Below are 144,179 nucleotides of genomic sequence, written 5' to 3' on the forward strand. Positions count from 1 at the left end.
GCATGAAACCAATTTGAGACATCTTTTGCTTTATGACATGGTGCATTATCATGCACAGTAGCCATTAGAAACTGTGGCCATGAAGGGATGCACATGGTCAGCAACAATACTCAAAAAGGCTGTGGCATTCAAGCGAGGATTTATTGGTATTAATGGGCCCAAAGTATGCCAAAAAAGATTCCCCACACTATAAGACCACTGCTACCAGCCTGGACTGTTGACACAACAAGGCAGGTTGGATCCCTGGCTTCATGCTGTTGGCACCAAGTTCTGATCGTATCATCAGTGTGCCTCAGCAGAAATCAAGATTCATCAGACCCGGCTACGTTTTTCCAGTCTTCAACTGTCCAGTTTTGGTGAGCCTGTGCCCACTGCAGCCTCAGCTTTCGGTTCTTGGTTGACAGAATGGTATCCGATGTGGTCTTCTGCTGTTGTAGCCCATCCGCCTCCTGGTTCGACACGTTGTTCATTCTAAGATGTTTTTCTGCTCACCACAATTGTACAGAGTTCTTATCTGAGTTACTGTAGCCTTACAGTAGGGGGGGGGAGATGTTTTGTACAGAGAAATAAAGAATAAAATAACCTCTTTCTAAAATAAAAACATACTGTTTTTGGCGCACCCATCACAGACGCCCCATCGCTGGCACGCTGTGAGGGAGTGATTGGGGCACAAAGCTGGCCCTGCGGGGCTATTGTAGATCGGGGGCTATTCATGAAACATTAGGGGCTGAAGCCCCGGACACCACCCCTAACGATGCCACTGGTGCCACAGTCGAAAACACTGAGATCACATATCTTCCCCCTTCTGATTGTTGATGTGAACATTGCAAATGAGTGAGTGTGTATATATACAGTATATATATATAAATATATAGGACGGGTGTATATAATTCCACTTCTCATAGCTTCTTTTTGAGGAGTACCGATTTCCAATGTCACGCTTCAATTTTGAAGCACCACTTAGAAAATAAATAACTGCAAGAAAACCCCTGGAAGTGTCAACCTCACACAAACTCTTAGGAATAGATATCTATCGCCTCCCTCCCTTCTGATTTAATTTCTCGCAGGAGACCTCCAAGAAAAAAATATGATTACAAAAAGATATGCTACAATCTCGCTGGAGTTAACGATTCGGCACGTTCGGCTGAAACCTCGAAAGTAATTTGGATTAAAAAGAAAATGGAAAGAAGAAATGTTGGGGAGTTTAATTTTTGAATTTTATTTTATTTTATTTCAACTTAACACACGACACACCACAACTTAACACACCATACTAAACATTTGTAGGGGGCGGCCATTTATTCCCCTGTTTGTTTTTATACGTTTGCTGTCCCTCCCCCCAGTTAAAATGACATATCCTTATTTCCCCTTGCAGTTATTCTGTTATTATTTTATTATATTATATATTATTATATTATATTATATTACATTATTTTATATTTTATTTAATTATATTATATTATATTATATTATATTATATTATATTATATTATATTATATTATATTATATTATATTATATTATGTCATACAGTATTATATTATATTACATAGTACTATATCATATCAGACCTGCTACTCACATACATAGAATTACATTTGAATCTTAATGCATACTTGCATATAATTTCAAACATACATAAATATTTCACTCTGATTCATCAATTAATGTGTATTTGTCACAGAACAATTAAGAATTAAGAATGAAGAATTGAAGAATAAAGAATCTTTATTTGTCACATGACACCGCACTTCAACACATACATATATATATATATATATATATACACACACACACACACACACACACACACACACACACACACACACACACACACACACACACACACACACACACACACACACACACACACACACACACACACACACACACACACACACACACGCTTTTTTGGGGTGGTGGCCAGGGAAATGTGGCCTCTACATTTTCCCATCCTGGCTTGTCCTTCCTCCGGGGGCACAGCCAGGAGCAGTGGGCAGCATTCGTTGACGCGCCCGGGGACCTGGTGATAAGTGTCCATCGCTGGTCAGACGATGATGGGTGCATGTTTTTTGTGGGGGTCCTTACTGACGTGAGGTGGAGGAAACCCCATGTGAGCACGGGGAGAACATGCAAACTCCACACAGAAAGGCTCCTATTTGGGAGATAACCCGCCGGAGCACCAGGTGGGAATCGAACCCAGGACCTTCTTGCTGTAGAGCAAGGCAATACATTTTGGAACAGATCTGGCAGATTTTGGCGGGATGTATTTTAAGGATTTTTTTTATCCATATGAAGTGAGGTATTAAAGCACACACTCAAAACTCACGGATTCCTAGTATTTCAACAGATTATGAGATTATGGTCAATTAAAGCGACCACTTTATCACAAAGTCAAAGAAGATTCTTAGTGCAACAATATTTAAGAGGTCCTGGGTCGACTTGATGATAGAGAGTAGAGTTCTTTGACATTCCTTTACATCTATATAAAAAAAACGACAATACTAGTATTTCTGTTGATATAGAATAGAGACGATGAGATTCAAGATTCAAGATTCAAGAGGTTTATTCGTCACATACATATACATACTTTCATACATATATGCAGTGAAATGTCAATGCAACGCACCTGGTGATTACACACGATATGTTCGAGACTCAACACAGTAGATACCTAAGAATTTCTACTTGACTAACTAACTGATTCCTAAAATGTAATGCAGTAAGTTGAATACTATAGAATAAAATAAAATAGATAGAGTAAAATAAAATAAGAACTCAAGGGTAATGCAGGGTAGGGGTACAAAATAGATAAAGGGAATAGGCTTATGTATATGGGATAGACTTATGTATATGGGCTATTTATGTATATCAGATATGTGCATTAAAGTGGCATGTGAGTAAAGTGAGGTAGTGTTTGTGAGATATACAGCACAGTATACAACAGTACGGCGCAGCAATACCATAACACTGAACAACCCAGAACAGTGATACAGTATGCGGTACAGTATGCTACATACAGTACAGTAGGTAGTGGAGCCTATGTGTGTGGCTCAGTGAGGACCCCTGGTGAGGTCAGCATTGACAGTTCTAATGGCTTGCGAGAAAAACTCCCTCTCAGTCTCTCTGTTCTCCCTGTGTGACTGCGGAGGTGCTTGCCTGACCGCAGCAGCTGAAACAGTCCGTTGTTGGGGTCGTGAGGATCCTTCATGATCCTGCACCTGACCTCTGCTACTACACCTCCTGGTGTATAGCTCCTGCAGGGAGGGGAGGGTAGTTCCAGTGGTACGTTCAGCTGAACGCACCACCCTCTGCAGGGCCTGCCTGTCCTGAGCAGTACAGTTCCCAAACCAGGCAGTGATGTTGCCTGTCAGGATGCTCTCCACTGCTCCAGAGTAGAAGGACTTGAGGATCCTCACCGAGACTCTGAATTTCCTCAGCTGCCTGAGGTGGTAAGGACGCTGCCTCGCCTTTCTCACCAGAGTGTCTGTTTGTAAAGTCCATGTTAAATGCTCTGTGATGTGGACTCCCAGGCACTTGAAGCTTCTCACCCTGTCGACAGAAGTCCACAATCAGCTCCTTAGTTTTGCTGACGTTCAGGTGGAGCCAGTAAAATGTGTGCCAGATGCTTAAACCACGACACACCAATGATATTCTCATTATGAAGTAAGAATCATGAAGTCTCCCCTTAAAATGTCAACTTCGAATTAGAATGTAGGTAAATGTTATGACGGATGACGAACTACAAGAGCTTTAATGAGCCCCTTTGATTGAACTCGTTTCCGTTCTCGCTTATTAACGTGGGTGCAGCTTGCCCCCTAGTGGCCATTACAGGGATTACAGTACACTGTTTAACCAAAATAGTCGAAAATAACCCAATAAACATTACTGACGAACACGTTGGGGGTTCAGTGCATTCCTATAAATTCAAATAGGTGTTGAGTTATTTTTCAATTTGGATAAAAAGCCTGATTTGGTGACAGAATGGTGGTAATTTGCTTTATTAAAGGTCCTACATACTGTGCATACATCAGGGCTATTTAATGTCATTCTGTTGGAGGCCAGGTTAGGGTTCCTACTGACCAACATTATTATTTTTTTCTGTTGAAATAGTGTGACTACTTGTAAAACAATGAAAAGGAAATTACTCAGCAAACACCAAACATTTTTAATTGTATATCTTTATTTTTGGATATTGTCTCGTTGTTTTATACTGCTTCTGCACAATTATTGTATGCATCAATTATTTCTCACATTTCCTCTCACACTAACTATGAACATGACAGAGGAGGGACGCTGTTTTCTTTTTACGTACTTTTAATGTTTTTGAAATAAATTGTGTATAAATAAAGACATGTTTACTTTAACTGAAGTATCACATTTTTTGTGTGTTTTGTCGCACGAGTATTTCTTATGCTCATGTGTTCGCTCAATCATGCGGACTTACTGAATGTCACTGAATGTCACTGAATGTCACTGAATGTTCCTTTTCTGTCGTTCACCGTTTAAATATCCCTCAAGCACTTTTTTTGTAAAACAGATTAAAAAAAACCTGTTAATAAAAAATAGCCGCCAGGCAGCAATACACAGGGTCCAGGGTAGCCGGCCCTTTGTTAAAGTTCAACAGAAGAGTGTGCTTTGGCTCTCTGTTGTGTTTTGTGACTGCAGAAGTTCATTGATTCCAGCCTGGTTACAGTGTAATTCTATGATTGGGCGGTGTTTGCGGCTGTGGGTGGATTTCCTACGCTGCAACTAACGGTGGTTTTCATTCTGAAGTAGGGCTGCACGATTATGGCTGAAATGATTATCACAACTATTTTACTCAAAATTGTCATCATGATTATTTATAATGATTATTAATCCATTTTGAGGAACATAATTATTCTATTGAACATTGCAGGTCAATATTAAACTGCCTTCACAATAATAATGTATTTTATAAACCTATAAATAAATAAACTCACATGTACAAACTTTGAATCAAAATAGGGCTTTCTTCACATGAATTCAGTCTTCTTAAGGCTATATATACAGTAAATTACAAAAGAAAACAGCACTACCCCCCTCCCCACCCCCAAGGATTTCCTTACAATTTCACATTTTCAATTAAAATAACTACTTTGCGACAGTTATTTTACGTTTTTTATTTATTTATGACTGATAAATCGTAACACAGGCAAGTGTAAAGCAGTGGCGATAAGAAACAAATACAAAAAAGGTGTGTTTTTATTATTTTAGATGTATTTACTTTTTCCCAAAATAAAAGAAATAAAAAGTAAAAAAAATAAAATACAAAATCCCGCGTGGGGCCCATGTCCGCGGAGTGTGTGCTCGGGCTCCCGCCAGCGCACGGATGAGAGGTGGTGTCGACCAAATATGGCGGACAACCCCCACAGCATCCACATGTCGACAGGAAACACGTCGCATCAGCAACGGAAGTTGGCGTGAACATCTGCTCTGCGCATATGCGTAGTACCGTTATGGAAAAAGTAGACAACGACTTCACAGCGGTAGGATAAAGTATTTTAAAACGTTTGCTTGCTTTTATACGGTTTTATTCAATGTTGTCCATCAAACTTTAATATATGGACGAGTCCAGCGAGAGCAGGACCACAACTTTAGTGAGTCTGTAGTTTAGAGTCCTGGTTGAATCACTGGGAAACTACCTCTTAATGTAGGCTGTGTGTTAAGTCACTTTAAAATAACAATATAGAATGACCATAAATAATAATAATAATAATAATAATAATAATAATAATAATTGTGATTATTTTCGAATCTTCTTCTGGAATTCAGCAGGTCATCTTCTTGGCATGGGAAAAAAGTATCCCTCACTCAGCTCTACAATTAAATGGTGAATAAAAAACAAAAAACATTGTGGCAAGCCACCACAAAGTTGTCTGTGTTTGGGGCAGGGCCGGCTCTTCCTATAGGCGAGATAGGCTGCCACCTAAGGCACCATCCCAAGGGGAGGCGCCGAGAGGGTTGAGCGCACCTGTCTCCCTCTCCGACTGTAGCGAAAACAGTGTGTTTTTACTTTAGATGTAGGTTATTTTATTTTACGTCTGCTTATGGAACGAAACAAGTGTGTATGGAACGATATGGAACGAAACCGTGCGTAATGGGGACACTTTCTCCGTGACTCTCTCCCCGATCACCCCCTCTCCATGCCTAATGCGCAGAAAATAATCTTAACAAATCTACGAGTCATGTCCCTTTCCCCCGTGCCCCGTCCCCACACTGTATTTAGTTGTTTTATTGGGAGGAACGGGCACAGTGATTGGGGTGCACAGAGAGCCATGTTCGAGGCTTCTCCAGACACAGACGATTCACAGATATAAAAATATGTTTATGATTCCCCATTGAAATATTCTCCCTGTGCATTTCGTAAACAGTTTTATCATATTATTGTAATGCACACTGACTGAAAAAAAACAAAAACGACAGCTCGACTTGAAGAATCTCAGTCGACTGACGGGTTTCCGATTGATGATTCAACTCATCGACATTTAGGAAGCAGCCATGGTATTGACTCTTGGAATGTGTAAAAGGCCAGAGGCCCTGAGAGATCTAACCAGTTCACTGCTGACAAGTATGTTGGAAATATCATTTCAACATGCCAGTGAGAGCTTTGTAAACCATCATAGATATTATTATCTATGGACAGCTGATGACTCGGGTAAGACCAGAGGAGGGGGACCGTGCTTTTTTTTGTTTAACAAGGCTTGGTGCACAGACAATGGCATCATCGAGAGTCACTGCTCTGCCAACCTTAAATATCTCATCGTTAAGTGTTCTTTCTGCCCAGAGAGCTTACATCTGTTGCCATGACTGCAGCACCCTTTACTGTTGCAGGTGAGTTCAGCTTGAGTTCCACTCCAACTTGAAGACTCTACTCCCCAAATTCCCCCAACATCTCAACATGTCTCCTGCCCCACTGGAGGGGACAAGACCCTTGACCATGTTAACACGAACATGGATGGAGCTTACGACGCCATTCCCCTCACTCACTTAGGACAGTCTTACCACCTCTAACTGTTGCTAGACCCCAATTACATACCACTCATCCAACATGTGAAACCCTCAGTCAGAACAGGTAAAGTACAGCCAGAGGGGGCAGACTCTGTCCCACATTACCAGTTCCAACCCACTGCAGCATGTTTGGCACTCAGGCCACCCTGGACTCCCACATAAACATTTACTCCTATGCCGCCTCCGTTTTGGACTACATCAATACTAATATCAACAGAGTCTCACTACTATAGTTTTTGAGGTTGTAAGCTTATAGGCTAGCAGTCGTTTATTCTGAATACAAATATGAACACATTATCAGCATTGTGGTAATATTTGACATAAAAGTAGTATTAGACGTTTGGGGCTTTGCTGCTTTTCATCTGTGTCTGCCACAAGCCTAGAGCACGGCCACGAAAGTCGGAATAATCTTTTTTTTGAGCCCTTGTAGATCTAATATGAGTGAAGATTTGGCAACTGGATTGCTTATTTTTCACCTCAGATTTGTTCAGAAACAGATTTCAGTGGACTGAGAGTGAATTCAACGAAACCCAGAAGCCGACCCAACGCCATTGGCTCACAGAACTCAGGACTTGTGCTCAAACCCAATTTGCTCACAGAACTAAGAGGCCTCAGGAGAGAGGAGCTGGACCCTTCTCAGGTGTCCCGGTTATCTCCTCCGGTACATTTTTTAAGTGCAGAAGTTCACTCGTAACAGCCTGGTAGATTGCAGTACTATCACGTGATCTCTGTACTCTGTTAATTTGTGTATGCGTGCAAGGATTTATACGTCTGTACGTGGCACCATCTTGCTGAGGTTGTTGATCACAAACTTTTCCACAATACTGTAAAGCCGATCTGGATGAAACTCGGAACAATGCATATGGAACTGCCCGAATACAAATCTTATTCCGATTGTCTGTGGGTTCGTCGGATCCATGACATCAAGTTCTGACGTCAGTCACATCTGCATGTGCTGTGTTGTTGACCAATCACTAGACTGCAATGCTATCATGTGACCTGTGTGCGCTGTCATTTGCGCATGCGTTAAAATGTGATGAAACTGTTTTTTACTAAATTATTCCACAATAACGGGCCGATCTGGATCAAACTTGGACGACGACATGTCGGGACTGCCCCGAATACATATTTATTAATCTTGTCTGTGAGTGCAATTGATCCATGAGAGCCACACACCACTGATATACATTTTTACTAAACTATAATTTATTACAACTGATGTCAGTTTTTCATTATATTGTTATTCGTTATTATATAGTAGCTTGAAATCTTTATTTTGCATTAATGTACACACATGCTCTATATAATCAAGTGTGTCTGGTCACTGGAAGTGTTTATTATTATATATATTTCAGGTAATATATTTTAGGATGTTAAGTGAAAATTAAGCTTTACTTTTAGTTATTTCTATTATATTTTTCTTACTTTTTAACCTCATCTCATATTTAATCTCATCAGAACATAACAGATGCGTTCTAATTTCCCCTATCAATGATGGAACCAGGATGCGTAGATTTTCTTTCTTTAATTTCATTTTAATCATGAGAATCATAATCCAGGACAATGTAAAATATCTGACAACACAGAGTAGTGGGGATCAACGACTGTTGAAAATTGGGGGGTAATCAGATCGGGGGGGGAGGGGGACAAACAAACAAACAAAAATAACCCCACAATCGGCGGTTATCGTCGAAGGAGCAACTACGAAGAGAAATAAGTGCTTAACATTGGGTTGAATACATTCATCTGGGTCAAATATGGCCACGAAAACCATACACATGTAATAAGCATCTATATTGGAAGCTAGACTCTGCGCTCCATTGAAAACAGTTTGAACAGATCGGAGCACCGGCTGCAATGATCAATAACAAACAAGTCAAATCAAATCAATCATATACATTCAACGGGTGTTTTTTTGTTTTTTTTTCTGTATTTCTTTTTTGTACAATGAAAATTTTGGTTGAGGTATTTCTACTAAGAAGGAGAAGTGCGAAAAAGGTTTGGATTTGAATGCACTTCTGTCTTACAAACGGGAGAGACATCAAAATAGGAGTCGCTTGAGTTTTCCTTTTAATGCCCATGCAACCCCATACTCCCTGGACATCTTATTTTGGTAAAAGTGTAGCTTTCTGAATATATATTTTACTTGTATATACAGTATATATAGATAGATAGACATAACCCTTTCCAAAATACACATGAAATAGCTATGTAGGAAAACTCACTGTACAAAAGAAACAAGTATAATAGCTCTGTATAAACATTATAACCTTTAATATATATCAATATATCCTTTCACATTTTGGTCTGTAATAAAGAGATTTAGGTTTTCCGCAGTATAATACGGAAATAGTAACCTGACACACTGTGTTTCAAATATACAATTGTATCTCTCACTTGTCCACCAGGAGGGGGGACAGCGGAAAAAAAAAAAAGTCATGCGAGTTGGGAACCACGGGGAAAGAAAATCGTCTATTGCACTTAAGAAGAACTGAAGAGACCAAGAGAACTGCTTATGTGGAGGTGCAAATGCTGAAAAGCAAAGGTTGAAAAAAACAACAACAGTTCGGCGCTAGAATAAAGCAGACCACAGCTCGGTAGTTGGTTTATCCGATTTTTTCATTTCATATTTCATAGATTAACCCGTTTATGTAAAACACACCGCAGAAAAACAACATTTGAACTATCTTATCAAGGATGCTGGAGAGACCCATGCTTTCTTGAGATGGTGTGTATGTATATATACGTATGCATGTACTGTATACGGCTGTATACATATGCATACATACATACATACATGCATACATACATACATACATACAGAGATGAAGACATCTCAGATATAAAAACTTTGAATGTGATTATTGCTATAGATTTTGTGACAGTTCAAATCAAAACGGAAAAACAATGCGAAGGCAGGTGTTGAGAATGTGGGACTTTATGACATGGCTTATACTAATGCTAATGGTGGACATTGTTGAAAGAACTAAATATAAACGTTTTACTCCTTGATTGATTCAGAACCTTTCATTGGAAGGAAGGCCAAAATAATTTGAATAGATTTATTTTGTAATAAAATTCCATGGGAGTGGAGAATATACAGCTATAGTAACTAACTAACACTAGTATTGTATGTATCAAGGCAAGTTAAGGTTTTTCTTTTCCTGATTAGAGTGTATAGTCATATGGGTGCAACAGCTTATGTCAAGCTTATCTTCAAAAAATTTTTTTTGGAAAATTCAAAGTGGGTCGGTAAAAGATTAAAATGAAAAAAAAAGACTGGGTACAGAGATATTGAGGGGAAACTAACTCTTGTATAGCCGTCATAGCGGTCAGTGGGTACATGGCAACAATGTTATGGATGCGTTTTACAATACCAACCAAAAGGAGGAAATGTCACATGAACCAACAAAGTAACTGACTCCGTTTTTTTCACTACGTTGAAAAATTGACCTAGGATAGTATTGGAAAAATAATTAAATATATATCGCCCCATGATTAATAATTAGGGCCCTTTGTGGTGTGAAGTTCACTGCTTCGCTGGTGTAAGTATATAAAATCTCTTCTTTTTTTTTTTTTTTTTTAACGTAATGAACAATCCAACAGCGTTTTGTTTTGGACAGAAACCGATACGGAGGTTATTGCACGGCGCGTGAGCCGCAAACACTATATACAAATCGACAAGCGTGGAAAAATACCCAAAACAAAGTCTACGAGAAAATAAAATGCGTTAGAATAAAGATAATTTTTCGTTTTGCGAATTAAGAGAAGGCGGGTGTGGATTGGGCTCATTAGTTAGACCTCAAAAAGTTGGGTGGTGGTGCTGGAGGGCTCAAGTTTGTGGGGACATTTAGGAGGGAAAGGTGGTCCTCCTGAGGTTGGTGTTGCGGTGTGTGTGTTTGGGCTTAAACTGAGTTCATAAGTAAATCCTCTTAATGTTGGTTGGTGGTGGAGAAGGAAGGGGTTTGGAGGAGTGGCAGTTTAGTAACTGGGATGGCTAGGGCTTGTGGGGATATCACAACGTTGGTATTGCTGCGGGGGGGGGGGGGGGGGTAGTTTGTGGCCCCACCCCCTCACAGTGGTCCGTGCTGGGCCTCGTACTTCGCCAGGACGTTATTGGCGCGCCCGAGCTCTTTCCGGAGGTCGGCCACTTCCTGCCGCAGCGCGTGGTTCTCCTTCTCCAGGAACCCCGCACGGATGGCGATCTGGTTCTCCTTGAGCCGCCGTGCATCCCGGGAGCGCTTGGCAGCCACGTTGTTCTTCCTGCGCCGGGCCCAGTATTTGTCGTCCTGCTCGATGGACACAAGTGAGGGAGGGAGAGGAGTTAAACCGGAGGGTTAAGTGGAACGTATATTCAAAGCACTGAAAGGTGAACCCAAAGAAAGCAAACAGCAATTCCCTATTATTATTTGATATTTTGAAATACATGCATATGGAAATTCCTAAATTGCACATATCGTATCATATAATCCGACACCAAAAGTCAGCCAGAGAATTGTTGAAGCCCTTTAATGAACAGGTGGAGCGGGCCATTAGCAAATTAGCTGTTCAGTATTGACTTTGTGTGGTTCACTGTGTTTCATTTTTGCCCTTGTGGTATGTCCAGAGCCTCTCCCTCTCCCTCTCCCTCTCCCCTCTCCCTCTCTCCCTCTCCGCTCTCTCTCTCTCTCTCCTCTCTCTCTCCTCTCTCCCTCTCTCCCTCTCTCTCTCTCTCTCTCTCTCTCTCTCTCTCCCTCTCTCCCTCTCTCTCTCTCTCTCTCTCTCTCTCTCTCTCTCTCTCTCTCTCTCTCTCTCTCTCTCTCTCTCTCTCTCTCTCTCTCTCTCTCTCTCTCTCTCTCTCTCTCTCTCCCTCTCCTCTCCCTCTCTCTCTCTCAATCAGCTTTCAGCAATTCATTACTGGACTGTGGCCACACACGTATCTAGTTTTAGTTGAACAAATTAAAAGCCAAATCCCCTAAGCCTGACCCAATGGTAAACAGACAGACAGAGAGAGAGACAAGGATTGTGAATCCCACAGAATGAATGAGGTACCAGCGCTAATCTCCTTGACGGAGGGCTGGAGGTCTGATCTGACCAATGGGAGAAGAGCAACCACTGGTTGTCTGGCCATACACCAGTGGGAGCGGGCCGCTACAGCGGGGCTTTTGGCGAACCGGGGAGGGAGGGAGACAGAGGGGGGGAGATAGCTCAAGTCCTTTATGCCCTCCATCAGAGGTCATTTCTGTTTAACTGTCATCATGGTTTAAACCCCCTGGAACAGCAGTGGCCGCTAACATCTCTCACGCAACTAACGGCCAAAATGAACGGCACATGGGCAAAGCATTCGATAAACTGGGCTTCACTGGATCTCAATATGAGCACCAAAGTCAATGAAAGCAAATTCATCAAGGTTACAATTGGTAATTTTTGATTATTAGCTCGTCACGCAAATTGATGGTGATGTAGCGTCCAGCCGTTGTACTTTTGCTTTGCGGTGGAATTCTAGAACCAGCTCCAAATTACCTTCATATCGTCTGGGATGAAGACCTTGCGCGCTTTCTTGATCATGGGCTGCGGCTTTAGCTCCTCCGCGGAGAACTTGCGCTTGCGGGGGTCGAACATCTCTTGCCCGGGAACGCTGGACAGGGCCAGGTCGGCCGGGTCCGGCTCGTAGCCAACCGGCACCCGAATGGACTCCGATCGATTGATCGGACTCGCCGTGTTTTTGGCGTTAGGAAGGCCTGGCCGTGGTGAGAAAGGAGAGGGATTTGACACTTTTTATTTTCACAATTTTACTCAGAAACTGCTCTTAAGAGTAGAACTGTAGTACAGTCAGAAATGATAATAATAATAGCAACGATGACAATATAAATAATAGTAATAATTTCAATGTTTTTAATTGGGTGCAAGTATGATTCATTGCAATTTAAACAATGTCACATAATATTCAAAAATGCTGTAATGCTGGGATTTTTCATTCCCTTCCAGAATAAGAGCAAAAAGCCCTCAGGTTCCTGCACCGACGTGGTGGAACCACTAGATGGGGAGCGATCGACCAGTTAACAATTTTCATCTGAATTCAGCTCCCACCCAACTAATGGCGGTAATGGCCACTCCTCACCTCCTCACCTCCTCTCCTCCTCTCCTCCTCACATCACATCCTCACCTCCTCTCCTCCTCTCCTCCTCACCTCACATCCTCACCTCCTCTCCTCCTCACCTCACCTCCTCTCCTCCTCATCTCCTCACCTCCTTAATCCTCACCTCCTCACCCCCTTACTCCTCACCTCCTTTCCTCCTAACCCCTTCACTCCTCACCTCCTGTCTTCCCTCTCTCCCCTCTCTTTCTTTTTCAGCATTGTGTAATTGGCTCTCTTGCTTTTAACATCTACCTCCCCTCTGTCGCTCTCTCTCTCCTGTCACATTGCCCCTCGTCGGCCCTTCACCTCTCCCTCCACCTCTCTCCACCACTTTCCACCTCTCTTTCTACCTCTCTCTCCACTTCTCTCTCCACCTCTCACTCCACCTGTCTATCCAACTCTCTCTCCACCTTTCTCAGTTTCGCCCTCCAGTCTCTCTCACGAAACCGGATTACGGATCCAATCGCAATGTTATTTGAAGCCATTTTAAATAGTAACGTCACAAAAACAGAACAATCAACACCTGATGTTTGTTTAAGTTTGACTTCCACAGGCTTCTGTATCTTTTTGGACAATGACAAAAATGACATTTCCTAATGGATTAGTCATATTAATATGTAAAAAGTAAAAGTACGTTTAAAAAGGCAGCAGCTATTGATAAGTGTCTGAACTCATTACATGTTAATAAAAAAAAAGGCGGCAACAAAACTGGGTTTTCTTCAAAATGATACATTTACAATCAGGAAAAAAAACAAAAAAAACAAAAAAAAAAAATCTTTGTGAATGTTGGGATTTCTCCTAATTTATTATTCATATTTTTGCAGAGAAAACTTGCTTTCACACTAACCTCTGGGAGGGAGAGAGCGTTCTATAAGGAACCTTTGGCCGCTCAATGATAGAGGGAGCTAAAAATTCAACTAATTTAGGCGACTATTTATGGAGACTCCTTTGTCATTTATCAGACACCTCTCAGTAGAATATCTAATTAGTCAAAAAAGGGGAGAGAGAGAGAGAGAGAGAGAGAGAGAGAGAGAGAGAGAGAGAAATTAGGAGGGATTTAAAGAAAGCGGCATCCCCTAATTTGTGGAATTGCACGATTTGGTCCTGGTCACCCATGCTGGGGTCAGAGGCAGTTGGGTGGGTGCTGTGTCTTGCGACCAACATATAAAATGTTTTAAAAAGTTGTTATAGCCACAAGTCAAATGGCGGTTTATCCCGTGGAGGTAATGGTAAAGGTCGAGGATATTCGTGTTGTGTTGATTTTATTGAACGTTTGAAGATTAAGGCGTTTTACGATTAAGGCGATGCACCTTCCAGCTGGGCATCTCAAAAATACAGTAGTTAAGTGATACATCTCCCAAAAAATAAACATACATACACATAAAAACAATGGATACATTTCTCAAAAACAGCTCAGAATTTGCTTAAATAACTCAAGGTGAGTGGGAAGTGTGTAGTGTAGTGGGGTGGTAGGTGTGATCCCCTCTCTAGCCTTGCGTTGAGCTAACACAGTTAGCATGCAGCCTGTCTCTAAGAGAGAGAGAGAGAGAGAGAGCGAGAGAGAGAGAGAGAGACGTTCGATAGAGCTAAAGCTACTTTATTTCATCTGGGAAATCTGTTTTGTGCCGAACCAAGGCAACTTCAACTTGTGTGTCAGTGGCAATCGTAATTATCGCCTAGGTGTAAAAATATTAACCTTTGATGACGACGAATCAGCCAAAAGGGCCGAGATCATTTGATCTCCCTCGCTATCCGATACGGGGGTCAACATTTGGTGAAACTTCCGAAACGAGAGGTGAGCCAGCAGATTTTTTATGTTTGTTTTATTTAGAAAAGATGGTGATCGAATTTGCTATTGTCGACATTAAGTTACAAACTTGGCCTAAGTGGTAGCCTCCCCCCAGTTTGGGAAGGTACAGCATGTACTTAAAACACTGATCTCCATAGCAGCCCTCTTGCTGTTTCTCACGCACCTTCCCTCTCGCTCTCTCTCGCTCGCTCGCACGCACGCACGCACACACACACACACACGAGTAAGTCACATGCTGCTGCATGCTGGGAGAGGACAGTTGTTCTTTTCCCTGCATGTGGGGAACACGGACAGCGGGTGCACACGTGTGAAGGAGTACGCACTGGCGAATGCACGCACGTGAAGGCGCACGTGTGCCCACGCATACGCACACACACCGATCGTGGAATAACATCTGTAGTCGTGTTGAATTTCTCACTTGCTTCCTCACCTCCAGGCTTGTGTTCCAATTGATGCGGTGCCAACGTGCATCCCACACTGACTGCGCTGCTAAGATTTGTGACTATTAACACTGTGAGAAGTATAATGTGATACTGCATTCAAGGTGTGATCTGGATGTGGATTTTCATCATAATTAATAATAATAATAATAATAACAATAAAATATTTATTGTATAGCATTTACCGAATGTAAACATTTTAGGGGTGAGTACGGCCAGGGATTGCACAGTACGATATTATTGCCATACTTGGGTCCCAATACGATAACATCGGGATTATACATGTTTCGTATATACCAGGTGTTGCAATATGGGATATTATAGTGATATTATTAATTTCTTTCTCATTTGACTGCAGTAAAAAGTTTAAGATGCTTTTTTCCTACACGCTATTCCTGATGACCACTCGACCGCCTCAGCCCCTGCACTATAAAATGCTTTTATTGGGGGGTTGATGGTAGAATTACCTATACTGAAAACAATAACGAGCCGCTTGTTGTAAAAAAAAAAAAAGAAGAAAAACCACAGGAGTTACAAAAAAAACGCTCATCAGCTTGTTGGACGTAATTCGGGCTGATGCCACAGGACCGTAATGAAAAGGATCGGCCGATCTTAATTGGCTCCGCTGTGAAAGTACCATGCTGTCAGGAAATAGTTGACAAAATGTGAAAAGAAAATTCTTCCCCTCTGTCGATTGTGGGGCGATGCACCCGCTGCAACTCTCGACCCTTTGCTGAATTATCTCAGCCCCCACCGACTCTGTTTATTTGACGCCCGTAATAAGTCAAGCGGTCAGAGGAGTCCAAATACTTCCCAGACTCTGCATTCTTTCCCTTCAAACGCCCCAATTTGATTTGACGCTCTAACTCTTTTATCGCCGTGTTGGTGATCCTGTTTCATAGTTGAACTACACAGTGTAGGGCAGTGCGATATATCGATATAATATGTCTGGGATCTTGGTTATCGCAATATCGCAATATAGTTAAATGTTGTCTTCAAGGCTGCATACAATGAAGTAATGCAATTTTATGAGCTCCATAGACTATTCTAATGAATGGCTTTTCCAGCTTGGTTATAACATCCACCAACAGTCAAATATCATCGAAATATCGTTATAGAGGTTTCTGTGTGTGTACATTTGCCAATTTACACACCTGTTCTGGCCGGACTGCTATGCATGCAATTCGGAGAGACCATTGACGTGTGCACGGTGGCACGGTTGCTAAGGTCCATCACCGAGGGTGGCGGCGTTGCCGGGGCCGGGAGCATGATCGGTGGCTGGTGGTGGTGCTGGCATTGGGGCTGCGCTGGGTGCTGGTCATGGCAGGGCTGGGAAGCGCTGGAGGGGATGCCATTCTCCGAGAGAAACTCCTCCAGGTCCATATACTCCAGCTGGAAGTTGTCTTCATCATATGGCAGGGTCTTGTCCCACAGCGTGGGGCCCAGGAAAGCTGACTGAGGGATGCTCCGCTCCTCTTCCAAATTCTTCTCCTTCTCCTGCTCCTTAGCAAATGCTGTACAGGGGAAAGAGGATGCTTTGCAGTTAGTTGGCCCTAAAAACTCTGGAAAAGTAAAAAAACAAAACAAAAACAACAACAGACATTTAAGCAACGTTCAGGTGTTTTGTAAGACTGAACACCAGTGGAAAGGCCATGGTGGACCAGTGGTTCTCCTTCATCAGGTTCCAGAGGGTCCCAGGCCAAATGATTAATAGTAAACTTTTATTGTTATTGTTTAATAAACAAAACCTTAGCAAAATTGGACAATGTAGAATACTGACCATTTGATCCTAGTTTCACTGTTACTTCCCCAACTATGATATAGACAGCAATGGAATTTTTAACTAAATCATATATATCGGTACAAATATTCTCAGATTGAGGTGCCATTTAAAAGGTTTAGGTTTTGACTGCCCCAGAACAAACAGACTGGATGAGGCTGAGGGGTGAATTGACGAAGCAGAATCCACACGACAGGCAGCAGCAACGCTGCTGAAACGGCTCTCCCAACGCCAGACCAACATGGAGGGAAACAGTGTATGTGATCATACAGTGTATGGTTTGGTCAAGGAATCCGCTCTCGAGTCCTAAGGAAGTACAACAAGCATGTTTCAAGAGGGTCCCTGGAAGTTATTAGAATGAAGCAAAGGAAGTTTAATTAATGTATATCTATCTACTGAAAATATATTTTTTAAGATGATCAATTTATGGGTTTCTTCTGGTTACAGCTCCTGCATCAGCGACTAATGACATGTAGACGATTTATTTCTGTGTAAAAAAAAAAACAACAAAAAAATAATTTCTTTGTCTATTTTTTGGATTGGATCTCGGGAGATCATCTGGTGTCCATTCCGAACCCTAAGGGACGGAGGAGTTCAGGGGGCAGCAGAACAGAACTGCAATTCTTCGCGACTTGTGGCTCATTTAATGATATTTTGAACAAATGTGTTATAATAATGTGTAATGCTATAATATAAATAATATAAATAAAACATGCATAAGTCGAATAATGTGTTTAAATCACTGATTCACGCATAAATACATTTTGAATATAATAATAACAACACTATATAATTATAATTAATTAAAATGATGTATTAATAATAATATAGCTGCAGGCAGCAATACATGGGCTCCGGTTTAGTCGTGTTATGTACGTATTACAGTTTTCCGGGTTCTGCGAAACATAGCACGATTTAGTTTTCCGAGTTTACATTGAACAAAGCAGTTTTATTTCACTCATAGTTTCATAACTTTTTTCAAGGATTTCTGAGAACTGTTTTGGTCTTCTCTTAAACAGGAGTGTGATTAACCTCTAAGGATGGATGTTCTGTGCACTCCTTTATTGACTGGCAATACGACTTGGGTGGGTCTCACTAATCGTCCACAGTGTCTACTTGAAGGTCGGAGCGGAGTCATGCTGTTTTGTTTTTTTCCTCACCTATAAGAGCTGGCCCTGCCTGCACCTGTTCAGCCGGCTGATGAAAGAAATAGAGCGCACGGGGCTGCGTACAGACAAAGCTCATTCACTTGTGCGCACAAAGAGGATGTATGTGCGCAACATTTTCATAAAAAATAATACATTTCTGCTGAAACACATACTGCATGTTTTTCGAATGTTAATTTTCAGATTCGAATGTCATTTGCTTTTTGAAATTCGAATAGCATTCGAATATCAAACCCTCGTTTGACAACCCGAGTTTGTGGGGGTGTGTGTATGGGTGAGGGAGAGTGAGATAGAAAGAGATGGAGAATTGAGGCTCTCATCATGGTTGTTAATGACAGTAATGTACTGACCACATACCCTATGTTTACATTTGTTCATTATTTGGTGTCTATGTTAAAAAAGAACAATTTAACTTAATGTATTTTTCCGTTAGAGCACTTCTTCAAAATTGTGACCTTTCCTCTAAAACAAAACAGTACGTTGTTTTCTGTAAATTGTATATTTATTACAAAAGCATTTATCAGTAATACAGTTAAGCTGGAATAAACATGAATGTGTTACGTTGTGTGTCGATTTCAGTGGTGCTCCTGAATTTTGTGCTGGTGCTCCTAAAATGTTTGGTAGGAGCACCAGTGCGACTAGTGAAAAAAGTTAAGTCTGAGGCCCTGTCCAAAGGTTCTTAGAACTCCCTGGGGTGTGAAAACGCCCTCTGTGACCGATTACAGTTTTCAGGGTTTTGTAAAGCGCCAGTTACAGTTTTCCCTGGTTTCCTTTAAACGCAGCATCGGCTCAAGTTGTCTGTCTACATATAGCAAATGCTACGCAGTTTACAAGGCGCAAGTGGCTGGATGTGAATAACTTCCGAGAAACGATGTTTGAATTTATAGCGCCCCGCTCCTGAAACTAATCAAATTTCACCAATGTTCTTCTACTTCTGCTAAAATAACACCAATTTTTCACTAATTTCTGCTCCAAATGTACATCAATATTTATCAAACTCAAAGACGTCTGAAAGATTGCGGTTCTAACAAGACCTCAAACATGTCTGTGCATACTGCGGTTGTTGTGGTCCAGATACTTTTAGCCCGTCAAACACCAAGATTAAAAATAAAAAATCTGAGCAATAACAAGCAGGCTGGAACTCCCAATAACAATAAGAAATACAAGTGGTCAATATCCGACATAATTTAGATAATCAGCATTGGTATGCATGGTCTGACGAGGCTGATAAACAAAAAATGTTTATTTCTAGAGTAATTTTCTAATTTGTCAGGATTTGGTGAGGTATCTAACAAAAATAAATAATATAATAATTTTACCTGGGTTACAAATGTAATGTATTGTAAAGCCGCTTTGGACACAAGCTTTATGATTTTTATATGAAATAAGTGCACTTTAGACAGAGTGCAGATTTACTTTAGTAAACAGAGACATTGGAGACAATAACATTAGTGTTAATTAACAATTTAAGTTCAGCAATTTTGTGTCTCATTTGTAAGTTGTTGTATTTTATCACATGCAAAAACATATGATATCGCCATTTTATATCGGTCATCGGCTGCCCTGCCTTCTAATATCGGCACCGCCCATCTAAAAACCCATATCGGTCGACCCCTAATAAATATAGCTGCAGGCATTAGGGTCCAGGTAAACTAAAAAAATATGTTCCAGGAGAGAGATTAAATTGCAATAATAGATTTGCCAACAACACAGACCTTCTGTAAAACAACATTCAATCAAAAGTATACTAAGGTGTTTACTGACTGTATTGGTGTTCATCACTATGACTTATCATTATGTAATATAGCTATAACAATTGATCAAGCAATCCAGAGACCACTGTTAATTGATGATGCATGCTTATTAACAATTTCTGGTAATACATGTGCAATTAAGAAGGGATCATGCTAAGCAGTTATTGATTCACACACACACAGCAGAGTTGGAGACCAGCAGTATGACTCACCTAGCAGCTTTGTGCTTACTACAATAACACTGAGTCTGTCAATACACATTTTTGCGATCCTGCACATTCATTCAGTGAAAGTCAACCAATATTTGAAATCACTGGACTGGGTACAGTACCCACTGTACAGTGAGTGAATGTTGTGAAGCATCCAGTAGCAAAGAAATATGCCAAAGACAACCACTCCACCCCACAGAATTCAAAGGTCAACATGATAAGTCACAATGTACGCCAGTTACTGTATCAAAGACGTGACAATGTAAGGAATCACTCATTTAGTGACATTACTGGCCATACTGGGATTCCTTTGTACAGTGACGCAGTGCAGGATAAACACAGGGTCTGTAATGAAACGGCTGTACCAAGAAATATTTCTTTGGACAATGCATTTCAGATCACTCAACAATTTGATCATGTATGTGTCAAAAGTACATGTTTAAGACACATGGCTAAAAAAGAACTAGATGTATCTGCCAATTTTTCAAATGTTGCTAATAGAACTAGCCATGTAACAAATTGGAATACATCTGAGGTGATAATAGTCAATGAGTCTGAGAACACAAGTTTTCAATTCCTTCCTTTGACAGCATATCAACAAAAAAAAATGTAATATCTGCGATTCAAATAATATGGTTTTTACCCTTTTGAAACAAAAGCTATTATAGGTGATGCGAACTGCTTCTATAGGGCACTATCATTTGTGATCAGTGAAAATGAAAACAATCACAGAAAAATCTCCCACAAACTTCTCCCAACAAAAAATGGACCCAAATTGATCAAACTCAGGCGATGGCATGTCTGAAATGCCCCGAAAACAATGACCATTTTTTTGTGTCCGTGGATTCGACGGACATTTTGTTCCGAACAAAAACAATAGCTGCAGGCAGCAATGCATGGGGTCCAAGTTAGTCTGTGACGAAATGATGTACAAGCCCTATTTGCGATACGGAAGAATTTATTAAAGTTAATGTCATAACTAACTACGATTCAAGATGACATAACCAGGGCTTAATTTGTGTCAGATCCTGCATGATGATGATGATCTGGGACCGGCACCTATTTGACGACACCTGCCAACCCTTACATTTTTTTCCCGGGATTCTACTGTATTTTACCCTTCTCTCCCGTTGTCCTTCCATTTAAATATTTTCCCATAAATACCCCATATTATCAACCTTTACAAAAAATAAAAATAAAAATCTCTGCTCTCCGATCTCTCTGCTCAGCAATCTCTCTGTGCAATCAGAGCGATTCCTGCGCATCCCCGTTCCCAGTATCTCTGATCAAAACTGTATAATACAATAATAACTGATAATGGCAGAAGAATACGAATCCGAACAAAAACAATAGGGTTCCCACTGTTACTCAAACGCTTGCAAACAATTTGCAGCTTCAGGCTTGATGCCTGCTAGGCTTTGGCGATTGGACAGATACATCGGCAACTGGCAATTTGCCGTCCATTGGCAGTTGTTTGTTAAGGCGATTTTTTTGGGCAATTTTTATAATTTTATTTTGCTGATTCAATGACCTATAAAGCATGAGGAGGGATGGGGACTGTCCCCCAGCTGGCAAAATTTTTCCCTGAAAACCTTGATTTGAGTGATACTGTGCAAAAAGCCTGCAAAAGCAAACTTCTTGGCCAGACGTAAAACGAGCGCATATTCATGTGCACATTCCTCCCAACGGACAGTGATTTTTGTGATGCAGTTCAACATGGAGAAGATGTCACCTATGCTCAGCAAGATGGTGTCTCTCGTGAACTGTATATGAACTGTATGCAGAAATGCACTTTAGAAGACCTTAGATCAGGTCTAGATCGGGACCTGTCTCTCTCTCCATGCGTAATTTGCGGCCGAAATCTCTGTCCGCCGCTCTTTCCTGTTCCTCTCAGATAACACATCAAGAACATTGTTTTTTTTTTATTTGAGATGTATTATATTTTACTCGGTTTAATTCCACTTTTGGTTTTACTCTGAAACAAAAAAAAGCAGCACCGTTCATAATGGAGACACTCTCTCTGCTACCGGTAACACCTGTGTTGTGTGTCCTGAGTTTATTAACCGGTGGGAGAAAATCCTCACTGTGGCATCGCTACATTGGACTATATCCATAGGAAGAGTTAGGAAAGAAACGCCATCGACCCATCAATCTATCATGACGCATATTTGCGGATTAGCGGAATACTCAGCATTATCCAAGGAATCCATGGATGCGAGTTTTCTTTCTACGGCCAGCGGTTCGGAAGTTATTAGACAAAACGTAGTGGTCGTTACAGCGCCACCATCTGGCTGATGAATCCCATTTTTGTGTTGTTTGCGCGGCGCCGCGGACCTCCGCGCACAGCTTTGCTCCACGCAGATCCTGCCCAGAGCAACCAACAACAATGGATTTTAGAGTGCACCGCAGCACGCACCACGGCCTATGTAAAAGCCTCTTCAGAGTCATACCCTGCACATATATTTCCGGTTAGGGGTGGGTAGATCAATACCAAAAGTATCGATGCGACGTAGTGTTTTGAATAACGATTCTAGCGTCAATAGGATCAATAACAATAAAGGATCAATTTCTCTCCCCAAATGAGTAAAATTGCTTTTTTTTGTTTTAATTCTACGTATATATTTCGTCACTTGCGGCGGCTTGGTGCCACTCACTCTTGGCGTGGTGAACGGGAGATCCTTTCTGCATGACGCCCACTTGGATGCCGCGCAGTAATGTGTCGGTTCTGTGAACGATGGGCGCCGACTCCTCTCCGAGAGCCCATTTATTTTTTTCTCTTTCTTCTTTTGTTAATGAATACAAGACAGGATAATAGGGTGATCCTACAACGTATTTGTCAAAGATAGAAGCGTCTCACTTTGGTGATAACGTAAAAAGCCAAGCATGGTGCGACTTTCGTATGTTGCGCCAGTCGCAACCCGCCCCGCCCCCTCGGAGAGCAATTTTAAATCGTGGAAAAAGAAATGCATGACGAATAACAAAAACATCTTTTAACAGAACAGAAATATTTTTGTTTCATATTATAGCCTACAAAATAAATTGAAATATGTGTCTGCGCAGAGTTGTGTAATTATTATAGTTATTCTTTAACCCTCAATATGACGAAACATGTAAAAATGTTGTTTTATATTAATGAAGGTATTCTGGAACTTATAAGGTTGAGTATAATTACATTGAATAATTTAAATGATATATGTGCAAACATACCAATCAAAGGTCAAAACATTGCTACATGTGTATGAATTGTAAAAGCCAGAAGTAGTACTGAATGAAGAGCCGTTTGGGAGCCAAAAGAGCCGGCTCTTATTGCTGAACCGAACCAAACGATCTGATTTACTAGTGCCAGGTCACGCATGGCAACTTAAACCCCCACCCCCAAAACCACATTACGGAAGGGAGCCGCACAAAATATATCAAACCAAATTATTTTGTGTCTGTTATTATATGTAAGAATTTATAAGGGTAATAACATAGAACCGCCACTATCACAGACCAATAGTGCCACTGGCCAAACAGCTTCTACCGGCTCTATGGTAGTGTGGTGAAGTTTACTAACAATTCAAATCTTTTGGGTGAAAAGGGGGATTCACTCACAGTGAGTCCCCGCGAACGAACTATTTCAGTGAATTCAGTGAATCACTGATTAATTCGCAGGGATTCACTCATTGCGAACGTGATTCTGAATCACGTTCACTCGCAACTGACTAAGAGCTCAACTGAACGGACTGATGAACGGATCGTTTCAGGAAGTGATTCAGTTCAGTTCATTCACCCAAAATAGTTGAATCGTTCGCGAACTTCACCACACTATCAAGGAGCCGGTAGAAGCATTTTTCTCTCTAATATCGCAATTAAGTTGATTAAATTAAAACTGTGGAGTGATATAAAAGTTGTTTTTTCTCATTATTAATTGCATGGAGGAGGCTAATGGAGGATTTGGACACTGGTCTCACATGGCACGATTGGTCTGTGATAGTTGCGGCTCCAGGTGATTACTTGAATAAATTCTTATATATAATTACAAACACAAAATCATTTTGTTTAATATATTTTATAGCAGATAAATCTTTGTGGCTCATTTCCATAATGTGACTCACTTCCGTTATGTGGTTTTGTGTTTCCGTTTTACGTTCATGCATTTGCGTTTTCTGTGAATATGGTTCTGTTTTTCTAAATTTTCTTGTGTTTTGTCTACTCGTTTTTTCTTAAGTTGCATTGTGCTGAGCTCTCAGGGCCACCCTAGCTAACGGATCGAAACCAAATTCTGCGGTATCACCCACCCCTTCTTCCAGGGGGCCTCCGCTCCACTTTTTCCGGTTCCTTCTGCCCTTGTCGTGTTTTTTTTTTTTTAACTAGCTCCTCCAGCAGATATGGTCCGTTGTGAATCAAACTTGGACCACAGTATGTCTCGACTGCACAAACACTATTCATTAGTTTCGTGTCTATAGGTTTCACGGTTTCTGAGCGACAGGCACCTTCAGCCAGAGAAAGGTGATGGTTCATTTAGTGTGGACTGGACCGCTGTACTGAGGAGACAAAGACAGTGGTAAGAAGAGTATTTATTAAGTACTGATACAAAGAACAAAGAAAGAACATGCATCAGGGGTCTGTTCATGAAGAGAGCCCTGATCTTTGGGCCGAGCTGGTTATATAGTCCCTGTGGTGACCGTTACTGGCGTGTCACAAAACTGTATGATAGCGTAAAAGCTGGACATTGCTTTATGACACAAGTTTGACATTCAACAAACCTGGAGGCTGTGACCTAAACCCAGAGAATATCCTTTTAGGGATGTGACACAAACTGTCACTGGCTATGGGACTAAATACATTTAAACTATGATCTATTTTCTTATATCAAACATCAAACAAGCATAACTTTTACATTTCCTATCACAAGTATCAAATATTATATATTGCATGTAATATTGTATCAGCAGTACTTTTCCATGCAGAATGGGCAAACGTGACCTTATATGATTACATGGAAAGTACGGAGCAGTTAGAATACAAAAAGAAATGGGAGTGAGTGTGATGACCCATCATCATTGGCTAGCAGAATAATACAAATCTGAACAAAAACATAGAGTTCCCGGCTTCACGCACTTCGTGCTGGACCCCTAATAATAATAATAATAATAATAATAATAATAACAACAATACTCTTATAAGAACTATCAACATTCACAGATAGACCATAACCCCCTTTAGAAATAAAATGGTGTGTACCTTCATGGTGGAGCGGCAGCTTCATCGGGTTTTCCAGCAGGGACTTGAGGACGCCGTGCGTCGCAGGTGGCAAAAACCCGGGATTCACGGGGAGATGCCTGGACATTTTCTCCATCGCGTCTCCTTCAAACGTCCACAACGAAAGAATAATCCTTTGAAATGTTAGAAAACAACACCAACAACAGCACAAACACCGTGCGACGAACGGCACCCGCGAAACATAGGATGGCAAGAACGGATGGGGTAAATCTAAAAAAAAAAACCTCAAATTTAACTCCAGCCCCCCTCCTCTACGCTTTGGTCGATTGGTCTCCCAAGTGTAAGTGGGGTGTGTAGTGGTGGTGGTGGTGGTGGTGGTGGTGGTGGTTGTTGTTGTTGTTGTTGTTGTTGTTGTTGTTGTTGTTTCTGCGTGCGGAACTGGTGACGCTGCCACCGGCTGTGCTGTGCTGTCCTGCACGGGGCCGTGCACAGCTCCCGCTACAGAGTCCATGGGGGAGAACCGGGGGCAGTGACGTCACATGCCGAGAGACACCCTCTCCCTCCCTCTCTCTCTGTCTCTCTCTCTCTCTCTCCCTCTCTCTCTCTCTCTCTCCCTCCCTCCCTCTCTCTCTCTCTCTCTCTCTCTCTCTCTCTCTCTACTCTCTCTCTCTCTCTCTCTCTCTCTCTCTCTCTCTCTCTCTCTCTCTCTCCCTCCCTCCCTCTCTCTCTCTCTCTCCCTCTCTCTCTCTCTCTCTCTCTCTCTCTCTCTCTCTCTCTCTCTCTCTCTCTCCCTCTCTCTCTCTCTCTCCCTCCCTCTCTCTCTCTCTCTGTGGAAAACAAAAAGTAAATATTTTGCTTATTCTCTCCATTCTCTCTCAAACCCGTATTCCATATTTAACTCTGACCAACAGCAAGGGGACAATAAGGCTACATTTTGCTATTTTTATATATTGATTCATTTATTATTATTGTTATTATTATTATTATTATTATTATTACTCTACTACTCTTGTGTATACACACACACACACACACACAGAGAGATAAGTGAAAATAACTGTTTACACTTTATTACCAAAGGCTACGATGCATTGTGGTTGTAGCTAACCTGCTTATTTGCATTTGTGCTAGGAGCTATATTATCTGTTGTTTTATTGTGTTTTCCCGTAAAAAAATATTGTATGTCATGTAATCTATGTTATTTCACAAACTTTGTAAATGAGCGAGATTGTATGTTCATAATAAAATAATAAAGCAAGCATTTTGTTCTCTGTTAGTATGGCCCTGAAGAAAGCTCCAGCTGTTGTTGTTTTTTGCTGGGCCTCTGCTAACTGCGCAGGGGCCATTTCCTCCGCTCGTCACAATTTACACACACGAAAAGCTCGCGATCCGGGTCGGAGGCGGAAGTGCAGGTCACGTGAGCGTTCCGGCTTGACCTACTTTTGACCAATAGGCGAGGCGCAAGGACGCGCGGGCAGCAGCCCCGCACCGCTATTTTTTAGGTTTTATTTTTCACCTATGGTTTTGCTTTGGCAATGGAAACGTAATGGATCTTTCCCATGCCAGAAAAAGCCCTTTGAATGTAAATGAAGTAAGCGGGTTAGCTACAGTACAACTACATACAATCTCTAGGGGATGGTAGCTCAGGAGGTAGAGCTGGTGGTCGAGGGAATCTAAAGGTTCCATCCCAGGCTCCTCCTGCTAGCATGCTGTAGTGTCCTTGAGCAAGACACTTAACCCCGAATTGCTCCTGATGGCTGCGTCCGTCGCTGTTTTTAATTTTGGTGTTTGGATAAAAGCGTCTGCGAATATGTCACAGGATATGTAACGGGAACAAGTCAAGCACAAAGTATGGAAACACAAAGAGCCCAACTCTGCCGCCAAAGGCCTGGGTGAAAGAATTGCTGTGGGGACCCAGGCATTAATTGTATTAATCAGGTATCTGCGGGGGGTTAGCCCCCGTGAATGGGCATCGAGATGTGAATGGAAACAGCTGTATATATTAACTAAAAGAGGGGTCCCCAACCTGACAGACCCCAGTTTTAGTCAGACGGTTGGAAAGGGGGCCGATGGGGTGACCATTTCTCCCAGAGAGACGTGCAAACACAGAGCAGAACATTTATTTTTTTCAAAATAAGCTGGCAGCGCTGTGTGGTTTTAGTGGGGAAAAAGTGGCAAAACTCTTTCCTGACATTCTTTATAATCATGGCAGGATAACGGTGCAACAATAGCGTTTTAATGAGTCGCATATTCCAGAATAAATGACTTTATTTAGCCGGTTTGGAAAGGGAGAAGAGAACGTGCAGACGACTAGCAGGAAGCGGAAGGTGGATGGTATGAGTATTTGTGAAATACGCGCTCTGAAGCGTCCTCATTGGTTGAGTCATACTTATTAACCGGTGGAGAGTTTTGGCCTTTTCTCATTTCCCTGCACCATCCTCCTATGACTCTACGTGACAAATGAAGAATCTCTGTCCACTGTATTTCCCAGACACAAATTACATCCACTACTGTGCAGGAGCCCCCACCCCAACCCACCAAACTTCACTCTACGTAACGGAGTAGAATTTCTGGCCTCTCTGCCTCCTATGCATTAAGAACAACAGTAGAGGCCGAGACAGTGTAGATCAGGAGTGCACACTCCTTTTCGGCTTGCGAGCCACTTTTAAAATGACCAGGTCAAAATGATCTACCTTCATTAAAAAATGCTAAATATATTTATTTATATGTGTATACTGAGTATACTTCATATATACAATATATGTTGGCGTACCTTGCATCCCTGCATGAACCCTTACGGCACAATAGCATTAAATACATTTATGGTCACTACCTCCACTTACTCTGATGACTTGCACTGAATGGAGCTGGCCAGGGTTGCATAGTCCGGACAGTAGCTGCTGGTAGCCAGCCTCAAGCAGGCTTCCAAATGATCATCCGTCATGGTGGAACGCTATTTCCACTCAATAATCTCCATGTGGGAAAAGGCTGACTCACATAAATAAGTAGAGCCGAATAATGCAGTCAAGGAGGTAGCACATTTCCTCATGTTTGGGTAATTTTCCTCTGTGAGTAAGTTCCAAAATGGTCCATGAGCCCTGGACTTGAGCTGAATGTCAGCCTGTAGTGTCAACATCTCATCCTTCACTGCAGATGAGTTCAGGTGAAACAGTGTTGCAATTTTTGATGCGAGTGAATCAACCTCAATTTCTTCCCTAAATGGGAAGCACATAAATTTAGCGATTGGCTTGAGTAAAGCACCTTGAAACCGTTTGTCAAAGTCTGACAGACAGTTTTCAATCTGCTCTCGCACTGCTCCTCGCACCCCCCCCTCCCCTCCCCTCCCTGCCTTCCCTTGGGTCTCCAGCTTTGATGCAAGGTTTTGAAAGTTCCCCAAATCATGGTGCTGCAGCTTTGAGGACCGAAGTTGCACTACTGAACTGAACTGATCATGTTGACCACGCTTTTGTCTTTTCCTTGCAGATTTTTTTTTTATTTTATTTTTTTGAATGGCGTGCGATCTACCCGCACTACCTTCGTAATCTACCGGTCGATCGCGATCGACGTATTGGGCACCCCTGGTGTAGATAATGCGTTCCAGGCAGTCTCCACAAATCCCTCGCATCCACCGCCTTATTAAAATTTCCTTGGCAACGGCAGTTGCTAAAGCACAGCGATGTTGTTGATGACCTTTAGTGAGAGAAATAGGACAGCACCCAGCTACTGCAGCTCTGATAGGCTGTTGCAAAGCAGCAAGTGGGTGAAATGCCACCTACACTACAGTATATTCTTCAGACTTCTTTTTCCCCATTCTGCTGAGAGGCCATTTAGAGACTAAATACACACAAAACAATATAAAATATAAGTTTTATTCCCTCACAAAGTCCATCCACAGGGGATTCTATCTCCTGGATATCGTGTTCGGATTATATCAACAAGGGAAGTAAGTTATGATTATAAAGCCATAGTTTATGCACAAATTGATAATTACAAACAATGGATTCTCCTTCCTTTATGTCCGTACATACGTTGGAGAGGAAACTGTCAACGAATGGATGCGTCAACGATGGTGGTTTTTACTGAAGTGGAAGATCCATCACAAATGATCCGACCAATTCAGATTAGGGTCGTAAAGAGAGAGAGTCAAATTTTGGCAACTGGGTTGATTCCATAATACGCAGTTGGCTTATATTGAATTACAGCTCTACTGTTCTTATCATTTTTTATAATCTCTTTATCTAATTTACCCCCCCCCCCCCCCCCCCACCACACTTACACAGTAATCATCTAATCCAATGGTAAGTGTTGGGCCCTCACAAGGGAATATGATTAACTCAACCAAACCTGACCTGAATAAGCTAAATCAGGTGTTATGCTCATTTTGTTCCCTCTGCACAGCCTTCCCCCCCCTCACCCACCTCACCCCCAATCCAAGTTAAATGAGCCAATCAGCTAAATCTCCTTTTGCAAAACGGGAAAAGACTACAGTGTCACATGTCTTAATGTCTTTTAAGTAACAGTGTGTGGCATTGTCGCCTACCACATGCCATCCAAGTGGCGTTTCCAGGGCCCTCCGATACAGAGACACAGGCGATGGGGTTGAAAACACACCAGTTTTATTGTAGCGAATGGGCTAGGTGGAACAAGCCTGGAGCAGATGTATAGCATTTCATGACAGGGGCTCCTCTCTTGTGTGTGGGGATGGGGGGTTTACCTGTTGCTTGTTGATTATTCTTACAAGCAACAGGTGTACAGCCACCCTGATCCTGGGCCCAATTACCTAGACCAGGTGTAGGCAACCCACAGCGCCGGAGCCGCATGTCGCTCTTTCATCACTCTGCCGTGGCTCCCTGTGGCTTTGAGAAAATAATGTGAATAAATAATTGCTATTTGGTTTAAATACATTTAATTCTATTTAGTTAATTTTTTCAATGTAATGTTTATGATTCTGGAGATTAAGGTGATCTTGTAACATTGTTTTGTAAAATGTGTTTTAATATTTTGTCGATCAAAATATGCGTCGCACCTTGTATGCGTCACCTGTTGTCGACAGGCTGGTGAGTTATTTTGAGCTCTCAAACCCCGGTAAGCTAACCATGGATACATCCAAAAAAGGTTTCTGAGGAAAATAGAATGTTTAATGCTTCTTGGACAGATTCATTTACTTTCACTGCTGATGAAGCTGGTTATTGAAAACCTCCCCAAACCAGACAAACTTGTGTTTGAGACATGGAATGCCATTCCCGACACCTAAATGAACATGAACAAGTACGCATTTGGGGTCCTGTCCATCTTTGGATCCACATACTTGTGCGAGCAAGTGTTCTCCACCAGGAACTTCATAAAAAGCAAAAGTCAGTCGCGACTCACTGATGACAGCTAACAGTCATGTGTGAAGCTCAAAGTTACATCATACAGCCGGGATATGGAGACGCTCTGCAGTTAAGTTCAGGGGCAGAAATCGCATCAAGTAGGTGAGGGAAACGAGCTATTAATTTTGCAAATATAGATATTTATATCGGACCCTGAACTGATGTAGTTGTGTTTCCTATGTGACCCACCACGTACTTTAGGGTCTTTTGGCGGTTTCGAGATTTTCTTTGTCCCATCAGTTGAAAGAGGAGAATCAGAGCTTCCAAACAAGGTGTCACTTGTGCAAATCAAGAAAATATTTTTAAAGCTATGACTTGTTAGTGACAAGGGTGTGGCAAACCGTGTTTCTGAGATAATCACCTCCAAAGTTTTACCCACACCAGGTTCATTCAGCCAGCTCCCAGAATGCAAATAGGGTTGGCAGACAAACAAAGCCTCATGGCTACTTAACATTCTGCTGAGTGGGCCAATCATGAACAGCTCAACAACACAACTAATATTGATTAAAAAAAAAAAGCTTTTATTTAACAGTAAGAAAATACATGTTTTATAAAGTGAAATCATTTTGGAGTTTAAAAGTACAGACAACACAACAAAATGTAGAGTCTATTAATAATATGAGTCTCCGAAAATCTGAAAAACTGTCACCAACCTCAACGGACTTCATCACGTCATCAGCTTCTTCCGTTGTAACAACAACGGACGTATCGTCTGTCTCCTCCGGTGGTTCTTGAAAATATTCAGTTTCATCGTCACATTAAGTTTGAAATCCGCTGTCGTTCTCTGCATCGCTGTGGGAGAACTGACTATCATCGCGGAAAATTAAGTCCAGTACGCGCTGCTAACACCGCCTTGGATCTATCACACTGGTCAGATTAATGTCCGAAATATGATGCAGAGCTTCCGCCACCCGCTTCGCGTAATCAATAACGATACGGAGAAGAAAGTTTTCAGACAAGTGAGACTGAAACGACCCCATGCTGCGCTTTAACCGTCTGTTTACTGAAGTGACGTAGATGCGTGACCCGAAGGGTTCTTCTTCTCCACGGTTTCACAACAATGGCTCCGTGTGTGTAAAATAGTACGATTTAAAAAGTTGAATTCTTTCAAAACGGTTTCACATTGTGATTTCACATCACATGGAATATGGATGAATGATCTTCACCTGGACGGTCGCTTTAAAGGAAACGATCACTCGGCGTTATTCAGCACTGTTCCGCGTCCCGGTAAGTGAACTGTGTTTCCCCATGTAATGTTACGGTAATATTTAACTCCACGGTTTAACATTTTACTACTATTTATAAATCAAACGCAATTTTGAAAATACGTTGAGAGATAAAAAAAAAAACCCACAAAGGAACACGAATCTGGAAAAATCGCATTTTCCTTCAAGAAAGGTTGAATGATGGTCCTGGTGATTTCAGAAATGCGCCAGATGGCAAGTTTTTTTGTGGTGGGTCACATATTCAGGTCGACGGTTGACGCACGCGACTGAGGAAATAGTCGTGGATGACGGCACACTGAAATAGACTTAAGTCGTGATAAAACATAAACTTACATTTCTTTTGCCCCTTTTAATTAAAGTGAATATTTATTTTTTCAAATCCACAAATAAGTGAAGGACCTGCATTTTGTATTTTATTTAAAAAACAAATTATATGTGCCAGTATTTTCAAAAGAATTTAGTGTTTTGCTGTGTCAAGCACAGAAATAAAAAGACGGTCTTTATCAGTTTGTAGTTCTTTTATTTCATAAACGCAACAAACTACAGTTCTTATATACATAGCATAAGTGTGATGAAACTATATATGCTGTGTTATCTTCAAATAGGTTTTGCGGCTCCAGGTGGGTTTTATTTGGCGGGAATTGCGCCCAAATGGCTCTTTTAATGCTGAAGGTTGCCGACCCCCGACAAAGAAAAATATAAAATATATTGTTTATTCTCAGTATCTTCTGGGTTATTGAGATTTAGAAGAAAAAAGTCCAGCCTTCAGTGTGGGTAATGTACAACAGTCTGCAACGTTCCATCTATTGGGGAACCGGTAACAACTGACTGAATCCAGGAGCTGAACAGGAAGTGGCATTGTGGAGGACGGCCAGGTGCATGCGTTACAAGTTACAGACCATTGGCATCACAGCTTTGCAATGGCAAGCAGTGGTAAAGGTATGTTTACACATTACACGTGTTTTTTACACATTTGTACGTGCATGGCGAACATGCCCCGGTTGACTGTTCCAACTTCACCCCAAATTTTGTACATTTTCTCCACTCAATTCCTGTAAAGATTTTTCATTTTTACATATTTTATTTTGTAAGTTACTTTCCCCTGTTTGCAATCACAACTTGTTTTGCTGCTATTCATCTGCGTGTTCTACTTGCATATATTCACATTCAGCTGTTTATACATATTTACTGTATTGTTTTGCGTGTAATTTGTATTCATCCTTTTATCCTATAATTTTATTTTTCCTCACAGTGTTTTCATAGCCAGAAATATAATTTCATCCTATAATAAAAAGTAACTTGAACCGTGAGGTATCTCTGCTAGGGTACAGTGTAGTGTGCATTTGCATTTGTCCTGTAAGGTGCATGCTATGGCAGGGTCTTGTGGGCAGGGGACCTTGTCATTATGTGTTTATGAGTATGCCTGTGTCATGTGATAAGTGTCTCCAAGAGCAGCAGATATTTATAACTGCACCTGCTATTGAGAGGGAAAATCAATACTCACACTAGCAGCCCTAGGCCGGGTGGAAATTGTCACCCACACACACACACACACACACACACACACACACACAAGTTGTCAATCCCACTTTTCGGATCACAACTCGCCCAATGCCTCCCCTCACCCCGAGGTGCATAGAAAATAGAATCTCATTCTTCGATAATTTTTTTTGTTTCTTACAATTACATGGGTCATCCTAAGAACAAAATAGTGTATGATTAGTTTAAACACCCAGAGAGAGAGAGAGAGAGAGAGAGAGAGAGAGATGATGTTGCATAGATCTATATTGATCCATCACTATGACGTAATGCCCTTGTATACAGGCTGGCACCAATACAATTGGTGAACACTCAGATAGTGAAAAGACTTAGAAACAGTCGCTAAAGTTGAAACATTGTCATAATTTGCGACACAAGAGGGACTGGGTAGGTTGTAATCGGCAGCAATAGACGGTATAATGACGTTCATTAATATAAGGAAGGAACCTCGGCTTTGGCCTGCCAATTTCTGGTGTGGCTTCAATGATTGTACTGCGGCAGCTCTTGTAGTATACTGTATGATGGCTACACCAGCAGCCACACACTGAACCAGAGAACATGGTGTTAACCCTTTTCATCTGTTTCATTTACTTAGTTTAGGTTTCTTGGTTTAGCACAACACCCACAATGCACATATACTATACAAACACAAAAATAACTGCACACATAGATTTTGGTTTCATATAACAGACCAGTTTATTAGCAATTTTGTGTTTAATTTTCACGAAAGTTAATGTTTTCTTTCAGTTATCAGTTCCTGGTGGAATTGCAGCTGGAGTGTTCTAACTGGCCAAAAAAAGGGGTCCCGGCATAAAATAGTGCTGATGGTGGTGCCAATTGGACTGTACCACATTCCTCCATTGTTTTCTGGTTTGGTTTTGTTATTTTTGATATTGTTGTCCTATTATTTCTCCTTAGTTAATATTAGGTAGCTTGTGCTGACCTGTGTTGTAGTGATTGTTGTTTGTTGAAATAGTTATGTCTATAATGGTAACAAGGTTGATGGAAACAGGGTTGATTGTTATTGGCAGCCATTACTAACCATGTGGTAAAGGTCATGACACCACATTGTGTGCATTCATGAGAGGCTTAAATGTTGCTATATATGTACATTTAAAATTTCATTTTACAATAAAATAACATTTTAACGTATGCTTTTTCTGATAACAGGGCTGATCCCCCTCTGTCAGACATTACATAACAAAGATAATTCATTAAAAGAACAGGACACCTACTTGTCTTTTTACCATCAACTTCATAAAAGCCAGAGGATTTCACTTCCTGGAAATTATGCAACTTTCAGAACAGTCCATTATCTCTGAAGGGGTGTTTTCCTTAAAAGTATCAGGGTTGATGACAACCCAGAGACTGATAATCCAGGGCCTCAATAGCTAGTAAAAGTAGGGGTCTCATATATATACATATATATATATATATATATATACACACACACACAGACACACACACACACACACACACGTGTGTGTATATATATATTTGGCCAGTTGAGTTGGATTCAATTGGATGAACGGAGACATTAGCAAAAATCACGATTTTTTTTCTGCCCTACATTTCTATTTATTAATGTATTTATTTGTATGCCATTGCATTTAGGGCAGAGTTGGTCTGCAAGTGGAGTTCAACTTCTCAACCTGCAATGCAACTCAACGCAACTTATTCATTCTTTAATCATCAAGAACTGCTGCAATAACTCTGTCCTGTGGATGACCTGTGGGATGTAAGAGCACAGCTTTTGGTTGTAGCGAACCGCCACCAATCCCCCCTCTTTGGAAAATGATCTTACCATGTTTTGGTCCATAAACAACTAATCACTACCCCAAGAGGGGGAGAATCCCCACAGGTGAAACATTAAACATAGAAGCAAACAACGACAATGTACATGGAAAAACATAAACATAGGAACATCAGACAACATGTATCAACCAAACAGAGTTAATTAAGTCCAGGAAAACTGGAACAGCAATTCGGCACGTGGCTTCTTTCTGTCATAGTTGTGGTAGTAAATGAGGGAGGAAAGGTGATGGCTATAACCAGAAGGTTGTTGGGGTTTGTGTTCAAAGCAGTTTCTGGTGGTGTGCGTGTGCCTGTGGGAGGAGCATAAAGCAGTTCCAGAGAGCGCGAGGAGACCCCACATCCCCGAGGCGCACACATACAACCCACCCCCACGTGCCGGCACAAGACACTGCTGCTGGACGCCAGGCACGGACCGCAGGCCCGGAGCCAGGTCCAGCACCGACAGACCCACTACCCACCCTAACCACTCGCCTGCAAGCCGGCGGGGCCCCCATGCCCACCAACATCCGCACAAGGACAAGGCTGCCCCACCGCAACCGACCAGACGCCTCATCGAGCCGCATCCCCCGAGCGCGTAGCCGAGTGTGCTCATTGCAGGACACCTGTGTTTTCTGCCCTACATTGACTTCCATCCCTTTTACAAACCAAATATCCAAAACATACGGCTGACCAAAATATGAGCTGGTTGAAACGGCCCACACAAGTATTTAAAAAAAAAAAAAAGAGTCGTGAGCCTGTATTCCAAATTTGACTGTTTTTGCAATAGCAGTGGAAGTCAATGGAAAGCAGAAGGAAATAAAATCTCCATCCTCCACCCAGCCACCACTAGAAGTAACCGGTGAATGAAAGTGGCAATGTATGGACTTTGAGGTAAGGAACACATGAAGACAAAAGTTCTTCAAAACGTTCATATCACTTTGGCGCCCGTGCCCAAGGAAACTGCACTCCTGCAAATGAGGCGCTACATCTCTGTCTCCACCGAAGAATTGGTCTTTCCCTCCTCTACCTCCTCCTCCACCCTCTCCCCCTCCGCCGCCCTCTCCGCTAGAGGTGGGGGAGGCCTGGGGATGGTGGTGGTCACAGGGTGGGTCCACGATGTGGTCTGTGTTACATGACTGACATACAGGTCACAGAAAAAAACAATATTCAGATAGTTAAACGCACCCTGCGGAGGCAAAGAAATGCAGTCAACACCAAAATAGTGTTTGATTCTTATATCACTGGTTTTGCATAATTTTTGGATGGGACCCTCTAACAAAGAGTTCTCCTTTCTGTTTTGATTAGAATTCTAATGTAAAAAGTTGAGCACAATAGTGCCATCTGGCCTGTAGACCACCATCTCATAGCAATTTAATTCGTGGAAGGGTTGTCTAACATGGACGCCGACTGAGCTAATTGAAGCTGATTGCTAATTGACGCCGATAGGTAATGCTACAAATACAAACGTGGAAACGTTAAGTTTCCACGAAAGGTTAAGTTTGATATATTAGTAATAAGGTTTTGAGATTTATTTATTTCTCATCTTTTGAATTTGTGAGTAACTATTTTTGATTTGTACTTAGCATTAGCTTTAGCCTCATAAGATAAGCTTAAGAGTCAGATACAGTATTAGGAAACTCTGTGACCCTGCAAATGATGCGTGCGCTTACTTGATGTAGTATTTAACCCCATCGTTAGTGTAAGCCTCCTCCCAACCGTACGGTAGACCTGTGGGAAAAACATAAAAGGCAGGTAGGGACGTCATGACATGATTTTGAGGGCGCCATGTTTAAAACCCTAGAAACACCGCTCATAACTACTTTCAATTTCCCTTGCTTTTGCATTGCTAGGGACACTGTTATCAGTTCAAGGCATCCCAGAACGCTCTTCAACTGCAGTATGTTGTTCTTTCCTCAGCAACCTTCCGTAATCCGTGAGTAGCCCCACCTGTTGTTAACACCCTTTGATTTAATTTGACAGTACTTGTCCACGGTATAGCACTCATACACCTACGCTCCTGGTCCTTGATGTGATGGGATATGTCTCTTAACATTGTTTCAGGGCAACACAAAGACAACAGAGTTTTTAAACCACTTTCATGAGAAAACCGACGAAGGGGTGTGTTCACACATTCTGCACGATGAGTAAAACGACCCAGATACAATAAGAAAAATCAATCTAAACAAAATGATGCGAGATCTGAGCAGATGTGAAGGGGGATTGATATAATAAACAAAATTTGATATAGAATTACGATAAGATATTGATATTGACAAAAACCGTTGCTTCCCCCAGTAGTTCCCAATAGGTAGAGTGGAGGTAGAGTAGATGATGGTAGAGAAAACCCCTTGTCCCTCTCTTTTGGAGGAACAGCAGATATAATTTCCTTTGGGAGTAAATATTGACCTTCTGTGGTTAGTAGGTCTGACAATCTGGATCTTCTCCAAACCACAGTCATCACTTACCCTTCCCGCCAGACTAAATGACAGACATGTGTGATCTTTTTATTCTGGCACAAATACAGATTCTCTTCTCCAGGGTCTCCCACTGTAAGCATCACTATGCCGGTGTGTGTACGAGGACCAGACAATGCCTGGCATTAACATGCGTCTTGGGTGATCCGATCACAAGTGGACAGCTCTAAGTACAGGGGTAAACGCACCCAAGAGGCATTGATGACGCTTTGAGATCCTATTGCTCAGGCCACAATCGGCCACATTCTTTAAGCAGTTTAAACCGTGGATGTGCCCTGGGCCTCACTGAAGCCTACTCAACTGTCTTGAAGGGAAACACATACTCATCGCGTGCCAACGGTGTCATATTAAAGTCGAGTCAGGAAATCGAGAAAGTCTCTCCATTACAGAAGTGCAGGATTTATTACTTAAATTTATTAAATGTATTAAAGCATAGCAACTGAAAGCAATGGGGAGCCGTGTGTGACGCACACACAGCTTTTTTGTTTTGTTCAATTTGGAAATTGAGGAAAATCGATGCGCCTAAGTGGTTAGTTAGTGGTTAGCTAGCTGTTCACATTTGATTGCCTTCATTGAACACAGATTGACATTTCTGGAAATGAAAATTCATAATTGATCACAGGGTGTTATTGCTGGTGAGAAATTACTCCGTTACCAACTCAACAGGGAATGAGGAATGTCATTTGCAACACCAGGCCAAGACTGCAGCATGATGCTGTCCAATAATGTCTCGAGGGGAAAGACTTGCTCATTGGAAAAAGAGTAGGAAGAAAGAAAACAAGATTGTCAGGATGCTGGTTATGCATGTGTGTGTGTGTGTGTGTGTGTGTGTGTGTGTGTGTGTGTGTGTGTGTGTGTGTGTGTGTGTGTGTGTGTGTGTGTGTGTGTGTGTGTGAAAGAGATCACTGTGTGACTGTCTGTGTAAAAGCCTACTGTCCTAACCAGTGCCATTCAGCCAGATTGTCCCCATCGATTCCTTACATACGCTCTACCTATTGATCCTACACTGGTCCTCAGTTGCCATGGTCCTCACGTGGATGGCAGTATACACACACAAACAAGGACAGAAGGGCACATCTACAGTATGTGCAAAACCGCTGCGCCACAAACACACACACACACACACACACACACACACACACACACACACACACACACACACACACACTCAGTAAACAAGCATGCATACACACACTGAAACACACAACTACAATCTGTGACTCAGCAAGAGTTCAACAAAACTACACACACGTACGCACATCCTAAAAGCTCCAGAACCCCTGACAAAGCTATAATTATCATATGTGCTTCTACTTCTTTCCAATTACCAAAAGACAGTCTCAAAAGAACTTTTAAAAGAACATTTTAAAATGTTTCAAAATATTTATGAAGCATTTCAAAGTTAATGTTTTACAATGTTCCTAAACCTTCCTTTTTCAAAGACTTGGAGATGCTTGATAAACACACAAAGGTTTGCAAATATACTATCTTGGGCTTTCCGGTTGAGATGAAAGCTAGGATTTGAATGTATCGGGGCAGTTGAAGGGAGGAAATGCTGAAATATCTTTGCTTTCTACTCAAATATTTAATGGTCAAACTTTCCATTTTAGGCCCTTAGTGAAGGAGGCGGTAGCAGTTCCAAAGCGATGCACTTGATTGGATATGAAACCTAATGACCTCATCTACTCCTCCACCTCGCTACTAAAGTGAAAAGCACATCATTAATTTTGCTGCCAACTTATACACTGGCATATTATTGTATATAGGATGTGATATGGGGAAAAAAATGACAGCTTCCTCCATTTGGGGCTCTCCTATCGAGTGCTCCTTCTTAGGTAAATGCAGCCAACACTATTTTGCCATTGGCCAAAGCCACACAAGAATCATAGTGAACTACTTCTCGACTGGAAGTGAATCCAGTAGCGAATCCAGTAGATTTGCATTGAAATGAATTGAAGTCTTATATTTGTATTTATTTGTCAATGACTAACACCGCCAATGCAATGTGTTGGTACTTTTTAATCAGGATCTACATGAGCATCATCTGCAGAAAAAAAAAAAATGGGGCCCTACCCCACCACCTCACCCGCTAGGCGGCTAGTTCTGGCGGGGTGTTGGTCTGTCAGGCCCGACTCCAGGCCTGTGGTCTGTGCCGGGGCGCCTGCATCCCAGGTTGTGCACTATCGGGTATGTCTTATGCCTGCTCTTGGTGCTCTGCAGTTTCTTGGTTATCTCTGTGGGTTGGGGGGTCTTCTGTGACTGTGGTGCATTGTGCTCAGAGTGTTCTTGCGGTCATGAGGTGTCTGTCGTGACTCATGACGTTTCTATGTTTATTTGTCTCACACATGGTGATTCTCCCCCTCTTGGCGAAGTAATGATTACTGAAGTTGTTTATTGATCAAAACAGTATAAGATCGTCCTACCAAGAGGGGGATTGGATGTGGTCATTTATAACAAATGCTGTGCTCCTATCATCCCACAGGTCGTCCAAAGGACAGAGATATTGCAAGCAGTTCTTAATGATTAATAAAGAGTGGCTTTGCAGGTTGAGAATTTGAACTCCACTTGCAGATTAACTCTGTGTCGGATGCAATGGCATACAAATAGCCTACCCTGTGTTATATACCTGAGGCATAGAGACTGGTGAGGCATACAGGTTCATAAAAGAAAAAGAACACCTGGCTGTTGCCTTGGCAACCACATCAACGAGCCTATGTGGGGAAAAAAAAGAGAAAAAAAAAGTTTTTGTAATTCCTTCAGTTTTACTGTGTCCACTTACACAGTGAATTGTCAGTTTGTCAGCTTTAGAAATGGAAATGCAAATCAGAATGTTCAGACACATTCTCCGAGTGTGACCAGCAGAGCTGGCCCGGTTATGTTTGTGGGTATGCGGTGTTGGCGTGGCTTGTTTGTTTGCGTGCAACTTTGTGTGTTTGCTGTTAAGGGCATGCCAGAGACATGGCCATGTTTGTAGAACTGAAGCTAAAAAAAATGTACATTGCCTCAATGAGATGTACCTTTAACATCCAAGTGTGCTCTTTTACGAAAGAATACTCATCGTCCGACACGGCAGGGGGAAAAAAAGGTCTGTTTTACTAGGGAGGGAGGTCTTTATTAGCAATATTTACAGCTAGAGGACTCGGGGGTTATTCATTATACAATACAAGTGAGGGAGAATGCCCCAAACTGTGTATACCCTACTCTACGTTTACCCCCCGACCCGACCCCACCCTGCCACCCCCACGTATCAAATCTTTACTCATAACTTCCAGTGGATTTTGTTTTATAGCAAATTGATATAAAAAAATAAACAATCTCCAGAAATTCACAGCATTGTTAACGACCACCGAAGCAAAAAAAGGAAAAAATTAAATAATACGATAACCTTGCAGTTCATTTTTGTCATGTTAATTAAAAGTACAAGTACGTTATGCAGCGTCACATAAAAGTACAGATATATTGGGTTCCCACATGAAAAGCAAAAACAAAATCGAGAACAATCGTATATGTTGCACTTATATTATTCACATGTGAACACACAATACGGACAAGGTGTTTGTTTTCCTACATGATTGTGTTGCATTTATTGCACATTTGACACCCACCAGCAATACCAACACTAAATTTAAACAATGCGTTTTGTGAATTCTAGTTTAGTCTCTCATGCTAATGCCATGTGTTTTTTAATATATCATACTGTACAAAACCCATTGGGCACTAAAATAGCATATAAACATAGTACACGTTAGTATACAACAACATAGTATACATCCTATGATCCCTGGATAAAATAGGCCATTATTATGAAAGAAAACATTGTGTGTTCTTATATGAATCACATACTGTATGTACATATATGATTATTACATACTTCTATCATAGGTTTGTTTGATGCTGATATATTAATGGATTAGTTTGCCATTTTTCATCCCAGGCCTTCAAATTATATAATATTTGCAACTGTCCATAACACAATCTCTGTGAATGCTTTGCGATTGAGAAATGTACCACTCTGCTGCAACTTCTCACTGAGCTTAAATGCAGTCCAATGCGGCAAATGTTTCAGCCTTTTTAAATCTTGTTAAAAAATGTTAAATCTTCTTTGCGAAAAGGGGAAACTTGCAATATTATTATGCAAAACTGTTATGTATGTTAAGGTATGTATGTTATGTTATATGTTAAGCTTTAATGATCCCAAGGGGGGAAATTCAGGAAAACTGGTTCGAAAAAAAGGTTGCATATTGTGCTTTTATGAGGGTTTTCAGGGTTATTTGACTCTTTTTAACTTCGGCAAATCAGGTCTCATGACTACATCCGCCCCAAACGTAAGGGACTAGAAACAGCAAGCTGCACCATTTCCTACTGGCAACCCATGTAGTCAACATTATTCTTAAGATCTTATGCAGCAATTGCGAAAAGTAGTTTTAAATACATTTGATATTACTGGCATTCAAAACCTGTTAATTAAATATATTATATATATATATATATATATATATATACATATACACACACACACACACACACACACACACATTTGACTGTAATGTGAGATTGTCATTTTCAAAAACAAGATTTTAAAGGCAACTTGTAGGTTTGCATATCCAGTGAAATAATGTGTGGGGAAATGGTGTGACATTTTGATTTTAAAAATATTTTTAAAATGTTCTTACTTAGAATTATAGCTGGAGTAATTTGTAAAATGTAAATTTAAAATGTAATGCAATTAGCCACATCCACCTAAAACCTGCAAACTTGAACGTGATGCGACAGGTGTGAGACAGGACAGAGCTAGTAGCACTGCAGTAAATAGCAACTTGGCAAGAGATGCGGATAGATGCTCAGAGTGTGTTTTTATTTTTTATCCATATTTCCGAGTTTCGTACTTGTGTGAAACGAAAAAGTTAAACATAACTAAGAGACGATTCCGCTGCAAATTTTCTCTGTCTCCCCCCCACCACTTGGACCCCATATTAAGTGTTGGGAGGCTTGTGGATAGGGTTCTGTTAGTAGGAAACTAAAGGAGATTAATTAATTTCCGTTAGTTTTCTACATGTAATGAATGAAAAACAAACCCTCCAGGACTGAACACAAAAACACCTACATTTCTCTTTGTATTTTTGCTCTTTTTGCCTCTAAAAAAGGTTTTAAAAAATATAGTTTTCTTCAAAGCATCTTCCCCATAAGCCCAAAATTGTGAATTCATAAAGAACCTGATAGTTGCTCTTTAACATGTTTATTTTTTCCCTGACTTAAACATTTGCCCAATAAGCCACACCTGTCCTGGGTCTAGGTAACTGTGGGCCCAGGATCAGAGTGGCTGCTTACCTGTTTCTCGTTGGTTGGTCTAATGAGAAACAGGTAAAAACCTCCATCCCCACACACACTCAGGATAGGAGCCCTTGGCCATCTGCTCCTGGGCTTATTCCACCTAACCAACTCTCTAGAATAAACTGTGTCTGAAACCCTGTCGTCTGTGTCTCTGTGCCGGAGATCTCTGAAAACGCCACTGGTAAGCGAAACTACCACAGGACTGTAAGTTCAGTGAGAATTTGCAGTGGTAAGTTTCTTGATCGCAAATCGCTCACTGAGATTGCACTATGAACAGTAATAATTGATGGGGACCAACATTTTAATAATAAGGCCGGGTTGAAAAATAGTGAACCTATCCTATAAGGAGCTGAATTCTGGGTTTGAATTGGTATTTCTTTGTTCAGTATAAGTCGTGATAAATGATTCAGTGACAATAATAATAGTATAATAATAATAATAATACACTAATACAGTTCATCAATAAACAGTGTTCCATAAAAAGCAAAACCCACAAGAAACTGGTTGAATAGAGTGGATTTTCCTCTATTCGCAGCTCAGAACCCAGCACAGAATTGACAGCATTTTGACTACACACCATGTATGGATAACAATACATTAATAGAAACTGCAAGACAACATGGATTGACAGTCTGGGGGTAATTGTTTGTTGTCCCTGCGATCGTGTACCACTCATCTGTTCAATAAAATACCACCTGCCTGTGCGTCGAATGTGTCCAGGTATGTGTGGGTGTACGTTCCAAATGACGCAAACTCACAAGAGAGAAGCTAAACGAACCTGTCGGTTAAAGCAGAGTGCGTATCCAGGCAACACTGCCTTTGAAAAGAAAGTGGAAAAAAAAAGAAAAGATCTGCTACTAGTGCTATTCAGGGATGGAACGTTTAACCAGATAGAAAAACCACACCCTCTGCCCTTTCCCAATACTGCCAGCCTGGTTGCGATGTCCAAAATAGCATACTACTGTAGCATAGTATTTAGTACACTAAAATAGTGTTAGTTCTGTCCAAAACCATAGTGTGCTCAAATAGTATGACTTTGTATGCAGCAACGTCTTTTTTAAAAGTGTTTTTTTGTGGCAATTAAGTGCAAGATATTTCACTTCTCACCTTCTATCTGATGTTTCTTTCTACGCTCCTATTCTTCTCATTTTGTCCGAATGACCCAAGAGACTCAAATAATCTTGCCTTGTTTTTATTTTTATTAACATTTTTTATAGACCAAATTATGTCCTGGGAGGGGGGTGTGGATGAAAGGTTAAACTAAGTGGTCGTTGGGACCCAACAGGGCAGGACCTCGGCTCATTGGAGAAATATTAGATGAGAAAGGATTCGCTGCAAGGAATATTTTTTTCCTGGTAATTTACCCCCGAGAAAGCTGCGAAAACGTTTCCCGGGAAGGAAGATTCAAATGGTTCAACTTAGCCGTCGTTCCAGTTGGACTTAACGGCCGGCAAAAAAACAATAGCGACAAGCGCCGCAAAGAAAACGAAGCTGGATATTTTGGTTCTTTCCCACATGAAAGTCATTATAAACAAACACTCCCAGGATAATATTGAGAGATTTGCTAACTATAAATACAACATTGGTCTTGGGATATTGGTTCGAGATGAAATGTGACTATAATAATAATAATGAGACTATAATAACGAAGAGGTTATTTTCCCCATTATCCCACCCAATCACTCACCCAACATTTTACTCTTTCCCACTCCAGAAAGTGCATTTTTTCCCCTCATTAGGAAAATGCCTTTTCAGATAGCGTCTATCTTTGAAAAGTAGGGTTTTTTTTGAGAGAAAAACCAGTACGGCTGACAGTAATGGGGGGAAAAAAATCAGTAATATTATGAGTATAAAACATGAAAATATATTCATATATAAATCCAAAAATATATTTGTTCATTATAACCTTTTCAATTTTTTGGATATTTTGCAGTGTATATATATAAATAAAGGAAATTGATTGGACATTTTTTAGCAGAATGGTTCGATTTTCATAAATGTACTGCACAGCTTGTACGGTACTCTTCCTGCCTTTTCCTATCACATATATTCCCTCGCATTCTCAGTGTGGGTGCAGCACTAAGGGTTTATAATATTTCTAGTAGCATAATGTGCTTTTGCTGGTATACGCTGTTCTAAGAATGATTTTGCAGGCTAGGCTACCACACAAGACACAAGCTTCCCGTCGCCCAGACACAGGAGCACAGGAATGAAATGAGAACAGTACAACATTGTTGCGTCAGCAAGAATATCATTTCATCGACACAGTTTCAAGTTAGCCATTTAAGCTCAATGGCTTAAATGTAATTGAACAGGTTTTGTAATGCTGGCTATCAAGTTATTCTACAGATATAAGTTTGGTAACACTTTCTTTCACACTTTTACAACCATCCTTGTAATATGTTCCCTCAGTAGATTACAGTAAACGCTTACTGTGAAAGCATTTGACACACATAATCATGCTAATCAAATGAAAAGGTGTTATTTTGCGTCCAAAGGTGTACCGTTATGAAGTACGATCATGATTACAGTAATAAGTACTGCATAGGATCTAATATGAAATGGTTGATTCATCAAATCATTCCTCCTAGGCAATATTGCTTACTGTAAGTATAGCTTGCTAAAGTATAGCAAGCGTTTACTGAACCCCGGCCAGAGTTTTGTAGTCCTAATACTCAATTTGTGGAGCAAAGATCTCTCTCTTTGTGGCAAAGAACACTTTGCGAATGACCAAAAAAGGCTAAATAAAGTGTTACTTGGGGTCGGTAGAGCTTATACGCTGACAATGCCATTAGGTTGCAGAATTAGGACCGTGGTTCATGCAGACCAGAGACACTGGGTGGAGGCAGGAAAGGCCGTAGGGGTTGGATTAGCGAAACCGCTAAGCACTTGACATCGGATACGCCGCTAGGTCCCTCTAACGGACGCTCGCGTGGAACCTGAGAGCTTCGTCCACTCTGCTCTCCTACCGTTGGGGTGGGGTGGATCTTCTAGAAGGTGAGCACTGAAACAAGGGAGGACAGTCACTCACAAAAACACCCGGCAGAAGCACTTTGCTCTAGGTTGCAGTTTCATCCACCATGGAGTTTGCATGAAAAAGTGCAGGAAATGTCAGAGGGGTGGAGATAGTGGAGGAGGAGCACACCCACATGCAGACGTTGTAGGGAGCGGGGATGGATCACTTACACTCGACCTCCAGGATGGCCCTGACAGTGCGGGTGAGCTCCTTGGCCTCTTGGGCCAGAGTGGTGACTGTCCAGGGGCTTTTTCGGCAGCGGGGGGAGACGCCCTGCGACGAGGCACCCCCTTTAGCTTCTCCGGAACTTGTGTGTGGGAAAACAGAGAGAAGGGTGTAGTCAACACATTGGGAATAAAAATTCCTACGCATCTTTTGGTTTGCTGATGTGGCTTTTATTATTGTTTTATGTAGTGAAATATATTTGTGTTTTTCATGATTTGGTCTGGGGAGTGGAAATTTGTGAGACTTGGGAGCTGCCTGAAGTGAAATTCAATGAATTCAAGACAGTTGCTGGAAAAAACTTGCACACATCGACTTGCACACATCACAATGGCTGCCTTGGAGGAGCACCAATCTAAATGCAGTTTTGGGGCCAAGACCCAGAATGTTGCTCCTCCGTAGCAGCACCCTGCTGAAAGCCACAAGCTCTCTCTTAGCCAGCTCAAACTTTTGGCACATCTACAGAGTCTTCGTTGAGCACCACATAATCACGAAACACCTAGTCCCAATAATGATTATGGCTGCGACTACATGTTCTAGTTCTATGTTCTACAGTAGCCAGTCTACTACAACTGCACCTGAATCTCAGAATCTTTGCCGAATCTTGAAAGTTGCAAGTTGTGTCATGTTTCCCCATCTTTAATTAGCCCCATGTCCAACACTGTGATGGCTCCACTCCTTTGTTATGTGACCATTCGTAGCCATTATAAACTTTTGTTATGCTGTAATGGAGTCATTTTGTTATCTTAATCCGGCTTTGGGCTGATAATCAAAACATACTGCACTGTACCAACGCTGTTTCAACAGTTTACTGACCACAACAATCTATGCCGCTTTATCTTATCACCATGACTGCTTTTAACTTCTTGAGCCCCACCGCCAACAATGGCAACGGCATACAGAGGAGCACAATGCAAATACATTGAATGGCTGTTTCTTATAAAGCACCAGTTAACCCTTGTTGTCTTTCAGTCAGATTTGACCGATTTCAAACTTTCCTCCATCAAAAGTATGGTTTCGTTCATCAGTATAAATTAACAAAATGATGTCATGGATTACCATTTTAAAATTAGTCCCATGTGGGGATCGGACTATAGTAATGGGTTTTGTACTGATTTTCTTGGCAGCAGGTGGTGAAACTACTTATGTACAGGATGAATGCTGCATGACATACATGTTACTAGTTCCATAATCACAGCAACCCCAACATTGTAAAGAGTCCTTTGACCAAAATATGCCTTTTATTTAACTCTGCTGTGAAAATCATTCCAACCCCATTCACTGTCCCCATCCACTACCTGCGCTAATGTAAAAAATGATTTACGAGCGTGGTCAGTCATGTAATATTCCACCTTATCAGGAAGTCATTATTTGGCCGTGAACGGACAGAATCGATGCCATTGAGGAGTAATTTACTTTTTAGACAAAGAATAATGACACTTCATTCTCTGGTGCCGTTTGACAATTGGTCAACCCTATATTTCCGCTATCAAGTGCCCTAGAAACAGATCCAGAGGCGAAGAGAAAAAGACCCCCCCCGCACACACACTGGGAGTAACTGGTTATGAGAGCGCCTTTCAGGTGTCCCACTGACCCCGTGAAGAAAATAGGAATCAAGCGTGGGGGGAGGAGGTCGTTTCTGTATGTGGGTGACCTAATAATTAAGAGTTTGGGCACAGATCTTTTTTTCTCCCCCTGCACAGAACTGATGATTCTGAAATCTTAAGTGCTACCTTGTGGGTTAGGAGCACCCCCAAAAGTTGTATTCTTAAAGCTACGTTAAGGGAAATTCAAGAAAATGACCATTGATGTACTGTAAATGAGCACGCTCTCATGTTGGGTTGCTGAGAACAGTGAAATGGAAAATGTCACTTCATGTCTCGTGTGGAAGGACTATAACACACAAAACATTTCTGTCTTTTCTGTGTTGGCCTTTTTAAATACTATAAATATTTTTGGGGTAAGTAAGATGTCAGACCAGTATTTCCCCAACCTTTTTTCTTCCACAGCACACTTTTTACAATAACATAAACCTACGACAACTGTAGAACTGTGCTTAGTTAGTAGAATTTATGGCTTACTAATAGCGATGCAAGACGAACAAATCTTTAAATGACACGGAGTTGCTTCGGCAAAATAGTTGACAAACTGAAAATAATTACCGATGACTAATTTAAAGTCCAAGAAAAAACAGGCAGATGAATTTGGCATAATTCATATTGAATGTGACTGATTTGCTCTTTTGCTCTTGCCGCATTTTGAATTAAATTATTCTTGTGCGAATTCCATTCACAATTTTGAGCCAAACCGACTCTTCTGACTCTCAGAAAGTCCTCCCTCACTGTCCGTTACACCAACTGAATCAAATGAACAAAGAGTCGGATAATCTGACTGTTTTTACTGAGTGACTCGTCAAGAACTGACTCTCAAAAAAAAGGGCTGAACCTTTCATGGCTACAAATATTCCTCGATTTCAGAGTGAAACTTGTTCTTCTGGAGCTGCTATTCCACCTGGAACTAATGAATTTGATGTCTTGTCTTCGCACAGACTCTAGCCATTTTGAGCAAAAGAGGGAGCCGCACCATGGAGTTCTGAGGTACTTCTCATGGTTTTATAGCAAGGGGGAGTCAGTTCTGATGGACCTTCAAAAAGAAAACAGCTGAAAAAGCAAATGTAGCCGTTGATGGGGGAGATGATTCTCTGGGGTGATCAGCTGCATTTAACCATCCTTCACATTGCAGGGAGTCTTCTGATTCAATCACTTAATACAGTTTGAAAGAGATCCCTAAAACAAGTAAATTTTTGTAAACATGATAATTGAAGAAAGGTCTTCTTGTGATGGTACAGGAATCTTAAACCAGTCAATTTAGAAAAAGAAAACGGCAAACACAAACTCGCAGGTAAGCTTTACCTTGATATATTCCAACCAGAAACATACCTTCCGTATATGCTAAACATAGACAGCGTTCATTAAACAGAGAGGCTCTCTGGTTTGAGAGTGACCTAGATAGAGGAGCTCCGACCAATAAAATCCCACCTGATCACATTTCATCAAAACAACATCATGACCTCATGCGGGGGCACTCTCTGCGTTGTAACAATGTCAGGCCTGTTTTGTAAGTTGTGCCCTGGCTCAGGGCCAGGAGAGGCAATAATTGCTCTTCCACTGGACCATGCTGGATCATGCGGGGCCACGCGGGTGCCACGCCTCACCCGTGGGGTTGGAGAGGCCTCGGTTGATGGGAGGGTGAAGCCTGGGCTTAATGGGCTCTGCTGTCTGCGGGGTCCCTCATTACACAACTCCCAAAGAGGTGTTGTGGGGTCAAACATATGCACGCAGGCGTTCCTTCAGTAATGAACTTATCTATAACAGTATAGTGTGCTCGAACACTTACACGTAGATAAAAACAGTCTACAAATACAGGTATATGGCGGATCTAAGTCTTCACTCACTTTTAAAAGCCTCTAGTGCTCTAGTTTCTGACATGCAAATATTGCTTTTGATAACACACCCACAGCCATCCCTGACTTCTAGGTCCCTAATGAGACCTCCAAGAGGTGATAGACTGCTTTCCCAGAAAGACGCAGCGGCTATAATGAGGAGTTTGGATTCGGGTGCTATTTCAGCGTGAAGGACCGAGGAGCTACTGAGAAAGAAACTCTTTTTCCTCAGAGCAGTCGGTTGCCATTAGAGATTGGATAAACCCCCGCTGTTCAGCGCCACTCCAACCTCAGACTACTAACCCTACTAACCCTAACCCTCAAACACAACGCTTCTCTCCCTCTTTCACTCTTTGTCGGCCTGTCTTTCTGCAGCAATATAACAGAAAATCACTTTCTTTCCTCTCTTAATTTCAGCCAAATCTGAGCTCCCATAAAATTGAAAGGTGTTAGGTTGTGTTCCCGTCTTACCTGTAGTTCTTGGTAGGGCCCTGGGCTTCCAGGAGGAACTCCCGAACGTTCTGTGGATTGACAAATTTTTAATTTAGTTTACAGACCAGACAGTTAGAGCTGTAGCCGATCGTGTCTTTTTCCTGTTATATTACCATGGATTTGTCTCATCACACCAAAGACTCAGATCGACAAAGTTGAGAGCTGAGAGTATTGATTAAAGTGCCTAATCAGAATCATCTTTGTGGCAGTTTCGCCACCACAAGCCATCCAAGTGGTGTTTTCAGGGCCATCTGGCACAGACGACGGGGGTTGTTAACAGCAGTTTATTGTAGAGAGAAGGCTAGGGGGAATTAGCCAGGAGCAGATGGAACATGTCATGACACAGGGCTCCCATATAGTAAGTGTGTGTGTGTGGATGGGGTTTTTAAACCTGTTGCTTGTTAGCCAAACCAACGAGCGTCAGGTGTGGCTGCTCACGCCTTCCCATCCCAAAAAAAAAATTACTCAGGTTCCCTCCCAGAGGACCTGGGTTCCCCAGAGCAGCACAGTCAACCGGCCTCTTTCCACCATGGCGCCTTCCACCAATCTGTGCTGTTGGTAATTGCAGTTAGAATTGTGGGGTTGTGGGTGCGAGTCCTTCAGGCAATCAAACCCGAATCACTCGCACCCCTCCTGTCCCCCAGACCCTGGTCCGATGGAGTGTTGTTCGGAGTAGGATTGGTGTGCCAGTGTATGTGTTCTAAGCTAATGTGAGTGGGATTACAATTTTGGGACGGACGAGAACCACGCTTGGGCAGGAGTGTGCAAGATGGCAGCTGCCCACCGCATTCCCACCCACATAGTCTGCACGCCGGCCATCCCGCAAGCCGTCGGTCTATTGTGTGGTGTATGTGTAAGTAAGTATAAGTTTTGGCACTGGGAGAGATAGGCGAGTCGCGCTGGATCGATCCAGGGGCGCAGCAGGCCAGGGAGCAACCACGCAGACACCCATCCCCGGACCCAGTCGCACCTCAGTGCGCCCACCTCCCGCACCTGGTGGCAGCCAACCTACAGCGATCAGCCAAGGGCGCAGAGCGTCCACCAGGCGCCCTTGCCATGTCGGGCAGCTCCTCGCCCCATCAGGCCCCTGGTTAGCCACCAGCCGCCGAGCATGCGGAATACAGAACAGAGGGCGGCAGATGGCACCCCCACCCACAGCCTGACCTCCCAGCGACGAGTGCCCTGCGCACCGAGAGTGTCAGAAGGCAGGTACCCATGCAGCCTGGTGTGATGACAGGAGACCGCCCCCCTCGAAGGAGGCCACAAGGTGAACCCCGCGCCTAGCACAGCCAGCCAGGTTCAGGACTCAGGTTGACAGGACCAGACGGAACGCCTAACCAGCCCGGGCGACCCCAGCGGCGCGGCAACCCGCCAACCACGGGGCTGTATAACATGGACTATACACACTCTGGTGAGAAAGGTGAGGCAGCGTCTTCGCCACCTCAGGCAGCTGAGGAAATTCAGGGTCTCGGTGAGAATCCTCAAGTCCTTCTACTCTGGAGCAGTGGAGAGCATCCTGACAGGCAACACCACTGCCACCACACTGGTTTGGGAACTGTACTGCTCAGGACAGGCGGGCCCTGCAGAGGGTGGTGTGTTCAGCCAAACGTACCACTGAAACTACCCTCCCCTCCCTGCAGGACTTATACACCAGGAGGTGTCATAGCAAAGGATCATGAAGGATCCTCATCACCCCAACAACGGACTGCTCCAGCTGCTGCGGTCGGGCAAGCGCCTCCGCAGTCACACAGCAAGGAGAGACTGAGACAGAGTTTCTTCCCAGAAGCCCTAAGGACTGTCAATACTGAACTCACCGGGGGTCCTAACAAAAAGCACTGAGGCACTAACACAGGCCCCACTGTCTTCTGTACTGTATGTAGCATACTGTACTGCATATGGTATCACTGTTCTGCATTAATGAACACTGCTCTGTATTGCTGTTCTGTTCGGTGTTACTGTATTGCTGTGTCATACTGTTGTATACTGTACTTTATATCTCCATACTCACTTTATTCACATGCACTTTACTGCAAATACCTGTGCATACAAGTAGCCTATCTCTCTATTCTCTATTCCCTTCTATTTTGTACCCCCACTTTGTAATATCTTTTTGAGTGTTTTTTATTTTTATTTTACTTATATTCTTCTATTCACTAACTGCATTACATTTTAGGAATCAGTTAGTTTCAGTTAGTTAGCTAGGTAGGAATTAGGTTAGCAATTATGTTCGGTTTTGTAACTATTGTACATACTTTCACTATACTTTCACATTATACATGCTTTCACTATTGTTGTGAAAGTATGTATTTGTATGTGACAAATAAACCTCTTGAATCTTAAATCTTGAATCTTGAGGTCAACCTAGACTTATCTGGGACGGGGATGATGGTGGAGGATTTAAAGCAGGCCGGTACATGGCATAAAAATAACTGATTCACTCCCCCTGGGCCTGATTTATCATTCTCAAAAATTCAAAGATGTTTTTCCCCCCATTCATTTGATTCATTCTATACTGAAAACCCCCCCCCCAAAAAACGCAGAATAATAATGACATAATATTGTGACTAAGCGCAGATGCCTTACTGAGTCACCTAAATATGCTTCGATGCTGTAGCCACGACAGGCATGTGCAGAGCGGGGGCTGAGCACTTGCCCTTTTGCACCATGGTGCCCTTTTTATCCCACAAGTTTTTTTCAGCATGAATGGGCATCGAGGTAGCATAGATTGTCTGGGCAAAATATGCATATTCATGAGGAACGTGTTCTTGGTGTGCCCACGATGTGCGCTCCTCGTGTGCGCAGGTCATGGGCGCCCCGTGGCGCACCATTACGGGCTCCCATGAGCTGCGCTCTAATGCGTCACTCCGTTTCCTTATGGAACAAAACAAAACACCGTGTGTAAATCACTCCTTTACCCCATCTGCCTCTTCTTTTTTCTTGCACCTGACCCTCTTCACGTCTCTGCACTGGCCTGAGCCACGGCATCAGATGAGAGACTAGCATCAGCAGCTATTTGTAAAGTTGTAAAGGAACAACGGCAGAAACGTATGCGTCTCAGTCTACATTAGAAGAATGTGCCTATGTTTCGGGCTTTAGCTATACTTTCGATTTCATACCTCGACAAAATTAAGTAGTTTTCCTGTCGAAAGCTCAAACCCCTTTTTGGCCCCTTCACTTTTCCGTAGCTGACACTCCAGAATGGCCACTCTCTTCTTCAGTTCGTCAGTCTCCTCCTGCTTGGAAAGAGAGTAAGAGGATTAATAATATCGGGTGTAAAAACATGGCTAATCTATTTATCTCCACAAATTAGGGTAAGCAGTCCAACTATGAAGTCCAACTAATAAATCAGAGGTGTCTACATTGACTATATAATGTTAAATCTTCCCCGCAAAATAATTTAGAATATAACAAAGATTTGTATAATCATTATTACATGTCTATTTTGAACAGACACATTAATAGGCAATATATTAATATATGGTGTAATATAATACAATTTGTTTTTCCCTTGATGTTCAACACGGAGACCCCTGGATTTAGATACTGTACTGTATATGGAATATTCATACACCTCGTAAGCATGGAGTATTTGAGGCTTCACTTTAATTATGTTTTTGCATTTCACACTTGCTTTTGGCAGGAGTAGGAGTGGCTCGGTTCCGGAAAAATGTAGATAGGTATGGGCATCGGGACGCCTCATCAAAATAACCCTTCAGCTGTCTCAGCTGGTTAATATCACCCCCCCCAATCCTTGACCTCTGTGTTACTAGCCAGATTTCTGTAAAAATAAACATTTTGGTGAAAGTGCGACGTCAGAGAGGGAAGTGACTCTCCTCAGCAACTCTGGCACTGAACAGTACAAAGCCAATGCTGACCTACTTTCCGCATTGCAGCAGAGAAGAGCCAAAAAAGATTGCAAAAACCTGGAAGGAAAAGGGGGGGATAGTCTGGAATGGATTTGTGCAGTCTGTTGCGTTGAGCATTTAAAAAGACGAAGGAGGAAACAAGGGAAAGCACCCCATGGATGGGAGAGAAACCTCAGATGAATCAGCTTGGGTTAAAGTAATGACGCATGCTCTGTCTTTCACTGACTCAACCCAATCAGTCCAAAATTATAGAGATTGCTTCAATTAGGGAATTAGGGAATTCGATTCAACTAATTGTCATTTCAAAGAGTACAAGTACAACAAAATGCCTTTCTCTGCATTTGACCCATCCTAGTAAATGATGTATCTCGGAGCAGTGTGCTGCCCTATAGCGGCACCCAGGGAGCATTTAGGGGGGTTAAGTGTCTTGCTCAAGGAGACTTCAGCACGGTACAAGGAGGAGCACGAGGAGAATACTGGTGTCAGAAATGGTATTTATGGCAGGGCTGCCATTTCATAAGTACTACCACAAAGACGCATGAGCTGGCGTAAGGAGCACTATTGCCTACATTTGGATTGGTTTATGTTTTGTGAAATCAGGGATCTGTAATGATGTGGGCAGTCATCTTGTTGTAGTCATAGGGTGGAGCAATCACTATACATGGTCATATGACATCGAACAACAATGAAGCATTTTACAAGACCTGGTACACCTTAGGGTGCAAAAACTGTACCCTCACAATGTCACCAAATTCCATTTAGCAGATGCTTTTATCCAAAGCGACTTACAATTATTCAAACACCAGACGCAGCCATCAGGAGCAATTAGGGGTTAAGTGTCTTGCTCAAGGACACTACAGCATGCTAGGAGGAGCTTGGGATCGAACCAGCAACCTTTCGATTACTAGACGACCAGCTCTACCTCCTGAGCTACCATCCCCACAGCCCCATTACCATCCCCAAATTCCATGATGATAACACCCTTGGTACGCACTGCTGACTCCAGGATGCAGTCAACCTCCTACTATGGGAGGTTCTGGAGTGAAGAGCGTGAAGTTTATTTCTGTCTCCTTCATCCCTCAAATAATTTTCTTCAAAGATGCTTTTCTTCTATAAGAATGGTGCAATATTCCACTACACTCAGTTCAGGACTGTATGAAGGCACTCTGAGAAGAATTGCAACTGTTCTGAGATGGAAGGGTTGCCTTACTGCTTGTTGGCCATTGATACACAAATACTTTTCCAAGTGTTCCAGTCATTTTGTCTGCCCCTCAGGCCCTTATTAAAGCAACTAAATCCAACATGTCCACGACACCCATTCTGAATCCACCCAACCGTTCTACCTTGGTCTGGGAGGGCTGCTCCGCCTTCTGAGTCTTGAGCTCTGCGATCTCAGCCTCGAGCAGGTGGATAACCTCCTCGTAGTCCATCTCCATGCCGCGGGCCTGCTTCTGGGCTGCTTCAGCCAGCTGGATCCTGCTCCTCAGAGCCTTGCTCTCTTCCAGTGCAATTTTCACTTCCTGCCACGGAGACGCACAGGCCATGCAAAGGAAGGCATCCCGGCAACGGGAGGCAATGAAAAGGGAGGAACAAGGGAGAATTTGAAAGGAAGGTGACAGTAAAGGGTAAATGAATCGCATTTATATAAAGCCTTTCTGGCCTCTAAAACCTGTCAAAGTGCTGTTGAATTAATAACTCTCACAGACAGACACTCAAACAGTGAAAAGTTGCCACTCACAGCACTAACCAACTCGCAAGCCAGAGAATCCTGACAATGAACACATCTCTTTTTTTCTTTTTCAGCTAAATTGATGGAATTGTTAGTGCAAGATTACTCAGCTGGCTCTGAATAGATATGTCTCCAACTGTCTTAGTTAGAAACAATAGTTAATTCTCGAGATTTCTCTAAATCATAACGTATGTGTCAAATGTACCAGCAGACATTTGAAGAATAAAATTTGTTTCATATAATTTAATACATATACGTTTTTGTTTGTTTGTTTGTTTTAGGTAGGGTCAGGCTTATCAAGAAAGGATATTTCTTTCTAAATTTATGGTTATGGTTGGGGGTTTGGTGTATTTCTCAACAATACCGAAACCCTATTTCAGCAGGTTGCCCATGAAGACAAATGTACATACATCCTGGTACACCCAGGCACCGGGCACACATAAATAACACATCCATACATACATTACATGCCTCTCTAACTAACAAAGGCACTTAAATCCTGACCTTCAATCAAGCTGACAATGCTTAAGAGAGAAGCATTGCAAATATTTTAGGATGACCTAAATTATTCAGGACATTATGAGTATTGCCATATTCGGATCAGGGTAAGAGCTTCTCTCTACTCAGTGCTATTACAAGTCCTCTCAAATCATGACTTTGCATTCTTCACTGTCAGATCACATTAGTATCAAATCTAACGAAACATACATTCCAGCTTTAATCCCAGTGGAAAGGTTTGATGAATCACTGAACTGTGCAGAAAGGTCTTACTTGGGCATTCTTAGAAAAGTCATGATGCAGCATTTTCTTTTAAATGAAAGATAAGTTGTGATTTAACTGCCATTGTTTGAAAATGTAAAGTATGGATAAATAATATAATTCAAATAAATGTTGAATTTGCACTATTATGCAAAACTGTTTTTTTTTCCCCGTTCATAATATGATTATTTCAACAGTGTTATGGGTCAAAGACAAGTTATGGCTTCTTTATGACAGCTATACTGACTTCAATACCTCATTTTGTGTTTTGAATACTAAGTGTACACTACTGTCAAGACTACATTATACATTAGGTATAACGGCTTCACTTGATGAAGATGTGATACAAGTAGCAACTGCCATTGCTTATAGATAAAAATGAAAGGATTGGTTAGCCATTTTCAACACAAATGTTGTAAAATGTTGGTTGCCATCATTTATGAGTGTTCAGAGCACAACCTAGCTTAACACTTTTCTATTGAGAAACTTACAACTGTGCTGCAATTTCTCACTGTAAAATGCAGCCCAATGGGGCAAATGTTTTAGCCTTAAAATAAGGCAAAATCCCCTTTCCGAAATGGGACACTCACAATATAGTCAGACAGTCTTTATTCAGTATGTTATTATATGCAGTTGCAAAACTGCATTTTATCAGGTTTTTCAGGGTTTTATTGACTCTTTTGCATTTCTGCAAATCACACTAGAAACAGGAAGTAACACCGCTTCCTACTATCAACTTACTGTAGCCAATGTTACCCTCAAAACATGTTCAAAAATACACTTGGACACATACACTTCTCAATAGCAAAGCATTCAGCGAGGTTGTACTATTTATAACAACAAATAATGTTACAAATGATAGAAACCGTACACCTCGGCTGAAAAATAGCAAACCTATCCATAAGTACATAGCAGTAAAACTACATTTTCCTGCATTTGACCTGCCACAGGCTGGCTAGGAGATTATCTTTCCATGGAAGCTTCACAGCGAGAGTTAAGAGTTGGGATTTTATTTTTTCTGTAGTCTTCTCCGAGGTGGACAGGAATGCCAACAAACATCACAAAGCTCCAGCTCATATTGAACGTTACAGCAGATATTCATATAGCACCAAACACAACGTTTACAAAGTGCTCCGATGGCTAAAGTAAAAGCAGAATACTCGGAGGAATAAGATAAGGATCTACAGTATTTATTGGATACAGGATGTAGCTATTGTTACAGAGACCTGAGAGAATTTGGGGTTAGAATGTAACACTTCAGTGTGAGGTAAGAACAGGAGGCATTTGGCTTTACTCCAGCACATATGGTAACTTGGTAATTTTCCATCACAACACGCCATTGGCAGTAATTGTAGGCATGTGTATTTCTGATTTGTAGATAAGCAGCACAATAAACGCTGGCACAGTATATTTTTTCAATAAAAGCTAGCTGAATATCACAATGAAATGAAAAAGCAAAGAAATACTAATAGTGAGTGATGTCCCTAAAGCCCCTTTCCCATATTGAATGAAAGTTCCGTTTTGGCGTCATGTGGGAAAAGGAGTCGGTGTCAATGATTCGTAAAAGTCGCTCCATAAATTTCCCCACTGTCGACCGAGTATCATTTCCAGGAAAATTCCGGTAAGTCTGTTAATGGAATCAGTAACATTGCCGAGATGAGCACATAAAGTAGGGGTGGAGCTGAATCCGAAAAGCACAACATTTTTTTCGAAGAAGATCGAAAGTAAATAGCTTTGAGTAAGCTTAAAGATTGTATCGATCTAGAGGATCGTTGAAGAAACTTTTCTTAGATATTGTGCCGATCAGGGAAGATCGAAGGTAAATAGCTTTGAGTAAACTTAAATATTGTATCGATCGAGAGGATGGTTGAAGAAGCTTTGTTAAGCTAAGAATCCCCCCCCCCCCCAGATAGAGGTATTTCCAGCTGCATGCCTGGCAGGCTAAGAAGGGCAGCGGAAATGTCAGTCTGGAGGACTGTGGATTAAGAGCCAATTTTGCATCGATCTAGAGAGATTGTGTTTTTTGTTTGTTTAATTTTTATTTCTTATTTTTCTAATGCTAATCAATAATAAAGTCAACATAACTGAGTACATAATTATTAAACTATCGGTATATAGATTACTCTTGTTGATCATAGTGGTGTGGTGAGTTGTAGCAGGTTTTAAGTTGCTGGAAAAAAAGTGTCTGTTGGTTCATTAATGCGACTTTGGTAAGGTGAGGAGTATGGTGAGTGTTTGTTTTCAGAACTGTAGTTTTTGCTTTGTTAATAGACTTTATTGCAAACATTCAAAAACATTCCAAATTTATAAAACTAAATTTATCAATATAAATTGGTTAAAAATTGCTTATAAAATATATTTTTGTGACATCAAAGAGAACAGATATGATGCATAATAGCAGCAGAACTGAATTTGTTTTTGGTTTATCAAGTTTGATTAATTTCTTTTTCCTTTTTGTGTTCTTGTGTCATCTGCTGGTTGAGATAAAATAATCCTTTAACTATCCCACGGTGGGGTAGTCTGCAGTGTTACAGCAGTAACGGACTGGCACAATGGCATGAAGCATTAGTAAATTGGTAATTCTAAATTAAAGGACATGATAAATAAGTAAACAGTATAGATTATACACTATACATTAAATAGTAATATTGCATGAGTGAATTGTCAGTTTGGGTGTGATATACAGTAGTGTTTGTGTGTTAAAATCCTTACTTACTGGTTACTCTTTTCGATAAGGCTGGTAATTGTTTAAGTATAATCGAACAGCATTACTATTTTAATTGTATTTATTATTTACTCTAGAAGCGATCTTGATTTAAAATTAAATAAGGTAGATGTTAATATACAGTATAAAACTTAGCAAATAGCTTAACAAAGAGGAATAATTGTTTTGTTTCGTACATGAGAGAGGTAATGCAATGTGTACGTTTTGTTACTAAAAATTTAAACACTAAAATATATGTTAAATACGTTGGCCGTTTCAATTAATTTTAATTTGGGCATTTCAAAATCTTAAGTTTAAAATTGAAAATATCTTGTGAATAAATAAATGCTGTAATTGTGAATTGATGGATATTTACCAACTTGTCTATTCAGTGTTTTACTTCCAGTTTTAAGCAGAAATCCACTGGCTGCAGTTATGACTATTGACCAGTGTAGATGTGACTGCGTCTGATTGGGAAGACGTAAAGGATTGATCAAAGAGAATTGCTCTAAAATCGAGTAAGGCCATGCATTCAAAGGTCCTTGTAAATTATTGCTATTATTGCTATTTGTATTGAACTTATTTGGAAAAAATGATTATTAAATAGGCTCAATTACAATTATTGTGAGATGAAATGCATGCAAGCATATCAATGGAAAGACCTTGATTGAATTTAGCTCTATACCTCATATTGATTTCCATCGTTAAAATTATTATCAGACATTATAGAGTGCCCTATAGAACCAGAATCATTTTGATTAGTTGTTATTTACATGTGACATTCTCCGTAATTTACGTAGTTGTTGAAGCAATGTTTAGAAGCTGAGTTAATGATTACTGTGTTATCACTCTGGGACACTGTTATCAGAGAACCCTGGAGTGATTGTTTTTATGACGCTGCCTGTTACAGTGGTAGGTCCCTCCTTTCATCTGCTGATAATGTCTGCAACAAACACAATTAAGCATCCCAGGGCTTTTCACCCAGGTTCGAAGGAAATTCCTATTTTCCTGATATCCTGCTAAGAAACATTCCTACTCCTACAGAAGGTCTGTGGAGACCTTGTATACAATTTGAGATCCAGTTTGGCCAATATCAGGCTGAATAACGTGGGACATTTTAAGAACAACGAACAAGGTTCTGTTATGTGAAATGAAATGCAAGCATTGACTCCTGCTGCTCCTCCCCTCCACCGATGAACATGAATTGTTTGGCCTCCAAGTACAGTGAACGCACAATTGAAAATGGTGTTGTGCACAGTTGAGGAGCCTAATAAGCTGTGCTCCTTTGGACCTGCATTCAGTGCATCAGACTCTGAATGTTTTTTCTACTCCAACTGAGAACTGTGGAATGACTGACCACCTGAAGTCCTGCTGGAAATTATATCTGTGTGATCACCATGGGGGTTGCGTCAGTGCATTGCACTGCTGCCTCACAGCAAGAAGGTCCTGGGTTCGATTCCCACCTGGGGTGCGGTTGGCACCATGCTCCGGCGGGTTATCTCCCAAATAGGAGCCTTTCTGTGTGGAGTTTGCATGTTCTCCCCGTGCTCACATGGGGTTTCCTCCACCTCACGTCAGTAAGGACCCCTACTAAAAACATGCACCCATCATCTCTGACCAGTGATGGACACTCATCACCAGGTCCCCGGGCACGTCCACGAATGCTGCCCACTGCTCCTGGCTGCCCCCCTGGAGGAAGGACAAGCCAGGATGGGTTAAACGCAGAGGCCTCATTTCACCGGCCACCATCCAAAGTGTGTATGTGTTGTAGTGTGGTGTGCTGTGTGATGATTAAAGATTGTTCTTCTGTTCTTATTGCCTATGCTCTACTGCGGAGAATCAGCACAACAATTTTTTCTCCAGTGTTCCATTGAAAGGGGCAAAAACAGGATAAAGCACAAGGTCAGAGTGGTTTTCTTCAGTTATATTTTGTTGTCATCTGGGCAGAGAGAAAGAGAGATTAAAATAAAGAGAAATTGTGAAAGAAAGAAGGAAATAACAGCGACAAAGAAAGTCAAAGGAGTGAGAATGAGTGACTGAACAATTCATCCATACACACATTTATGTGTATCTGTTTTTATTTCTGTTCATGTTTTCATGTTGTCATCAGTATTATATTATTCATTTATTCATTTAGTTATTGTCTTTGGCAAAGTGAGAATTCTTACCATGCCGATAAAGCAAATTAGAATTTAATTGACAAAGAAAAGAGACAGTAGCAACAGTGAGGGATCACACCTGACCGACGAGCGATTATAAAACGCGGCTAAATTAGGAACCTTGTCAGCTGTTAACTCAAGTGGGCAAACTCTTAGCTTCGTCCATCTGGTTTTGAAAAAAAATAAAAATAAAAAAAGTTATACCTTTCCAGGCCGAGGTAATAGCTTTGGAGTGGGTGATACATAACAGTGAGGGTTGGTCAAATACAACAACAACAAAAGCAAACAAAAAACTAACAGAGGATACCTGTTGCAATTCATAGCCTACCAATCTTTGTGCTATTGCCACGTAACGCTACAGGTAACTCTATGCCGCTACCAACTTGAAATAAATACTTTGGATCCCAAGGTACTTATGCAAAGGCTATTGGACAAGCGAGAGCCTCAGCAATGCACTTAAGCTCTATTGTCAATAACCTCCAGGTAAAGCAATACATTTACGCTGGCGCAAGAGATAATACACCTTTTCAAATGAGGAGGCGAAACTGATCAAGCCACTGTACGGAATATGATCACTTCCCTCCAGTAAATACCGGAAAGGAATACTGAATGAATGAAGAGCAGCTTCTGCCTTTATCGCATGGAAGACTGCGTGTACCACAAAATCTAGGCCAGAATAACAGCGTTATATATGGAAATGAGAGCACCATGTACAGCTGTATGCTGTAAGCAAGGAGATTATGTGTGTGTGCGTGTGTGTGTGTGTGTGTGTGTGTGTGTGTGTGTGTGTGTGTGTGTGTGTGTGTGTGTGTGTGTGTGTGTGTGTGTGTGTGTGTGTGTGTGTGTATTTTTGTGTGTGTATGAGAAAGTGGATATACAGGTGTGGCAGATGAGGGGCGTGGTTAAGGCACGCTTGCAAGTGATTGGCTCCATAGCGGCGCAGCTATACCAGGTCTGTCCGATTAGCTTTTTTAGGGCTGATTGGTCCGACCCGGCTGGGAGAGTTTTCTTTTATGTTGTGTCTTTTCAGTGGGGATCGCGTGGCACAGGTCGCTGCAACGCAGGCGGACCAGAGCGCTGCCAAGGAATACGGACATTATTATTATCAGTATTATTATTATAGTATCGGTATTTGTGCCCAGACGTTGCGCTCACTCACCCGTATTTCTCAGTGACTATATCGAGTGAGCAGTGACAGTCAATCAGCAGCGTAAATAACCCAGTCGTTGGTGCCAAAAAGCCGCCAGGAAATGCTATCTCGGAAATCATTAAACACTGCAGCGGATAACGGCCTGCTTTAATTGGCCAAGCATTTGGGCAGATGTGCGTAAGTGGTGCGCTGAGTCCTGAGTGACAATTAGTCAATCCTCCAGCTACATCAACCGCCCAGTTGAGGCCCCTCCTCCTAGTCGAGGTGCCGTTTGAAAGACTCTGTATTGACCTCATGGGGCTGTTAGACCGCAGCGCTCGGGGGTATCATTTTGCGTTAGTCCTAGTGGATTATGCAACCTGGTACCCCGAAGCAGCGCCCCTGCGCAATATTAGGGCCAAAAGTATTGCGCAGGCGCTGTTTCAGGGCATCTCCCGAGTGGGGATTCCGAAGGAAATCCTGACCGACCAGGGCACTTCCTTTATGTCACATACACTGACGGGAAATTAACGCGTTACTGGGTGTCCACTCAATTTGGACCAGCATTTACAGACAGTCTGGTGGAGCGCTTTAAAAAAACGCTGTAGAATATGATTCGGAAGTTTATTTACGACAATAGCCGTAATTGGTTCAAGTGGTTGGACCCCCTGTTGTAGCGGTGTGAGAGGTCCTTTGACCTAATTTTCGGCAGGAGACTCAAGAGCGTATTAGACCTAATTAAAGAAAACTGGGAGGAAGTACATTTTCCTGCATTTGACCTGCCACAGGCTGGCTAGGAGATTATCTTTCCATGGAAGCTTCACAGCGAGAGTTAAGAGTTGGGATTTTATTTTTTCTGTAGTCTTCTCCGAGGTGGACAGGAATGCCAACAAACATCACAAAGCTCCAGCTCATATTGAACGTTACAGCAGATATTCATATAGCACCAAACACAACGTTTACAAAGTGCTCCGATGGCTAAAGTAAAAGCAGAATACTCGGAGGAATAAGATAAGGATCTACAGTATTTATTGGGTACAGGATGTAGCTATTGTTACAGAGACCTGAGAGAATTTGGGGTTAGAATGTAACACTTCAGTGTGAGGTAAGAACAGGAGGCATTTGGCTTTACTTCAGCACATATGGTAACTTGGTAATTTTCCATCACAACACGCCATTGGCAGTAATTGTAGGCATGTGTATTTCTGATTTGTAGACAAGCAGCACAATAAACGCTGGCACAGTATATTTTTTCAATAAAAGCTAGCTGAATATCACAATGAAATGAAAAAGCAAAGAAATACTAATAGTGAGTGATGTCCCTAAAGCCCCTTTCCCATATTGAATGAAAGTTCCGTTTTGGCATCATGTGGGAAAAGGAGTCGGTGTCAATGATTCGTAAAAGTCGCTCCTAGCATCAGTAAGAACAAAGTTCAGTATGGTATGGACCTGAGGGTAAAGTTATACGTGCTGGGACAGCATTCACAGGAGAATTTTCTCCAGGCCCTGGAACGTCGGCATTGGTGATATGACAGAGGGGCCCAACTCAGACAATTTGCGCTGGGAGCCAAGGTGTTAGTGTTGCTCCCTACGTCCAGCTCTAAATAACTTGCCAAGTGGCAAGGGCCCTTCATGGTCACACAGCAGGTCGGGGCGGTAGATTACGAGGCCACGCGGTCAGAGAGGGACGGGGAGGCGCAGATCTATCACCTCAACCTCCTGAAACAGTGGAACGAGGCAGTGTCTGTGTCTCTGGCCACCACGGTGATCGAGGGGATGAGTTTCCAGTAACCATCTCTCGCCAGGCCAGACAACATAGGTGGCCGCGTTACAACACCAGTTTTCTGATATTCTATCGCCCCTGTCGGGCTGCACATCCCTCATACACCACCATGTGAAGACGACCCCGGGGGTGAAAGTACACTAGGCCGTATTGCCTGCCCGAACATAAACGCAAAGTCTTGCAGGCAGAATTGAAGGCCATGCTGGACAAGGGGGTGATAGAGGAGTCTACAAGCGACAGGTGTACTTCCATCATACTGGTAGGTATGCCAGATGGGTCAGTTCGCTTCTGTGTAGACTACCGAAAGGTGAACGCGGTGTCAAAATTCAATGTGTATCCAATGCCCCGGGTCGACAAACTCCTTCACCAGTTAGGCACAGCTTGGGCTTTTACGACACTGGATTTAACCAAGGGGTACTGGCAGATTCCCTTGTTGCCAGAGTCCAAGGAGAAATCGTCTTTTTCCACTCCTCAGGGGTTGTACCAATTTGTAACGCTTCCATTCGGGTTGTTCGGGGCACCAGCCATCTTTCATAGACTCATGGAACGGGTCCTGTGTCCACACGTGGCATATTCCGCCGCCTACTTAGATGACGTAATTATTCACAGAAATCTGGGAGCGGCACATGCAGCATGTGGGTGCAGTACTCGAGTCCCTGAGGTGGGCGATGGTCACTGCCAACCCTAAGAAGTGTGCGGTTGGGCGGAGGGAGTTATGGTATTTGGGGTACCACTTGGGTGGAAGACTACTCAAGCCCCAGATAGAAGAAAATGGCAGCGGTCGCGAACAGTCCAAGACCCAAAACAAAGAAGGAGGTAAAGCATTTCTTAGGGCTGGCAGGTTACTTCAGAAGGTTTGTAGCCGACCTTTCGGCACTGATCAGCTCTTTGTCCGATTTAAATCCAAAAGGTGTGTCGGATCCGGCCCAGTGGACAGAGGAGTACCAGCAGGTGTTTGAGAAGGTAAAATCAGCTCTCTGTGGGAAGCCAGTGCTGGGTACACCTAACTTTTCTCTCCATTTCTGCTTGCATACCGACACGTCAGACAGAGGGCTGGGGTCTGTGTTGTCCCAGCAGGTGGGGGCGTCGACTGACTGGTCGGAAGCTAGTATACAGTGGAAGGAGTGTTTGGCCATGAAGGGGGCAGTTGGCGCCCTCCGTTACTACCTCCTGGGGGGCCCTTTCACCTTCTGTTCGGACCACGCTCTGCTGCAGTGGCTCCACACCAATGTGCAGATCACCCATTAGTACCTGGCTCTTCAGCCCTTTAAGTTCAAGGTGATCCATAGGCTGGGGGCCCAGATGGTGGTGTTCTCTGGATGGCTGGCGTCAGGACAGCTCCCCGGCCTAAGTCGCTAGCTTGGCTCCATAGCAGCACAGCTGTACTGGGTATGCCCGATCAGCCTCTTTAGCCCTCTCAGACTCGCTGGGAGGGTTTTCTTATATGTTGTTCCTGTCTTTTCAGTGGGGATCGCGTGGCACAGGTCGCCCAATGCCGGTGGACCAGAGCCTGGCCAAGGAATACGGACATTATTAATATTATAAGAACTTTATGTTCCCGGTTTTGGCCAGCGAGCCTTTTTGTTTATGAAACACAATAAACTCGTGCCATGTCGGCGCCCGACTGCAGGACGTCTCCGTCCCCCTCCCTAAACCTGTGCATGTGGGTAGAGACCCCCACACCGGGTTTCACTACCGCCGTGCTCAAGATAATCTGAAGGAGATACGCCTCCGACAGTGAGATCTTAAAGTGGAATAAAAAATGAAAAATAATTTACAATAGAAAAAAGACAGAAAAAACAGCATTGTAATTGCAGAGGAACATACAGTAAGCATGATATGGAATGGATACAAAGTGTACTTTGTATCGATATCCAGGAGTTGCCCGTTCAAAATATATAGGCATACATACATGAGGACACACCACCTGTACTGTCGTATGTACAAAAACAGGATGTAGGTCACACGGTGTGGGGTTGTGTATTTTTAAATAACGGTAGGGGACCGCACACATTTACCAGCACAGCATGGGTCCAATGGTTCACACACGCACACACACTGCATATACAGCAAAAGGCAGGTGACTGCATAAACACACATAAGAACACATGTATAAGTACACTCATGCTTTAATCTACTTTTATTTTGAGATAAATTGACTGGCCAAGCACTGCAAACTATAAACTATAACTGAAATATAAAAAGAAGACAACAATGTTTTTAATCCTTCTGAGAAATTTAAGTCCAATATTATCACATCGCTGGCAGATAATTGCACATTGCTTGATTCAAGGATTTTTTTGCAGTATTCTGTCTGTGAAGATTCATTCATACATCCACACACACGCACACACAATCGAATCGACTGTTTTAACCAACACACCACACACACACGCACAAGCACACGCACAGTGAGTGAGAGCAGCCCATCTGTTACCATCGCACTTCACAGCAGGAGGAAAGGCGATTCTACAATTCTGCTTAGCAGCGTTCCGAGAAGTGTTCTGGGACACAACAAGCGCATGTGAGCATGAGTGCAAGATATAGAAAGGAAGTGAGGGGAAATGGAGAGACAGAGAGAGAGAGGATGAATGGCAATCATAGAGAGACACTTAATGAGGCGGCCGGGGGTAAAACAAGGACATCCAACAAAGTCGAATGGGTGTGGGGTTAACTGTAAAAGAGGGAATGAAGGATAGAGGGGAAGACAAGGGACGTTAACACAAAAAAGAGAAGTAGACAAAAAATGTATAGACCAATTAAAAAAAACATGAGTAACCAGTGACCATTGAGGTCCAGTGTTTCATATCATATCCTCGACCAGAATAATGCCAGGTCAAGAAAGGGGGTCAGTGCCTTGCATAAGGACATCCGGAGAGCCGTTGTTTTGATATTGCGTTAACTTAGATTTCCAGATCATTGCCATTGCCAAATTTAAGACAAATCATCTATTATTATATAATAAAGTATTAACAATAAGTATAAACGTAATGAGATAACTTGGCACATCTAATTATCAACAAGATGGTTAGAAAATAAGAAAGTTATAAACTCGATGATTCAAGGAACTTGATGATTCTATGAAATGATGCATATTCTGTCAGACAACTTGACGGTGCCACATGCTCTTCCACTTCCTTATAGGCCGGCCTATTTAAGCAGCCAGTTCTTCCTGTCCTACCTGCTCTGCTACCTGCTTTGCTGCCTGCTTACTTGCTGTGTTGCTGCTACTCATCTATCCAATGGGGGGATTGAAGCTCATCACTCCTATATTTCTAGCTCATTAAAGCTCTGTTCAGACTATCCTATATTTTCCCGATATCTGGCTGTCCCAGACAAATTTCTGAGATCAGAAACAAAATGTTCCACCTCTCTCAGCACGCTCTCGTCACCACAGCTTATTAAATTTGAACTGATCTACGACACGCCAGGGCCAGGTGCCAGACGGCTTTTTGAGCCGTTGCCAGCCTCCCGAAGTTTACAAGCATGCTTGAACAACGGTCGGTGGCAAAGCTTGTTTAGTTTGAAATACCATCGGGAGCTTGGCGACACAAGATTCAGTGGTTTGAAATAGCACCCCGAGCTCGGCGATACATGTTCCAGTGGTTTGAAATAGCATCGGGAGCTCAGCGACACAAGATCCACTGGTTTGAAATAGCATCGGGAGCTCAACGACGAAAGCAGCAGCCAATGAGCCAAGAGAGAGTGCGAGAGTAAACCAGGGGAAGAGGAGTAATATAGAAACGTATATGGAATGCATGCATTCAATGTATTTAAAAATCAAGGAATATTAGGTATTTCCGCTGCACTTCAATATTTAGCACTTAATTTATAATAATAATAATTTACTACCAACTTGCTGCTGGATTAATCGATGCAGTCCGCATCTGCCCACCCACTCCTCCAAATTTAAATAATGTCCTTTTTTTTCTTTGTCAGTAAAAAATAAATCAGCACACACGCAACCAACCGCAAACTGTTTTTCATTCCAAAACTCAACTATGTTTTTCATTTTAAAATACCCAGGTCTTGACAAGTCTCGCGTTTGTTTGCATGAGACAATGGCCATCTCCTGCGGCTCTCACCACTCACCAAGTGTAGCATCATGTAGTGTTGGGAGGCATCGTGAAGTTTGAACACCGCTACGTCCGCAAGACAAAACAAACATAAGAAAAATGATTGTGTAGTGTGAACACCCCAGTAACGTCAGGATGTTGTGTAGTCTGTGGGCACCTTAAGTATGCCTATGTTTGCTGTACACCTCGCCACGAGTGATGAGCCCAGACGCCAAACTCAAAGAGTGCAAAATAAATAACATTTTAAGGTAAATCTAAGTTGTCTGCCAAAACTGCTGTCATGATAGGTCAGATAGCAAGGTAAGTGATTAGTTACTGGAATACACCTACTACAGTAACTAAACCTTTTTTCCACAGAACAGACAGTACAAAGATTTTCTTTTGGAGGATTTCTCTGTGCAGGTATGTATGACAGCTACTGTAAATATAAAGTGAGATGAGGTAAGTGTAGCAGGTGAGTACAAAGACAAGGTTCAGTGGTATACTTGAAGGTTTTATAACATCAGAAATGTTGACTCTGATGCAGAAGCTAACTTGACTCATTTTAACAAAAAGTAATATATAGATATATAAAAATCTGACACCCTGAACCTTTGTGTGTGTGTGTGTGTGTGTGTGTGTGTGTGTGTGTGTGTGTGTGTGTGTGTGTGTGTGTGTGTGTGTGTGTGTGTGTGTGTGTGTGTGTGTGTGTGTGTGTGTGTGTGTTTGCAATATGAGATTCAGATGGGCGAAAATGAGAGAGTGAAAGAGAACCAGAGTCAGAACAAAAGTGAGCTATTTACAGGGTGCGGGTCCTGGGCGCGAGTGGAGGTGGTTGTGTGGGTACTCGGATTGGAGATATCTGGGGAGAACACGCTAAAGGGTATTTACACACACATGCATCCAGGTGTGTGTGTGTGTATGTGCGTTTGTTCATGGGAGGTGTACGTGTGCACTTGTCTATGTCTATGTGTGTACATACACATCTACAGGCATCCAAGTGTGTAAAGTAACTAATGGAGCACATGTGTGTTGTCTTTGCTCTGTAGCAGTGCTCCCCAGGAGTCTGTGGCCCCTAAGAGCCCTGCATGGGGGCCCTGTTGGCTACACCTGACCTCAACTCTTAATAAGCTATAGTGTCAACTTCCGCTCCCCTGTCTCTCCGTCCAAACTCTTCCTCCCACTAATCGCATGAAAAGAGGCGAAATACGGAAAGCTGCCACGCTGCGAGCGAGCTATACAACCACCGCCATGCTCCACAAAGCACTTTGTGAACTAATGGGGGGGTGGGGTAATGGGGTTGCCAGTTCTGCTGCAAGCATGTTCAACTCCACGTCCACACATGATTGTCGCTGTAAAATTATTTATAATGCTTGTATTTGCTATACATTATATATTATTTATAATGCTGTTTCTTAGAGCACGATGAGAGGTGAAGCGGCACAATTTTGCGTTTCTAGTCTTGCAGTACAAGCTGATTTGTTGCTGACATTTGGCATTCACAAATATCTACTGCTCGGATTTTATTATAATGTCATTAAGCCATTTTGATTGGACTTCATATCACTTTCAGCTTGTTATATAGAGTGACCATTTCGTTGTTACTTTGACTCTGCAACTGCAACTTCCGATAACTTTGGAGGTTAAATATCTTCAATTTCTGAAATAATGTATCTGTAACATTTTCTCATTTTCATTTAAAAAAAACGTACGGAACAGTAACAAAGGTACAAGAGCTAACTGTGGCGATGTTACGTCGACTGTGCAGACTTATAAAACATACAGTGAGGAACACTTAACACTGTCGAGAGTAACACGAAACACAATTTAAGCCAAGCCTTCAGTGTGCGTGTTGAACTTGATAGCCAGTCAGGCGTGATCAGTATTGTGACGAACTGACAGTAACCTGGAAATGCAAGGGGTACGCAGCAATAAATAAAATATTCTTATTTATTTATATTTATTTTTAAATATAATGTATTAATATTACTATTAATTGTAGAATTATTGTTATTCTTATGTTTTACATATTGTTATGGATATCTCATATATATTTCACTGTATATATTTCATTTTTATTTATAATTCTTTTTTTTCATAAGATATCTATATACAGATCTTATAACACATTTTTAACACCAGATAAAGAGCATTTTTTGCGCAAACATGCTGGCTGTGAAGAACAACAGCAGTGCAGTAAGCCTCCTCGAATCTCAATAATTTCAATCTTCTCTCTCATTTCTGCTTATTCATTTCATATTATCACTTTTCAGGTTCAGGAGTTAAATGGGCCACAGTTTTCAGTTATCATTTCCACACCTTGACTACAGTGCATTTGGAAAGTTTTCAGTCATTCACTTTTTAAACGTTTTGTTATGTTACAGCTAGGGCTGCACAATACTTGAAAAAACGGACATAGTAATATTATTTTTCTGCGATATATATTACAATATGAAAAAATGCAGGAATTTTCACCAGATGACTTGAATAGCTCTATTTGTAAAGAAGGAATCATTCTAGAATAATTGGGGTGGGTGACTTTGTAGGGGAGGGCATCCGCATAGAAAATAAAAATAATAATATTATTAACATAACATTTAGGCTATAATCAGTAAACTATCAACTGTGACAGGAAGGTTTCTTTTACCCTTCTTTTATAAAAATAAATATTACTCTTTCTTATAAGGAATGATCAATACAAACAATTACAAGCCAAAACTATTTAAATAAATAATGGAAAATATTATGTTAAGAAATATATATTAAAATTGAGTGAAGCTGAGCCAAACTTTCGAGCATTTGCTGTGGTCAGCCATGGTCCAGGATAAAAACAGAAGTGTGTACGCACCACAATATTTTACACCACAGTGCTTTATGTTATCTGCACATGGTGTAAGCGATGTAAAAAAAACATGGCGGAACATGACGCTACGCCTCATTGGAACACACCACGACAACATAAGGTGACCAATTCGAAAGCATGACTGAAATATGTAAAAGTTAGGAACCGATAAGCAGAAACAAAATGCAGGTGTCTTATCATCCCGGTTGTCGGAAATTTGGAACCTGTTCCAAGTTGGAACCGGTTCTTAATACCCACCCTACCAAGAACCTTCAAAGCTGAGTAAATTATTTCATGACAGACTTCTCTTGTAGATAAGTCATGGAAAATTAGAACAGTGTGAGTTGTCCTTTTGTATCAAGCAGCATGAAGTTATACCATGATGTGAAGTGAGTAAATCTGCCTTACCTGACATCCCACATCCTGCAATGTCCCTATTGCGCATGTGCACATTGCGATGATGCTGAAACAATATATCGTGCAGCCCTAGTTAAAGCCTTATTCTAAAATGGATTAAATTATTTTTTCCCTCATCAATCTACACACAATCCTTCACAATGACAAAGACAAAACAGGGGGAGGGGGTTTGCAAATTTAGAAAAAATAAAAAACTTAAATATCACATTTACATAAGTATTCAGACCCTTTGCTATAGCACTCACAATTGAGCTCAGGTAAATCATGTTTCTACTGATAATCTTTGAGATGTTTCTACAACTTGATAGGAGTCCACCTGTGGTGAATGATTGGACATGATTTGGAAAGGCACACACCTGCCTATACAAGGTACCACAGTTGACAGTGCATGTCAGAGCAAAAACCAAGCCATGAGGTCGAACAAATTGTCCGTAGATGTGCGAGACACGATTGTGTGGAACCACCAACACTCTTCGTAGGTCTAGCCACATCATACAACTCAAAAAAAAGTGTGTCTCTATGTTGATCAATAAAAGTATCCCATATGAAAATAAAACCACAATATCAGACCCAGAAGGGTGTCACATAATGATTAATGGGATTTTAGGTAACATTAAATTAACCATTCCTAATATTTATGGCCCCAATGACCCAAACCCAAATTTCTTTCACAATACATTTTCAAAACTCTTAGAATTCTCTGAATCAGTTCTCATATTGGGAGGAGACTTCAACACACTACTGGATCCAAGTTAAAACCATTCTCAAGCCAGAAATATTCACAAATCCTGGCGTTCGTCGGACACAATAAAACAATATATGAGTGATCTTGCTCTTGGGGATTGTTGACGATCAGATGACCCACATTCGAGAGAATACACATTTTATTCACCACCCCAACAAAGTTTCACTAGAATCGACATTTTCTTGACAAGTAACTCCGCACTGTCCAAAATCACTAATCCAGAAATCCACCCTATTGTAATTTCCGATCATTAGTTTCAACCTGATATATGAAACAAACCGGAACCCTCCCTGCAGGTGGCGGTTTAACACCTCACTTTTGACAGATAAAGAATTTAACAATTTATTTTACAGAGAATGGACTTCCTTCATTGAACTGAATGACTCCCCAGAAATATCACCAACCTTACTTTGGGAAACAGCTAAGGCAGTTCTAAGAGGTAGTATTATTTCATTCTCCACTCACAAGAAAAAGAAAGGACAAGAATGCCAATATAAACTCGAACAGCGACTAAAGGAGTTGCACTCCCAACAAGCCCACTCATCCGCTGAGCAAATCCGAAATGGGATCCGGACAATTACATCTCAACTTGATACTATCATCCATCAAAATACACAATTCCTTATGCAACGAACAAGAGCAAATTATTATGAATTCAATGGCAAATCAAGTAAATTTCTTGCCAATCAATTGAAACACGATAGAGAAAAACACTTATTACAGCCATCAAAGATCCACAGGGTAGAATAACATACATTCGTCGGACAAGACATTTTATAATAATCTACATCACTTGGATAATGAATTTAATATATCAAACATTCACTCATTCCTTGATGATATTGACCTTCCTAAACTTTCGACAGAGCAGGCTACCACTTACTCTAGAAGAACTCAGGAAAGCTCTCTTCTCTAGGCCCAACAATAAATCATCTGGATCAGATGGCTTCCCAGTGGAATTATATAAACACTTCTGGCCACTTATCTCCCCATTATCCATCAGAATGGTTACAGAGGTCAAGTCAACCTCCACCATGCCTCTGCACATAAATACTGCTCTCGTTTTGGTTTTGCTCAAACCCAATTAGGACCCAACCTTCACCTCCAGTTATAGACCCATAAGCCTTATTAATTGCGACCTTAAGATTATAAGTAAAACACTAACCAACAGAATTGAAAAAGTTATTCCGTTTATAATTCACCCAGACCAAACAGGCTTTGTCAAAGGCAGACACTCATCCAGCAATATGCATTGTTTATTCAGTCTGATCAGCACATCTCAAAGGAACAACTTTAATACTATTATTACCTCTTTGGATGGCAAAAAAGCATTTTACAGAGTAAATTGGACATATCTCTTTTCAATCCTCAACAAATTTGGCTTTGGAGAGTCACTCATTCAATGGATCAGAATCCTCTACAACTCTCTATCTGCTTCTGTCATCACCAATGGTTACACTTCACAGCGTATCACTCTACAATGTGGCACAAGACAAGGATGTCCACTCTCCCCTTTACTATTCGCCATCTTTATTGAACCCCTCACGGCGGCCATCTGTCAAAACAGTAATGTCGTAGGCATACAAACAGGAAAAATGTTCACAAAATCAGTTTGTATGCAGACGATATCTTGTTGTACATACGGAACCCAATATCATCCTAACCGGAGGTGTTGAATCTCCTATCTAAATTCTCAGTTATCTCAGACTATTCAATAAATTGGACTAAAACCACAGTCTTACCACTCGGTAGGGAGGACTGCAATGCTGCAACCCAGAAACTTCCCTTAACCATCACAACGGGCAATATTAGATACCTTGGTATTGATATATCCACCAATCTGTCGGATTTATTTACCCTTAACTTCACTCCCTTGCTCAAATCCATTGAAGACCTCATTCGATGGAACAACCTATACATCTCACTAATTGCACTAATTGGTAGGATAGCAGCAGTGAAAATTAATATACTTCCAAAAATAAACTATGTATTTTCAATGACCCCAGTGCAACGCACAGTACATTGGTTTAATACTCTAGACTTAATAGTCAATAAATCTTATTGAAAATACAAGAAACTGAGAATTAAACTAGGAACACAACAAAAAAACAAAGACTGTGGAGGCCTAGCAGCCCCAAACTTACGATACTACTATCTAGTGAACCATCTTCAATTTATTACTGATTGGTTACAACCAGAGCAACAATTGGCCCATGGATGGAGAGACATTGTACAAACTGAATGTCAGGAGTTATCATTATCTGATCTCCCATTCCTTACTGAATCAATAAGGAAACATAATTGCTTTAAAAACCCATTTATTGCAACAACTCTGTCAGCCCGGAGGAAATTCCTCAAACTCAGTGGTCACACTCTCTCTCCAAACAAATTCAGGCCAATCTGGCACAACCCAGATTTCCTGGTTAAAAACAGAGCAATAATCTTTCGGTCTTGGAAAAGACAAGGAATTACTCATCTGGAACACATTTTTGAAAACAATTAGCTTTTATCCTTCCCAACCTTAACCCAAAGGTATAATATAGATGGCCACGGCTTCCTTCAATTCCTTAAATTACAGCAGTCTCTAAAAGTTAAAATCAAAATTGCCATCTGCCGCCCTCTGTTCTGTGGTCGGCATGCTCGGCGGCTGGGGGCTAACCAGGGGCCTGACGGGGACGCCGAGCTGCCCGGCATGGCGGAGGCGCATGGCGGGCCGCTTTGCGCCCATGCCTTCTTCTTCTCGTGTATCATCCTCAGTTTGTCAAACTTAGTGTCTTGCAGCCACGCCCTCATCTCTGGTCCCACTTGAAAGAGACCGATCCCTGACAGTGTTTTGTACAGAGGACAGGTGTTGGTTATGTGTTCGGCAGTCTGCTCTATGCTTTTCTGCCAGTCAGCTGGTTAATGGTCAGCCATGCCTTGCGACTGGAGTGGGTGAAGTCGATTGACTCATCAACTTCAGTCCACCTGGCATTACGGGTCGCATCCAGCTTTTCGAGTAGTGCCATTGTAGTCACAACAACATCTTCTCTTGAGCTAGCCTGCTGGTGGTCTCGCAGGAGCTGGCTGCTTTCTTCATCCCAGCCCGGGATATAGCTCTCATTGTAGCCTCGTGGGATGGATTTCTTTGCTGCCCCTATGATGGACGGTCAATGATGTGATTGAGTGAACCTGTCAAGGATGTGTCTCTCCGGTGTGGGGTCAGCGCTGCAGGACAAGGCGAAGGCCAGGTCTAGGTTGGTATGGGTGTTCCATCGGGAAGAGTAGAAGCTTGGGTGCTGTTTTGCATTGTACAGGAGCAGAGCATTGGTGCCGGAGGCCCATTCACACCACGTCTCTCCATCTGCAGATGTATAGCTGTATCCCCAGTCAGTATGCTGACAGTTGAAGTCCCCTGCGTAGAAGGCGGGTGCCAGGACCAGCGGGAGGACCGACATGGTCAGCGTTGATCGTGGGGGCTTATACACGTTGATCACTGATGTGTCCTGGATTTTAGTGAGCAGCCACTCAACACTGGTGCCAGGTGGGGACTGGCCACCGTCTGTCCAGTTGAGGTCATCCCTCACAAAGGTTGCCAGGCCATGCTGTCTACTGTAGATGGACCCAGCGAGATAGAACCCGGGCAGCCTGAGCTTGTCCTCTTCTGTGCAGTGGGTCTCCTGAAGAAGGACAGCTGATACTACATCGGTTTTGGCCAGATGGTGTATGACCTCCAATTTGGCGGTGGTAAGGCCCTCGACATTGAGTTGAAGCACTGGAATTCCTTTGTGCTCGATGGTCGGGATGGCCGCCCGCCCTGACATGGACCTCCCCCCCCGGCCTCTTGCACCTTGGTCTTCCAGCTGGGTGATTGGGTGGCGACATTCGTTTCACAAGCTGGTCTTGCACCATATCTTGTTACTTGCAGGGGAGGCCACGTGGAGGCTGTCGTCTTCTCCCCTCGCCCATGGCTGATCGCTGTAGGTTGGCTGCCATTAGGTACAGGAGGTGGGTGTGCTAGGGCTCGGTTGGGTCTGGGGGGAGGGGGTCCGCGTGGTTGCCCCCTGGCTTGCTGAACCCTGGATCGGTCCGGTTGCGATTCACCTATCTCTCCCAGTGCCAAAACTCATACTCAGCACATACACCACACAATAGACCGAGGGCTTGTGGGATGGGTGGGGTGCAAGCTATGTGAGTGGGGATGCGGCATGCCTGTTGCGCTCCTGCCCAGGAGTACTTCTCTTCCGTCCCAAAATTGTAATTCCACTCATTAGCTTCAAACACATACACTCGCACACCAATCCTACTCTGAACAACACTCCACCGGACCAGGGTCTGCGGGGTAGGAGGGGTGCGAGTGATTCGGGTTTGACTTGCCTGAAGGACTCACACCCCCAACCCGCAATTTTAACTGCAATTACCAACAGCACACATTAAGCACTGGGGTTTTCTGGGGTGGCCGGTTGCTGGCGGGTCGGTGTGGGGGCGTGGTTGGCCGGGGGGTGGTCGGGTGGGCCCCCCAGCCGGCTGGGCTGGAGTCCTGATGGCTTGTGCCTGGTGGCTTAGGATGTGCTGCGACCTGGCGGGGCTGCGGAGAGCGCCGCCGGGTGCCTTCCGGGGACTGCCTGCTGTTGTGGGTGTTGGTTGGGGTGTGGGGGGCGGCTGTTGGCCTTTTGCTTCTGCTGCGCGGCTTCTCTGTGGCGGGCGCCACGGGTTCTGGGGGTGGTGAAGGGCCTGTATATCTGGCGGCCTGCTGGCATCGGCGGGGGTGAGGGGGTAACATTGAGGTTCCCCGCCCTGAGCACATGTTGCTATGTGCATGGGCACTTGGCACTCACGCCGGGCGGGGCGTCTGGTCGGCTGCGGTGGGGCAGGCCTCCCCCTTACGCAGGGCATGGTTGGGCATAGGCGTCCTGCTGGCTCGCTTGCGGGGCGGGCGGCTCGGGCCAGGTGTTGGTCCGTCGCCATGGAGCCGGGATCTGGGCCTGCGGTCCGTGCCTTGCGCCCGCTACCAGGGTTCTGTGCCTGCGGCTGCGTCTTGTGCCTGCACCTGGGGGTTGGTTGTATGTGTGCGCCCCTCGGTACGGGGTCTCCTCGTGCTCCCTGGGACTGGGTAATGTTGCTCCATGGCCCTCTGGGGGCCTGGGGGTCTTCTGTGGCCGCAGGGCGGGGTACTCGGGGCTTTCCTGCAGCCGTAGGGAGTCTACAGGGCTGCGGAGTTCGGGGGGCTTTGGGGCCCTTTCCGCTGCTTGAAGGCACCGCGACATAATACCGACCTTCTACACCAGTACCAATGGGGATAAGTCATGTACACTCACTGGTGGACATCTTACACACACACACACACACACACACACACACACACACACACACACACACACACACACACACACACACACACACACACACACACACACAGGTGGTCCCATCACACACGCACACACCACCACACCTGCTTCGAGTGCACCCCAACACCCTCCGGGTTGCATTCCTTTCCTTTCCTCCCTCATTTGCTGCCATAACTATAACAGTTTTCCTGGACCTAATTAACTGTTTTTAAATACATGTTCGAGTCAAATGTTTATGTTTTTGTGTAAATTTGTTTGTTGTTTGTTTCTATATTTATTTGTCTCACCTGTGGTGACTTTCCCCCTCTTGGAGTAGTGATCAGTTGTTTATAGACCCAAACATGATAAACAGTTCTCTAAAGAGAGGGGTTGGTGGTGCTTCTCTTATACCAAAAACTGTGCTCTTGTCATTCCACAGGTCGTCCACAGGAGTCCACATCAGTTCTTGATGATTTAAGAATTAATAAAGAGTTGCATTGCAGGTTGAGAACTTGAACTTCACTTGCAGACTAACTCTGTCCTGGATGCAATGGCAGACAAATTCTCTGTGTTGTATGTCAGCATGCTGACAGCACAGGTAAAACATTTTTAAAAATTAAAAAAACTGTGGCAAAGAGCTCAGGACCTCAGACTGAGGCAAAGGCTCACTTTCCAACAGGACAACAACCCTCAGCACACCACCAAGAAAACACAGGAGTGGCTTCGGGACAAGTCTGAGAATGTCCTTGAGTGGCCCAGCCAGAGCTTGGACCTGAACTAGATTGATCTCTGTAGAGACCTGAAAATGGCTGTGCACCAACGCTCCCCATCCAACCTGACAGAGCTTGACTGGATCTGCAGAGAGGAATGGGAGAAACTCACCAATTACAGGTGTGCCAAGCTTGTAGCATCCTTCCCAAGAAGACTCGAGGCTGTCATCACTACCAAAATTGCTTCAATAAAGTACTGAGTAAAGGGTCTGAATAGTTATGTAAACGTAATATTTCAGTTTTTAATTTTTTTATAAGTTTGCCAAATTAAATTAAAAAAAGATTTTGCTTTGTCATTGTGGGGTATCTTGTTTGGATTAATGAGGAACAAATGAATGTGATACATTTTAGAATAAGGCGGTAACAAAACAAAGTGCGGAAAAAGTAAAGGGGTCTGAAAACTGTATATTTCAAGGTACATGATTGATAGCCTACATTACTAGAGTATTAATGTAGCAGGGGGATCTTGACAAAAGATGTGTACATGTGTAACACAATATTACTGCGACCCAAGAGGGATACTGTATGACGGAAGAAAAAGTAAAAAATAATAACACCACCGTATTTCAGGACACTTTTGAACGTCGAAATAGAGCATAACTGAAAACCGTCGTTCTAATTCCTGTTTTCCTCCGTTACACACTTGCTGATTTTGACATGCCGACGTAAGTTTTGCTACACTTCAAACATCTATTTTCTCACCTTCTGCAAAAAAAACAGTACCAAAACACAGGCAGGTACACACGATGCCTTTTGTCAGCTCAGTACAGTACCTCAGTTGCCAGTTGTCTATATCTGGATATTGATTGGCTTACGTAATGAAATCAAGGTTGGTGAATTGGAAAAACACACAAACATACACACACACACACACACACACACACACACACACATGCACACACACACACACACACACACACACACATACACACACACACACACACACACACACACACACTACAGTGAGAGCGGGGATAACTATTTAGGGACCAAAAGCCTCCTTTTTCAGTGGTGCCCTTACGCTCAACCCCGCGTAGGCCCGCAGTGCTGCCATGGTCCGCCTCTACCTCCCACACACACTTTGTCGAAGTGCGGCAGCCGAGGCAGAGCTGGAGAAGAGCCTCTGCTCGCACCTCTGGGCTTTAAACATGGCTCTCCAGGATGAACACGGCGGGGTGTGTGAGAGGATCTGCAGTGATGTATGTGTGTGTGTGTATTTATGGTATGAGTGTATACTGTGTGGATGAGTGAGTTTATCTTTGTGTGGGTGTGAAAACAGCACCCCCTAGTAAATGATCTCCACAGAAGCATATTTCCAAGTATACAAGGTTAACCCACAAAACACCAACCAGCAGAAACAACTTTTTTTTTCTTTTTTACGTATACCTGCCACATCCGCTCATCGGCTAAACCCACCGACCAGGGTTTTGGCTACTGGATGGTGGACTTTGTTTTGCCTTCCTGATTTGCACTGAGGCTGTAGATTGTTAAAAAATAGAAGGGAATCATGCCCCCGATTGAAAGCCAGCACAGTGTGACTCACCTGCTTGACCTTGGTCAGTTCCTCCTCCGCTTGACGCTGTAGTCTCTGAGATTCGGCCAGCTGACCCTGCAGACCGAGAGGGTTAGGATCAAAATCAAAATTAAAGGTACAATAAGTAATATTTTCCTGTGTGTAGTGGAGATTATTGTGAGAAATGTCTGCGTGGCTGATTGTGACAGAAAAACAAACGTAGGTAGCAAACATATAACTATGCGGATGATAACAATGAATGGATATAGAACCCAAGAGAATATCCCAAATGCCTTTGTTCTTTTGAATTGAACATTTTTAAGGGTAATAGTTAAGGATATTTCGAAGAATATGTTTCTCTATGTTTTTTTTCAGAGTGGTAGCTATGCTGTTTCAACAAAGGACAATAATGTGTAAAATAATCAAGAACAAAAATAGGTTTTCACACTTAAACTAATACCAAATAATAAACTTGTTCAGTCGTTCTGCGTCTCCTGAAACAATTCTAGTGAAAAACAATACCAAATCCAGTAGACGGCTTGCTCCAGCTGTCAATGCTCAACTTCTGGGGCTAAGATATGAAGTTCTGGTAACGGATGTGAAAAGTGCTCGGACGCGCAGACATACCTGCAGTTTCTTGATCTCCCGCAGTGCCTCGATGTGTTCCTTCCTCAGTCGCTCCATTTCCTCCAGATCGTCAGAGTCAGACAGTGATTGCTATGAACAAACACACACACACACACACACACACATACACACACACACACACACACACACGCAAATTTCAGATTGTTTCTACTGTAGTAGGGGCCTCAATAACATCAATGCGCAAACTCAATTTATTATAATTATTATTACTGTCCATTTAGATCATTGCAGCAACGCAAAACATCAAGAACAACGGGAGCAACTGTCCACAGCCAAAGGTGGCAACATCCAAGTCCCCTGGGCTTCTTCTTCTCCCTTCGGCTGCTCCCGTTAGGGGTCGCCACAGCGGATCATTTGCCTCCAATACCTTCTGTTCTGCGCATCTTCCTCCCTTACACCAACTGCCTGCATGTCCTCCCTCACCACATCCATAAACCTTTCCTTTGGCCTTCCTCATTTCCTCTTGCCTGGCAGCTTCATCCTCAGCATCCTTCTCCCAATGTAACTCTCATCTCCCCTACGCACATGTCCAAACCATCTCAATCTCACCTCTCACTTTTCCACCAAACTGTCCAACCTGAGCTGTCCCTCTAATGTACTCATTCTTAATCCTGTCCATCCTTGTCACTCCCAATGAAAATCTCAACATCCTCAACTCTGTCACCTCCAGTTAAGCCACCTGCTTTTTGTCAGTCCCACCGCCTCTAAACCGTCCAACATAGCTGGTCTCACTACCGTCCTGTAGACCTTCCCCTTCACTCTTGCTGGAACCCTTATGTCACAGATCACTCCGGACACTCTTCTCAACCCACTCCACCCTGCCTGTACTCTCTTCTTCACCTCTCTCCCACACCGTCCGCTGCTTTGGATGGTCGACCCCAAGTACTTGAACTCATCTGCCTTCTCTGACTCCACTCCTTGCATTCTCAGCTTTTCGCTGCCCTCCTTCCCATTCAGGCACATGAATTCTGTCTTACTCCTGCTGACTTTCATTCCTCTTCTCTCTAATGCATGCCTCCACTTCTCCAGGCTCTTCCTCATGCAATACCACATTTCCTTTCTCGGCACCCTATCATATGCTTTTTCTAAATCCACAAAGACGCAGTGCAACTCTCTCTGGCCTTCCCTGTACTTTTCCATCAGCATTCTTAAAGCAAACATTGCATCTGTAGTTCTCTCTCCTGGTATGAAACCATACAGCTGCTTGCTGATCCCCACCTCTCCTCTTAAGCTAGCCTCACAACCCTTTCCCATAGCTTCATGCTGTGGCTGATCAACTTTATTCCCCTGTAATTACCACAGCTCTGTATGTCTCCCTTATTCTTGAAGATGGGTACCAGTACACTTCTTCTCCACTCCTCCCGTATCCTCTCCCTTTCCAGGATGTTGTTGAACAGTCTCGTTAGGAACACCACTGCCATCTCACCTAAACATTTCCATGCTTCCACAGGTATGTCATCTCAGCCAACTGCCTTTCCGCTCTTCATCTTCTTTAATGCTGTTCTCACATCATCCTTGCTAATTTGCTGCACTTCTTGATCCACATCATCCACTCTTCTCTCCCTCTAATTTTCTTAATTCATCAACTCCTCAACATACTCCTTCCACCTTCTCAACACACTCTCCTCACTAGTCAGCACATTCCCATCATTATCCTTCATAGCCCTAACCTGCTGTACATCCTTCCCAGCTTGGTCCCTTTGTCTTGCCAATCGGTACAAGTCCTTTTCTCCTTCCTTACTGTCCAACCTCCCATACAACTCGTCGTATGCCTTTTCCTTTGTCTTTACCACTTTTCTCTTCGCCTTGTGCCGCATCAGCTTGTACTCCCGTCTACTTTCTTCATCTCTCTGGCTATCCAATCTAACCTCTTCTGCTCTATGCTCTCCTGTACTTTCTCATCTCACCACCAAGAGTCCTTGTCTTCCTTCCTCTTCCCGCATGATACACAGAGTACCTTCTTGGCCGTCTCCCTCACCACTTCTGCAGTTGTTTCCCAGTTATCTGGCAACTGTTCATTCCTGCCTATTGCCTGCCTTACCTCTTCCCTTAATTGCATGCAACACTCCTCCTTTTTCAACTTCCACCATTTTATCTTTGGCTCTTCTTTCACTCTCTTCCTCTTCTTGGCCTCCAGAGTCATCCTACAGACCACCACCATGAGCACCATGCTGCCTAGCAACACACTCCCCTATCACCACTTTGTGGTCACTAATCTCTTTCAGATTGCACCTCCTGCATAAGATGCCTACCTTTGTGCACTTTCCTCCACTCTTGTATGTCACCCTGTGTTCCTCCCTCTTCTTGAAATACGTATTCACAAAAGCCAATTCCATCCTTTTGGCGAAATCCACCACCATCTGTCCTTCCACATTCCTCTCCTTGACACCATACCTACCCATCCTTCTCATCACCTATGTCTATGATCCCTTCGCCAACATGCCCATTGAGATCTGCTCCAATGACCACTCTCTCTCCCTAAGGGACGCTCTCCACCACTACATCCAACTCACTAAATAATTATTCTTTCTCTTCCATATCACACCCAACTTGGGGAGCATATGGGCACTGACCACATTCATTATCACCCCATCAGAAACAGACTTTATTCATCACGCAACACACCACACTATAACACATGCTTGCACACACACACATGCTTTGATGGTGGCCGGTGAAATACGTCCTCATCCAGCTTGGTCCACTCCTTGCTGTTGGCGACAGGCCACTTAACCCGACGATGTTCAGATTTCCTGCTTGGTGGGGGGACATGTGTTGCTTGGAGGTTCCGGGTACTGTGGGGGGACTCCGGACCCGGCTCCTCCTCCGTCTGACCAGGTTCTACAGTCGGCGCAACAAGGACTGTTGCGTCAGCTGTCGTTCCTGAGCGTCGCTTCACCTGTTCCTTCCTGAGACAGGCCATCTTAGTCTGGTGGATCTTCAGACCTGTCAGGTTTTTGCAGACCTTGCCACATATACAGACTGCGCTCGTAATCCGTTGTTAAGTTTAGGTATAAGGTTAAAGATGGTTAAGTTTGGGTACAGTGGTACCTTGAGTTATGAGCGCACTAACATACGAGTTTTCCGAGTTACGAGCCGTCGTTCCGTCAAATTTTTTGTCTTGATTTGCGAGCAAAAATGTGAGTTACGAGGAGTGAGCTTTAGGTACCGCCGCTGGTGGGCGTGGCGAGCGAATCCGGTCAGCATCCCGCGTCTTACTCCTTCACTTCACGTGGTTATGTGAGCGTGGAAGCATCGCTTTTGTGTTTTGTGCTCATGTTTTGTGCTTTTTGTGTAGTTATTTTGCCAATTTTTTTTTCGAACCATGGGTCCGAAAAAAGTAAGTGCTGAGAACAAGCGGATGATGTCCATTAACTTAAAGCACAAAATAATAGAAAAACATGAGCGAGGTGTGCATGTGATGGAATTGGCGAGGCAGTTCGAGCGTAGTACTTCTACCATATGAACCATACTGAAACAGAAGGAGACGATAAAGGGTATTACACCAGCCAAGGGCGTTAAAATAGTGTCTAAGCTACGGACCACTGTCCATGAAAAGATGGAGAATCTGCTGTTGGTGTGGTTGACCGAGAAGCAGCTCGCAGGAGATAGCGTGATGGAGGGTATCATCTGTGAGAAGGAAAAAATGATCTACACATTCTCTTTTATTGTGTTTTATTATGTTTTTTATACAATATTTGTTATCTATAAATACATTTTTCTTATTTAAAAACACGTAACGAAAAAAAGTTGGGGTGTTTTTTGGGGGGCTGGAACGGATTAATGGCATTTCAATTAATTTCAATGGGGAAAATTGATTTGCTATACGAGCAGATTGAATTACGAGCTCTGTCACGGAACAAATTAAACTCGTAAGTCAAAGTACCACTGTATAAGGTTAGAGATGATTAAGTTTAGGTATAAGGTTAGAGATGGATAAGTCTAGGTATAAGGTTAGAGATGGATAAGTTTAGGTATAAGGTTATAGATTGTTAAGTTTAGGTATAGGGTTAGAGATGGATAAGTCTAGGTATAAGGTTAGAGATGGATAAGTCTAGGTATAAGGTTATAGATGGTTAAGTTTAGGTATAGGGTTAGAGATGGTTACGTTTTGGTTTAAGCTTAGAGATCGTTAAGTTTAGGTATAAGGTTCAAGATGGTTAATTGCAGGTAAATGGTTAGAGATGGTTAAGTTTAGGTATAGGGTCAGAGATGGTTAAGTTCAGGTATAAGGTTAGAGATGGTTAAGTTAAGGTATAAGCTTAGAGATGGTTTAGTTTAGATATGAGGTTAGAGATGGTTAAGTTCAGGGTTAGAGTTAGGTTGTCGTCCATGTCCAATACATTTTTCAGACAATTGGGGTTTCAGAATAATGGGCCGTTGGAACAATGGCATGGCACCCTATGCTCCACACTTTCCATTTTGAGAGCATGTGTACAACAGATTTATTTGTTTGCGGCAACAACAACATTAAAACATATAGTGGCATGGTGGCGCAGTGCATTGCACTGCTGCCTCACAGCAAGAAGGTCCTGGGCTCGATTCCCGCCTGGGGCGCTGTTGGCACCGTGCTCCGGTGGGTTATCTCCCAAATAGGAGCCTTTCTGTGTGGAGTTCGCATGTTCTCCCCGTGCTCACATGGGGTTTCCTCCACCTCACGTCAGTAAGGACCCCCCTCAAAAACATGCACCCATCATCGTCTGACGGGCGATGGACAATTATCACCTGGTCCCCGGGCGCGTCCACGTATGCTGCCCACTGCTCCTGGCTGTGCCCCCGGAGGAAGGACAAGCCAGGATGGGTCAAAAGCAGAGAATCCATTTCACCGGCCACCATCAAAAGCATATGTGTTGTAGTGTAGTGTGGTGTGTTGCATGACTAATAAAGACTCTTTCTTTCTAGTTCATTTTTTATTGCTATACTATGCTATTTATTATGCTATTTGCAATTTGCTACACTATTTGTTATGCTATACCATGCAATTTGACACTATTTTAACCTGGTACATAAATCGCCGAAGGATGTTGTCAATGAAACACATCCACTTTCAATAAATATAACACTAGCTGTGATGCATTTAAACATTATGTGCCAACCAGTGTTCTGATTGACAGAAAACCAAATAACTGTACAATGATTCCAGAATTATCGTATACCAGGGCAAACTGTCATACATTCAGAACAAGACTGCGACATACCTAGAACAGCTTTTGCAACTATATGAATCTGTGCTGAGGACCCAGGCACCAACCCCCCGAGACGAGAGGTCTGATTGGATAATTAATGCCAGTAAAGAAATGGCTGGCATGCACAATATGCCTGAAAAACGACATTAAACCAGTCTTCAGGGAGCGCATCGCAGAGTGAGAGTGTGTTCTCCTACCAGAGGGTTTGTGGGGTTCTCGAGAAGGCAGGACAAGTCATCAGAGTTGAACCTTGACCCCAACTGCTCCAGCTCGAGCTTAAACAGTTCTCTGGTCAGGTTCTCAAAATCTACACACACACACACACACACACACACACACACACACACACACACACACACACACACACACACACAGAGGAACATATTAATACACATGCATGGACATACACACATACATACAAATACAGACAAAAACAAAACTATGCACACACCTCAGAGCTTGCACGCACACACAGACACACACAAACACGAACACACAATCACATGGGAACACATACACAACACAAAAATACATTCATGCAAACACACAACTGCATGTGTGTGTACATACACAGGCATACACACACATACACACAATTACAGACAAAAAAACACATGTGCACGCACACACACACAAACACACATTCACACAGGAACACCTAAATACACAAATTCATGCAAACACGTGCACATGCATGCACCTACACGAATACACGCACAAACACAGATATACACGCACCTAAACACACACAAACACAAATACATATTCACATGGGAACACAAACAGCATACACAAATACAGAAATTCATGTATAAACTACAGCTGTACCCCGTGTCGATTGCCACAATAACACACATTTAGAAAACAACAAATGCGGAAAAAAGCAGGCTACTCAGAGAGCAGACACCCCAGAGCAGACAAGGGGGAAACACGGTCAGCCCGTGGATGTGTGCAGCCCGGTTGGGGTTGGGATGTTTGCCAGAGAAGGATAATGTTGAGGGAAGGTGAAGGGTTAAGTACAGAAGGGCGTCGGCCCTTACCTGCATAGGCCACAGTCCCAGCGGGGTCCGCTTGCAGCCGAGACCTCAGAGTCTGTCTCTGAGCCTCAGTGGGCTTCAGGCCAAGCATTTCCAGAGCCTGGGAAAACACACGCACGCACGCACGCACGCACGCACGCACGCACGCACGCACGCACGCACGCACGCACGCACGCACGCACGCACGCACGCACGCACACACACACACACACACACACGTACCCAGGCGCGTACCGGAAAAGGCATGTGTGAACATACACAAACACGCACATCCCATCAATAAAATTATAATGTACACTCACACACACACATACACACACAGACACACACAGACAGACGCACACACACTGGAAGGTCAATTTCATGAATCGGAACAAAACACATCACTATTTACAGTGCTATGACCTCTTAATTAACACATCGACTAATTTAGCCTGACATATGGCAGTTATTCAATACCAGGTTCAGGGTCTTGCACCCACACACACACATACACACACACACACACACACACACACACAAAACAATGGCGTGACTGTGTACAAGATTGAATACAATGTATTGATCTGGTCATGAGGCTCTGGGAATGTGTGCACACACACACACACATGCATACATTCAAACACGTTTTTCTCATCGGTTTCAGAGGGTGACAGAGGGGAGTGACAAAGTGACAGTCGCAGTGAAATGGGAACCCACCTGACATCTAACATGAACACACACACACACACACACACACACACACACACACACACACACACACACACATACACACACACACACACACACACACACACACACACACACACACACACACACACACACACACACACACACACACACACAAACACCACACTGCAACACACACAGACCTGCTCCAACCTCTCTAGTCTGAGGCGACAGCTGGTACTGATGGAGCATTTCTTATGTGGGGGCTGGATGCTGGCTGGCTGGACAGTGGAGGGGGGATCTGTCGAGATGAGAGAGAAAGAGAGAGGGAGAGAAAGAGAGAGACAGAGAGAGAGAGAGAGAGAGAGAGAGAGAGCGAGAGAGAGAGAGAGAGAGGTGGCATGAGTAAAATGAACTGTGATAATTCAAACACAGAGGTTGTGACTTTGATATTAGTTGATATTTGCCAGAAGTTAAAAACAGCGGGCGTTATCAACTTTACATTCTCAAAGATTTAATCTAGGTGCTGACACCACAAAACCGTCTAAAATGAGGGCGGCACTCTCATTCTGTATTGTTTTATTTTTTTGGGTCCAATGTAGGAATTAAGGCATTAATATGCAATAAGTCAAAAATGTCAAACAAAAAACTCTTGGCTGCATCCACTCTGAACACTGACACATCAATGCTGAGTATAAGCATAATTTTACTTTGATAACAGCAATATATCTGGCTTGTTTAAATTGCAAGGGGGCATCAAAAGCATGCACAGCTTTAAATATATGTAAATATTCAAAAATTATTCTTTAGACGTATTCACCGTGAAGCCGTTGCAAGGGCGGTTTGGTTTATGTACGGTAAAAGGTAGAGTCACATTCCCTTGGCCGCTGTGCCAGAAATTATTTCACAGAAGACCCAATGACGTAAATCACCAGAGCATTCCCCTGGATTCCTCAACGGGGCCTGTTGTGCTGTTGCTGGGATCTAGAGGGATAGAACGCGTTTCACACCTCTCCAGCCAATCACATGCCATACCTCCTCCTCGCCTCACTTCCATGTGCCATCTGGATGAGGCCAAGATGGCGGTGGCGTAGGAGGGAGTGATTTTCACGCTCTGCCAGGTAGTGGTTCAGGTTTTGTGTACAACCAAAAAAATGTGAACGCTTGTGAACTAAATATACAGAGAATACTAGATAGAGATTTAAAGGCCACCTCCAGTAATTATTTTATAATTTAATGTTATTCTATATATTCATTCCCCGGTGCAATGCATCATTCCATTATTGACATTCCACAGTGACATTTTTGACAAATAACTGATTTTAGCACCAGTAGTTCAAAATTTCAAGCATACCTGAAAGTGATGTACACCTATCCAAGCTGAATCAAAAATCTGCCCTTGATGTTCCCTCAACTTTCTCTTTGGAAGGAGGAAAGAAGCAGAAAACAGAAAACCACGCCTTGCTGACTGGCAATGTTAGAGTCAGAAATAGACACTGAAGATGCACCGTATGAGAGTGAAGAAAGGGAAGAACGAATAAAACAGGTGGTCACTATCAGCATACTATCAGCTGTAAGAATGATAGTGTCACTCTTTGCCTTCAGAGTAGCTGTGCTAGTTCTTGGAGTGTTGTCATACAGTCCTGGACTGTGTGGAATCTACATTGCACCTTCCCTAGAAATTCCCAAAAAGGTTTGTGATCAGTCGAGGGCATGGTAGCGGTTGACTGCATCTTGGTCTTCATGAAACCCTTTGGTGTGCATGGAGGTATTATCATCCTGGAGTATAGGCAGGCCATGAGAGAACAGTGTTGAAACCATAGAGTGTATTTGGTGTCACAAAATAGTCTCATACTTGGTCATTCTATGACCACACGGAGATGCAGAGCAATTACTGGACCCAGTCCCCTGAGATGGCTGCCCATACCATTATGGACCTCTGTCATCAGGTGGCAACGGACATTTAGGGTTGAAGGCTTCCTTTGGCTTTCTCGAAATGTTGGACGTAGGAAAACGGTAAAGATGACTTATCAGACAACATTGCTTTTTTCCTGATACCAGATTATGCATCTTTGTGCGCTAAGGAAGAAGCAGTTTCCGAATGGCAGTCGCCCCAAAAATTCAAGCTTTGTGAAGCGCACACAGTTGGCCAATTGTAAGACCTCTTTATAGCTGACACATGCTGCTAAACGGCAATCAACCTGATGTGACACAGCATTGCAGTAGCGACTAAATTCAGATTTAGTTACTTCAATGTTCATTTTTCATATGGTTCTTTTATACAACAAGATTCGAAAATAAAACGACCTTGTAACGTCTAGATTGCGAAGGTAACCATGGTTCCCTGAGGTGGGACTAGATGTATTACTTATTTAAGTGATCGATAGATCATGTTATCCAATTGAGAATCTACATTGACGCCAATAGCAGAGGAAGTGACGACACTCTGGTCCTGCCCCCGTGCAGGGGCATATAACCGCAGCTCACCTTCCTCGCTTCCTCTTTTTTGCCAAACACGACATGTGGCAGAGCAAACATAGTAATGTCCAACATGTTTAACCACACAAATGTGTGTGGAGCCCCCCCCCAAAGAAGGCCCATGAGGAAGAAACTCCCCTGGTGGAGTGTGCGTCCATGCCCTGTGGGTCCTCCACTCACAGGCTCCTGTAAGCCAGGTCTATGGCCGATGAGCCATCACTCCTTGGATAGATGCCCGGGTGCCAAAGCACACAAACAATTGGTTCCCGCGCCAGAAAGTGTTGGGCCAGTCTTGCTCCGCCAACTCAAAGGGCAGTGGGGCCCTGCACTGAGCTGTTAACTCAAAGACCTGACTCAAAAAAACAGGGTGGTAATGACCTTCGGAGTGAAGGATGCTTTAAGACGCATGACCACTTTATCTCCTACACCCACGAACTGCAGGCAAGATGGGTGGATTGCAGCTCGCCTACTCGTTTTGCCGAGGGGAGCGCCAGCTATAAAGACGTCTTCAAAGAAACAGTCTTGATGTCTGCGGTGTGCAGAGGCTTAAATGGCCTACATTATTTATGAATGCTTTAAATGTATATGTAAAGTTAACCAACTGTGCATACAACAGAGTTCATTTAAGGATCCTAAACTTTAACATATCTAAACACCCACACAAACACACACACAAATCCAGATACGCAAAGAACAAAAATAATAGGTGTCAGAGTGGTGGTCATAAATATTTTTTAGTTTTTATATTGTATAATATTGAATATTTACTCAAATTTACAAATTATGGTTATAGTATGGCACTTACATTTAAAGTTCAGGAATATAATTTTCCAAGACTCTGACGTATTTGTTATTTGTGTGTGAAACATAAAAATTGAAACAAACAACATGTACACAAAAAAAAAAACATCGGACGACAACATCATCAAAGTATCAAAGTTAATAAAGTCCAAGAAAACTGGAACAGAAATTTGGCACGTGGCCTCTTCCTGTCAAGGAGAGGGATGTAACCAGGAGGGTGTTGGGTTGTGTTCAAAGCAGGTGTTAGTGGTGTGTGTGTGCCTGTGATGAGACCGCCTGTACGTGTGTGTGTGTGTGTGTGTGTGTGTGTGTGTGTGTGTGTGTGTGTGTGTGTGTGTGTGTGTGTCCACCAGTAAGTGTACGGGACTTGTCCCCATTGGTTGTGGTGTATAAGGTCAGTATTATGTTGTGGCGCCTCCAAGCAGCAGAAAAGGCCCCAAAGACGGACAGACACCCCACAGCCGCAGGAAAGCCCCGAGCACCCCACCTTGCAGCCACAGAAGACCCCCCAGCCCCCAGAGAATCCTGAAGCCCACGGATTCACCCTCAAGTCCAGCCCCAAGGAGAAAAACCCAGTCCCAGAGAGTGCAAGGAGACCCCCGAGGGGCACACATACAACCCATCCCCATGAGCAGGCATAGGAAGCAGACGCAGGCGCAGAAATGCAACACTTCTGATTGAGTATGACAAAAAAATATACATGAAATACTCTGAATGTTGCGTGCTGAAGTTTGATTTTGCACTGCTCAACATGTTGTACTCGTCACAAGCTTTGAAACACATAGGTGCTGCACAGCAGTCCGCCAAAAAATGCGATGCCAGTGGAGGACAGCCTGGTGTGAAGCTATCCAAGCCTACATGAAATGCTTGCTGCCAGATGGACTTGAAGTGTAGAGGGCGCTTTTCCCTCTGAGAATAGTCCCTGTAGACACGCCAATATTTGTCCTATAGGGCAGTCGGAAGAATACGCCACCTCAGTTGGTACTGGAAGGGTGTAGAGAGCACCCTGGTGCTCTGAATAGTGGTGACTACCACATCTGGCAGGGCTGATGCTAGGAGCTTCTCGCCTTCAGGTACCAGGCCCCGAGGCACCACAGGTCTGCGCGTAGGTGCCATATAGTTCTTTGCGTCTGTGTGAGTAGGTTAATCGGGTTAATACACTTTTCTCCATGTTGATAGCGAAGCCTAGACTTTTCAGGTGCAAAAGAATTAAACTGGCAGCCTGTCTGTTTTCCGAGCTACCGGGCTGGGTCCACATGGCAGTTGGCCTCGAAACCCCTGACTGGGGCCCATGCTGAGGAAGGGTTAGCTTTGCCCTTCGCTAACTCGCGTCCACCTCGCGAAACAGCGGGGTAGATGGACCACATTCGTGGGGGGTTCCGGAGTAGGGCTCCCAGTCCAGCATGGACACCTTTGTATCCAGTACGGCCATGGTGGGGAGGCCCATCTTGCTGGCTGCTTGCTGGGACACTTTGATGAGCTCAGCCTCCATTAGCCTAGCCAAGGACAGCTGGCTGGAGCTCGCCTGGAAAATCAGGAAGCTCTCCCCCTCGCCGGACTCGTCCAAGTGCGATGATTCCGTCTGGGCCCCGAAGGATATTCCCTGCTGCGGTTCCCCCGAGATATGCGCCGAAAAGGAAATCGCTGGGGTTATGGGGGCCAGGCTAGCACTAGGAGGAGTGGCAGTGCAAAAGAGGCCAGCTTCTGCGCTAACGCTAGGTGGGGAAAAGGGCTCCACAGGCACGTTGCGCAGGAGCAGTGGCAGTCTCCCTTCTCCCTGCGGTGTCCGCGGTGTGGGACACCTTCCCAGATGCCATGTTTGTTCCTTCCCAAGCAAAAAAGACAAGAGAAAATAGTGAAAGGCACTGCTATACCTTACCAATCTCTACTCAAGCCGGTGACTCACACAAACTTGTGAGAGGTGGAACCTGAAAGGTGAACAGTAGAAAGCTGTGAATTTCTAGAATCTTGATGGTGGATTTCTCATACACAAAGTAAGAAAAGAGGAAGAGAGGAAGGTGCGCTGCGGTTATAGACCCCTTATAAACCACTTACTCTCCCATCTGGCGTGTAATGTATTCGATTGAATTACATGATCTGCGATCAGTCCTGTGAGTAATAGATTGCAGTCCCTGCAATAGGGAACCCCAAGATATGGTTTTACCTTATCCGGCCAACAGAAAAACTTTGGTAGTAAAGAATTCAAGGAAAGAAGGAAAACTGATGGAAACATCCGGCATGATAATAGAGTTGAACTCCCATGGCAAGTAAAAGCATTGGCATTCAATTACAAGACATTCAAGGTCAGCTGAAAATAATTAGGATGAGGCAGGTGAATGAGTGTTGGGGGAAAAGTGGAGAGAGAAAGAGAGAAATAGAGAGAGGGACATATACACACAAGAGATTGGTTCATGTTTTACCAGGGCTGCAGTCTTTAACGTTGTCACTTGCAGGCACTGAGGAACCACAAGCCTCCGTTCTGGCGGGAGCCACACGTATCTACAATTAATAACAGGGTGTCATAAAGACAAAGGTGCCAGTGTGTGTATTAGTTTCAAGAGGCAGCTAAAAATTGTGTAGCCTCATTGGATTCTGGCTGTCATCAACGACAACTGTTTCAAAACCTTGATGATATGTGCATGGAAAAGTCCTTACTTTGTGCACAAGAGCTGGATAAGCAAAGACAGCACCAGATTCATGATGCGTGAGCATTGGCCACATTTGTTATTGTAATTTGATAAATCTGAAACCTTCTAAAGTGACAGGCGTGTAGTTGAAACTTGTAATTAGCATAAACCACGCCTCGGCTTCTCCATATAAGAAACTTCCTGGTTCCGGCATAGAGCTGGAGGAGGAGCCGACTCTACTGCGCATGTCTGCTGAAGATGGCTTGCGCTGCACGGTGACCGAGCCAGTGGTACTGGTGTCACAGGAGCCTCGGGGAGGAAAGTTGATTGAAATAAAAGTTTCATTTTTTTTCTATTCATTAATTGCATGGAGGCTGTTGGTGCTTGTAGCCAGGAACCCGATGGAGGACTTGGATTTGGTCTCGGTTGGGCGCGTCCAGGTTATTCATGAATCCTTCATATGTGTATGTGTAAAGTTAACCAACTGTGCATACAACAGAGTTCATTTAAGCATCCTAAACTATCAGAACATCAACACACACACACACACACACACACACGCACACGCGCACACACGCACACACACACACACACACACACACACACACAATGGTTTATTTCCTATTTAAATGCAATATTTCTGATTGAGTATGACAAAAAATATACATTAAATGCTTAGAATGTTAATGAATCAATTTGTCACTATGCGCTACTCATCATGTTATTGTACTCGTCACCAGCTTGAAAACAGATGTATTCTGGCATCCTTAAAGGACATCTCAAAGTTGTTGTTCTTTTCTAGAAATTAAATGATTGATGATGATGATTAATATTTCATGGTTTTAAGTTATTTTTGGAGCGATACTTGGCAAAAAGTGACATATGAATCTCTTAGCTCACTTTTGACTCCAAGTCTGTTGAGCAAGTCGGATATCTACGTAGAAAAATCCTCCACCAGAGAAAAATTGTTTGAGTGGTCTCTATGTTCACTTTTGAGTCTCGGTTATCAATACTAAGTAGTGATGTTGGTAAGAATTTGTTTGTATATTACTGATTGCCATGGTGCTGCTCATTTGTGATGTTCAATTACAATAAAATCTATAAACTACTGAAGGCACAGGGATGACATTGCCATTGACCTACTTTTGAATCTAGGTAAGATAAACAAAAAGACAATTTCTCCAAAGCCTGGAGTATCCCTGAGTGGAATCATAAAACACATTCAATAAGAATCATAATCCAACGACTGGGTCCCAGACCTGGCTGATGTTGACCGGCGGCAAGGTCTCACTGGCAGGGTTGCGGCTGGAGGTGATCTTTGTGACCAGGGCCGGCTGCGGAGGTAAGATACTCAAACCTGCAGTCCCGGTCTGGGGCACAGCGCCCCCTCCAGGGCCCTGGAGGGAGATAGGGCTCTGGGTTCCACTGCTGGAACTGGAGGAGGACCTCCGTCTGATGAAGGCTATCTCCACTGTGGGGTCTGGTCTGGGGTGAAAAAAAACATCACGGTGTGCTTAGATAAGATGAGATAAGACTCCATTGATGCATGAATAGAGTCCAAGATTTTAGAGCGCAGAACTCCTTTTTTTGCTTGATGGGGTAAAAAATTGCCATTTAATTGAAATATGAGTTCTCAAAATTGAACAGACCTTTAAATTCTTCTGTGGCCAAACAAAGAGACAATATATACAGTAGCTGCATTATTTTGGGACTGTGTGTGGATGTACGTGTGTTATTATGAAATTGCTTGCAGGCTGAAGAGTTCAACATAGGTCACTTTAGCAGCATCAACCAGTCTTGAAAAATTGTCTTTATATCTATTTTATCATTTGATAACAAAAAATATCTACAGTTCAATATATCTGCATCAACACCATAATGGACCTACACATAATCCAAACATTGTGTTGTTAAATATTTGGTGTCCTTTTGTCCTTTTGTCCTTCTGTCAAATTTTCGGACAAAATTTCTGCCTCATGATGCTGTTTTGAAGTTCCTTTGAATTATTCAATCCCGTGGGGATCCTGTGAAGGGGATTCAAATAAAACCGGCGTCGGCTTGAATCACACTTGTCTGACCTCAGTTTGGTGCGCGTCAGGATGCTCCTGGCCTCCTCGTACGTCACCCCGATCAAGGACTCCTTGTTAATGGACACAAGCTGGTCCCCGACCTGCAGTCTGCCGTCCTGCAATGGCCAGTATGCATTCAGGTATTTTCCCCCAAACGCACATGAAATACGTTGAAATGTTTTTGTTTTTTAAACAAGTTAGCATGAGAAAAGAAATGTAGAAAAACAATAATAAAACAAAAATTATATATTATTAATATTTTGAGGCGCATCATAAAATAATAAATCAATCAATGAAACCAAATATATCTTAGCATACTTTTATTTGAATGTAAAGTACCATCTGACACAATTTATATTATTCAAATTGAAAATAACACGTCCTAGATCAAGACTCAAGACAAACTATATTGTAGAAGAACAAGATTATTAATTTGTCACACAGCACACACACCACAACACATGCACCCATGTGGCGACGACAACCAACACACACACACATGCCACAAATGGTGGTCGGTGATACTCTGTTTTCTGCTTTTAACCCATCCTGGCTCATCCTTCCTCCCGGAGCAGCCAGGAGCAGTGGGCAGCGTACAACAACGCGCCCGGGGACCAATTTCAAACTTCCATCGCTGGTCAGACGACAATCTGTTTCTTTGCGTGCTTTTGTTGGGGGTCCTTACCGATGTTATCTGGGAGAAACCCGATGTGAGCACAGGGAGAACATGCAAACTCCACACAGAAAGGCCCCTAATCGGGAGATAACCAACTGGGGCACTGTGCCAACAGAGTCCCAGGCGGGAATTGAACCTAGGACTCTTTCTGTGAGGGAGCAGTACAAGCACCGTGCCACCGTGTATTGTATTGTACGTTGTTTTGTTGCAACTGTATGCTGCTTTGTTCTGTTTTATAACTACTATTACGACTACTGTTACTGTTGCCACTACTATTTTCCTAACTGCATTGTATGTACTGTATGTGTGTTTGCTTTTGCTGCTGAGTTTGCCTCTGGGGATTAAAAATGTTTCATCTTATCTTATTCTTATTGTGAAAAAAAAAAAGTTATTTTTATGAAATACACCACTTTTTCATTCATTCAAATAATTGATTTGAATTTATTTAGGTTATTATCGGCTGTAGGTGAGTGTTGAGTAAATGACAAAATAAACTAGCAGAGTTATAAATAATTACATTTTAAAATAATAGGGAATAAAAAATTTACATTTTTAAATTGAACCACATAAAGTGTTCACAAATAGCATTGAGTGGGGTGGTGTGTGCCTGTGGAACCATCGGTTCGGAGCTTCAAGGTGGAGGCTCCTAACCTTCTGGCAGTCTCCACCAGGCACTATCTCCTGAATGCACACCATCGGTCCTTCTGCGCGGTTGGATCCACCCTTGATGACGAGCCCCAAGCCTGTCCCCTTAGAGACGCATATCAACTGAATGACACTGTCACTGGGGAGACAGAGAGAGAGAGAGAGAGAGAGAGAGAGAGAGAGAGAGAGAGAGAGATGGGCAGAGAGAGAGAGGTGGGGAGCACACCAATGTATATTAAAAAAACTTGACTTTGTCAATTTCATAATCATAATCATAATCATAATCTCTTTCTCCATCCTCTCTCTCTCTCTCTGATATTTCCATTCTGCAATGTTTATTTTTGCTTCTTTCTTTATAATTAGGATTGCAAAGTGTGAAGCGGTGGCCTTCAATGAAGAAAAGTAGATTTACATTACATTTATTATTTGCCCAAAGTGACTTACATACATACAATGTTTTGCTATTGGAATTTCTACATGTCAAATATGTTTAAGAACCTTTTGTGATCAGTGTGAATATGATGTGTCTTTGGGCTAGGCTTACACTGCAGGTCTTCATGCCCAGTTCCAATTTGTTGCCTATGTCTGCTTTTTTTGCCTGCCTGTTTAAAGCTACTTTCCACTCATGTTTATTTATAAACCCTTATCAGTCCCACAATGGGGAAATTTGCAATTTCTCTGCATTTACCCATCCTAGTATCTGATGTATCTAGGAGCAGTAGGCTGCCATGTAGAGGTGCCTGGGGAGCAGTTAGGGGGTTAAATGTCTTGCGCAAGGACACATCAGCATGCTCCAAGGAGGGATTGAACCAGCAACCTTCTGCTTACTAGATGACTTGCTCCGTCATCTACACCTGGCGGTGTAAACGCAGCCTTATAGGCGCAGCTGCAAGTCTTATTTAGTCCTCTGGGATCAATCTTGAAATTCGTTATCGGAGGAAGGCAGGATGTGTAAATGAATATCAAGACATAAGATGCAAGTTATCGTTATTTCTTATCTCGTTTTAATCTGTAGTCAATCTTCACTGTTTTTTTGTGCCTGAATTTCCCTCTAGGAGTTATAAATAAAATAATAAAATGTTGTTAAATTTAAGTCTTATCTTATCTTTCAACACTGTCCCTGGATGCTGTTTATGAAAGCGGTATAGTAAAGTGTAGTATATGTTTGGTAGTATAGTATATCTATATATACAGTATGTATATGTACAGTTAACAAGGAGAGGGCTTTCTGCAGACATATCCCACAAAATAGTTGTCAGTGTACTCAAGTCAAAGTGTGTTGGGGACAGTACAGAAGGAGAATAAAAGAGAGAAAGAGGAAAATAGACTTTGCAGATGGGTGAGGGGGGCAGGGCTGTGGACTTGTGAATAGACTTTTTAGTCTTTTTAGTTTGCATCCTGTTCACTAAACACCATCCTTTAGCCCAAAATGTCCTGCTTCGCCAGCACTTCGGGAAGCTCACCTAAAGACCTGCACGGGCGTGTACCTGTACGTGCAGGCGGTGTAGGTAGGGAGGGGCGTGTACGGGGGTCCATGCACGTAGGCGGCGACCCCCTCCTTGGGACTGAGGAGCTGGGGGCTCTCCGACCGGGATGAGGATGAGGAGGAGGCGGTGTCCGTCAGCTTCCCTGCAGCAAGACGGAGAGAATGAGGGAGACAGAGAGAATAGAGATGAACGAGAGGAGGAAACGATCAGACAAGCATGGCTGGTAAAACCAGAGATAGAACAAGGGAGTAGGAGTAAGAAGTGTTATGAACAAAAAAACTGCACCGAGGCAGAGATAAAGGGAGAGTGAGAGTAAAAAGAGCGAGAGAGTGTGTGTGTGTGTGTGTGGGGGTGGGTGGGTGGGGGGGGGGGGGGGGTAGGAAGGAGGAACGGATGGATGCGGGGAATAAGGAGTGGTGAGGACCAGCTCGTGAGGACCAGGAGCAGTGTTAAAAAGTGTCGAAATGGGTTGTTGACGTGGTTGTTTTTGATGACACCGTCATCGAGATTGCCACATCTGATGCAAAGACGTCGCTCTAAATGATAATGTGGAAATGTGGGATTATATTATCTGGGACCAGGCATTGAAATTCAATACTTTTATATTACAGAGTGAATTTGAGAGTCGTTATAGTCTGTTGCACTTCGACACTGCTAGTTTGATACCAACTAAGGCAACTGAGGCATAGTTTGAGGAGCTATTTATTTTGCCAGCCTATTTAAGCAGGCTATCCCTCTTGCCCGACCTGCTTTGCTTCCTGCTTTGCCGCCCGCTTGCTTGCTGCGCTCCCTCCACCTCTCCTGCATCCACCTTTTTGAGTCTACTCTTATATCCAATGTCGGGATTCGAGCTAATCAGTCATATATTCTCCTATATTATTATTGCTCGTCAAGCATGCGTTTGTTTGCTGTACAGCTCTTCAGGAGTGGTGAGCAGTACAGCCCAGACGCACAAACTCAAACGATACTAAATAAGTAAAGTTACAATTAAATCCATGAGATTGTCTGTCAGAAAGTCAAAAATCACATCAGCATGTACTCTAATTGAGATTTTTATGAAGAAGAATTTTTTTTTTCTAAACAGTATACCTAACCTGACCTTTAAAGGTGCAGTGTCGAGAATTTATGGAACAAACTTGGCAACAAACACTGGCTCTAGAGACCTGGAGGCCTTTTGTATTTTTGGCGAGTTTTGCGGCCACCGTCTTTTCTACGGAAGCTGCCATGTTGCACCGCCATGGGGAGGGGTATTCAGTTGGTTGCGTACTACAACCTCTCCACTAGATGACACCAAATTCTACACACTGCACCTTTAAGTCAGTAGTTCAGCCATTAATTGAAAATAAGTATTGGAAAAAAAGTATAGTTTAACAACCGGTATTGAAGTCAAGGTACAGGTATTGGCCCTGGAAAATGGTTTAACTGTTCCCAGTGCTAACCGCAGCGCGACGTCAAATAGCTCCTACTGATTTGACAGCATCGAGATTGCGAGTTGGCGGAGAAGAGGAGTTAATACATACAAAGTTAAACCGAGGCTGTTGTGGGGTGTCGCGATGGGCTCGCAATATTGATTGTGCGTGGGAAGCCGATGTCAGAGAGAGAGAGAGAGAGAGACAGAGAGAGAGTAGGAAGGTAGGAAGAGGAAAAAACAAAACAAAAATTCTGAAAGCCACATAAGAGCCTCGTTGTGTGGTTGTCACACTGGTGGAAAAGTCAAATCTCTTGAAGGGAAAGTCCAAATACCATCTGTGGGGATTTGTCGGTTTGGGGCTGACAGATCAGTGACAGATGAGTAAGAAGTGTAGTGCATTGTGGGGCTGTTCTCTGTCGCGTCACCTGTAGAGAGCTGTGTGGGAGAGATCTGTCCGGTGTGGGTGACATTGTTGGAGCCATACTTCTCCATCAGCTCAGAAAACTCTCTCCTGGAGGCACAGTGCAACACACACACACACACGCACGCACACACACACACACACACACACACGCACACACACACACACACACACACACACACACACACACAGTTACATACACAAGCACGCACACAGACACACAGACACACACACACACACACACACACACACACACACACACACACACACACACACACACACACACACACACACACACACACACACACACACACACACACACAGACACAGACACACACAGACACACACACAAACTTTAGTTTAGCTGAGGAGACGATCACAACCCTGAAAAATTACAAAAACATTTTCAAAAAGCAGGAAAAAAAAAGAAGCAACTTTAAGATTTATAAATTTGACAGATATAACCACACACAGAGTTATGGGATGAACGGCTGTTGGAACGCATGGTCGCTGAAATTCTACGTCAGGTGTTTGTCTCCCCCCGATGGACGTAGCGGAAAAAACAAGCAAAGAACATTTTCATCCGTGAAGCTTCAACGTAAGGACAAACAAATCCCGAACCACGACAAGCCCACATTTCAACAGAGAAATCAATGGCATCCCCTGATCTTAACCAGTTGCCCGGGCAAGGGAAAAACTCCCAGAATAAGCAATAAAAGCAGGCCTGCTTGTAAGACCGTCATTGACTTATCTGGATTTGATTCAGTTGGCTTGTTAATGCCTCTTAGTCTGTTAGTAAACAGGCTTGGTGCTGCACTTTGAACTGTCGAATTACCAGCCTGACTGTGGATTTAAGCTTAAGCACCTCCAGCGCTCCCTGGAGCCCGTTGGAAGTTCTCAAGGTGAGGATCAGCTCCCAGAAGGTCTCTGTAAACGTTTAAGCTCGGGTACGGTTCAGACAAGCTTTCAGAGCAAAGGCGTGCCTTTTTCCCCCCTTCTACATTTTAAACATTAATCTGATTCCGTGATTCAGAGCAGCTTACAATAGTGAGAGAAGATAGAGGTTTCGGATGCCGTGCCAGCTTCGTCGTGACGCGTGCCCGTTGACACCTCGGCTTGTTGGGAATTAGCAGGTTGACTTTAGATGCAAGCAGGGGGAAATCGCTAACTTTTTTTGCTAACATTTATTATTATTATTATTATTATTATTATTATCATTATTATTATTATTGTCGTTGTTGTTGTTGTTGTTATTATTAATTTATTATTATTATTCAATATTCAAGATTGAAGAGGTTTATTCGTGACATACATATACATACTTTCATACATATATGCAGTGAAATGTTAACCCTTATTATTATTATTATTATTAATATTAATATTAATATTATTATTAATAATATTAATATTAATATTAATAATAATAATAACAATAATACATGTTAGCGAAAAAGGTTTGCGATTTCCCCCTGCTTGCACCGAAAGTCAACTCACTAATTCCCGACAAGCCGAAGTGTCAGTCAACAGGCACGTGTCACAATGAAGCTGGCACGGCATCCGAAACCTCTATCTTCTCTCACTATTGTAAGCTACCTCAAATCCCAGGTTTGAAGGTTGTCTGGGGTTTGCTGACATTACATCAATGTTTATTTTCTGGTCTCTCAAGAGTGCACAAAGCCCAGACAACCACAAGCACAAAATTCATCACAGGTTTAATTTTCTATTCAACCTGTGCAAGGTTGAGCTAGTCAATAGACAGCTGAGCGGCAAATCCCTTTAACATGCATCTGCTCTGACGTTGATTGCATCACAGCCTTTGTGTCCTCATGTTGACCCGTTCTACCACATAGGGCGTTTCGAGACGGTTCCAGACAACTCAATAATTGTTATGACTTGAATTGAATAATTGGTGGTTCCTGGTACGCAGCAGCGGAAAAAGAAAACCGATTTTCTTTGTTTGAGAGGATCGGTTTACTAACCCAGGCCTTATTCAAATGCTGGTTCCAATCATTTCTAACTGTTTATAGCACAACCCTGCTTTATTGTGACAAACGTCCTTTTGAAAAGGACACTTAACATGTTATTTAAGACTAAACCTTTGCCCCAACAGACTATATTTAAGCACAGTGAGAATCATCAATACTATGAAAATAACTATGCCCTACCAGCAGAATGCAGCGTGTAATTCAAATTACAAAAAGACTTGTAACAGTACCTCGCTACTTATTTGTATAGCAATGTATGTTTTTACAATATTTGACATTAATAATGTAATTTAATTAAGATTTAATCATGACTAGAAAATGTCACATTAGCCTTTTTCAAAAATGGCTGCAAGAAATCCCTGCCTGCAAGCATCAACTGGCCGTCTTTTATTGCCAGATGAGATAAAATCATCAAACAGTTGCGCAGACTGATGGTTTGCTCTGTGTGGTGTATTTATTAGTATTTTTTTTTTTTCCATTTCAGTCAGTCAGAGCTGTTTTTATGGCACAGAGATTCCTCTGGACCGGCAGTTTGATGTCCCCATTGTGTCATTGTTTGTTTGCCACACTGTCGCCATGATGTTGTGGCCTGACATTGAAAAGCTCGCGGGACAGTCGAGTGTCAGGTCAGTTTACCTTCTGCTGGTGCCCTACGCAACAGCGTTTCTCTCTGACAATGCACCGGACACATAGACACAGACGTCACGTAGCACTCACTTCAGCATTTACTAGCAGGGCAACAGAGGAGAACGAAGAAGAGTATTTGTCACCTTAGTATGGGTACAGTAGCCTTTGTACGGAAAGGGTGACATATCCACATTGTAGAAGCGGGTGTTAGTGAGCACTTTGTCATTAGTCTGTATCAGAGACCTTATGTTTTCTCATCTCCTTGAATCTCCTGACCATGTTTTCTGGATCTTAAGGGTGAAATTTTCTCATTGCAAATGCTTTCACATGCTGATCCGTAGAAAATTTGAAATATGCAACTTGTTGGGTCAAAAGTATTCCTTTAACACCTTATCTCAAGTGAATCTGTAGATGATCTTCAGGTTTCAATCACAGAGAATCCCCAGACGGTTCTTGAAGATTCCCCTATCAACATTAAAAACTAATGGAACTTATATAATTTGTTAAAATTTGAGCAATCTTCCATCAACAAATAAGGCTTAAAAAGGCAATATAAACTCACATTAGAATAAAATGAAGAACAGATCAACAATTGGCACCCTTATCGGGCCATTTTCTTAAAGGGAAACTTGCTGGTTGGCAGCAAGTCGATTAAAAATACATTTTTTCTTTTTTTTTTCTTTTACTTAACTAAGAATTAATGCTGGAGTCATTTTTGTAATGCATTTAGCCACGGCCATCTCTAAATCGGGCATTGCACACAAAATGTAATGTGATGTCACAGGACAGAGCTTATGCTACAGTGAATGGCAACTTGGCAAGTAGAAAGGATAATCAGAGATTCTCAGAGTGTGTTTTTATTTTAGATTTAGATTTATTTCAAAGTATCCTACTTGTATGAAAAGAAAAATGTCAACATAACTGAGAGGCGGTTCCACTCCGTCCTACCGGGAGCGGCCCTGCTGCGCCCCGGAGAGAGAGAGCATCTTTCACGGTGGGATGCTTTGGAAAAAAAGTGTGTGTTTTTATTTTATTTTAGATTTTGATATATTTCTTTAAATTTGTTTCCTACTTGAACAAGACAAAATAAAACCTGTGCACCCCTTGTTTTAGATATTGGTTAGTACTATTGGTAATATTGGTAATATTTGCTATGGCAATGGAAGTGATCATTAGGCACCTAAGCGGTTTGTTGGTGCAAAGTAGTTGGAGGGTGGTATGCATCTTCCTCCCATTAGAGCATACAGTACAGCTTATGGATGATATGACCACAGTCATGACTACAGCGCCATGTACCAGTACACTAATGAGTAGCAATATAAAATGGGCAGGGGTTAAGGTCAACCCTAGCAATTCTAGGAGATTGTTGATTGGTAGGGGGCGAGTGGTACACAAAGAAACTTGTAAATAGTCTATTAGAAAGCTGGTATTGGTCAAGGGCAAAACAAGGTCAGTGGGTGCATTGGGAAAGCGTAGAGAGGAGGAAGGTTGGGCCAGGTTGGGCATTAGACAAGTAGAATTTGGGATTGGAGGGTTTGTAGCCAAATCAACTACTTAATTTCTTCATTCGTATTAGTTATAGAATTTGGTATTTGCGGTTGTTCTCTGAAATCAGCTCTCTAGGATGTGTCTGAAGCAAATGATGGGGCTGCAGTGGCTGTGGATGAGAAGAAAACAGATCAGTTGGAGAGGTGGCTCCATGGTGCCGTGATGATAGTAAGGAATGGATGTTAGCCACCGAGGTGCCCAGTAAGGAAGGAGTGCCATGTGGTGTCTGTCTCTGGCGGTAATGAAGGATGATCATCACTGTGCATGTTTATGTGGAATAATGGTAGGCTGAGGGGTGATGGCTGTGGGTAGGGAGGGGGTGGTACTGGGACGCCAGAACTCACTGTTGAGCCTTTCCAAGGTGCATTGGGCCTAATTCAATTAAAGCTCCGATTGATAACCTCAGTGAAATACTCTGCTGGCACTCATGGTGGTTGTCGCAGCTTGGTAGCCAATGAAGCCATTTGGAGTTGGTAGTATATGGAGATGATAGCACAGCCTACAGTGTAAGGTGGTCTCCTTAAGCATAGGCTGTGAGGTATGAATTTGTTTGGCTAAACTCGGCTTCTGTGCAGCCCCCAAATTATCAGCGCAGGAGATTTACCATCAGATTGTACTGTATTGCCTCATGCTGTGCACGTGTACCTTACAGCATGCGTAGTGCCTATTTAAGGTGGGCCATGATTTAATGAGGGGTAAGAATGAACTCTAAATGAAATATAAAAGGCAAGCATTAAGGGAGCTTTGTTAACCATCATTATTGGAGAGCATATACATGTTTTTTTGTGTTACAAAGTAGCTACAAAAAGGGAATGACATGCTGTCAGTTGTTTTCGCTTATATAGTTTGATGAAGTAGCTTCACTTTTGTGATTAGCGTGCAGTTTAACATGCTACAATTTCAAAGTCTCTCCCCCACTGATTTCTTGTGACAAATCAACAACTAGGTCATTATCTCAGACCTTTACTATGCCGGCCAAGGACAACACAGGACACACAGCTTGAGACCAAGAACCCTCAGCAGGTGAACCCAAACACCTTAATGCACTTACTGTATTATTGCTATTTTAAGTTTCATCAAAAGCAAATCAAGCAGAGCTCTGCTTGTAGCCAGACGATCCAGGCTGCTACACTGTGGCGTCATTCACAGACATTCAGAGAAGGAAAAGGAGTATGTATTTGATCAAGCAACTATCACAAAGAAAAACAGTTCAACTTGCCACGACAACCGCCATTAAAACCATCACTATAACTCACCTGCTTAATGTAAGAAAAAGCCTATACAAAAAGCACTTGATTTCTTTAGAAAAACATTGAAAGACAGAGTACATGAAATGATTTAATCGATAAAAGTTGATAAAACAAAAGATTACCTAGATTCATCATCTCTGGCAATCAGCAGAGACATGTGATTGGAGTACGAGGCTGTCCGCAAGATTTCGACAGCCCTGGCAGGAAACAGAGGAGTGAAACCATCATCACCGAACAAGTCTCCACATACTTACAGCATCTCAACAAATGACACTGATCCAAATGATTATCAGTACTGGACTTATGGGGTTTATTGCTCAAAAAATCCTGCGAAAATCTCACCTTTCATTGGTCACGCCAATCAGACTGATGTTATTGACATCCAAAATCAGGTCGCCCGACTTTAACCGACCTGGAGCAGCAACAGAAAGGGAAGTCGGGGAAGCGGCAGAAATAAAAAACATATAACAAAATAGGTTTGATAAGATGGTCAAGAAACGCAATGCAAGCAAGAAGGTCAAAACCTATTTCATCCTTGTATGTCAAGTACAGAGTTAACAACAGGCTGCATGCTAACTCTGTTAGCTCAATGCAAGGCTGCAGGGGGAATCAACAAGGCACAGAGGACTGTTACATCTGCATATTGGCAAATAACATAAATAACGAAGTATGTTTTTAAAATTGTGTTTGTATATATATATATATATATATATATATATATATATATATATATATATATATATATATATATATATAAATATACTGTATATATATATATATATATAATGTTTCACGATTAATAATAAATAAAACAAGTACTATAGTGAATTATTTTTGTGCAGAACATGTATAAAACAGTATTTTCATGCATAAATAATAATAATAATAGTAAAAATATAGCTGCAGGCAGCAATACTCGGAGTCCATTATTGACACCAATTATAAATTTTGGAGTTTCCATGGAACGCATCAGTTCATGCTGTTGCTCATCTTTACATCAGCATTACGTCTAAAACTAAAATATTTTCCGAGTTTAATGAATAACTTAAATAAATAGCATGACATATCTGTCTGTAAAACTTGGCAAAAAAAAAACCAGTTCATCACCCAGTTTTCCCACAAAAGAGTCGTTTAAAAGAATTGGATCATTCGTGAATGACCCAACATGGAGTCCTGTGAATATCAGGAGGCTTGCCAGGCACAAATTGCCATTCTTGGTGTGGAAACATTACCATCAAACAAAACTCAGCTGACTGAACTGGCAACCCTACAGCACCAAGGTATTTCACAGGCAGTATCACAACTTCATAATAAACAGGAAAACATTTGTCCAAAATAGGGAAATAATAGGATTGCAGGATCTGGTACTGGTCGGTACCTACCATCCTGGGCTGCCAAACCTCCAACAATCACCCGTTTGATGTAGATACCGAATTCTTCCCCCGTCAGTTCACGGTAGCCGCCAATTATTTTCACCCCTATGGGAAGAGACGCTTTGAAAGAGTTAATGCTTTCCAGCACACACCACTAGACACAGGGTGGTCAGACACAGATCAACTATAATAGTTCTCTTATTATGTCTCTTATTTAATGGGGTGAAAAAACATCTGAAGAGTTTATAGTTTGGACTGAAATTGTTCCCTCATTAAATGTAAATATATATTCCAATGTACGTAGATCTAATGCATCGACATTCTAGGTTTTTTAGGATTATTTGTGTGGATTAAACACGGTTCTGTTATCACAAAATTACACATTGAAATGACTATCCCCATCTATGTATATGTATGTGACAAATAATCTCTTGAACTTGAACTACTACTTGAACTTGAACTACCATTATTATCTTAATGCGCATTGAAATATCAAATAAAAAAATAATTGAATGAATAATATACTTGCAATATATTATACTGTATAGTATATACCATATACAGTATAGAGTATAACCATATATTTACCAAAATATTTATTGTATTTATTGATATATTTGAAAAATATTTGTTAATAATATAAAAATATATATATTTTGGAAGAAAAAAAACCCATATATATATATGTATATATACATGTATATATAAAGCGTATTGACTGGGAAAAAAACACTTTTATTATTATTGTGCCTTTGTTGTTGCTCTTTGTGTGCTGACATCTTAATTTTCCTCCAGAATGAATAAAGTATCACTTTTTGCAATTTCTTCTTGCAACAAAATTCAGAAGAAGAAGCTTAAGGAGAAGCACTGTTGCCATTTGCTGTCTTTGACCACAAACATCCCAACAGAGGATTCCCTTTTAGCAATGAGATCTACGAGGTAGCGAGAAGAGAGTAGCTGTCAGGGCAGCGACACTAACCCAGTCCTTTCTTGCAGTCGCAGAACTCCAATCTTTGTACCGCGCGGTTGATGCCGTGTGGTCCCATGATCGTCCTGGAGGGGACACACACACACACGCACGCACACGCACACGCACACACACTCACACACACACACACACACACACACACACACACACACACACACACACACACACACACACACACACAAATGCAAAAAAAGACATCCTGATACAACATAATTCAAAGGCAAAGCATTATCTCAAATGTCCTCATATGATGCCTTTTGAAAGCGAAAAGCCCACGTCCCCTGAGTGGCAGCAGCAAACAAGGCCTGAACCTCTCTGTCTCTCTCCTTTTCTCTCTCTCTGAAATTCAAATGTCCTTTATTGACATGACAAGAGCTCTTATATTGTGAAATTATTACAAGACATGTATATTAAAATCATAATATTACACAAGTTGTGAAGTACAGAAAATATAACAATAACAACAAATGACAACAACAACAATAATACTAAATGGAATAGTGAAATCCACGAATAGACAACAATGACGATAGACAATGAAAGAACAAATGTGCAAATAAAAGAGTGTAGATGAATTGATCTGTTCAGTCCATCATTGTCCCTCCAGGCTGTTATGTATTTAGCTGCCACTATTGAGCACTCTGGTCCCCGCCACCCTCTCTCTCTGGGCTTTAATAGAAAAACATAATCAAATCATTGCAGGATTTGAGCTCATTCCCGCTGGCAGACGACGCATCCCCAGATCACATCCAAAGGATGCGGATGGATGCAGTTCGCGACGATCAAATCGAATTGACAGCACCTGAACCCCGTCAGCGACGTGAATTTCTGTCACTTGGAAGCCAGATCCCAAATATTAGCTTTCCGAAATATAGAACAATGAAAAACAAAAAGGCCTGGTTGTGTGTCTGCGTGTCAAAAAGAGTTTGTTGGGACAGCCTGACAGATCTTCAGGATCAGGTCGAGCACACTTTCCGCAATACACCATTTAAAGCTGCATTACATGAAATTCGAGGAAATGTTGATGGATGTAAACAAACTTCAACTTTGGACCTCTCCCTCACGTCTGCCTACCAACGAGTCACAGAAAAACTCACTTCATTTCTTCTTTAGAGGTTGAATTTCTCTGAGCAGCATGGATAGTTAACAAAGAGGAATGGAACACAAGCTCCGTCTCTGGGGTAACTAGGCCATCGCCGCAGACAAACACTAACCTGCGTGGCATGTCAGCATTCAGGAACCTGGATTGTTTGTTTACACCGCAAATCCGGCCCAATGGCAGCTTTTGACATGACCCAGTTGAGCGCTCGACCCCAATTCACTCCAGGGCACAACGAATCTGGAAAGTTCTCGACATCATGCCGCTATCACCACGGCGAGGCAATCGTTCGCATAGGGAACTGTAATGACCGATTCATTCTTTTATTGCAAATACAACAATGGTGTCAGTACATATTACAACCGTGATTTTACTTGGACATTGTCAAATGCGAGGGTTGTTTGGGGTGCGGTGGACTGAGGGAGAAAGTGATGGAAAGAAAAGTGAACTGCTATATCTGATTTCCTAGACTTCCAAGACGAATTTCTTGATTGCAAATCATTGCAAGCTGTCGATGGTATCTATGAGCTTCCATGACGAGAAGGCATCAAATCAATGATTTGGCCGCTGAGGTCCTTGCGAATATAGAAATTGTAAAAAAGTGCTCATAAATAAGCAAAACAGGTGAAGCGGTCATTTAAAAGATAGATTTGCTTTTCAAACCAAGGCCTAAAATGTTGGTTCCAATCATTTGTTACTGTGCATAGCAAAATCGCACTAAATCCTTTATTATTGAGAAACTTACCACTCTGCTGCAGCTTCTCACTGTACTTACATGCGGTCCAGTGGGGCAAACGTTTAAGCCTTCAAAATAGAGTGGGTTTTTTTAACAGGTTTTGAATGACAGTAATATCACCTTTAATTTAAAACTAAGTGATGTTATTGCCGCTTTATGTCAATAACTCATTTTCGAATGACGCTCTCGAGTAAGAGCTGAAACAGACAATCAAACAAAAAATTAAGCTTTTTGTTTTTTTACATGTGTGCGTATTAGAGATATTCTAGAGAGAGAAATATAGAATAGAGATATTCTCAACTTTGAAGTCAAGACCCATGTTGGGTCAATTCATACGCGGAGGGCTTGCTGAACTGATTCATTATTATTAGATTTGTATATATTTTTTTTTTCAATTTGTTAAATTGGTGTGAATACCAGAACGTATCCTCTGCGATGCTCATTCACACGAAACAGTTGCATTGTGGAACAATATGCATTATGGAATATCCACACTTTGTCACTTCAGTTTTAGTACAGTGAGAAAGATTTTTATTTAGACTCAAAGGGGTTGCATTAAGGCATTTGCATTTATTTTAGAATTGTAATGCATACAATTTGTGTTGCTGGCTTCAAAATAATACGAATGATAGGTATTGCTAATTTTCTGTTGTTGCGAGAAGTTCGGGGCCGCGGGCCAAAAAAGGGTTGTGAACCCCAAGCTAAGTCAGCCATGTCGTTCGGTGACGAGCTCGTCTGGGACATTTTCTTACCGTGACTTGCTCAAGGGCAGGTGAGGATAGGGTCTCCACACCGTTAACCCTCCCGATAGGCAACTATACAATAACAACGATGGTTTCAGTCCTTGCTGCTGATGGATTCTGACTTTTGTTATCGAGTCATTTTGGTTATTTCCCCATGTCATTCACATCAACAGCGGCAGCTAAATATGGATACGCCACAAACAGACAAGCGAAACTCAAAGACGCCATATTTTCCATTTCCAAAAGGTCGCTGTCAACGCGCAACGGATTCTGCTACTTTAGACCTACGAAGGGTCTTTTAGATTCGTTGTCCTCCCGCAGCAACAGACCTCTCCAAGTGCGGTAAACAGAAACAATAGCTGAATCGCTGGGACACAAGAACGCAATTAAACTGATCACTTAATACCTGATAATCTGCATTACCTGCCATGCTCATGCCTCGTCACGCAGAGCCCAAGCTACGGTGGGGGGGGGGGGGGTGTCCAGTCCCGCTGGACACTCTGGGAAACATCGGCCAAACTGTCCGGGACTAATGTGGACACTTTGCCCCGGTAGCCTGCAAAAACTCCTGGGCGGTCCCTACATTTGAGGCTCTGTGACTCATGGGATCTTTAAAAAATATATCGTTAAGTGAAAAGCCAATTATTATTTAATGAAGACAAAATAAGTAAATGATCCAAACCTGCGTGTTTACACTTACACAACAATGGCCGTAAGCCACAGCAGATGGATCGATGGAGATTATATAGATGCAAACACATTCGCATCCATATGTCGACAGATTACCATTGCGGTATCCCCATAGCGGCGTGGCGTAATAACAACAGGAGCTACCGTATCCACCATTGCACGTCGGATGAGGGCACTTCGCCCCAGCTCCAGCTTACAGCTCTGCTGCGTGGAACAGGTGTGAGGGTCTGATAAATGTTGGAACGCGAGATGAAAAACGGAAGAAAGGTTCACGCCGAAAGCATCTGTCACTGACCTAATTCGCCTCACCTCTCACCCCCAACCCGTTATGAACTTAAAGACACCGGCGAGCACACTTAAAGAGGGGTGGAGGGAGGCAAAGACAAGGTAATTTTACTTACCAGTAAAGCAGAGATAGCCCATCGAAGCGCTCAGCCTCCTGAGGGAGCAATGGCATCGCACAGTCGAGAGGCAGAAACAGCGAATGCTCTCCCCGCCACTGTCGCCAACCGTACACCATGCACACACACACACACACACACACACACACACACACACACACAACCACACACACACAGGGGGTAGGAAAAGCACGTATTACGTAGCCATGAGATGAGATAAGAGTCAGTTGTTTGAAAGGTAGATGGGATGAATTGAGACGGCAGCAGCAGTTCACACGGGGTCAGTCCTGTGTGACTGCAGAGAGAAGGAGAAAGAGGAAAAGACAGACAGACAGAGTGAGAGAGAGAGAGAGAGAGAGAGAGAGAGATGGAAATCCGCCTGGACAGTGAGAGACACACGCTTACCTTTACGCACTAATCCACGCTGATACCCGTCCATCACTGGGCTGGGCTGCTCGCACCTCAATCTCCCTCCTCTGGCACTGCTGGAGCAGCACACTACAGGCGGAGGACGCAAATAGAAACGCACACAGATAAACACACACCCCCACACACACACACACCAAAACATGAACATGCACAACAGCAGCAGAGAATGGAGGTATAGCTATACTGGTGATACTGTAAGTGTATGAGTAACTGTATCTGTCCTGTCATTGAAAATCGACCTATCAATGCAACTTTTCAATCTTATTTCATATTTACTTTATATTTATTTTTTCATATTTACTTTCATACTTTTTAGTGTATCTTATTTTAGTGTATAGTCATATTCGGTATTTTGTTGTTAAATTACTGCTCTTCTTACAATTATTACATATACTTAACTACTACTCATTCTGTTTCCATTACTGAGCCAATGTGACACCAGCTGTAACATTACTACTGAAACTTGAACTTGAGTACATTTGATTTGGTATGTGAACCTTTTTGGAATCGTTACGTTCGTAAGTACTCACAATGTGTTCTGCTAGTATCTTTATACATCGTAATCTTTAAATATTATTTGACAGGCACTGGAACCTGATAACAACTGTGCATTTCCACAGGCTGATGCCAATGGACTTTTGAGTTTGATGGCTACTTGCTTTCTACTGGGCGTATTTTAGGTATTTTGTAAAGTAACAAATACATAGGTTTGGGGTATTTTATCTTCAATACTTTGTACATGGATGATTTATTTTATTGTAAATAGATAGATAGTTAGATACACAGACAGAGACAGACACAGACAGACAGACACAGACAGACAGACAGACAGACAGACAGACAGACAGACAGACAGACAGACAGACAGACAGACAGACAGACAGACAGACAGATAGATAGATAGATAGATAGATAGATAGATAGATAGATAGATAGATAGATAGATAGATAGATAGATACTGTACTGTAGCGGACAATCCTCTCATAATACTGGATTTCATTTGGCCCTCTTGGACATTCCAGGTCTTTGGATTAAACTGTTATCTCCCATTTTCAAGGAGAGGGGATAACAACACTGTTTTACTGCTGTGAATCTCCAACACGAGGCTCTTTTGTGGTGAACTGTCGTTTCTGCATAGTTTCTTCACACCTGCGACACAAAAACGTCGGAATAACACTAACCAGACAGGAACTGAATCCTCCTACATCCTGGGAGACGGATAGTTAAGATCAGAGGATAAGCTGGATGAGAGACCACTCAGCGACCCATGGTAGGGTCAGTTAGCTGTGAACCCATCCTTCCCACATTTTCCTGTTTCCCATTTGATGGTAACACAGGATGATTTCAGAAGAGAAGGTCTGAAATCTTGGTCTGGACATCCAATTCACATCATCACCAAAGGGACAATGCATTAATAAAACAAGGGGAAAATTTAACACTTTTTCTGTGTAACTTCCTCTTCCTCCCTTTTCCTTCTTGGGAAAATAGGCACGCAGGCAAAGCACCCACTCACCCCTCCTTCTGTCACAACATCGCTACCTCTGAAATCTTCCAGAGCCACCATAAACTTAGATCCACATTCCTGAGGAACATTCCACAGTGCATCTAGGTTCAAGAATTAATGAAGAATTTTAAGAATGTAACAATATCAGTTATTAATTAAATCACCCAGTAATCAAAGTAACAGTAATATTCAAATATTTTTATTCAAACTGACAAAAATCCCACCTCTCTATAGCACCAGATGACCAAGATGTGAGTGGAAAGATTAAATCTATTTTTGTCCAGGCTAATATCTTTATCTAATATATGAATATATTTTATATTAATGGTGCAAAATCTCATTTGTTAAGTTGAGTAGTTAGAAACCAATTTTTATTTTTCATTTAATTTTCTGCGAATGTCATGTTAAAATGTATAAAAAGCATGAAGGTTTTCGGTCCCTGGTATGTGATTTGTCTTGGGGACACAGTTTATATACGATGTTTAGAATCACTGAATTGACGGTGATGGAAGGAGTTGTGTGAGTGTTCCGTGTAAAATACCAAATTAAATAAAGGTACTCATTACTTAATGACCTACCTGTTTAACGACTGTTCAGACTTACAACCAGCTCTCCGACCAGTCTGTATTGTGCGCTGCGTACAATACTACGGTGTGCACATTGCATGCATCTCAGCGTCAATCATCTTATCGCTGTTTACACTGCTCTCCGTTGGTTTCCCTGCTGAAGTGCATCGTGTCATTGGGGGGATCCAAGCAACACCACAGGAATCCCCCATCGGCAGAACTACAACCAAAGCAACACAGTCACAAGTGAGAGAATTCCTCTGTTAGGTTGTCTGATTAAGAGTTGGCGTCGGATAGGTTTTAAATCTTTAAATTAGAACTTGTAAACTTTACAAAGTGTCTTGTTTACTTTATCCGAACTGGTGATTTTCTATTACATGCATTCTTTATTTACAATTTCTTTATTTTGCCTTTTGATGGCCTGAAATTTACTTAGACTAGATTTATTACAATAGGTACAGCAATGGGGCACTCTGGTCTGATACCAAGGTATGAGCCATGAGACGCAGTTCTGTCTTTACAGAACTGCGTCTCATGGCACCCCCCCCCAAGTAGAAAATTACTGGAAGGACAGCACACAGAATGTATGAAAAAGTACAGAGTTGTACAACATTGAAACCGAAAGTTACAGAGTTGTGGACTTCGAGAGAGCGAGAGAGCGAGAGAGCAGTTTTAGCAAAGCTCATAAAATAGACTTAATTTTCCCCTTTTGTAATGGAACATCCACATATTGAGATGCAGTACACAGACACAAAAACAACAACCAAAAACAAACCAAAATAACAACCAAAAATCATCACATCTAAAAATAAAACCAACAGGCTTCCGGTTATGGCATATTGCACAGCATATGAGCACAAGAGTATGTAAGAATTGAAGAATAAGTCTATGAAGCGAAGCAAAATTAAACACAATTTTCTAGGCGTTGTATGTGGGCATCTGAAAAACCTTGTCAGGAAAAACCTCCGTGAGGACAAAGCAGGTGGTGCGTCCAGGGAAAACATGTTCTCAAAACAGACGAAGATGCAACAGGATGGCTGGTCGAGGAATGGTCGGCACTGCAGCGGGGCTCTAGTGGGTACTGTATCTTCACCACACACACACATCTTTATTATCTGAAGGCACCATGCTTATAACCGACAAGCAACCCGAGGTTCTGTCCTACAGGTGCTCACAGCCATTGGTCAATCATCCTGTCCAAGGTCACAGTATCAGGGCCCCTGGGAGAGGAGACAAAAGCAGGGGTTCAGTTTCCGTCATCATAGTCATTTGCTGCACCCCCACAGCCTTCAAAATCATAGCACGGATGATCGGAGGAAGCAGGTAATATATTCTGAAGGGCGGGTACATGTGCATAGTGAGAGGGGCCCCTCATTATAAGACCTTATTTTTATCTTTGCCGAGTCCAGATGTTAGCAGCTCCTAACAAGCTCTGTGAAGGAGTTCTTTGTTCAACTATTCTGAGACTCACCATCACACTCCCCCTTAGAGATTGAACATCTCTACATAAGGTCCTGAAAAAAAGAGGCTTCAAAGAAACACAGAATAAAATGGATAACAACAATGGATAAATGCAAAAATGCACAACGAAATGAAAAACACATCCCAAAGCATCTGATAAAAATCAGAATGAAAGAAATAACGAGCATTATAACACCGGCTTCGGATAGTAGGAACCCCACATTTTGTCCAGCCAGGCAGTATTCCACTGCCCATGGCCGACATTGTCCTTTAACTCTTTCCTAAGGTTTTTAAGTTTGGCCAATGCAACAGTGAATTTTCCATCTGGGGCTGTGTTGTTAGGGATAAATGTACAACATTGCACACCAAAACATAGCACATACTCCTTGCTGTTCAGCTAGGTTCATGTCTAGGGCCAAATGAGTTTGCCAGGGCACTTGGAAAGTTGCGTCAAGCTGCTCACCGGGGGCCTCAAACAATTGAAACGTGTAATTGGAAAAGCGTTGTTTATTGTAATTTATGTAGTTCACCTAATCTACATTTTTGTCAATTGTTTACCAGGGACAAAGGATGGATGCAAATCCACCTAAAATTTGGTTTTGTGCCTTAAATTCATGAGAGGCCCCCGTTAGAACTCCGATGGCAGCTATGTAGACACCAGGGGCGTCCTCGAAGCCATTGGACAGTACATTTACGACGGGTGTTCTGTGGTTCAGCGCTCATAGTCAAGAGAGTGTCCAGATCTGCTGACGCAATACCGAAGCATGCTGTACTATAGCAACTTGTGGGCAAGTGCCAGTCCAATTGGTGGGAACGATGGTATTATTTATTCAGATTTGCTCTCGGATTGCTTTCGTCATTCAGATGTATCAGCGCTAACTAGTGTGGGTGTGTTTACTTAGCTTCGGATATACGTAGATTCTCCGTGAGTAATGTCCTCCACTGTCTCTCTCATGTCGCATTGGTAGGTGGCGATGGATTGGTTGGGTTCTGTAAGAGGCGTACAGTGGGTGATGTGGAACCAGACGTTTTGGTTATTTCTTCTTTTTTTTCCGTGAGCTTTCACAGCTGTGGGAGTAAACAGAGTTATCTGAAAGAGGGCCTGTCCGCAGAGCTCTTCCCACTTTCTTTTATGTACGTTCAGGGACACCCAGTCGCCGACCTGAGGTGATGATCGGGCATGCATTGGTCTGTCATCTGGGATCACCGCTGGTTTAGCCTGTTGGAAGATGGCTACAGCGTAGGTGAAGGGCAGAGAGATGTTTTGCGCAGTAAATCAGTTCATTTTAATATTGCTGAAGGGAGGGTCCCTTGTGGGGCCCTCTGAGGTATATGGGGCACATTGTCTGAGGCTTTGAATGCCCAATGATGGATCCAGATGTTTTGTTCCTAGACATCTGCTTGGTTCTGGAGGGGGGCTTAATCTTCAACATTGGGTAGCAGCAGAATTTTTGTTACAGTCACTTTAGTGGTCTTAATGTAAATATTAATGTATAACAACTTTTATCCATAATGGCATTTCATTCAATATTCAATTTATTAAATATCAAATTTGATATTAAAAAAAGAATACTATGCTATGACACATTCACAAACATTTATGACTCAAAAATCAAAGTGGATAAAACAAAATCCAATCTAGTTGGTTAACTACAATTTTAAACAATTTACCGGCAGCACATTTCAAAATGCCATAACATCAATCAAACAAAACAAACCAAAAATAAATAAAATTAAAAATACAAAAAATACAAATCAAATAAAAATCCAATAAACTAACAATTACAGATAAACAACAGTTTGAGCTGTCCTAATATTGATATTGTCCAGAGGGGTTATCAACACAATGTCACATTCAGCTTAATCTAGATGTAACTTATTCTTCTTTTTTCCGAACGATTTTTTAGGGCTGTCGATTGTTTAAAAAATCAACAAATTAATAGTACAATTTGCTGTGATTAATTGCGAGTAATTGCTTTTTTTTCTTCTAGAGACTGAAGCTTGTAATACAGTAATGGATATTTAAATATAAAAACACAGAATTAATGTGGAATCAACACAAAGGAACTATATTTTATTCAAATACGATTGTTTAAGAGCATTTTTTTTTTTTACTTTGAACACAGATTCTCTCATGCGAACTACAGATTTCCACTAAAAGAAGGCCATTAAATTGACTGTCAGTTTGAAAGGCATATTTCTTACATTCATAACAGAAAAAAAAACCCAGGCCTATATGTGAAAATGCCAGTTGAATTTAGAAGGTTACAATTCATTATATGCATAAATGATAATTAAGGTGTTAAGCTATTAATATGTTTTCATCAATCATTTTAGAATATGTCCATTGCAGGTTTTTCTTCATATAATAATCAAACCACAAATAGCTGATAACAAAAGGGGATACAAGAGTGACTGGTAGATTGGCCCAGTTATGCACGGTGCTCTTTTTGTTTCATTCGATAACTAAATTGAGTACAATAAAATGCACGGATGCCTGCTACGGATTCCGACGACCCTGACAATCCTGATCTGAAGATATCGAAGAATCCAACAAAACCAGTCATACTAGTACTACACAGATTCTACATCAGCAGCCCTCCGTCCTCAACAGTACAGTACCCACTACGCGTCTGTCAAGACGAGCCTCATGGCTAACACCGAAGTGCGTCTACTGCAACTGAATGCAGAGGGCCTGACACGGTCGAAGCGTGATCTCATCCAGCACATTGCCAACCAACATCAGGCGAACATACTGCTGCTACAAGAGACCCACTGTGTCACTGAAGACAAGCTACTCATCGATGGTTTCGACCTCATCAGCTTCATAGGTCACAACAAACACGGCATTGCCTGCTACACCAAACAGGGAATATATGCAAGAGCCCTCCAGTAATCTCCAGCCAACTCTGCCATTGAATGGTGCATCATGGAAGCTCTGGGCACCACCTTTTGCAACATCTACAACCCACCACCTGCTGAGTTGGATATATCCTTCCTCCCCACCATCCCTGTAAACTCTTTTGTCTGCGGTGATTTTAACTGTAGGAACATCAAATGGGGGTACTCAAACACTGACAGAAATGGCTCTGTTGCTAGCAACTGGGCAGAAAGTAGCAACCTTCATCTGCTCTTCGACAACAAGGGCCCCAGAACCTTTTACTCTGGCAGACACGGCACCTGGACATGCCCTGATCTGTCCTTTGTCTCCAACAACATCAGCAGACGCTGCAACAGAATGGTTCTACAGAAGTTCCCTAGATCTGGTCACTCGCCCATCATCATCTCCAGTGACATCAAGCTAGCCATCTCTAGCCTCAACAGAAGAAGATGGAATTTCAGGAAGGCTAACAGGCAAAAGTTTTCAGAACTCACCAGGAAATTAATAGCAAGCCTACCTGACCCATCATCCAATGTGAATGGAGCTTTCTGCATCGCCTTCTGCATCCTGCTCAACAAGGCTGCCAAGCTCTCCATCCCAAGAGGCCGCAGGGACCCACATGTACTTGCTGGGATAAAGACTGTGAGAAACTGTACAAGGAGTACCTGAATGCCACCGACACTGACCAACGCTCTCTCTGTGGTGACCAACTGCTGGACCTTCTCGGGTAGAAGAGAAAGGTTAGATGGGAGGAGGAAGTTAACAACATCAACTTCACACATTCTAGTCGTAGGGCCTGGAATACGATCAACTGGCTAACTGGGCGAAGTTGCCCAGCTAGACCATGCCCCATAGCAGCGAATGCAATAGCCTCTGTACTCGCTGATAACGGCAGATGGAAAGACCGCTCATCTGAGGCAAAAGCCTTCACCAGAGAAGTAGTCGCCAGTAGAGGTCGACATCAGGAAACTCACCAGGACAGTTCCTCAATCCAGCCCCCTTTCCCAGCCCATTTCGTCAGAAGAAATCGTTGCAGCCCTAAAATCTCTCAAGGAAAATAAGGCTCCCTTAAACGATAACATCCACACTGAGTTCCTGAAGAACATGAGCCATGAGTCACTGACCTGGGTCCAGCTTTTCCTCTCCAACTGCCTAGAAAACCTGACCATACCATCCAAATGGAAGCAGGCTAAGGTGCTGGCCATACTCAAGCCAAATAAAACACCAGATGAACCAAAGAACGCCCAATATCCCTCCTGTCACATCTTTACATACTACTTGAGAGGGTCATTCTATCAAGAATAAACAACATCATTGAAGAGAGTCTTCCCCACACTCAAGCTGGTTTCCGTAAAGGTCAATCAACAACAGATCAAGTGACCTGGCTAGTTCATGACATTGAAAGTGCCTTCCAGAGGAAAGAAAAGTTTGGAACAGTCTCCATCGACCTCACTGCAGCGTATGACACAGTTTGGCACAGAGGCCTCTACCTCAAGCTCCTGAAGACTTTGCCTGATATTAAGCTCGTGAAGTTCATCATGCTGCTTATACAGGACCGTACCTTTGTACTGGAGACCTCAAACTGCCAATGCAGCAAGAGAAGAAGACTGAGGAACGGGCTCCCCCAAGGCTCTGTTCTTGCCTCTACACTTTTTAACATCTACACCGCTGACATGCCTGTTGGAGAGTGCTCGCAATATGACTACACAGACGACTCAGCCATTGGATTTGGTGACAAAGCCTTTAGTGTGGTTGAGAATGCCCTTGAGAAAGATCTCTCGCTACTAAGCAGGTACTTCCACAAATGGCATCTCAAGCTAAGCCTGCCCAAGACAGTTTGCTCAGTGTTCCATCTTGCCAATCGATGTGCGAATACCATGCTGAACATCACACTCAACGGCACCATCGTCAGGCATGACCCCAACCCTAAATATCTCGGTGTCACTTGACTGTAGCCTCACCTTCAAGCCACACATCCAACAAGTTGCTGCCAAGACCGCTGTGTGTAAACCTCCTGAAGAGACTGGCTGGCACTGGATGGGGTGCAAACTTCACCACCCTGCGCACCTCTACCCTTGCCCTCGCACACTCCACGGCTGAGTATGCCGCCCCTGCATGGAGTCACAGCAGCCATACACCCTGTGTTGATGTTGTGCTTAACACCGCCATGAGGCTAATTCTACCATCAACCCCTGTTGAGTTCCTCCCCATACTGTCTGGCATTCCACCTCAAGAGCTCAGTCGTAACTTCCTGACCTTGAAGCTGGCCTGCAAGAGTGCAGATGAGCAAACAAGCCTGATCCCCCCGCCTGCTGAGTATGGCCACCAGAGACTTAAACACAGACACTTCTCCACCGAAGCTAGGAGACTCCTTACCACGAGCCCTCCACACCCTGGATGGATCCTTGACTGCTGGAACAAGGAATGGTCCGAGTCAACCTCCACGTTAAGGAAGTTCATCAACTCCCCTTCAACCAATCCACCTGGGTGTGACCTACCACGGAATGCCTGGGTCAACCTCAACAGACTTAGCTCTGGAGTAGTAAAGACCCAAACCTATCTGCATATGATTGGAGTGTCTGCCACAAATCTCTGCGAATGCGGAAAACCACAGACTGTTGAACACATCATTGATGAATGCCGAATCTCGAAATCACCACATGGAGTCAGCGGCCTCATTGAACTGGATGACGATACCACTTCTTGGCTAATGTCCCAATTGCCTGTGTAGCCCTACACGAACGAACGAACGAGTGTCTAGAAGTCTATGGAATTCGGGGGGCTGCTTGGAGGCGTCACGACATAATACCGACCTTCTACACCAGTAACAATGGGGATAAGTCATGTACACTCACCGGTGGACATCTTAAACACACACACGCACACACACACATACAGGTGGTCCCATCACACACACACATGCATACACCACCACACTTGCTTCGAGTGCACCCCAGCACCCTCCTGGTTGCATTCCTCTCCTTTCCTCCCTCATTTACTGCCATAACTATGACAGGAAGAGGCCACGTGACCAGTTGTAGTTCCAGTTTTCCTGGACCTAATTCAATGTTTTTCAATACATGGTTTTGTATAAATGTTGTTTGTTTCTATGTTTATTTGTCTCATCGAAGTGAGTTGTTTATAGACCCAAACATGATAAACAGTTCTCCAAAGAGAGGGGTTGGTGGTGGTTCTCTATAACCAAAAACTGTGCTCTTGTTATCCTACATGTTGTCCACAGGACAGAGTTATTGCAGCAGTTCTTGATGATTTAAGAATGAATAAAGAGTTGCATTGCAGGTTGAGAACTTGAACTCCACTTGCAGACTAACTCTGTCTGAGATGCAATGGCATACAAATACTGTGTTGTATGCCCAGCATGCTGACAGCACAGGTTAAAAATGAATAAATAAATAAATTAATAAATAAACAAACAAACAAACAAACAAATAAATAAAGTAATAATAATAATAATAATAATAATAAAAATGCTATACATAAAAACAAAAAATGCCGATGCTAGGGGTAACTTAAGCCTGCAATATGCTGGAGGAAACCCTGGCATTAATTGCGTTGAGTTTTTAAATGCGTTAAATATTTAAAATGAATTTCAAAATCAATGCATTAATTTTGACAGCACTTATTTTTATCCATTTTTTATTCCTATTTGTATTTATATCTTAATCTTTCCTTTTATTTCATTTTTCTATTTTTATGCCTAGCACAGTAACTGGAGTTTTCAGAAAAGCATTTCACGACATGTTGTCCTTGTGATAATGTGTGTATGATAATAAATGAATATACCAATGTAATATATCTTTATATCTATAAAATAATGTAATATATCTATAATATATCAATATAAATAAATCTTTGAATCTTGAATCATCCCTGGTCTATTCCTGGTTCCGAGTGCTCAGGGTTACTTTTCTGCCCGACGGGAACAACGAGAGTCCCTATAGTATATATTTGCAGTGGCTGGTGTCGAATGACTCTCTGAATGGGGTGGTCGTCACGGTCTATGTCAATGACAGATCGAGTGCTGAACCCATCATACCGTGGTTTGCAATGGCTGCAATTTTGACGCTCGTGACTATGTGGCTGGTTTTACAATAACTCAGGTTTGCAGTATCTTGCTATATTGGCTTATGTGTCAGGTGAAATATCCAACTGAGGATCACTTTGGGTGTTTTCTCTAAGCTGAGGGGAAAATAGTTCCCTTTGAGGTGGGGTTAGTCACACACACACAGGGCAATTGATGTCACAACCACATTTTAGCTACATGGGGGCAGCTTCTGCATTCCTTCTCACTCTGCTCTAACTCTCAGCGCCGACACTCCCTAATCTCCTTCCCTTACTCAGCTCATGGCAGAGCGAACCAACACAGCAACATTTCAAGCTATTTTATTGCTCTACTTCACAAACTTCTGTTTACCCTTGGCTTTCACCACAACCGTCTATTTTACTCAAACTATAATACTCCAATTAGCTCAACAATTTCCTTGGGCCACCCCAAATCCAATGTCCATTTCTATTTCTGAGTTCTCACCATTCGGACCACGCCCAACACCAATGGCTTCACTGCATGAAGCATGCCAATGCCTGGATCACATGGTGGTATTTGGCTTTACAGCATTTTAAGTTCAAAGTCATCCACAGGCCGGGGGCTAAGAGACTTCCTCTTTCGCTCTGGGGAAGGAGAGTGGAGGGGGAATTGGCGGTTCCCAGGCCTAAGTCGAGCAGTTGGGGTATGTGGTAGTGGGGAGTATTTTTGGTGCCACCTGCAAATGGGGAGAGCCAGCACTGGCTGGCAACCAGAAGGGGACGCAGCTGCAGATGATTGAGGTAATTAGCAGAGTGTTTAAAAGCTGGTGTGTTTTCACCTCCCTCTCTCTCCTCACATCAAGGCTGCTCCCCCACTCCAGACTGCACATGACAGTTATTTATATGTTTGTCTAAAAAGACAAACGTTGCAACTTTTAATAAATGCCAAGCTAAGACTCCCCTTTGTTCCACCAGTATCCTGGTCCCTCTCTACCCTGCAACCAACAATGTTGTTTCAACAACATTTTCCTAAACTATTTCGTACAACATATGTAAATCGTAATCACTGATGAATAAGTATGTGAACAGCAAAGATTCTCTAGCCCACGCATAGAAATTTCCATTCATGCAAAATTGATACAGGCAAGACTCAAACGAGGGCAGTAGAACAATAAGAAACGAGAGCAGGACGACCGAAGGGGGTGGGGGGGCAAAATGCCACAACTATGATCTGTAGTTTCTCCCAGGACACCAGCTGCTGATGAAGGGAAGAGAAGGACGAGGTTCTGTTCTGATCGAAAAATGTAATACACTCTCTGGAGCTGCCAGGGGCTGCCCCTTGTGGTCGCCTGCGTGAACACTCCATGATTAGGCACATTTAAAAAAAAAAATTGTTTTACATCACTATGTCTGTAACAAACTCATCGGCAGTGATCTACGACTGCAATGGATATAAAAAATTCTTGAAACAACAATTTTGGGTGGCCAGTGGGGATTCTACACGCCAACACAATCAACAAGGACAATAAAATCAATTGAGTCACTACTCCACGGGAGGGCAGATGGAATACACCACGTAAGCGAGGCGGCATTCGGACCAGAATGAAGACCAGACCTTACCGTTCACTTCTGCCCAGCATCCTTCTTGCCGATGTCCAATCCCTGGAAAATAATGGGAGATAGAACTCTGAACCACTGCTAGACACTGTACAAGAATGGATACAAGACCGTCTTGCACCCTGCTTTCAGGAAATCGGACCACGCCGTCATCTCATTGCTTCCTGTTTACAAGCCTTGCATTGTGAGTGGAACAGTAGTGACAAGGGACGTAAAGCAGTGGTCAGACAAATCAGAGGCCGCGCTTCAGGACGCTCTGAGTGACGTTGACTGGAACATGTTCCAATCAAGTTCCAATGACATCAGCGAGTTTACGGAAGTAGCTATGAGCTTCATAGTTACGATAGCGTACACATCGTCCCCACAGTGAAAGTTTGGATATTTCTGAACCAGAAATCGTGGGTCAATAAATCCATCCGCAGCGCTCTGAATGCTCGCACGGCCACTTCAACGAAGGTCTTGTATCTGGCAACATGGAACAAGTTGCGTCCTATAAGCTGTGGCGGGTGGTGAAGGACGCTAAACGGACATATAGGGACAAAGTGGAGCTACAGATTGAGCAACAAGACACCAGATGCTTGTGGCAGGGGCTGCAGACTATTACTAACTACAAGAGGAGCGCCTCCCCAGCTACGAGTGTAGACGCTTCCCTTGCCGACGAACTGAACTCCTTTTATGCGCGGTTTGAGCCTGGCAACAGCACCGCTAGCTCACCGGCGAATTGGAGTTACACCGCTGGGGATGAGTGCGCACTCTCAGTGTCTGAGCATGACGTCAGGAGGGCTCTGATGTGGGTGAACACCAGGAAAGCTGCGGGCCCAGACGGCATATTTGGGCGAGTACTGAAGACCTGTGCTTACCAGCTAGCCTCGGTACTCACTAGGATATTCAATGCCTCCCTGGCCGAGTCGGTGATACCGTCCTGCTTCAAGAGGTCCACCATCATCCCTGTGCCGAAGAACGTCTCTCCGGTCTGTTTGAATGACTACCGTCAATTGGCCCTCACCTCGTGATCATGAAGAGCTTCGAGAGGCTTATTAAGGATTACATCTGTGCCTCCCTCCCCTGCATCATTGACCCGCTGCAGGCCCCAGGTGGTTAGGGTGGGGAGACACACGTCAAGCACCCTAACCCAGAACACAGGATCCCCCCAGGGCTGTGTCATCAGCCCCCTACAGGTACTCCCTGAACACACATGACTGTGTGGCCAGCTCCAACACATCATCAAGTTTGCTGACGACACCACTGTGGTGGGCCTGATCGCTGAAGATGGTGAGAAGGCCTACCATGAGGAGGTGACGGACCTGTCCCTCTGGTGCCAGGACTAAAGCCTCCTCCTGAATATCAGCAAAACTAAGGAGCTGATTGTGGACTTGAGGATAGTATTTCAACCGGGGACGCACGTGTCGTTGGTGATTAGTGGGACTTCTCTCGACAGGGTGAGCGGCTTCAAGTACCCAGAAGTCCACCTCATGGAGGACTTAACACGGACTATACATACAGACACTCTGGTGAGAAAGGCGAGGCAGCGTCTTCACAACCTCAGGCAGCTGAATAAATTCGGGGTCTCGGTGAGGATCCTCAAGTCCTTCTACTGTGGAGCAGTGGAGAGCATCCGGACATCACTGCCTGGTTTGGGAACTGTACTGCTCAGGACAGGCGGGCCCTGCAGAGGGTGGTGCGTTGAGCCGTACGTACCACTGGAACTACCCTCCCTTCCCTGCAGGACTTATACACCAGGAGGTGTAGTAGCAGAGCCTGCAGGATCATGAAGGATCCTTATCACCCCAACAACAGACTGTTCCAGCTGCTGCGGTTAGGCAAGTGCCTCCACAGTCACACAGTGAGGACAGAGAGACTGAGACAGAGTTTCTTCCGGCAAGCCATAAGGACTGTCAATGTTGAACTCAACAGGGGCCCTCACTGAGACACTCACATAGGCCCCACTGCCTTACTGTACCATATGTTGCATAATGTTCTGCATTCTGTATTGTTACTGTATTGCTGTGCTGTTGTATAACTGTACTGTATATCTCAACACACACTACCTCCTTTTGTTCACATGCCACTTTACTGCACATATCTGTATATACGTAATAATATTCCTCTTGCTTCTATTTTGTATTCCCACTCCGTATATTACCTTTTTACTCCTATTTTATTCTGTTTACTAACTGAATTACGTTTTAGGAATCAGTTAGTTTAGTTAGTTTGTTAATTAGTTAGCCACGGTGTCAGTTAGTACTTATTGTGCATAATCTCTGGGTGCGTTGCAATGACATTTCAGTGCATATTTGTATTCTCGTATGTATATGTATGTGATAAATAAACATCTTTTTTTTTTTTTTTAAGGACTTGAATGGTCTGGCCTCAGGTTCCGCATTTGTTTGGAGTTCTTAAATTATGAAATTAGACATAATTTAAGATAAGAACCAATCTAAAATTATTTTGAAAAATGAATAGCGCAGTTATCCACAATGCTTTTGCACACTGTTGAAAACAGAAAGCAAACTACCAGTGCTTAAAACCCTAGAGAATAAAAACCCATTGAAACAACAGTCGCTGAGGCTTTCCATGAGATGGATGCCATTTGGCCTTTCTAATTTCAGAAATTTTAATAGCAAAGAATACATTTTTTGTACATTTCATTGTGTAATATACATTTTAAAGTTCACAGAAAGCATATTGGCATACCTCAGACAGAAAAGCCTTATTTTTTATAAACCTCTTGAATCTTGAATCCATTACACATGCATTACTTGTGACGGGGTGAAACATTTCATCCTATTATGGCTGCCACACAAAAAATATACTCAGAGTTAAATTCATCAGCTAATAATTAGCAATACATAACATATCATGATCATGAATATCATGTTTTTTGTCATTGATATCACAAATAATTTATTTTAAAACTCTTTTCTCTATCTATTATCAGTAATGGGGTTGATAGATTATGCTTCATAGATCAGACACCACACATCATAAAACATGAAATCAGTGAAAAATAATATTATCATTCAACAGGTTTTGAATTGAGCTCCTCTAAAAGCCTAAGTAGTCATATTGCTGGAGCAAGCCGCCATATTTGGGGGATCACTCACATTGACTGTGAACATCTGCATTTTTGAGTTAAAAGATGTCTTGGAAGTCTTGTTAGGTGAAAAACTGCTACTGTTACTAAATGACTGCTATATACTGTATATATATATATATGAGGTTTCCTCCATCTAACATCAGTTAGGACCCCCACCAAAAACATGCACACATCACCATCGTCTGACCAGCGATGGACACTCATCACCAGGTCCCCGGGCGCGTCGACGAATGCTGACCATTGCTCCTAGGTGCCCCCCTGGAGGAAGGACAAGCCAGGATGGGTTAAATGCAGAGGCCTCATTTCACCGGCCACCACCCCAAAAAGCGTGCGTGCGTGTGTGTGTGTGTGTGTGTGTGTGTGTGTGTGTGTGTGTATATATATATATATATGCATGTTGGTGTAGTTTCTAGGGCTTCCTTTAGGAAGCGCTATTTGTCGATAATTATTCTATGTACGACGCTAAAACTGAAAATTATTTGTGTAAACTACTCATGGATAGAATAAACATTTGGCCATGGACATTTTTGCCTCAATATTTTTTTCGTGATTACATTTAAAAATGTAACGAACTGTCCAGTCACACATGAAATTCAGGATTTCGGAACCCACGACAAAGATAAAAGGTAATATATTAAATTATTCATTTGAGTTAACTTTTACCATGTATAAGAGAAATCTCGGCATCAAATTCCGACACTTCCCTAGTGATGACTTATTCATGTAAATCACTTTTTGCGTTGCACTTTTAAGGGGTTAATATTGAAGGGTTAATTCGATTTTGCACGTAATAGTCTGCACGTTCAGTGACGCGAGAGGAAAGTAAGACGGAACCCTTGTTGTTCGGTCTTTGCGCAGGGGGGAGGATATATCAGGTACACACACGTGTTACAGCATTAGTTAGATGTTTGATAATGTCACGCCGTCTAGAGGTGACGTAAGGTGCGTTTCGACGTATTATATCTCACTAATTGATGTTTCGACATACTTTCAAATGTGTTGTGTTGTTTTGTGTCGCTAACGCCGGCTACGGTTTGCTGAACAGGGTTATTCATTTTCTTTCGTCCCAGTTGCTGCACCTTCAATTGGGTCCGGCGCCGGGTTCTGACCCACTTCTGACCCTCAGACATGCTGCTCGCCCGCCTTGTCCGGGAGTCTTTCGGCTGCTCTATGCTCCTGATCCGGAGTGCCCCGGCTCTCCGACATCAGGGCGCAAGGAATTTACACAACTACTATGTTCAGGCCCCAGATTTCCTCACCCGCCGGCTCAATCTCAGGTTCAACACGCCGACCAGGGGCATCAAGGGTCGGAAGCGGCGGACTGAAAGCCAGGCGGATGAGTGGCGGACGAGGAACAAGACGGTGCTGACTTACATCGTGGCTGCTGGGGTGGGGATGATCGGCCTCTCATACGCCTCTGTGCCGCTCTACAGGCTGTACTGCCAGGTAATTAAATAAGAACACCGTAAGGTCATTCTCTGATGTCTTCACAATTGGTGGTTAACAGTAGCAGCGTTCAGTCAGAAGTGGGTGCACAATGCAAAACAATACCGTCAACAATCAATGAGATGAAATACTTATGTAACCCCCCCCCCCCCCGAAAGAGGACGACAAAGTCACCTACCACTGTTATCACTGAATAATACCGTACTAATACCGTTAATGTAACATTTTTTTTCTGCCATTTACCTAAATGTCGATTTGTTTGATTATGTTTGTATTGGACACAATGTGTGTTGAAGGTAGAGTCACTTTGGACTGCTACTGGTTGTTTCTGCTTGTAGCCAACAAAGCTAATTGGAGCTGAATTTATTAGACTTATGATCAGAGCAGGTTACTCTCCTTTAAAGAATAAGTCCACATAATCTGATTTTTCTTTTATTGGTAGTCAACCCAAGTGATTGGAATCAGAATATTTAAAATAGATGCAGCATTGAGAGAATCTATTCCAATGGGGCAATCGTGGTTGCCAGAGAACGTCCACTGAAAGAGCTGTTTTTTTTTTTTTATTGGCACCAACTCTCAGACTGTTATGAGGAGTGTCTGAAAACATCTTTCATTATTGAAGGAAAAAAAAAAGAAATCTGAATTGTCTGTTTGGCAGGTGTCGGGGCTAGGGGGGACAGCAGTGTCTGGCCATGATACAGAGCAGGTGGAGACCATGACACCCGTGAAAGACAGAGTCATCAAGATCACTTTCAATGCTGACACGCATGCCAGCATGCAGTGGAATTTCCGTCCGCAACAGTCAGAGATCTATGTAAGCACTCATTCAGTGTTAAAGGTGCAGTGTGTAGAATTTAGTGGCATCTAGAGGTGAGGTTGCAGATCGCAACCAACTGAATACCCCTCCCCATGCCGGTGCAACGTGGTGGCCTCTGTGGAAGAGACATGGCCACGAAACTCACAAAAAAACACGAAAGGCTGTCTCTCGAGCCACTGTTTGGTTTGTCCCTTCCGGGCTATTGTAGAAACATGGTGCCCTCCGTGGAAGTGTATGATAAAAAATATCTCAATCTAAGGTAATGCAAACACAACAATTCATATTTTCATGGAATTATATAATAATTAAAATATACTGATGAATATTATATTACATTTCTGCCAAGTCTGGGCCATAAATTGTACACACTGCACCTTTTACTTTAATGACTGTCATCTTCTTTAACTTATTTTAATCATTTTCTCTCTATCTCCCTCACTACATTTCCTCTGTTTTTGTAATAATGGAATAGGCCTGATGGAGGTGCTCTCAAACTGGGGGGAAAAAAATGAAGATGCCTCCTACCACTTGTAATTTAAGATGTTTTAGTGTTCTTCAAATTGACCTTTTGTCTATGGTGGCTAACAACTGAATGGCATTCATTTCTATGTGTTGTTGAATTAAATAAATTATCTAATTCAATAAAAATAAATAATTCTATGTGAATACAATTTTACTGCAACAACTGTATATTAGTGAAAGGAGTCAAAAGGAAAGTGCTTTACCTCTGGTATTGAGATATATGTCAGAGTTTGTATAACTTTTTTGCTAACTGTGTCTCACAAGAGCTTAGAATTTAAAAGTTGTGGTACTGTATTGCAGAGCGCGAAAGAAAAACACAACTGCTCAAATGCACCAAAAATAAATTAATACCGCGTTGGCTTTAAATGCTGAAATATTAAAACTGCCCATGTCCATTCCTCCAGGTGGTACCAGGAGAGACTGCCCTGGCATTCTACAGGGCCAGGAACCCCACCGATAAACCCGTCATTGGCATTTCCACCTACAATGTGGTGCCCTTCGAGGCTGGACAGTACTTCAACAAAATCCAGGTAGTGTACCAGTGTGCCTCAGTTCAGATTCTGCTAGATCATGTGTAATACAGGGTTCCCACCGGGTACTTTAGGTTTTTGAATTTCGCCCTCAGTAAAGTAAGTGCTGGAATGTCTTTAAAACGGGCCCTTTTGTGCTGAAGTACTTGAATAGTCCTTGGAAAAAGAAACAGTTATTAAAACCTGTGAATGTGATTTAAAAAAAATAAAATAAAAAATCTTCCAGAATCGCTTTTACAACATAGAATATGCCAGGGAAATGTACATTTAATTCAGCATGGTTGGACTCATATAACAGTGGATGACAATTTGATTAATAATAGATAATAGAACAAGGAATAGTGCTCATTAAGAAACACCAAGTGCCTAAACAATGGGCTGAGTATATCAAGGAATTATATGCGGATCAAAGAAGTCATAAACAAGATCTACAAATCAGGAAAAATACCAGACAAATTTCTGAAAAGCAATTTCATTCTTTATGACTCATATAAACACGAGTACAATAACCACTCGAAGAAGAATCTTTAATTATCACACACTACAACACATGCATTGGGATGGTGGTGAAATGATTTAACCCATCCTGGCTTGTCCTTCGTCTGGGGGGGAGCCAGGAGCAGTGGGCAGCATTTGTTGACGCGCCCAGGGACGAGTGTCCATCGCTGGTCAGGCGGTGGAGGAAACCCCATGTGAGCATGGGGAGAACATGCAAACTCCTGCTAAAATAACCCGCCAACAGCCAGTGCCAACAGCGTCCAAGGCAGGAATCGAACACAGGACCTTCTTGCTGTGAGGCAGCAGTGCAATGCACCACCGTGCCACTATCATTGATAGCAGGATTTCAGAATACCAGCTGTTATAGAAAAGGAACAAGATTCAGGAGGTTATTTGTCACATAAATATACATACGTTCATACATATATACAGTCCAAAAGTGATTGCATCTTTGTACTAAGAACAATTGGAACGGGTAAACCATGAGCAACCAGTTGAGATACTGAAAGAAGAAGGAATTCTGTCGCATGAAAAAGTCTGTTGGAACCAGGGGCTGTGAGCTTCGCAGCCACGTTAGCCGACAGCATCGTTCCCACGGTGAAAGTTAGGATATTTCCAAACCAGAAACCGTGGGTCGATAAATCCATCCACTGCGCTCTGAATGCTCACATGGCTGCTTACGACGGTCTTGTTTGTGTGAATATGGACAATTACAAAGCGGCGTCTTACAATCTGCGGAGGGCGGTGAAGGACGCTAAACGGATGTACAGAGACACAGTGGAGCTACAGATGGCGCAATGGGACACCAGACAACTGTGGCACGGGCTACGGACTATTACGAACTATAAAAGCAGCCCCTCCCCAGCCAAGAGTGTGGACGCCTCCCTAGCCAACAAACTGAACTCCTTTAATGTGTAGTTTGAGTCTGGCAACAGCACCGCTAGCTCGCGCCCGGGCAACTCTGTGTCTGAGCATGATGTCAGGAGGGCTCTGATGCGTGTGAACACCAGGAAAGCTGCGGCGCCAGATGGCATATCTGGGCAAGTACTGAAGACCAGTACTAACCAGCTAGCCCCGGTGTTCACTATATTCACAATATTCAACATCTCTGGCTGAATCAGTGGTCCCATCCTGCTTCAAGAGGTCCACCGTCATTCCTGTCCCGAAGATCGCCTCTCCTGCCTTCCTGAATGACTACCTTCCGGTGGCCCTTACCTCCGTGGTCATGAAGTGTTTCGAGAGGCTGATTTAAGGATTATATCTGCGCCTCCCTCCCCTGCAAGATCAAGATTCAAGATTCAAGATTTTTTATTTGTCACATTCATATACATACTTTCATACATATATGCAGTGAAATGTAATGCTACGCACCCGGTGATAGCACACAGTATGTCCTAGGAAAAAAAGAAATAAAAGTAAAGAATTCCTTTCTAATAGACAGACTAACTGACTCCTAAAACGTATTACAGTAAGTTGAATACTTATAGAATAAGATAAAAATATATAGAAAAAAGTTCAATAAAAATAAAATGAAATAAAATGGAATAGATAGAGGGAATATGCCTATGTATATACAGATATGTGCAATTAAAGTGGCATGTGAATTAAAGTGGCATGTGAATGTGAATAGAGTGAGGTAGTGTTTGGGATAATACAGCACAGTATACAACAGTATGGCGCAGCAATACGGCATCACGAACAACCCTGAACAGTGACACAGTATACGGTACAGTATGCTACATACAGTACAGTAGGTAGTGGAGCCTAGTGTGTGGCTCGGTTAGGACCCCTGGTGAGGTCAGCGTTGACAGTTCTAATGGCGTGCGGGAAAAAACTCTGTCTCAGTCTCTCTGTTCTCGCTGTGTGACTGCGGAGGCGCTTGCCTGACCGCAGCAGCTGAAACAGTCCGTTGTTGGGGTGATGAGGATCCTTCATGATCCTACGGGCTCTGCTACTACACCTCCTGGTGTATAGCTTCTGCAAGGGGGGGAGGGTAGTTCCAGTGGTACGTTCAGCTGAACGCACCACCCTCTGCAGGGCCTGCCTGTCCTGGGCAGTACAGTTCCCAAACCAGGCAGTGATGTTGCCTGTCAGGATGCTCTCCACTGCTCCAGAGTAGAAGGACTTGAGGATCCTCACGAGACCCGGAATTTCCTCAGCTGCCTGAGGTGGTAGAGACGCTGCCTCGCCTTTCTCACCAGAGTGTCCGTGTGTACAGTCCATGTTAAGTCCTCTGTGATGTGGACTCCCAGATATCTGAAGCTGTTCACCCTATCGACAGAAGTCCCATTAATCCACAACGGCGCGAGCGTCCTCGATTGTGATCCACGCCTAAAGTCCACAATCAGCTCCTTGGTTTTGCTGACGTTCAGGTGTAGGCTGTTGTCCTGGCACCAGAATGACAGGTCAGTCACCTCCTCGCGGTAGGCCTTCTCATCGCAGTCGGTGATCAGGCCCACGACCACGGTGTCGTCAGCAAACTTGATGATGGTGTTGGAGCTGGACCTGGCCACACAGTCATGTGTGTACAGGGAGTACAGTAGGGGGCTGAGGACGCAGCCCTGGGGGGATGCTGTATTCAGGGTGAGGGAGCTGGACATGTACTTCCCCACCTTGACCACCTGGGGGCGGCCTGTGAGGAAGTCCAGGATCCAGCTGCACAGCGGACCATTCAATCCGAGCTCCTTCAGCTTGACAGCGGGTCTGGTGGGGACTATGGTGTTGAAAGCTGAACTATAATCGATGAACAGCATTCTCACATAGGCCCCCTTCTGGCCATCCAGGTGCGTGAGCGTGGTGTGCAGTACCTGGGAGACCGCGTCTTCCGTGGATCTGTTTTGCCGGTACGCGAACTGCAACGGGTCCAAGGTGCGGGGAAGGGAGGCGCAGATATAATCCTTAATCAGCCTCTCGAAACACTTTATGACCACCGAGGTGAGGGCCACCGGGCGGTAGTCATTCAGGCAGGTAGTCATTCAGGCAGGTTGGAGAGGCGATCTTCGGCACAGGAACGACGGTGGACCTCTTGAAACAGGACGGGACCTCTGATTCAGCCAGGGAGATGTTGCAGAGTAATGTTGCCCTGCAGAGGGTGGTGCGTTCAGCTGAACGTACCACTGGAACTACCCTCGCCCCCCTTGCAGGAGCTGTAGTAGCAGAGCCCGCAGGATCATGAAGGATCCTCATCACCCCAACAATGGACTGTGCCAGCTGCTGCGGTCAGGCAAGCACCTCTGCAGTCAAACAGCCAGAACTGAGAGACTGAGACGGAGTTTCTTCCCGCAAGCCATAAGAACTGTCAACGCTGAACTCACCAGGGGTCCTCACTGAGTCACACACAGGCTCCACTACCTTACTGTTCTGTATGTAGCATACTGTACTGCATACTGTATCACTGTTTTGAGAGAAAGAGAGAGTCTTTATTTGTCACACAGCACACCACACTACAACACATGCTTGCACACACACATGCACAGGATGCACAGGATGCACTTGCCTGTCCTTCCTCCGGGGCCACAGCCAGGAGCAGTGGGCAGCATACGTGGACGCGCCCGGGGACCAGGTGATAAGTGTCCATCGCTGGTCAGACGATGATGTGTGCATGTTTTTGAGGGGGGTCCTTACTGACGTGAGGTGGAGGAAACCCCACCTTTTGGGTTACTGCAAACTGTGCTGTATTGCTGTTCTGTTTGGTGTTACTGTATTGCTGAGCCGTACTGTTGTATACTGTACTGTATATCTCCACACACACTACCTCACTTTGTTCACATGCCACTTTAATGCACATATCTAAATGCACATATCTGTATACATAAAAGCCTGTCCCATATACATAAGTCTATTATCTTTATTTCTATTTTGTAGACCCACTCTGCATTATGTTTGAGTTCTTATTTTATTCTATATTATTCGACTTACTTACTGCATTACGTTTTAGGAATCAGTTAGTCAAGCAGAATTTTTTAGGTAACTATTTGTGTTCAGTCTAGAACATATTGTGCGTAATCACCGGGTGCGTTGCATTGACATTTCACTGCATAAACTGTATGTATGGAAGTATGTATATGTACAGTATGTGACAAATAAACATCTTGAATCTGTTGCTATGCAGACCATACAGAGCAAATTGCGATGCTCTGTGTTCTGACACCTTTCTATCATAGCCAGCATGAACTGTTTCAGCAATTTGTGCGACAGTAGCTCATCTGTATGCATCAATGAGCCATAGGTGCTCATGACCCTGTCGCCGGTTTACCGGTTTTTCTTCCTTGGACCACTTTTGGTAGATACTAACCACTGCGTACCGGGAACACCCCACAAGACCTGCCGTTTTGGAGATGCTCACACCCAGTCCTCTAGCCATCAAAATGTGTCCCTTGTCAAAGTCACTCAGATCCTTACACTTGCCCATTTTTACTGCTTTCAAGATTCAAGAGGGTTTATTCGTCACATACATATACATGTAAGGGCATGTATCAATGCCCTTGCCATCAGCAAGGGCATTGAAGATGAAACGTGGCTGGGTCTTTCAGCATGACAATGATCCCAAACACACCGCCCGGGCAACAAAGGAGTGGCTTCGTAAGAAGCATTTCAAGGTCCTGGAGTGGCCTAGCCAGTCTCCAGATCTCAACCCCATAGAAAATCTTAGGAGGGAGTTGAAAGTCCGTGTTGCCCAGCGACAGCCCCAAAACATCACTGCTCTAGAGGAGATCTGCATGGAGGAATGGGCCAAAATACCAGCAACAGTGTGTGAAAACCTTGTGAAAACGTTTGACCTCTGTCATTGCAAACAAAGGGTATATAACAAAGTATTGAGATGAACTTTTGTTATTGACCAAATACTTATTTTCCACCATAATTTGCAAATAAATTCTTTAAAAATCAGACAATGTGATTTTCTGGATTTTTTTTCTCATTTTGTCTCTCATAGTTGAGGTGTACCTATGATGAAAATTACAGGCCTCTCTCATCTTTTTAAGTGGGAGAACTTGCACAATTGGTGGCTGACTAAATACTTTTTTGCCCCACTGTATTTGCAGTGAAATGTCTTTGCAAGGTACCCAGAGATTATGCACAATAGGTTCTAAACCGAATATAATAGCTAACCTAATTTCTACCTGGTTAACCGATTCCTTAAACGCAATGCAGTTAGTGAATCGAATAATGTAAAATAAATTAAAATAATGTCCTTATTGGCATTCCAACATTTTAACAGGGGCTTGCTAAATTAATTTATCCAAACCTCATTAACCTCCCTTTTCAACGCAATATGTGTATTGCGAGCAAGGCATTTAAATGCAGCCTCATAGCTTTGCTGGGTTACATGTAAACTTTCAAACAAATGTTCCACACTATCATAGCTTCTGTTCTCATCCGAGAGAGCCTTCCTGATAGTCACATCTTTTCTGCCGCATGTTCCTTTTTCGTGGTATCACGTGACATAATGTTCTTCACTTTATCCCTCAACTTGCCCTGGTGACAGTGGATCAGAATCCTTCTCTCCCTGATTTCCACACACACAATGTGTGTCAGATTATCTGTCCCCTTTACCTGAAAAAACTTTTTTTTTTAATATCTTGACTTTTACCATGACATAAATGTGCGAGCGGATACTGGCCATGGAAAATTGAAACGACAAACAGTGCTACTCTTTTTACAAGTTTTTGAATGTCGCTTTGAATGCTGCTGCACAGACGTGACAATGTCTGCTAATGTGTCGTCTTGCGGTGGCACATTCTCGATAAAAAACACGCAATGGACATGAGGTGAACTGTGCTGCTGAAATTCAGCTGATAAAAGTTCAACACATCAACTTCAAGAACTGACTGTTCATTCGCTGCCTAATATATCCCACCCCTTGACAGGTGCCATTGGAACAAGGTGATCGATGTTATTCACTTGACCTGTCTGTGTGTATATGCCCTTGAAAATGAAAAAATTGTGCTTAACAAAATATTAAAATTTGATTTTTTTAATGCCAGAAGGAATCCTGGTAATGTTTCTACATGTTGTTCTCTTGCTAACCTTTAACTCAACGCAACAATTACGGGCACTTTTGTTGTACATATGCCCTGTCAATGTTAATTTATACCCGCCGTAGCTGAGGTCTGGGAAACACCACCACCCATCACCATTAACTAACTACAGTCACAATGTAGCAGAGTTAGAAAGTCTATTAATTGATTAACTTTATCAACACATTTTAGTTATTTATTCTCTTATTTCTGTTCATGTTGTACGCTTTCCTTGTTGCAGTGTTTCTGCTTCGAGGAACAGCGGCTGAACCCCAAAGAGGAGGTTGACATGCCGGTCTTCTTCTACATAGACCCGGAGTTCGACGAGGACCCCAGGATGGCACGCGTGGACACTATAATCCTCTCCTACACCTTTTTCGAGGCCAAGGAGGGCCAGAAACTGCCCCTTCCCGGGTACAGCTACACCTGAGCCGCGTGCAGCAGGACTCGCAGTGGTGTTGCAGTGGTCGCATCCTAGTACTTTTTCGGTTCAAGGTATGGGATCAACCACAGCCTTTTCCTCCTGCTTCATCTGACGGGGCAAGATTTTGATTCAAATGCTAAGAACAATCTCACCCTAATTGCTGTGACTGATGGTATTGGTTTTTATCATACAACTCGTACCATAGCAGGGGATCCTTTACAATAATTGGTCTGTATCGTGACTGAAACAGCTTTTCACTATTTATATTGTTGAAAGACCTTGAGCCTTCCCTGGTAGCACAGCAGCATATCGACATGAAAAGACTTTTGGATTGTGCGAGAAAGCAACAGTATCTACTCTGATGTTGTGGCCACCTTGAAAGAACATCTATGAATTATTTTTTTTTTTTACCTCTATTATGCATACGATTTTTTTTTAAGTATAAATGAGTGAGAAAAGTTATGTTAATATATTCACTTGTTATCAAGTGTCCCAAAGGTTGTCCTCTTAAATTAATGAATGACATCATTAAACCCTTCTTTTTAAATAAATGTCAACACTCAATATACAGTCCTTGTAATTAAAATGTTTTAAATTACAAAATTACCAGTCGTCACGTTGTGTTTACGCCTCGATGGCATTATTGAGCCAAACCACTTGCCATGTACCAGACAGTGGTAAACAAGGGGTGTGGTTAAGCAATAGGCTGCAGGTGATGGAGCTGGCTTCTTACAACCACGGCGCAGCTGTGCCCCGTGCCACTAATCAGCTCCATTAGCACTGATTGGTCGGATCTTGCTGGAAGAGTCTTCCTATGTGTTGTTTTCTCTTGCAGTGGGGATCACGTGGCGCAGGAGACGTGACCCTGCTGACAAGATTGTGACCATGGACGCTGATTATTGCTATATGTTCAAATTTTGGCCAGCATGCCTTTTTGTTTACCCATTTGATCAAAAAATAAAAAAACGTGTCGGCACCTCACTGCCTGAAAGTCTCAGTCTCCCTCCCTAAACCTGTATCTCTGGGTAGAGTCCCCGTTAGAAAGACTCTGTATTGGGCCGTTAGCCCAATGTTGGGACTATACAACCCGGTACCCCGAAGTGGTGCCATTGTGCAGTATTAGGGCCAAAAGTGTGGTGCAGGCACTGTTTCAGGTCATCTTCAAAGTCGGGATTCTGAAGGAAATCCTGACCGACCAGGGCACTTCTTTTGTCACGTACACTTCAGGAACTTCATGAGCTATTGGGCATCTGCTCAGCGTCTATCCCTCCAGACCAACGAACTGGTGGAGTGGTTCAATAAGCTGCTGAAGAACATGGTTTGTAAGTTTGTCCACGACGATAGCCTTAATGGGTAAATTGGGATAATGGTTGTACACTCTGTTGTTTGCGGGGAGGGAGGTGCCGCAGGCCTCCATGGCATTTTCTCCCTTTGAACTCCTCTTCAGCACGAGAACAAAGGGGTGCCGGACCTTATTAAGGACAACTGGGAGGAAGGGCCTAGCACCAGTAAGAACGAAGTTCAATATGTTATGGATGCGCGAGCAAGGAGTGGCAAGTGCCAAGTGGTCACACGGCAGGTTGGGGAGGTCGATTATGAGGTTGAGCGGTTGGACAGGGGCGAGACGTCTCAGATTTATTACCTTAACCTAATGAACGGGTGTCTCTGTCTGGCTACAGCAGGGATCGAGGGGGAGCCGTTTTCTGAAGTCTTCTCCCCTCAGCCAGGCCGCACATCCCTCATTCATCATCATGTGGAGACGATCCTGGGGGTGAAAGTACGCTCCCGGCTGTACCGCCTGCCGGAGCACCGCGTGTCGGTTGCGCACATATGAGTATTTTTCGAGCTTATAGAGCTTTTGCGTAATCACCAGGTGTCATGACATTTCACTGCATATATACTACTCACAAAAAGTTAGGGATATTTGGCTTTCGGGTGAAATTTACGGAAAAAGTTCACGCTACAGTGATATATCAAGAAAGTAGGGCATTTAAATAGAAGCATGCAATGGTGATTTCCTCATATCAAACAAAAGCCAACAGTGGTGGGGATACCACAACCAAAAACGTCAATGTCTCAATAGCTTTGTCATGTGCCCTTGAGCATCAATTACAGCTTGACAACAATGTCTCATGCTGTTCACAAGTCAACTTATTGTTTGCTGAGGCATGGCACCCCACTCTTCTTGAAGGGCGGCCCTCAGGTCATTGAGGTTTTGGGGTACAGAGTTACGAGCCTCTACACGGCGACTCAGCTGATCCCATAGGTTTTCTATGGGATTCAGGTCTGGAGAAAGTGCAGGCCACTCCATTTGAGGTACCCCAGTCTCCAGCAGCCGTTCCCTAATGATGCCACCTCGATGAGCTGGAGCATTGTCTTCCATGAAGATGAAATGATGCCTGTGTTTTTCATGCAGGGGCACAGTGACTGGATTAATGATGTTATTCAGGTAGTATGGGCTTGTCACTGTACCATTCACAAAGTGAAGGGCAGTTCTGTATTGACTAGACACACCTGCTCACATTGTAACACCAACACCACCAAAGGCTCGTCTGGTGACAACAGTGGCTGATGCTTAGCGCTCCCCTTGACGTCTCCAACATCGTTGGCGGCCATCATTTCTGCTCAGCGTGAATCGACTTTTATCAGAGAACAGCACTGAGGCCCACTGGTCCCTCGTCCAGCGTAAATGCTCCCTGGCCCATGCAAGACGATGATGCCTGTGCCTGGTGGTGTGGTCAGGTACCCTTGCAGGTCGTCTAGCACGCAGACCACGCTGATGTAGACGGTTTCGAATGGTCTGACGTGACACTTGGATGCCTCTCACCTCCCTAAAATGTGCCTGGAGTTGAGTGGCATTCATCATCCGGTTCCGCAGGGCACTGTTCACAATGAAGCGGTCATCAGTGTGGGATGTGGCCAAAGGACGTCCACTTCTATGCCTTTCTGTGACTCTTCCAGTCTCTGTATCTCTGTTGCAACCTGCTGATGACACTCTGTGACACTCTAAGCTCAGTGGCCACTTCCCTCTGAGAACATCCTGTTTAAAGCCTCACAATGGCGAGGTACTGTTGATCAGTTTTTAGGTGCCGTCTTGGTCTCATGATGTCAAAATGTGAACAGCATGATGAAGAGGACTGTTTAAATACCAATTCTAATTGAACCAGGAAATGTATTGGTCGATTTATGGATCAAACACCTGTTGTGAATTTTGCCATTCAGCTCCTTGTTATAGTACAGCAAATTGTGCAAAAAGTACTGCAACATTGAACAGTTGGACATGTGCATTCAAAAGTTTAGAGAAGGTCAAATTAAGTTCACCTGTAAAGGTTATAATGAATTTTATCTTCATACTGAAATTTCACCCGAAAGCAGAATATCCCTAACTTTTTGTGAGTGGCGTATGTACGACCGTATGTGTATGTATGTGACAAATAATCTCTTGAACTTGAACTTGAACATCAACACAAAGTTGTGCAGACGAAATTATTTATCTATTTATTTATTTCTAAACCTGTGCTGCCAGCATGCTTGGCATACAACAGAGTATTTGTGTGTCATTGTATTTAGGACAGATTTAATCTGCAAGTGGAGTTCAACTTCTCAACCTGCAATGCCACTCTTTATTTGTTCTTTAATCATCAGGAACTGCTGCAATAACTGTCCTGCTAGTCCTGTGCAGTCTTGTGCAACCTTTTTAGTTGCACAAGACTGCACCAATCCCCCTCTTTGGAGAACAGTCTTACTATGTTTTGGTCTATAAATAACTAATCATCATCATTTCTTCTCCAAGAGTGGGAGAATCACCATAGGTGAGACAAATAAACATAGAAGCAAACATTTACCTGGAAAATCATAGAAACATCAGAGGATATGTATCGACAAAACATTAAGTCGAGGAAAATTGGAACAGCAATTTGGCACGTGGCCTCTTGCTGTGATAGCTATGGCAGTAGAGGAGGTAGAAAAGGAGTGTGTGTGTGTGTGTGTGTGTGTGTGTGTGTGTGTGTGTGTGTGTGTGTGTGTGTGTGTGTGTGTGTGTGTGTGTGTGTGTGTGTGTGTGTGTGTGTGTGTGTGTGTGTGTGTGTCGCTGAGGGTGAGTGCACGGGACTTGTCCCAATTAGTTTTGGTGTATGAGGTCGGAACTATATCGCAAAGCCTTCAAGCCGTATAGATACTCTAACCGTAGGAAAGCTCCAGGCACCATGCTCTGCATTCAGAGAAGCCAGGAGCCTGCAGAGCAACACCGATGCACAGCCCCAAGCATTATAAACGTGTCGCGCAAACGCAAGGCCCACCATACCACAACCGGCCAGATGCCCCACCTGGACACAAACCCCGAGCGGGCACCCACATACCAGAGTGTGCATGCTGGCGGACACCCCGATGTCAGCCCACCCCGCTGCGGCCCAGCTGTACCGACTCCGCATTATCAGCCTCAATAGCGCTGATTGGTCGGAGCGGGCTGGGTGAATTTTGTTGTGTGTGTTTTGTCTTGCAGTGGGGATCGCACTGTTCAAGATACCTGACCCTGCAGTCCAGTTTGCGACCCATAATGGACGTGGACGCTGATTATTGCTTTATGTTCACGTTTTTCAGTTTTTGTTTAACCATTTCATAAAAAACATCCCTGTCGGCGCCTCACTGCCCTAAAGTCTCAGTCACCCTCCCTGAGGGAGGGAGTATCTGTGGGTAGAGCCTCCCACACACTCACTATAAGATAACTTTGGTCCACAATATATTAAAGTGCAATGATTTCTCTCAAGAACTGTTGGTAATCAAACACCCGCTCACTCAGTAAATAAAGGTCGAGCAGAACTGAGCCAGCCGATATTTTTGTCAAACACTCACCGTAGATGCGTAGAACGATCGTGGAGGGAGATTAGTTAGACAAATGAAGGTAGAATCATGAATTGCCTTTATAGTTAATCTCTTTCTCACTTTATTGTTTTAGTTCATACTAGCAGGAAAGGATGACAGTGACCAGTGGGTGTGCAGTATCAATTAAACCACCACCTCCCTGCAGCTTGGAAGAATCAACTTAAATGGACTTTGGCTCCTCGTTTATGTATTGTGCATAAATATGTATTCATGGTTTGATGCCAGGCCATCTGAAGTCTTTCAGCATCGCTCGTCTGCAATTACATAACTTATCTTCCCAGAGTTAAACATCACTGCTGCCTCAGTCTGCGGTTTGCTCAGAGGTGTGTGTGTGCAAGGTCACAACATTTCAATATCTGTAACTTGACTTGCTCTTTAAAGGTGATTATGTAAAATGAATATAAATGTAGAAATAATAGAGATAATTGGATATAAGTGATGGTTTTAGTGTAAGTTTAAGGTACATAAGTCCATGCATTAAAGGCATTTATACTAAATTGATAGTCTGTGTGTGTGTTTATTAAACCAGAGTAATTTATAGAATACATCTTTGTTTATCCTCTCATTTACTTTTCCTTTCTGTCTCCAGAGGAATAAATAGGAGGAAATATTTTTTAAAAGAGCTACCAAAAAGTTACCCATCTCCTTTCGGCTCCTTATTTATAAAATATCGACCCATCTACCACATGGCGTGATGGCAGATAGTTAAACGCAGTAATGTTATTTGTTAAACCAGTTCCCAGCCGAAAGTTTGTTTTGGTTCCTACGCTTTTGACGGACGTGTTGATCGTCCAATAGGATTTCAGAGCCTGCCCTAGCAACCCGACGGCACCAACCGCGCGGAAGCGTAGCTCGACCCCTCCCCCGCCGCCGGAGCGGACGGGGGACAGACCCCGCTAGAGAGGGAGCTGTGTGCGGTGCCTCAAGTCTCTTCATCCCGGCTGTGGCAGCCGGAACAAGCCGAAGGGAAGGAGGGTCTCTTCAGAGTCTTAACTGAACCGTCTTGAGCTAGAGCCAGCCCCTGGCGATAGTGGAGAATAGATTCATGTGACAAGCTTGTCGGGACGCACCGGCGGTACAGTAGACGTGGTAGATGACGTCGGCGTGATCGATAGGGTTGAATTGTTGACGTTGCGTGACGTCACCACTTGCAGCTTTTCACTCACGATCTGCTAGTCAACGAAGAGACCGAAATACACCGCGTGCCTTGTGGGCGGTGTTCCACGATGGGACACGGTGACCGTCTGCCTTGAGGATGAACCACAGGACAAGTCCGGCCAAAGCATACGACTTTCTGCTCAAGTTTCTCCTGGTGGGAGACAGCGATGTGGGGAAGGGCGAGATCCTGGCCAGCCTCCAGGACGGAGCGACGGAGTCTCCGTACGGCTACAACATGGGTGAGTTGTCGTGCCGTAAACATACTAAACTTTGCAGACGGTCAACAAAAAGGTTTGATTAAAAATATTTTTAACATTGAAAATGTATTTTTTTTTTTTTTTACAACTGGTAAAACCTTTTAACTGTTAATCTAAAATATGTCCTTCGTCAATTTCTTGCCCTGCGACCATAAAGGTCTTCAATGGACGGGGGCGTTTTGCTTTCGTTCCCGTATTTTTGCCACTGATTGGCTGCTACAGCGAAACGCTTT

At 42.9% G+C, this 144,179-nt stretch overlaps 4 protein-coding genes across 10 annotated transcripts in view; 2 read left to right on the top strand and 2 right to left on the bottom strand.

Annotated features, from left to right (window-relative positions):
• Positions 1-8,553: 8,553 nt before the first annotated feature.
• On the bottom strand, positions 8,554-25,956 carry hlfb (HLF transcription factor, PAR bZIP family member b). 3 transcript variants are annotated; one of them, XM_080020775.1, is made up of 5 exons: positions 25,798-25,956; positions 25,535-25,657; positions 16,554-16,913; positions 12,534-12,751; positions 8,554-11,323 (listed from the first exon to the last, which is right to left on the bottom strand). In XM_080020775.1, exons 2-5 carry the CDS (start codon positions 25,647-25,649, stop codon positions 11,105-11,107), a joined length of 912 nt encoding a protein of 303 aa, XP_079876901.1. In that variant the 5' UTR covers positions 25,650-25,657; positions 25,798-25,956; the 3' UTR covers positions 8,554-11,104. The 3 variants fall into 3 exon arrangements, with proteins under 3 accessions (XP_079876901.1, XP_079876902.1, XP_079876900.1); XM_080020776.1 differs by having other exon boundaries at positions 8,554-11,320; positions 25,535-25,956; XM_080020774.1 differs by having other exon boundaries at positions 25,535-25,956.
• Positions 25,957-36,426: 10,470 nt separating this feature from the next.
• Positions 36,427-111,852, bottom strand: stxbp4 (syntaxin binding protein 4; the record flags this gene model as incomplete). The annotated part of the gene is made up of 22 exons (XM_080021909.1): positions 36,427-36,580; positions 37,115-37,172; positions 46,436-46,572; positions 50,401-50,450; positions 53,538-53,654; positions 55,631-55,807; positions 80,229-80,294; positions 80,826-80,915; positions 86,230-86,339; positions 87,073-87,169; positions 87,942-88,039; positions 92,344-92,794; positions 94,904-95,129; positions 95,723-95,829; positions 97,041-97,173; positions 98,498-98,663; positions 100,358-100,443; positions 105,889-105,963; positions 106,109-106,178; positions 107,149-107,244; positions 108,119-108,192; positions 111,797-111,852. 22 exons carry the CDS (start codon positions 111,850-111,852, stop codon positions 36,427-36,429), a joined length of 2,694 nt encoding a protein of 897 aa, XP_079878035.1.
• Positions 111,853-128,251: 16,399 nt separating this feature from the next.
• On the top strand, positions 128,252-138,623 carry cox11 (cytochrome c oxidase assembly homolog 11 (yeast)). Of its 5 annotated transcripts, XR_013844678.1 has the most exons (6): positions 128,252-128,338; positions 128,467-128,842; positions 129,501-129,656; positions 130,586-130,711; positions 137,468-137,721; positions 138,486-138,623. XR_013844678.1 is itself a non-coding variant. In XM_080021070.1 (5 exons), the coding sequence occupies exons 2-5, from the start codon at positions 128,525-128,527 to the stop codon at positions 137,654-137,656; spliced, it is 789 nt and encodes a 262-aa protein (XP_079877196.1). In that variant the 5' UTR covers positions 128,252-128,338; positions 128,467-128,524; the 3' UTR covers positions 137,657-138,437. The 5 variants fall into 5 exon arrangements, 4 of the variants coding, with proteins under 4 accessions (XP_079877196.1, XP_079877199.1, XP_079877197.1 ...); XM_080021070.1 differs by lacking the exon at positions 138,486-138,623 and having other exon boundaries at positions 137,468-138,437; XM_080021071.1 differs by lacking the exon at positions 138,486-138,623 and having other exon boundaries at positions 128,253-128,271; positions 137,468-138,437.
• Positions 138,624-143,482: 4,859 nt separating this feature from the next.
• rab40b (RAB40B, member RAS oncogene family) overlaps positions 143,483-144,179 on the top strand; it is a 34,549-nt gene continuing 33,852 nt past the window's right edge. The window contains exon 1 of the mRNA XM_080021035.1: positions 143,483-143,928. Within this exon, the coding sequence (XP_079877161.1) occupies positions 143,787-143,928 (142 nt within the window). The 5' untranslated portion in view covers positions 143,483-143,786. The remainder of the gene's footprint in view (positions 143,929-144,179) is intronic.

The sequence above is a fragment of the Zeus faber genome (genome assembly GCF_960531495.2).
Source record: "Zeus faber genome assembly, chromosome: 20".
Lineage (NCBI taxonomy): Eukaryota > Metazoa > Chordata > Actinopteri > Zeiformes > Zeidae > Zeus > Zeus faber.

What these genes read in the sequence shown, in the direction of transcription:
- hlfb (XM_080020775.1), bottom strand. Translation starts at nt 25,649, where the DNA reads ATGGAGAAAATGTCCAGGCATCTCCCCGTGAATCCCGGGTTTTTGCCA. An exon ending in GCTGCCGCTCCACCATGAAG is followed by an intron (nt 16,914 to 25,534) that starts GTACACACCATT and finishes TCCCCTGTACAG; the next exon opens with CATTTGCTAAGGAGCAGGAG. An exon ending in TAGCAGTCCGGCCAGAACAG is followed by an intron (nt 12,752 to 16,553) that starts GTGTGTAAATTG and finishes CACCACGGCCAG; the next exon opens with GCCTTCCTAACGCCAAAAAC.
- cox11 (XM_080021070.1), top strand. Translation starts at nt 128,525, where the DNA reads ATGCTGCTCGCCCGCCTTGTCCGGGAGTCTTTCGGCTGCTCTATGCTC. An exon ending in TCTACAGGCTGTACTGCCAG is followed by an intron (nt 128,843 to 129,500) that starts GTAATTAAATAA and finishes TCTGTTTGGCAG; the next exon opens with GTGTCGGGGCTAGGGGGGAC. An exon ending in AGTACTTCAACAAAATCCAG is followed by an intron (nt 130,712 to 137,467) that starts GTAGTGTACCAG and finishes TCCTTGTTGCAG; the next exon opens with TGTTTCTGCTTCGAGGAACA.